The sequence below is a fragment of the Chelmon rostratus genome, chromosome 9 (genome assembly GCF_017976325.1).
Source record: "Chelmon rostratus isolate fCheRos1 chromosome 9, fCheRos1.pri, whole genome shotgun sequence".
In the NCBI taxonomy this organism is placed as follows: Eukaryota; Metazoa; Chordata; class Actinopteri; order Chaetodontiformes; family Chaetodontidae; genus Chelmon; species Chelmon rostratus.
In genome coordinates, this window is record NC_055666.1 from 6,870,149 (window position 1) to 6,985,146 (window position 114,998).

Genomic DNA, 114,998 nt, shown 5'->3' on the forward strand with positions numbered 1-114,998 from the left:
GGTGTGTGATGTGCATTAAAACAAAGCCGGAAGTAACAATGTGTTGGAAGGCTGCGTCTCATTATGATACCTGCTCTCATGTCAGACGCACACAAAGGCACAAAGCAGAGATTTCTGATATCCTCCTTCTTACCAGCCACATACAGAAACCTAAAAGCCGTATATTTTCATATTGATGCCGCTCTGGATCTCCTTCTTCTCCTCTGTCTATCCAGGAATGCCTGCTGATATTTCTCTGATGTCTAATGCCGTCTGAATGAGCACACAAACCAGAAAACACACACAAACGTGCACAAAAATGCGTCGTTGAACTGACACTTCAAACAAAGCTTTTGTCTGCTGCCTGACAGCCATTCCTCTCTCCTTCCCCCTCTCCTCCTCTTCCTCCTCCTCTCATTATCCCCCTCACTTCTCCCTGTCATTCCAAAACACTCGTTCTACCCCCTCATCCCCTCGCTCTCTCTCTCTCACACACACACACACCTCAAACGCGTTCAAGGGCTTATTCCTAATTGAGCCTACTGGTTAAATGCAGGTTAAATAAAATGCAAAGATTGAAAATATGAAGGACTTTTTATAAAACCACTTGAGCTAACGGTGTAATAATCAGCACAGTTTCAAGTTGTTTAATAAGGTGATTTTTATTTTAAAAGCAAATTGTCAGGATGGCTACATTGTGGGCGGAGGTGTCACTAAGTAAAGTACTTTGAAGTCAAATAAAAACAGGATCTCTCTTAGTTTTGCCTTCAGGTTGGACAGTTTGGGTTTTTGATGGGGATTTTCTGCTTTCTGGAACAAAAACTCCAGAACTTAAAGGGGCCTTCTGATGTAATTTGGCTAATTTATTTAAACACAATGTTTAGTGAAGACCTTATTTGGCCGAGTGCACATGCTTTATTTTCATCCATCCATTGTTTTACAGGCAGATTTCAACTTAACCAAACTCAAATTCCACTACACAAACCTGGCAAAGTTGTGTGCAAGGTGCTGCCCAGGAACAGTGCAAGCCTGCGTTCAAGGTGAAGCCGAACATATCTTATTGTTCTGTCTCCTTTTCTTTTTTGTATATGTGTCGGGTATAGTGAAACCAACACTGTCAGAAATATGACATAAGGACGAGGCTGGGGCGGCGGAGGGAGTGGCAGCAGGCAGCGCTCACATGAATAGATCTGTCAAGTTCTAATGGCCGCCTGTACACCTGAACATGAATACGGCTGGATGGAAGCAGTCAGCTGGTGGCCACGCAGCTGAGAGCGAGCCAGTGACTGTGGAGCATGAATGCAGCAGCTGATGCTCATCGGCCTCAGCGCTCTGCCTGAACTCGTGCCACGCTCCATACTGTTTTCATTTGTTTGCAGCGGTCGCTAAAGCTGCGCTGTGCCAGTGATCTCAGCCTGTGGTCGCGACAAAGATCATTTACAAAATTGGAAAAATTAATAGCTGCAAGTCTCAGTTAATGCAAGTACTGAGGACTTGTCACCTGAATGTTGTGTCTTGGGGTTGAACTATGCCCAGCATAATGCAAACAAGATGTTACCATTAACAGATGAACAAGAATTCAGATATAAGATCTGAGGACAACTAGAATTCTGTGATAATACCATAAATATAATAATAATACAGTTAATTAGTGACTTTTTGAAATAGACATAAACATCAGTAAAATGTGCATGAAAAGGCAATGCCAAATTTCAAATGACAAAATTGGAAACAGTGGAATAATGGAAGTGATGATCAACTTGCATGAACACAGAAAATGAGCTTGCTTCCCCCTTTGGCTGAATAGAGGCATTGTTAAATAAAAGTGAAGCAAGCATGAATACCAGTCCCCTTCTGCAGCATTTCAGAGACACACGCATAAAATGTCATGAACCGTTGCATATCTCTCTGTACAAGCAGGGCTGTTTTTCTGTTTGGAACGATGCCTCAATTCAAACAGGGAAATCAAATTCTAATCTACTAATATAATATAATATAATAATGCTTGGATAAGAATATATTAGGAAAGGTCTAGGGCAAACATTTTACTTAGGGCTCCCTCGAGTTCCAACACGATTTTGGCTCAACGGACATGAGGGGATTTTAGCAATGTACAAGTAATGATGATGGCAGGATTCCATTTAGCTGCTTTGGTTTTTGGATCCTGGAATTGTGCACGCTGGCTCACTGCCATAGTGAAGTTAAGTTCACACAACTTTGAATTTTGAACTAAGTTCGCAGTTCCAAAAAACAAACTGGTTCATGTTGTCACGTTTTTTTCCCAGGTTGGCAAAGTCATACTCTACGTCTGATTGGCTAGTGCTTCACTGGTTGGGTTGGTTAGGGTTAGGGTTAGAATATCAGGGTGAGCCAGTCAGAGGCAGAGCAGGGTGGGTCATGCCTTCAGCATGCAGCATGCTGAGTGCTGTAAAACTTGCAGATGAATACATTCAGTTCTCTATTTGCCAAACACACGAGCACGTACAGCGAGCACACTCCTGAGGCGCATTCATGCAAAAACACTGCCATTAGTGACACCTGCGTTTGTTTCTGCTCAGAGAAAGGGCCTGTGGGACAGTTTGCAGCATTTGAACATGAAAGCCTCCTTGTAGCATCTCCATCTCAGCTGCTGCATGCTGTCACAAAGTCACCGTCCACTGTTGTGATTGTTCTGCTCCAAAATAATCCAGTAGTTGTACCATTTTACCTTATCATTTTAAAAAGAAGAAGTAAAAAAATGAATTCACTTCAGTTAAAAGAAATGCTTTGATCTAAACTATGGCTGTAAAAAGACACAGCAGCGTGTGTATTTAGTGGGGAGAAGCTAATTGCGAATGACCAAACTGTAGAGAAAGCTTTGCTCAGAGCGTCTTTATGGCTTCAAATGAGTCAAAATACATTTCCAAGCGGCTGCCTTGAACCGCTCTGACAGCTATCCCCACAAGACACAAATGCAGCATGAGTCCACAAAGTCAGGGTCCAGTTGATTTCCAATGAAGCAGCTCCAGAAACTCTCTTGATGACTTCCACAGACTGGAGCCGCTCGTCCTGCATGTTCAACTCAATCCACTGACCGGCTTCAGCATCTGGCTGCTGTGTGCTGTGTTGGAGGCAGCTTCAAGTTTTTACTGGCATCAAGTGGAAGGTTTCTGTTATATAATACGAGTAAATATCATAAATTAAACTAAATGTCATAGATTCACGCAGCACACAGCCCACAGTTACGTATTTGACTGTTAAAACATATAAATTGTCGTCTAATGGCAAACCTGTCAGTTGCACTTTTTATTTACTGTATCCCAGAACTAACCACAGCTCCAGCAGGCCAATTTCCCATGACAACCATTAACCTTCATTCATCAAAGACAGGAATCTGTATTTCCACATGGCTGCTGCCTGCTACCACCTGCTGGACCGCAGGTTCACTGCCTTGCTAATGGGCACCTGAGTAGCTCGTGCTGAGGGAGGGGGAGAGTGTTACTGAACATGTGCGCGGTGAATGAGAGGGCGATGAGGCTGCGTTAGGGACGCTGCCCTGTGCGTTTGTGTGTGTCTGTGCACGCGTTTGTGTAGGGGTGTGTGTGTGTGTTTAGCTATCAGGGGAGCACAGCATAGCTCTGCTGAGATTAAATTCCCAGAGCTTTCTCTGGCTATCAGCACTGCTTCAGGACACACACACACACACACACACACTAACAGGCACAGAAGGAAAGCCGAGTGGTAGGAAAGAAAGCTGCCATCGCTACATTTTCATTCACAGAAAATATCAACATCGACAGTATGCCCACTGCTGATATCACCGCTGCTATTAATCCCCACCAATCCATCCATCTGTCCATCCGTCTGTCCATCATCTATCCGCCTTTTTCTTTCTCTCTGTCTCTCTTTCAGAAGTGGGCCTCTGTGTTCTGCTGTTATCTATCAGCAGTGCAGACAAACTAAGAGACCCAGCATGTGATGTCATCGAGAGCAGAACGTGTAGGTGGAGATCAAGACTCAGATGACATCTTAATAATTATTGTTCAAAGCGGAACTGGACCGAAATTGAATTTTCCTCACTTTTGTTTGAGGAACTATGAAGACACTGCATGTACCGTGCGTATGGCTCCAGACTTCTTGAGTGGATAGAACTGTTTTTGGACGTGTTTGTGGAGGCTTCGAGCCTCTGGGGGACGTTCCCCATCATAGCAGTTGACTGACATTTCAGAGCTGGTGTAGTCAGGAGACGAGCTGTCAACATGTGAAGCATGTAGCCGATGAACTACGAACTATTCCTGTAACCTCAGTGCTCCTGATGTAACCCTGTGGTTTGTATCATGACACGGACAAATGTCCTGAGTTGCCAGTGAGTGTTCGAATGACGGCCGCGACTATAGCTGAGGCTAAAAATACATAAAACTTAAAAGTCTTCTTCTTGGTCCAATATGTACACAAGTTATAACAAAAAAATTAGGATTTATGTACAACAATTTCTTGCCAACATTTTTTTTTTTTTTTTTTTTGCAGGCCGACCTTGAGTTAAATGAGTTTCACAACTTTGATTTTGCGTTAGCAGTTTATCTCAGTAGCCTCGACTTGCACAAAGTGATTTTAAGCACTGTGAACTGGTTTCACTGCACCCGGCCGACCACAGCACCATGGTTCAAAAACCTGGACAGAAAAAAAAAGAAGAAGTCAATTCAGTGAAGCGTAAAAGGGCCGAGTGGCAGTCTAACCTGTGTGTGACAGGCAGCGTGTAGTCTGTCCCTGCCACACGCTAGGAAATAAATCCTGGATGTGTTAATTACCTCATCTGACCTGATTCCCTCTGTGTGAATGTCTAGGGTGTGACAGACAGAGACAGAGACAGTGATCTGTGGCATGGGACTGCAGCACTGTGTGTGTGTGTGTGTGTATTGTACACGTGTGTGTGTGTGTGTGTGTGTGTGTTGTAGTGACAGCTCTGTCAGTTATCTTTCTGCACTGACAGACAATGCACATGTCAACCAGCAGTCCCAGCGCACACAGTGATCACATCTACGGATGCTGCTGTAACACACACACACACACACACACGCACACAAACACCTAACCTGTCAATCATTTTGTCTGGTATTCCCACTGCTCTCTTGCTTTTTTGCTCCTCCCTTCTTCCCATCCTACCTTCCTCTCCCCATCCCTCCACTCTGTCTTTCATCGTTCTGTTATTTTTCTTTCCTTTTTAAGAAACTGTCTGTTGCCCTGAAACTGGGTCTTTTTTTTTCCTCCCATGGGTCTCCGTGATTTTTTTCCCGCTTTCTCTTTCCTCTCCTTGCCTCTCCGCTCTTTCTCCCTCCCACTCACATCTTGCTGACGGATTAAATGTTGAAGGCGAGGTCTGGTAGAAGAAAAGAGAAAGTCTCTTTTAATTGTGTTGATCGCTAATTAGCCGGCCCGTCTCATCTCTCGGCTCTGGCCGTGGTAAAACAGGATGCCCTTTCCTGGGTCAGCAGGCCGCAGCCTCATGCATAACTTGCACTCTCACACACTCAGATATACACACACACTCTTACTTTGTACTTCTGAGACTGCAGTTTGGCTGCCAGCGAGCAGATTTCTCAGAGGAAGGCTGGTGACGGAGAAAGTTTAGGAGGGCAGGGTGAATCGGTAACTGTGCAGCAAAAGGCTTTTTTTGCTAAAAATATATGGTTATGTAAGGAAGATGTTACAGAAACCTGAGCTTCACCTCCCTCTCTCTTCCCCTCAGACCACTCTCCCTTGCTTCCAGTCATTCTTATCATTGTTTACTGTCAGCTGTCTCGCATTTTAAATGCCACGAGAAGCAATCTTGAATCATATCCGCAAGCAATAATTCTGGCTTTCAAGACAGAAAACCGTAGTTCAGAGCCATAGTGGGGGAATGGTGAAAGATTAAGAGCAAATTTTATTGGGATCCATCCAATGACACTGTGACAGGACATAAACGCATCTGTCCTTCGCAGCGCGTTGTGGTTCAGTTGGTAGAACATGACATAAACACTGCCTGGATCAGAGCTGCAATTCCCACTGGGCCTACCCACGTTAGAAATGAATGCACTGATGAATGAAAGCACCCAGCTAATGGCTTATGTTACATCATATTTATTATGTATACGAAGAACTTGGCCTTTCTGAGCTCGGGCTTCATTATTTCATCATTTCATTATGTACTGGTGGACATGCTTTGGCCTCTGTCGTTCCTAATGGCTTTCACAAATATAACACTGGCTGTACAAAGGAATAGTTCAATATACTTGAAAATACATTTGTTTCTTTGTTTTTTCAAGAGTTTTATAAAAAATCACTCTGGCGCTTGTGCTAAGTATTAATATTGAATTGGAGCCTGGAGATGGTTAGCTGATCTTAGCTTAGCATAGAGACGGAAGCAAGAGAAATAAAAATTAATACTTTTTTAATCAATACATAGACATAGCTTTAGGGTCAGTTGGGTACAGTGACGTGCGAGTGGATGCATGAACTTTTTTGTCAAAAAAAGCTCCCCGTGAAACCACAAGTTGTCATATTTAAATTTCTGTTTGTGCAGGGAAGTGATATATAACATGTTGCAGCTTTTTAGATTGCGTTTTTCACCAAAGTTTAGTGTAAGCCATCTGTTTCCCCAGTCTTTATGCTAAGCTAAGCTAATCACTTCCTGGCTCCAGCTCCGTGCTGAACACACAGACAAGTGTAGTATCAATCGACTAGGTGGACACTTGTTTTTTCCCACGATTCCTTCAGCTCTCAGTCTTTGTACTGTTTCTCATGAATTTTGAAATATGCTGGCCTTGGCTGATCTTCTATTTTAAAAACAAGTATTTTCTTTTTGAATCAAATTGTTTCCTGCAGATGCAAAGCACAAAGCTATGGGCGATAGCTTTTAGAAAGTTCTGGATGTTGAGCGTCAGTAGTAGCATGGGATAAGCATTTCATGGGAGTTTGAAGATCAAGCAGCTTTTGCAAATCAAATTTAGGACTACTGGAATTGATTCAGAGGTCCAGAGTAAAAATAAGTATTTAACCTGAGTGCTGAGCCGATTCAAAGAGACGGGAAACTGCCAAACCAAACACTTAACACAACACTGATGTGTTTAATAGGGGAGAGATTGTCTGTATTTCAGTGGAGGACTGCATGTGTTGGAAGTGAGTTATATTAAACAACCATTCAGCTTTATTAATCAAGTTGGATATTTTTTCCTACATTATTGATGCTCTGTTCGATCCTTGTTTTACAGAAACCATCTCTTCTTGCTGTCACTGTACCAGGACTCAGTTTTTCTCTAATTTTTCCTCTTCCCTCCTTGCTGATGTGATTTGAATCATTTTCAGGCTTAATGTAGCTCGTTGGTTTAGCCGCCACCGAGCCACCCTAATCACCCTGCAGGAGAAGACTTTCAGCCAATGCTCTTTACAGATCCAAAAATGACTTGTTAGCAATACTCATTAGAAACCAGCAGGTCTCGTTGGTGCCAGCCAGTGTGTCTGCCTCAGTGGGCGATGCTAACAAGCTTTTCTCTTTGTGTCCTTCCAGTCATCTGGAGTCAGAGCGCAGCGCCCTGAAGAGGAGAGAGTGGGAGAGGAGAAACCAGGAGGTCCAGCAGGATGAAGATCTGTTCTCAACCGGATTCAACCTGTTTGGGGAGCCTTATAAAGTAAGAGTGGTTAACTAATGGACACAATTTATACTTTTGCTATTGCTTTCTTTCTGAGGGTAGGATGAGAAGATCGATACTCTCTCTGGTCTCTAGTCTTGTGTTTGGGAGGTGATACAACACATACAACAAAGACTGCACGATGTAAGAAATTCTTAAAGATTTCACCCAGAGCCACAAACTTTATGTGTATAAACTGAGCTATACTGAACATGCCATTAACACAGAAAACACACACACACACCCTTCTTGATGTTTTTTTAACATCATGTCTGCTGATGCCTTTGAGGTACCATCACTGTCATAGGAAGTCTCATACTTGTCCCCCTTGAAGATATTCTCATAACGCAACGTTAACACTAATACAGTCATATTGTTCTTTGAACAGTGTTTTCTTTGACCAAGAGGTAATAATTAATTTTAATTAATTTTAACTATCCAGGTAGTCCAAGGGGGTGTTTTACTCAGCTGAGAAAGTGACAGTGGTTGTCCCTTGTGTGAGTGTAACAGCTGTTCCAGCCACGGTGGCGTTGTTTGTTCCAGTCCCAGAATCCTCGGACACCCCCACACTAACCTGCTCCTGAGATGTAGGAGGTGCTGTCCATTGTTTCTCATTGTCCAGTTTCATGAGAACATTGTCTCCTGGGTTCAGCACAGGTTGATTCCTCACCCTTGTTCTGCCGACTTTGCTTGCCTGATTTCCTGATTTGTCTGAATTTTCTGACCCATCGCAGCTCTGCAGGACTGACTCTCGTAGAGGAAGAAGGAATGGGTCTGTGTCATCATCGTCATCATCATCAGACCTGGGAGCCTAAGAGTCGTTTATGCTACCTGAACAGCCCTCTCTGCCTGTCCATTACTCTGGGCATAATAGAGGCTTCAGGGAGTGTCGGGAATGTCTTTTGGGGTTTGGGGAGCAATTCCAGCGTTGAGAGTGATTATCTATTTATCCAAACTGGCCGCCTCACTAACTTCCTCTAGAAACAGAAACTGTCCCACACTCTCTGTGACTTCGTCCAGCATTTCAGTACAACCGGTGTCCTCACTTGTTCCACTTTTTACATGGACTCTTTGAAGAGAGCCAGCTGCTGCTCCAGGTTGGACTGAAGGCTTGTAAGTTTAGCAACCTTCTTGTACTGGCGCAGTTATCCAGCAAGGATAACTTGTACCAGAATCAAGTCCTGGGTGAGATGGACAAGCCCTCATTCCTGACGCCTGACGTCTATCACAGACGTGTTCGTCCTTTTTGTCGTCAAGCAGCACGCTAGCTTGTACAGAGTCCTCATGTGTGCCTCTGCTTTCTCACTGGGTAGCTGGATCCTTTGGTAAAATAAGCTGTTTTATGTCTTAGGCTCCGTCTTGGAATGAAAAAGCCGTCAAATTTCTTCTAAACAGTGATGAAGTCTTTCTTATGTTCCTCCTCTTCAACCTCGAAGCAGCTCAATATTTTCAGCTTTGCTGCCCACAGCATAAATGAGCAAGCAGAGGTGGACTTCCCCGTCCTCTCTGTTAAGCTGTTTGATGGCCTGAAGCACCAAAGTCTTTGCTTCCACTCCACCGTTCTCCCTGGCTGCCAAACTTAAACTGCAGATCCGGTCAGGTGACCTGCGCCACCTCTGGGATCATTTAATGTCTGCTTGACATCTATAACGAGAAGGAGGACGCACAGAAATTCTGAAACACTCACAGTCGCATTTAGTAAACTGAACTGTAATGAGCATACACAGACAAAAACACACACCCAGTGGCGTGGGTTAGTAACGACGGGTCCCAGTGCAGGCTATTATGACAGGCCCTTGAGCTCGACCCATGAGTGCACTGCTTTGAAGCATTTTCTCCACTTGCAATCGGATGGTAATCGTGATACGGGCCCCAGTCTGCACTGTCTGTAGCTACGCCCCTGCACACAACCTTTCTGACGTACCTCGAAGTCTCGCAACGTGTGTGCTGATGCCCTCGAGGTACCATCACTGTCCCTTATCCCATTCATTACACTATCAGGAGAGCCGGACCCCATAAAACCTCATCAACTGGGCTGTTGTGTCACCTGCTTGTAGGTACCAGTATTCACTTTTTAAGACCGTAGTTGTCTATGACACTACTAGAAGTGTACTGAATTAGCCATTAGCAGTTCCTATTTGCATTGTACCCTTGGATGCACAGACGACTTATCACTGGATTACTTTGATACTGAAGAAAACCTAAAAACATGATGACTCTCTGTCAAGTTCTTGAGTTAAAAGGACATCAGAGACATCCTGTGGAAGTCAGGCTTAATCACATCGATGTCTGTTTAATGTCTCAGTGAAGCCGACTGAGTTACGACTCAGAGGTAGAACATGATTTTTGACTGAAAATCCACCTCTGGATCTTTGCCTCCGGTCTCTGCCTCCGGCTTCTGACTGGGTCCTGCTGAATGTCCACGTCTATTACAGAGCACATCCTGTCATTTCCAGATGGTTAGAATGCCTTCTGGAAGGACGAGCTAAATTACAGAGGAGCGCAGTGAATATTTCATTCCCCACCACCCCCTGTAATGTTAATCCTGTCCAAATAAGGCTTAAGATAGGTTATTTGCCTCCCAGCTCCAGCAACACAGTGGTCCTCTCAGCTCACTCATGAAGGAAAGGAATTAGCACATTTCCACAAAAACACTGTAAAACACTTTCAGTCTGAATCAACCAATTTCAATTTCAAGCAAACAGCGGGCGCCTATCTGTTCACATTTAAGGGCCGAAGCACAAAGTCATGTGTTCCCTGTAAGATGTCAGCACACACTCGCCTTTGCAGCATGGCTGAGCTTCTTTACACCGAGTGCTCTCTCATTGCTGATTAAGAGACAGTTTTGTCTTTCGCTGTGAAGTCTTGATTGATCTGCGCGTGAGGAGGATGGACACACCTGACGCCAGACTTTCATTTGGGCAAATGGAGTGAATCCAAGACATAACTGTCAGTGAGGATGTGCCGCTCGCCTCTCGAGCAGGCCCACTTAGTGATTTAGCCTCTTATGAAACAGTTTTGCCTTGTGCAAGCAATCAATTGCAATTATTGCTAACCAACAATTATCCAAACATTTTCTGTACCATAACGTATTTTACTGCTCTGTGTCTGGATGATAAAGCTGATGATGCCTATTGATCATTAACGCCTATTGTAACCATTTTTTTTCCTCACGCTGCCCCCCCTGAGGCCAATAGTGTAATATCCTCAAGCGTAAGGTCGCGGTCTGTTCTCATCTGAGGCACTTGAGATGCCATCATTTTGTTTCTTCTTTAGGTGAAAGTAAACCAGCCATGCATGAAATCCATGGCCACTCTCCTGCCCCTGTGTATAAAATTGATTTTGGTTTGTTAACTCTCATTTGCTACCGCCAGGCACTTCAACACTTGGTTATGCCGCCAAGTGTATCGACCTTGGGACAGACTGGCTTTGAATCTTGACAGAGTGTGTTTGCAGAGGACGCCGGAGCTTCTCACTAAGACTCCGCTTCAGGTCCGGGGGCAGCGGCAGCACATGAGAGGTTGCACTGATAATGAATCTAATCCTAGGTGCCTCCATACTCCAGCTAATTGTTTCCAATGAATTAATGGTGCTGAGGTGAGGTCAAGATGTGTGTGCGTGTGTGTGTGAGAGGAGAGATCAAGGATCACTGTGTACTGTGCTGCTGTGTGAAGGGCAGACATCACTGCTGCTGTTTAGGTGAAGCCTGAGGGGATGATGCATTTTAGTGTCTGCTTTGAATTATTACAGCGATTAGAGTCAAAATGAGAGTTTCCTTTATTTTAGTGGACGAGCAAATGGCGTGTGTCAGGTGTGCTTCGTCAGGCTCGCTCATCAGTTAGTGGTTGGTTACAGTTAAAGCATGTGATCAAAAATTACATGAACCTCAGTTTAGGGCAGGATAAAATTAAGCCTGTTCCTGCAGAAAAACTTTTTTCCAATATGTTTTAAAATCTGCTTTTAAATTCTCAAAATGTTCTAATACATAATCTGATAAATCTCTCAAATCTTAATCTGCTATTAGGACCACGTGATCAAAAACTCTAGAACCAGGAGTAAGTGGACCTTGAGGTCAGTTTGTTTTAGCAAAAAAAATGTGGCAACGAATGTGTCAGTGTTAAATAAAGAACCTAAATAAAAGTTTCCAATCAAATAACATGCAAACAAGCACTCAGTTAAAGGCCAAATTTAATTATTTGACACATTTCGATTCCTTGATACTGCGGACACATTTCGACTGGTAAAAAAGCCTCTTGAGGGTTAGTGATCAGCCCCACCTCAGCTTTCCAAAACACAATTTCATATCACTAAATATGATTAGAGACTAATCCCGTGAAACAAGCTGTAAACAGAACATTGATATATTACCTTATAAAGCTGATGTGCTCAATATGTCAGCAGACTGGCTTATTGACACATCCAGGAGACACAGAGCACCATTAACAGCCACACAATGATTGTAAATATCTGGCTCTTTAGCTGCTTAATGCTGTTTGGCGATGGGCAGGTAGTGTGCAGTGGTTTATCAGAGCGGCTGCATTCACCTCTGTAGAGGTGATCCTCTGTGGGTTCATCACTACCACAGTGTTATAGTTTACCTTTTAGTAATATATAGTGTACCATTTAGATACAATGACATGTCATCTAAGCTTGCTGACAGTTCAGTTCTTGCAAAGACGCCTTTAATTCATTTAAGTTCTCATTTTGGATTCTGTCACATACCAGCACCTGACTGAAGTCCACATTAACTAACTGGTTAACTTAACGAGGGAGCTGTGATTGAACGAGCGGTTCCTCTGATGAGTGACTGTATAGGGGACAGAGTGTTTGCTTGTTTCATATTACAGGTCTTTCCAGCTAATCTTTTTCCTCTGTACACTTCCCCACTTCATCTCCCACTGCTGTTAAAGTTGAGAAAAGGCTTTGGCTCAGCGTGCCGCTTTCTTCCGCTGATTTATTTGCTACACTAACAATTTCAGGTTGCTCTTTTTTTTCCTGAGCGTGTTGCTTTACTTCATACAATTCAGTGGATTTACCGCGGCCTCCACAGCCTCTCTGCACTTTCTCTGTTTAAGTGCTGACTGAACTTACTGAACTGCTCCTTTAGAGATCTATATCAGCCCTTTCATTATCACGTAGGATTTATAGAACTGCCCGGCCTCGCTCGTCTACCTGTGTATCCATCGTGTGTCCGTCCGTCTCTCTGGTCCTCTTGTCTTTCTTTCTTCCTCTCTCCAGTATTCATACTCTCTGTCAGCTATTAGCTAATCCCTCTTCTAATCCTGTTAAAGAGCGTTATGCTGTTAGCAGCTATTTGGGATGATCTATTCACACACACTTATACACACATACACACACATAGGTATTCATCCTCTCTTTCTCCCGTGTTTTCCATTTTGCCTCTCTGTAAATGTGTTTTCTGTTCCTCTTCAGCCACCAGATCTTTTATTCATGAGCCTGAGATGGAGAAGAGATGGGCTAATTTATTCACAGCTAACTTTGGCTTGCCACGCTGTGTAGTGTTTGTGTGTCTTTTACTGTGTGTGTGTGTGTGTGTACACGCAGAAATTACATCTGTTAAGATTATTTGAAACCAACTCTCTCCTTTCTTATATGAATCTTTTGTAAATAAAGCTTGGTTGCTTGCCCTGTTCCATTTCGGGGTATTTCTATGGTTTTCCTGCTTTATTAGAGTGTAGAAATGAAGGATAGAGTGAAGTGAAGGAAGATGTGCTAGAAAAGATGAATGTTGCTTCCAATCACATCGATTTGAGTTGACGTTTTTATGGACCACAAGAATCTAACATCTTAAAACTAGGTCTGTTACCTCCACCTGTGAGTTTTTAATAAATGCAGAGATGCTCTTTAAATCTGTCTTCTTAGTCCTGTGCAAATCTGCTGCGTCCTTTACAAAGTCATGTCCTGTATGCAGTCAAAAATCCACTACAACTGCTCACCATATTTCACTGAACATACATCTGATCACATTTATCACATCTAAATCAGCAAATCAGTAATGCGAGGTTGTCTTTTCTGCCTCTTGCAGGCTGAGAATTGTGTAAGCTGCAGTGGAAAGTATTCATAGGAGCTTTAAAAGCAGATCTGGTATAAATTTAGGAGATTCATCAGGCACTTGAAAAAGTTATGTCTCAGCCAGCAGATGATCCTCGGTCTGTGAATTTGAGAGGAACACAGCCCTTCGTTATCTTACACAAATGCACTGAATGTAACTTATTCATATATTCACTTAAATCACATGGGGTCCCCAAGGAATTCGTCCAGAATGAACCAAGATTTACTCTAGAGCTGAAACAATTAGTCTATAAATCAATTGACAGATTGACAGAATACTGATTTGTGTCTATTTTATTATTCGTTAATAGTCTCAGTAACTTTTAGCCATGCTAGCACCGTGGCTCCATTTGATAGCAATGTCTGAAGACTGACAATGAATATGATCTGATGACATTTGAATGAATGCAGACATTCATGGTCCCCGAGGATGAACTTCAGTGATCTTCTAGCACCGACAGGTCAAATGTTTGCTTGTCCAGTGAAAGACTGGCGCAGAAGTGTCAGACGATGTATGCTTTTAAGTAATTGCTAGACTATCACCATGAGGTCGATATGTGGCTCTGTTGGATGTATGGGCATGCAATTTGCTGCATTAATTGAGGTGAAATTGTGATTGCTTTCAAATTTTAAGGTTACGCTAACATGCTAATCTAAGCTGGTAAACATGGTAAATATTACCCCTGCTAAACATCGCCACTGTTGACATTGTCAATGTGAGCATGTTAAAGCTTTGACACAACGTACATGATAAGCTAATCGAGAATCCTTCAATGTTCCTGATGGGTGGGTGACTCGTAGCAGAAAAACAAAACCATCCATTTCAGGTTCACCCAGTCCATGATCTGTTATCAGACCCATTTGATTATGAGAAAAGGCAATATAGCAATTAGCATGAAATGATGCTTGGCGCACACACACGTACAAACACAGAATTCCCTCCTCAGCAATAAGACCTCTCCGTGGCTCGTTGCCCGTTTTAACAGCATTATTCAGCTGTTCACCGGAAACAAGTGATGTACAAGATGTGTGATTAAATTCTTCTCACCCATATGAAAAGAGATGTGGTTCCTGACAAGCTCCCACAGATCTGCATGTTTGGTGTTAAGTTCCACTGCAATGAGTGTGGGGATTATTCATTATTATTACATGTAACTTGATCCTCTTTCCAGAAATATTTCCGAAGATTAGTTAAGCTCCTGCTTCCTATGAACATAAATTCATTATTCATGAATTCATTAACCTCTCCAAATACAGGCAATTTCACCCTGTCTTGAAAATTAGATAAAGCGACTTATTCTGTCCTTTTAGTACGCATTAACCTGCTGCAGCTTTATTTGACTCCACGTTACCACAGGAGCACCAAACCACGAAAGTTCTGTACATTCAGATTACAGGGCCGCATTGATCTCACTCAGTGTTCATCGTTTGTGTGTAATTCATGATGAAATGTCACGATTAAATTCTATTGAATTATAGGCTGTAGATCTTGCATAAGTCCGACTTGGCTCATAATTAATATATGCTTGACAATCTGTTGCTCAGCCGGAAAAGGAATGTGTGAAAACTGTATAAAAATCCACAGGTCTTCACTTCTCCCTCCTCTTTCATGGCTTTCTGCATGTTCTAAATATAGAAGTGCTGAAGCTGCTGCCGATTCCTCTTGTCCTTTCAAAAATGCCAAATGATCAAATCATGTAGTTTCATCATTAAAGAAGCTGTCAATGACTGACATAAAAGGTACTCTTGAGCTATTCTGAGGAACATCTCACGTAGCGGCTGAAGGTGCTGTACCGTCATATATCAGCAAGGCCCGCGCTGTCCTCCAAGCGATGATTGCTTGAGAATCTGGGGTCAGGCTAATAATGACTCCTGCCCCATTAATTTTACTGCTCCAGCCTGGACTGGACCCTCTTAAGGGTGGCATGTGTTTAATTAATCATCTCGTCCTGAAGTCTGGTCAGTGGTCACCCTATCAGTCTCTCGCTGTTCCTCTCCAGATGAATAAAGAGGGCTTTTCATCAAGCCCAGAGAAATGGAAAAATGGAAGACTTAATTAATACTCTTCTCCCTCTTCCTTCCTCTTGTCTTTCTCTTTTTCCTTTTCTCCTTTCAGACTAATAAAGGTGATGCATTGGCCAGTCGCGTCCAGAACACGCTGGGCTCCTACGAAGAGATGAAGGACCTGTTAACTAGCCATTCTAACCAGAGCCACTTGGTGGGGATTCCCAAAGGCAGCAACAACCTGCAGACCCCGACCGCCTCGACGACAGAGAGACCCACCATGGAGACCCAGCTTTTCGCCGACGCCCTGAGGGGAGGAACAGGTGGAGCGGGCGGAGCGGGAGAGGGAGGCGGGGACAAGAGGACGGGAAATGCGTCCTCCTCGTCTTCCGCTTCCATGCAACCTCCTGCTTCGACCACATCGTCATCGAGCGCCGCGACGATCCCGCATCAGAATTCGAAAAAGTCCCGAAGCTCCATGGACTGGTCCAGGGCGGGCCACGGGCAGAGCGCCCAAGGAGCGGGCCTCGTCCTGGGGTTGGGTCAGAACGGGCAGGGCCAGGTCACGCCAGCTACGGGTGGAAGAGGAAAAATGTCTTTATTAGAGGAACAGAGGCACGAAGAGCTATTTAGCTCTCTTAAAGATGAACTTGGTCTAAAAGAAGACTCAAGCCCTTCTTCTTCCTCCTCCTCCTCCTCCTCTTCCTCCTCCTCCTCTTCTCGGAGAAGGCACTCTTCCCATCCCTCCAAAGCCCTTCCCCTCCCAGGTGAGTCCCACACAGAGAGGCTTCAAAGGAATAGGTCGACATTTTAGGAAATACACGATACCACGTCTGTATGCTAAATACAAAGCTAGCACCAATTAGCTTAGCCTACTTTAGCATAGCATAAATCTGAATTATAACAAAGAGGCTGCTTTTTCCCATTCAGTTGCTGGTGATATAAAGCTAATAAATCGTTGCCTTTAGCTTCATATTTGAGAGTGGTAGCTACCTTTTCATCCAGCTCTTGTCATGAAAACACATTTCTCCAAATGTGGAGCTCTTCCTGAAACAGTGGGGACTGTCTTCGGATGTGGCTGATTACAGCTGCCATTCACACAACAAAATGGGGTCTTCTTATATTTGGATATTCATGGGAAATCTTAATATTTCTGCAGCCATGAAAGCTTCTGAATAATTTCAGTGCAAAACAAACTCTATCACCTTTTGGGCGGGATTTCTGAAAATTAGCATCTGCAGCCGATGATAACCACATCTTTCAGTTGATTTCCAAACCACCAAGCAACACATAATTTGCTTTGATTGTGATTGGCTGCATCCATCTGGGAGAGGGGAATTTTTGGCATTCAACCTTCATTAGATTTTGACGGCGCGGAGCAGAGCGATGTTGTGCAATAACAGTTGTGTTTTTGGCTCTCTGTGACCTTTCTGTTTGGTTTCCTCCTTTTTCCGTCTCTTTTACAGATGGTGGCAATTTTAGATCATCCACCATGGACGGTGGCCATTTTAAGTCTTCCACTAACACGGAAAATGGCGGACATTTCAAATCCTCCCCGTTTGAAAACGAGACGGGTTCTCACCTGTCTACATCCTCGTCCCCGCTGGCTTCCACATCAGTTCTGACGACGCCTACTCCTGGTCTAACCACTCCCACATCTGGACTGACGACCCCTACCTTCCCGCCCGGTAGCCTATCGGGGAAGCCGATCGCAGTGCAGCAGAAGCCCACGGCGTACGTTCGACCAATGGATGGGCAGGACCAGGCGCCTAGTGACTCTCCCCAGCTTAAACCCCCTCTAGTGGCCACAGAGGGATTTAACAACAGTCAGAATTATGGAGGAAACTCCGGGAATGTGAAGAATAAACTGCCAAAACTAAGTCTCAGCCATGCAGGGGAGGTAAGAGAACAACCCGTATGACTTCATATCCGGATGTTTCGTAATAAATGGTGTAATGAACACTAATTGATCAGTAGTTAAAATGATCCCACAGTAACAGATCACACATTATTTTCAATATTTTTTTTTTCAGAGGAGGTTACAATTTAGCTCATGAGCTAAATTTTAATGGTAGCTCATCGCTAATTATTATTTCATAAGCTGCACGTTAACCCCAAGCAAAATATTTGCAACTCAAAGGACCAAATATTTTAAATAGTCCTTAGGTCACCATTACCTCATTTACATGCACACTCATTTTCCAGTATTATTACAAATATGTCATATTCTAGTTTCTGAATTAGGCCTTTTTCCAAATGTAGCATTTTCTGATTAAGACATGTGGAATATGTTGATATTATTTGTGTTTATGTTGACAGCACATTCAGAATGTGCGTCTCTGTTGGGTTTTCTATCACAGTTTGCGACATTCCGACTCTTGCCTGTTTACGATCAGCGGTCAAGCCAACAGTTTGCATTTCTGGTCAGAGGGAGAAACACACCGTTCTTTAAACATTAGGAAAGAATTGGACATCAGCAGGTTTTTGGATATGTGCAAATATCACAATGTCATCCTTTTCAAGTAGGTGGCTGAATGAATGAAATTCATGGCATCATTAATGCCATTATCAGATCACAGTATTGGACTGGAATATTAGTGGAATTTTAATTTTCATTTGCCATGTAAACAGTTTGATAGGAATATTATTTTGGATGATTAAATAAGCACAAAAAACTAAATATTTTGTGGATGTAAACACAGTCGCTGTGACAGATCAGCCTCCATACATGGAGACTTTCAGCATGTCGCACTTTCGGCCACACCCCAGTCAGTGATGTCACAACAGGGGTCTTGGTTCGACAGGCGACCGAAGCGTCTGCAGTGTGGTCAGACGTACAGCACTCTACAAAGTTTAAACCCATAAAGATCAGTAGGACAGCAGTTTTCTATTCACAGGTGATTTACAGGTCAGGGACAGTGTGTGGTTATCCCATAGTCTATTGGCGGAAATCCCACTGCTCCCATCCAATGAAACCACTTTTAAAACAAATATCTGATCAGTGTGCACTTAAGACTGATCCGTCCATGCCTCGTATTCTGCTGTAAGATCATGTTTCAACAGGAAATGTGTGAAATTTAGACACAGAACTTTTCCACTTCACTGCTGCACTAACAACTCATGACATTTGTCCGTTTATAACAAATACGAATGACCGAATATTTTTTGTTGTTTCAATATGACAGGCAAGATATAGTTTGACTGTTCTAAACAAATAAAAAAAATGAGAAAGAGGTAAGAGTATTCATGATTTAGTAACAGTATCATTTAATACAATGTGTTCTTGTAAAGGTTTTTCTAATGAATTAGCACTTAAATGACTGAATATAGTGTTACTTATGCTGGAGACATGAATGCTGAAACAACCCCCTCCTTTCTTAAAGGCACTTAACATTATTCTAAGGGTACAAATCACACTTAGCTGGCAAAAACAGACACTAAAATGTGTTCATGCGTGTTTGGTTCAGTTGGTGAACGCTGACACACACTGTCTGGGCCTCTGATGTTGTGGGTGTGAGTGCATGTTTGCATTTTTCCACAATAACAGCGACTCTCTCTCTTTCTAATCCAGCACTCTGGATTATTTTGTTAAATGAGATCATGGTGAATATTCACACGTTAACTAATTATAACGTCAAAAGAGTCTGACCATACAAAGCTCCTCCACACGTCTCACTCTCTGACTCACTCACTTAACTCTGCGACCTGCTCTCTCTCTCTCTCTCTCTCTCTCTCTCTCTCTCTCTCTCTGTGGATATATCACTCACTCACTTTCATTTTCAAAACAGCAAGAAACACCAGGCTTGATGATGTGTGTGTGTCGGTGTATACTGTGTGTGTGTGTACTGTGTGCGTGTGTGTTTGCTGTGTGAAACTGGTTGACAGGCGAGTAGTCATCCATATCGAGCAAGCCAGCTGTTCCTGTGCTTTGATAGAGCTGCTGTGTGTGTGTGTGTGTGTGTGTGTGTGTGTGTGTGTGTGTGCGCGCGTGTGTGTAGCACTCCAAATGAGCCCGAGATGGAGCTTTGAGCATATGGCACCGAGAAGGAGAAAGCAAGGGAGACAGGGGAGACAGGGACGGAATTAAAATATACTTTACTTTCAACACTTTCTTATGGAGGGTGAGGGAGAGAGTAAGTACATTCATGGCCGTGAGTGGTTTCTTTCACTTTGTTTCACCCACACATCCACGGATGCTCCGTTATCGCCTCCTTGCCGTTTAGTCTTCACTCCTCTCATATTTATTCCGGCGAGAGTTTGTTGGAAGGAAAATGCAAACTCAATACTGACTGAGGGGGAGGAAGAGAGGGATGCGAGAGGAAAAGGGGAGACTGATGACGAGAGATGGAGGGCGGGTGGAGAGGAAGAGGCAGAGAGAGTGAGGAGGGATGGAGGAAGACAATGACTGACTGATTACCGCACCTGATCATTGCTGTATTTGTTCTGGGTAGATGAGTTATTGGATGTGTTCTGCAGCTTAAACAGCAAACAGCAGCGAATCAGAGGATTGAACCAGACGCCCGGACACCAAATGTAAGACTTAGAGGATCCTGACGCTCGTTTTATGGCAGCGAGCGTTTTACCCTTTGATTAGTGAATGTGTGAACAGAAAGCTTAACAACATAGTAACAGTAGTAACAGTGCGACACGTGAATGCGACACCTATAAAAGAAATTCCTGTGGAGCGAATCAGCGTGATTGATTTTCCATTTAACGGTTTTCAAATTAGTTCAGGTGCCATGAATGTGTTTGAAATGCTCAATATTTGGCTCACAGTTCTGTTGTTGAGTGTTCAGTGATTTTGTGAGTGTGTATGAGTGTGTGTGTGTGTGTGTGTGTGTCCGTGTGTGCAATAAGCCTTTAAACTGCTGTGGAAGCTTTCTGTTAGCACTATAGAATTATTGATCCAAGCCCATTATTCCCAAGTGTGTGTGTGCACGCGTGTGTGTGTGTGTGTGTACGTGCATGTGAGAGAGAGAGGGGCAGGGAGAGTGATACTGTAACACTATTGATCTACAGTTACAGTAGGCTTAAATTTACTGCTGCACACACACACACACACACACACAACATTTAGTCGTCAGCAGTGTGAGGCACTGCATGATTTTACTTTGATTAAATCCAATTTGAAATATTATGATGTTTAGCTATTGCTACTTTGGTTTCATTACATATACAAACAGCCAGCAGAAAGTCAATACCTGCTGTGTCTAACCAAGAACCAGGTAAGAAATGAAGCACACATATTAAACACTGGGAGTCTTCCTTCACTCAAATATCTGTTGCTTTTTGTAGCTTCACTGTGAAGTTTGAGCTTCGCTGTGCAGAAAGACGTACTGAACGTGCAGAGTTTGACCCGAGAAGACTGTTTTCACTTTCATCTGCTGAAGTGGGCAAGTTTCCCTCTGCTCACCTTTAATCTTAACACCTGGACGTACCGCACCTGCAGGGTTTATGACTCCACTACTAGTTTGAAGCCAATCATGGACCAGTGGGAAACTTACAGAAGTGTGATGTGGGATCTCGAAGCCTCCAGGACATATGCACTGAGAATGGACTGAGAATATATATATATATATATATACACACACACACACAAACACACACACACACACACACACACACACAATATACTGGATTCTTCAATGAAATTATTGTTCCAAGCCGAGTCTTCAGTGTGTTATATGTGTAGAGGGGATGTTTAAAGCCCATTAAAACGTGCATTATTTATTTTTAACATTAAATATTCATGACTAAATAAGCTACCATCAAAATTCAATAACAGCATCTTTGCTTATTATTTATTAAGTGTTCAACACTCAAAAACCTGCAGATCTGTTTCCTCAGGACTGTGTGAGTGTGGTTTGATGACCAACTCCCACCGTTTTCTAAATGAGTGCCGCCCACTTCAAACCATTAAAGAAGAGAGGGAGAAAGAAACAGACACCTCCAATGAGAAATAAGCCCAACAGCTCAAACTTTGTTAGATGAGTGTGTTCATGTGGAATCAGCTCACTCAGGCTGGTTGAGAAAATAGATCGTCAGGGCCCCTTTTCCTCCTCTGGCCACCCTGAGCCTGTTTAAGCAATATTTGCATATCTGACCCATCATTTGGAGCCGTGCTTCTGGTCGCCGGACAAATGTTTGAGTCTTTAGCTGATAGCTAGTCACTGACTGTTTCTGGTTTCTGTTTAGTGCTGGACGGGTAGCATGCACTGGTTTTTCAGGACTTTTTCAGGGGAAAACCGCTGCGGCTGTGACTGGAAACAAAGCCGATGAGAGCAGTGAGACTGACCTGACAGTTTTAAGTTTGGGCTGTGAAGCCAAAACAACGAGCTGAAACATGCTCACATTAGAGCCGAGGGGAACTGCAGAGCGGGGTTATAACTCTCTGTGGGATCATAGCTATGAGTGACCCCCTCCACATCGCACAGTCATTTGATCCATTGTTGATATAAAAATACTGCACCATTAATTTGTAGCCAATAGATCAGGCCACCTTCTTAAGAAAGAAGTCTATTGTTTTGTCTTTTAGAAGTGACATAACATGTAAAAATGCCTTTAAAGAAATCCTTTGTACCTCTAAGTCACATAAATTCAGCAGGCTCATACAAAAAAGCTGTTCTAATAGAGGGAAAGATCTTATCTTCTGTCCTCAAAGGGGAAAGAAGCAGAAGAAGACAGAGAAATATTTATGTTTACAGAAACACTTCATCACATGAAGTCAAGCTGTCACTGTGCTTTTAGTGACGTTCACTTGCTTACAGTCTCCACTGCATTCTCATTCAGGGAAACATCATTCAAGTCAAGTGGATGTACAAGTATATGTGTGAGGCCCTGCCAGCGAGAAGGTAAACATGGAGGTGACAGGTGACATTTCCAACAGCACTGTGACAAGTTTCATTTACATGTAGTTCATAGTATAGAGCTGATGTAATTTCACACTGATTTGAGGGCCTGCTGCGGCGTTCCCGTCAGGCGCGTGTAGAGGTGCGCACGGCGCCTCACCGCTAATGTAGCGGTAAATAAGAAGCAGGGTAGACTAAGACCTCCAGTCAGTAATCACCAGCAGGCTAACACCAACCAAATCAATTCTGCTCCCAGAGAAAGCATTCATTTATGGCTTTTTACTTGAAAAGATCCTGCCTTTGTGTAACACACCGGTCTGATAAAAGTGAACGTGGGAATGCACATTTCCGAAAACGGATGTCAGCCTAAGAAGCTGCTTAAACTGAACTGAGATGGACTTAGTCTGTACTAAATTTAGCGTCTTTCCCTCTTATGTGCCGACTGTCAAAGTTCTCTATGTTTCAGCAGAAGCTGGCAGCAGGATGCATCTCATGTGCTGAACAGGTTATTCGGGGGCAGCTGGACAGAAAAGATGATTTCTATAAGGCGGCTCGAAACCTGAAAGCAATTGATGTTAACCAAGCTTAAATTTAGTGCTGCCCCGAATACCATTTTTGGGGCTTCAAATACCATGGCAACGGTAGAAGCTTCTATGCTCTGAAGCATTCAGGTCAGACCTACTTAAATTTGTTAAAATTATCACATAATTGTCCCAGCACGAGAACCAATGATATTTAGTCAATTGCGTATTCTAAAATGTGCCTTCTGTGTTTTTGTCCTACTTAAAAAGCTGAAAACCAGTTGTGTTGGACTGAACACATTAGTTGGCCCGTGTCCTTCAGTTTTTGGACACTTGAACAAAATAACACATTGAACAAAGTGCAGAGAGGGTGCGCTGAAGCTGCCTGGAATGTTTCAGCTGATAACTTTCTTCTGGAAGGTTAAACATGTAATGTTGACATCCGTGTTGCTGACGCTTCAGGGAAAGTAAGTGCTGCTGGAAGGTGATGTCATATGCTCATTTGCATATTAACTTGCTACACGAAGCCAGAGCGAATCAGCATCAACCGCGCCGGTTTACTGGCAAATGCTTGTGGAGTAAGGTCAGTCTGCCGAACAGCACTTTGCCAGCTTTCTAGAGTAAAGGGTTGTTTTAAAGGTGCACTAATCAATATTTTTCTATTCACAATGGATTAAATGGGATTTGTGTAATGTGAGAGAGGATGAAGATGACGAACCCACAGAGAATGATCACCCAACGCACTGTAGAGCCTCTCAGCACCTTTCAGCTCATTGTTTTGGTTTTGCAGGCCACAACTTTAATGATTGGTTCAAGCAAAATCGTGCAGCTATTTTGAGCAAAAAACTGAGCGTGATGAACCTACAGTGAACACAGCGAGCATTTAGCAGCTAAGGAGCCAGATATTTCCCTCAGGAGTTAGTTTGAGAGCAAAACGGAGGTACAAGAGAGTGACTATTGGATTTACATTCATCAGGTGGACACAAATAGCACACCAAACAAATCTGACTGTTGCTCTGTGTGTGACAGACAGGCAGCTCTTTGGAAATGCACATAGCATCTTTATAAGTCAGTGTTTACAGCGTGCTCCAGTGCTTCAAAAAATGAATCACTGTTTGCTGCATTTAACAATTTAATTTCCCCGGCGTGGGATTAATAAAGTTTTATCTCATCTCATCTTTTAAGACGATGTTTTTCACACACAATTATGAGCGCGGTCAAGCAAAGAAAGCGCCGAAAGGCAAAATGTATATATAAAAACAGCGTTTTAAAAAAAGAGTCTCTTCAGATGCTTAACCTTGTAACATACTGAGGGAAGCACCCATCAGAGATGATGCCTGCAACCACAGCAAAGTGGTTTGGTACAGATGAGAGAGCATCAGAAGGAGAGAGTTAAAGGAAAGAGAGTTGAATATAAATAGACTTTACTGTCCCAGTGAATCCTCTTTGATTTGAAGTGTAGCGGAGGGTCAGGAGCCGAAGTGAAGCCAAGCATTAGAGAGAAAATCACCAAAGATAGAAGATACAACAATGAGGACAGACGCTCTCTGCAGACTGACTGAAATGAAGCGGCTGCAGTGGTAAAATATCTGAATTAACATGAGACCTATTCAGGGAAAACTGTTTGTTTTTCAGTGAGCTATGGATTCAGAGCCTCGGAATAATTCACTCCACACTGTGCAAGTCAACAATTGCTTAAGGAAGCTTTCCCTGTTTGTACATTCATTACTGTATCAGTGCAGATGGATCGTCAGGCAGGCACGGGGGAATAATGGTAAACTGTGGAGAGGAGGGTGTATGTGGAATTATATATCTACGTATACGCCCTCTCTGAGGAAATAAAGAAGAGGCAAGAGAATGAGGCAACGAGGGAAACGGATGAAATATTTTCTCACTCCCAGCAAACTACAAGAGAGTTATGAGGAGTCTGCCAATGCAGCAAACAGCTGGCTTCATTTGCATAATACCCATCAGGCCTCTCTTTCCCTCAGGCAGCCTGTCAACTCACGACCGAGACATACATGCAGATGCACGCTAACGACACCAGCAGTCACTGTATCAGTACCTATATATTTATAGGCACGGCGTCCCTTCTAGAAACTCAGAGTGGCGATACTGTGTCAGTCGTGTGAACTCCAGGCTCCTCTGTGACTCAGTGAAAGCTTTTTAGCGCTTTAATTTATTTGATTTTCATAAAGCAGACTAATTGCCTCTGCAGAGAGAGGGAGATGAAACGATTTAGCTTTTATGCTGATAATAAAAGGATCATAAAATCGTCGTCTAGAAACAAAGAGTACAGTCCAATGAATCAGGCTGCTCTTGAGTGGCTGCAGTGAGACAGAGAAGAGGGTGCTCGGGGAGAAATATACTTTAGCCAAATAGCAGAGGGGAGGTCTCCCATCAGCGAGGTGCTGCTGGGGTGTCATCACAGTAATACCTGCCGAGTGATTAGAGAGATCACAGAGGAGCGGCCTGGGCTAGCCTGGGCTCGGCGGGTTTTAAAGTTCAATATTCCAACAGCTAAGATCATCTTCAGGTTTGCTGCAGGATGGTCTGGAGACGGCAGCGCTCTGTGGTAATGACTTCACATGATGAACCGTGTGGTGTTGGAGAACAAAGTGGTGACATCATATCACGTCATGTGACGACATACAAGCACAAGAAAGCGAAAAACATTGCTGACAAAATCAAAAGTCAGCAAGCACACACACACACACATGCACACACAGAGGATGGTGGTTGGCTCCGAGCAGCCAGTAATGAAATGATGCTGCTTATAACGGGCAGAATTTGATTTCAGAATGACTGTTTACCCTGAGAGTTAACAGTATAGCTCTGTCGACTGGATTAGCTGCATTAATCAGCAGCTTGCTCCTCAGTAAATCCCCCTTCACACCTTCTGAATCGGGCATTTTTCAAGAGGCTGGTCAGATGAAACTGCTGTTTTGTAAAAATTTCCAGCCACGCAGCGCCGGTGGATCTGAGGTCTGCGGTTCGAGTAGGGGGCAGGGCCGGGCGCTCGACACGCGGTGGCTCCCGGTGATCGCTGACCGGGGGTCGCAGCAGTCAATCCCTGCACTTTAGCTGCAGCTTCCACATGGTCTGCTGGAGTGATTTGGGGGCTTAGGGTGCCAGCGGTAGCATGTACCTGATGTCATGGGTTCTCACAGTCAAGTCTGTAATTCACAGTTTAAAGCCTGAGTCTGTGACATTTTAATGAAAGCAGGTGGAAGTATTCAGAGGCTTAAAAATGAAAGTCATACATTCTAAATCTTACTGAAAGGTCTTATATGTAAGAATTGGGAAACACACTTGGGGCTTCACCAGGAAGTTTATCATTTCTATCACGTCTTCTCTTTGCCGTCACTCGTGGATTCTTGCCAGGAGCGGGTGGTGGTGGTCATAGTGGTCACTTGCCAAGAATTTTAGCAATCGTTACATTTATTGTTCCAGTCGTTGACTAGCTGGGGCGCTACCTTCATAATGATTGACAAGACGTTAGTACACGCCCTCGGAGCAGCTTCATCTTCACCCTCAACGGTTTTACTGTGGGCAGACTGGATGCTGAAGTGACTCTTTATCGCCTCTCGAGGTACAAACTGGTACTACAAGATAGGACTGGCTGGGGCTAGCTGGTTAGTATGCTGACTTCAGTAGATATCTCCACAACACAATAAATAGACATTTTTGACATAATGTCAAAACTGCTATTTCTTCACTTTCTGTTGTTAATTGTAGTTAACTTTTGAATGTTTTAAACTAAAATGGATATACATAGCTCTTGGAGGTTTATTCTAACTGAACTAGTATTGTTGACTTGAATATGTAAGCTGCATTTTATTGTTCTAGCAAGTTGAGCTCATTTTTACATTTTTGTATACAGTCAGGTGTTTTCACTTGTAACAGTGCATCATATTTTATAAGATGAGGTCGCAGTTTGGTTATGTGTCGGCGCCCAAACCAGTTGGGTTTAGGGAAAGATCAGGGTTTGAGTTAAAATAAGTACTTCCTTAAAACAATCAACAATGACTATTGTTTTTACACAGGAATCAAACCCTGGTCTCAGAATGAAAGTCAGCTGTGTGCTGGTTCTGCACCTTCATACACTCTCTAACCCTAACCCTAATCTTGCAAAAGCTTCCAGTGTCCTTTTGTATGCCCACATGGTGCCAAAATGAAATGCACTACCCACTTTCCTCTAAAAAGTGGTTGTTCCACTGGCGAGTCCATGTACTGAATCATACTCTCATGACGATACAGGCTACTTCACATAATAACTTACAAAACTGGAATTCTTTATGTAATTTAATAAAAGAGGGGTGTAGTTTTGTAGGGTCATTCCTCGAGATTCCAGATCATTTCCTAATTCAAATGTCTTTTATGTTGTCCTGAACACATTGCTGATATGTGATTCATAGAGACACGCTGCACTGTTTTCATGCAATAATATTAATTATACAGCCTGTTCAGGTAATAAAACATTCTAGTTAATACTTTTACATCTTGACTAGTAAAATATAATAAATTACTATGCAACTTCATTTTAGACAATAAAAAACTGCTCTGACTATTCCATAGCAGCTTATGTCTGGTGCCCATAAAAATATGGCAATAAAAAATCTTTATTGCTCTTGGCATTACAGAACAATACATGGAGAACCCCTACTGCTACTTCTTTAGTATTATTCATTAGGTTCTGATACAGGCCAGTGGCTGCTCCTAACTTGTCATGTGTTTGTGTGTGTGTGTGTGCGTGTGTGTGTGTGCGTGTGTGTGTGTGTGTGTGTGTGTGTGTGTGTGGTAGGGCCTTTTAATAAAAAAATGCCCCGCTGGGCTCTGCGTTACCAGTTTGCCAATCAGAGCATAGCCCCGATATGCAAATCACACACACACACACACACACACACACACGCACATACACGCACACACACACACACACGCACACACACAGACGTAAACACAGTGGGAGAAGGAGTGTTTTGATCTACCAGGGCCATTACAGACATTTTAAAATCCTATGAATATAAAAAAGAGAGAGAGGGAGAAGGATGGAAGTGAGAGGCGGAAAATGAGAGCGATGGGTGAGAGAGCATCGGAGATAGAGAGAGGGGAAGAGAGAGGGAGCAGAGATATGACTGCGGAGGAAAGTGAGAGGAAACAGCGTTTTCTGTTCTTTTTCTGTTTATTATTAAGTTCTAGGGGAGACTGAACGGTAGAAAGAGTCAGAGAGATTACATGGAAGATAGCCGATTAAACGGCTCCCTCGGTCGTTCTTTGCCAATTTCTTTGCATTTTTCAGGTTTGTGTATTGTTGCTTGATTTTAAAGGAGTCTGGCAGTGAGAGATGACCCTCGGCACAAAGCCTGAGATTTATGGAAGTGCTCTGTATCAATAAACATGAACCCTGATTGGTTGATTGAACGAGAGGCATCCTGCAATCAGAACAAATGCCTTGTCATTGTCAGGGGTGTGCGCAGCCGGCTACGCCACTGGTGATTTAAATGGACGCTAATGTAGACAGAATCCTACAAACTCAGTCAAACAACCATGACTGATAGCTAACAAGACTGTGTTAACTGATCTGTGTGATAAATTATTACACTAGGCATAGTTTGTAATAGTTTGTCTAATAGTTTGGTCTCGGACCCTTACTTACCATTAAGGAAAGGAGAGGAGAGGATAGGAAAGGAGACAGGAGAGGAGAGGAGAGGAGAGGCAGCTAATAGGGTGATTAGGGGGGAGGAGAGTTGCTGTTGAGAAAAAGACTTTGTGTTGGATTATTTTCTCCTCTTAGGAGCTTACAGAGAACCAGCCGGTGTTTTACACCTCAGCTCTTAACACCCCCAAATCCCCTGATTTAGACTTAAACTGCATTGAGAGGGAGGAGAGGAAGAAGGGAGGATGAGGAAGAGAGGGGGCAAAATAGAAGAGCAGGGCCAGACTGCTGAGGCAACAGAAGAAGAGTCAAGGAGGGAGATTAAGCAAGAGAAGTGTTCATTTACACTTTATTTTGTCAAAGTAATTACACATTTTGTAGCGCGCAGGAAACAATTTGCTTGTTTGGAATAAACAGAAAAAAAGTCAAAGAAATAAACTTTCATTTTAATTGATTTTAAGCGTTCAGGTGAAAGAGGGATGCTCACAAAGTGAGAAATGTATAATAAATCTAACCTTTAGGTGTTACTTCCACTGATGAGGGGAAGAGCCGAGGCTTTGAATGACAAAAGTGTGCAGTGTGTGTTTGTGTGTCGCAAGCCTGCTCACCCGTCATCCCGCGAGTGTGCCTGCGCCGCCGCGGTGTGAAATGCTGCAGCAGTGCTTTTGGCTGCGGTGTAAACACACACAGCTTACCTGCGAAGTCACACGGGTCTCACCTCATTTTATAGCTCTGTGGTTGTCAGCGTCTGGGCTGCGGGCCAACACTGGCACCTGTGATGGCGCTGAGATGTCTCTGCTGGGTAACCCGTGCAGATGCAGCTTATTCCTTAACACGCTTTATGGTACTTCTACCAGACAGTGGAGAGGGACGGAGCACAATAAAGATATCAATACGGGACAAAGACACTCCAAACATATTTGCAGTTCTTCAGGCTGGTCATCAGAACGCACATGCCAGCTGCATTTCATTCCTTCTCCACAAAATCTTCCTTTCACAGAGGAATCTGAATGCTTGCAGTGTTGTCCTTGTGACTAACTCATCTTTTAAGTGCTATGAAAGCACCAACCAAAAAACCTCCGCGTCTTGTGCTTCTCCTTAAATACTATATAAGTGTCGGCCACGTACATTATTCTAAAGTTTACATCCTCTCATCGTTTCCAGTCGTCACAATTTCCCATTTTCTAGCTTTTTAAAGGGTCTGCTATGTGAGCATCGGCTGCTGCTCTTTAAAGTGAGACTATGTACCTTTTGAAAGAATGAATCACGTGATCTCCTTCTTACTAATGAAAAGCTGAACACATAAGCAATAAAACAAACTGTGGTTAAACGTAATATGTTCAAAGGCTTTGCTTGCTCGTGTGGTCTGGTATGACCAGAAGCTTATGTTTAGCTAATTAGGTGGATGTTGTTGTATAAATGACATATCTGTTTTAACGTGTCACAGATAAAAATTCAGGGGCGTGCTTTAGGTTTGAGAAGCGACTTTGTTCCAAATTGACAATGGTGGCTGCTAAAGAGGTTAGCGTAGCTGCTGCTATAGCATCAGTTCTCTCAGAACTGGAGAGTGTTTCTCTTTGAAGGAAAAGAGAAGAACAGCACTGACAGAGTTTCTGCTTGGACAAGATGTTTTTGCTCTTCTCTCGACTAGCTTTGACAAGTTTTATTCCTACTACGTCACATGGTTCGTTGATCTGATTGGTTGAAGTTTGCCCATGATAGACTGTGATGGACAGATGGTTCATCCAATCACATGCCAAGTCTGCCCTTCGCCAACAGTGTCCATGGACGACTTCCCAAGTGGGTCTGTGTAACAAACCAACTGATCACCGCATCAGGTTAAACATTTGCTGCTTGTGGCCGCAGTTCTCTTCCTGATAGACAAGCGGACTGATGACGGTGTCTTTGAAGGAACTGTCCCAGGATAGCCGTGAGAAATTGAAGGATATTTAATTTGCCACTTTTTTTTTTTTTTTTAACGAAGTCCAAATTAAAGCTGCCTCCATATCACATGTCCTCTCAAATATAAAACTGCAGCTCATCAGAGCAGATCCCAGGACTGGCTAACTCTTGATAAGCCACAAATAAATACTGATCTTGGGAAGACTGTCCTCCAGCTCTTTGCACCCTGTAAATGGAATCAACCTCAAACAACAGTGAAACTTGGAAGTCTCATCCCATTGGATGAATTTAAGCTTTTGATTTTGAACATGTTCAGAGATGTGTGTGATGCTGTTTGCATGTGCTTGTTTGTGACTGGCTGTGTTTTGCTCATCTCTTGTCATCTGTGTCTCTTGCTGCCCTCAGGTCAGTCTCACAGAAGTACAGATTAAATAACCAATATATATTTAAAAACACGTATTGATCTTCAATTAACATTTCAATTAGTGCTTATTTTGCATGTGGAGCAAGTGGCTTGTTGTTCGTCAGCTGGAGACTAACGAGATAGGTGTTAACTGGTTGCCTGTATATTTCTGCATGGATGAGGAGTTTATCTTCAACTGCTGAATTAGCCTTTGAATTGTCCTGATTTAAAGAAGCTTCTTCGTCTTTGTCTTCTGTTGGCAATGACATGCTCCAATTGATGAATACACTCAATCAAAAGAGACAAAACTATTAGCGATAGGCAAGTGGTGGCAAAAGTTCCACTTATTAGCAAAATGCTAGTGGAGCCCAAATGAAGTACAATTAGCATTGTCAGCAACAATGCTCTTTGACTATGAAATAGTCATCTAGTTTGCATGCTGACGAGATGAGGAGCCCCAAAGCTGCCATCCTGTTAATGTTTTCATTACAGGTGTTCCATCTTTTTTTTTTAAGTGTGTACTCTACATAAAATATCCCATCAGTGTACAAAACAATCATTTGGTGTAAATTATGGTGTGATTTTATGGACAAAAGGGATTTATTTAGCCCTCTGGGAATTATGTATGTGTGTGCGTGGATGAACATACAAATGCATGGAGGAACACAGACACACACGTCTGATGCCCTATTGTGCTGCCAAGGACCCCTCCACCCTCCACCCGCCGTCCCCTCTCTCAAGAGGCACTTATTTAGTTGGTACACAGACGTCATGCTGAGAACCACACACAGGCAGACCACACACACAGCGAGCACAAACACACACACACACACACACACACACACAGACTCAAACACATCCTGCCAGCAGAACAAATCAAATACACTCAGCTTGAGTTTTGCCTCTGCACATGCACACACACATGCCTGTCAATCATTCTGTTGTTCCTCTCTAATTAAAACAGAGGTGCGTGTGTGTGTGACTATATAAAGCTCCTTTCTTTCCATTAATGTAGCTGTGTGTGTATGTGTTGTGTCTCTTTTTGAAAGGGGTTTTCTTTGTCACTGAATGCGTGTGCACGAGGCAGCGAGAAAGAGAGTGTGTGAAGGCCCATGTAGGAGGTGTTCTGCTCGCAATTAATCACAGTAGTGAATCTCCTTCCCCTTGTCGTATAATATAGACGTCATCCACAGCAGTAACTCCTCAGCGCTGCTATAAGTGGTTCAAGCAGTATTGTTTGTCTCCGTAGCATTTAATTAAACTTTCTCTGTATTATTGTACTATACTTATACCCATTGATTGCAGTGACAGTTTTGCAGAGCAGGATAATGTAACACAGTGGCTAAAGGTGACCAGCCTAGAGGGTACAAAGCTGAAAGCAGCTTTCAATAGTTCCTTGGAGACTGAGCTATTCAGGAAATAGTCGGCTGAAGTGAAAGAGGAACACCCAGGGCCTGTTCCAGATGTGACAAAACCTCACTCAAAATCACAATAACCCAAATGACTGAAAATCTAGCAATTTACTCATTACTTCATTTTGTGTGGATTCCTCTATATGTCTAGATAAGGATTTCAGTGAAACAAAAAGGCATGATATTGTTAAGTGTTTCTGTTGTTGCAGCAGAGAGATGAGTCCATGGGCAAGTCGACCAAGCAAGTCTGTAACAACAACAAGACAGAGAGGACGGGAAGGAGGACATTAGGAAGCCTGTTAGTGGGTGCAATCGATATGGTAGAATGCGCTGGTAAATTTTAATTGTAGTTTTTTGGATGCTAACAATTTCATTGTTGTGTAACTTAGTGTGGGATGTAGATGCTATTAGTAGCAATGGAAGAATAGATCAGTGAGAGATCGCATGGAGTCACAGACGCTAGTGAAACAGTGGCTAGTCCTGACATAAGGACTTCAGCTCCCCAAAATCTCATTGGTTGAAATAAACATTTTTGGGTGGAGTTAAGGAACCACAGTTTTACCACAGTAATATTGGACAAGTGGCAAAAGACGAGGCAGAAGACCCCAGAGAAATTATTTTACAAAGCACAATTTATTAATCAACTGAAAACTGCAGTCCAGATATGGTTCGTTATTTACATGAGCGAATCAAATATACTTAACCTCCCAAGTTCAGACTGCACCAGGTCTGGAAAAGAGACAGATTTGTCTTTTTATGTCCCTGCTTACTCACAAAGCTAACATTAAAGTTTAACATGTGCATGTACACAATGATGCCAGGTCGAAGCCGTTTGTGCATTATGCAGCGTACACAACTGTGATGTGGAAGCCTTTCACTGAACCACAGGTAGTTTAAAAGTTGTGAATCATAGAAGCATTTGTTAAGGAAAAACTACACTCACATCAGCAGCAGTGTCGATGAAATAATCATGCACTGCAAATGTAATCTGATATATCTAGAGCCGGGACTCACAACATGTAACGGTGAACATGGGAGGTTTGTAACTGACACACAGCAGCCGGTTGTGCAGCGACATTGTGAAAAGTCCCTGTAACGGCAAGCAGAAAGGGCTCTTGAAGTGGACGGCTTCCCTTGTGACAGATGTGAAGTATTTTTCAGAGAGGAGCAGCCAGAAAAGATGCTGTGATGGGGTGAAAGTGAGCTGGAAACTCGTCTTGGCACGCTTGATGGTGCGCTAGGCGAAAAAAAAAATGACTCAGTGGAAGGTCAGTGCCAGTTATTGTTGCTGAGGAGATGATGTGCTGCAGTTCAAATCGATGCGTGGAGAAGAGAAGATCTGCCGAACATGCAAGGCGCTGAGCGTATCATTTGCAAAACAGTGGCACCTGCTTACAAAGTCAAGAACAAAGAAGAGCCTAGGTTTTAAGTAGGAAGTTAATAATAACCACCAGTTATTCTTCCTTTGAATGAAAACAAAGCATTTTAGTTATCAGCTTTTCAATTGTGTAGAAAACTTTGACTAATTTCAGTGGCACATCTGCCGTGGACGGGTGACTCTGGGCCGCGCTAATACAGATTGAAGCGTTTAGCTTGGCTAACCGGCTCCAGGATGTGATCCATCAGAAAACAAGGCTAATGTTTTCAGCTAAACCACTCCTGGTGCAATTATATGGTCCACTGGCATTGATCATAGCTCCTCTTCTTCAATCTATTCTCCTCTATCCCTCTCTCGCCCCCTTTAATGGCTAAGTCAGTGTTAAATGTTTGATAAATGAGTTTTGAGACCGCTTTCCCATGGATTTATTAAAATTCTATAAAAACCCTCTTTTCAGGGTGTGTGCATGTGTGCTTGAGAAAGAAAGAAAGGGATGGGGAAATGTAGACTATTAGACTGTGTGTGTGTGTGTGTGTGTGTGTGTGTGTGTGTGTTTGTGTGTGTGTGAATATCAAATGCCCTGGCTGGAGATCAGGCCTGGCTGTTTTTGTTTTTTTTTTCAGACACACAGCCCTGAGATATAACTGGAATAAATACTGGATACTGGAACTAAATTAAAGTGATGTTTCTGTCACTTGACAAATGGAAGTTCAAAATTCACGCTCGTTTTTGCTCTGTTTTGGTCACTAGCTCCTGACAGATATACCTTGTTGTTTAGTTGTTCAGTGTTTCCTCACACACAAGCATGTCTCTCTGTCTTTCTGCTGTTCGGTGCTGAGCAGGTAGCATCGAGCGGGTTTATTGAAGGTTTTTGGCTGCAAACAGCTGCCCGCTGCCTGAAACATTGTTTGTGTCAGAGGCAAGACTAAACCAGACAGTAAATGTGCTGTAAAACCATAACAAAGTTTATAACTTGGCTCAGCTGGGCGATTGTGTGTTTAGAAAAGAAAGGAGGAGTGTGAAGCATCATACTACGCCAGGAGAGAGAAAAACATCCACGCATACAACTTGGTTTGAACTTAAAATGACCCTCTTTTAAAGCGGGGAAAAGCCACAATCTCAATCTGCTGCTCCTGAGAAAAGCATTAGATGTACACAAGAAGACACACACACACACATGCACACACACACAAAAGCACTCTCACACATGCTAACACACGCACATGCTAGTGGAAGGCCAATTAGCGCAGGGTGAAAACGACAGGCTTTTTTGAAGCAATGTTTCAATGACGACATTTAATTGGATGGTAAATCAACTCCTTATCTGCCTCTCCACAGCTTGGTGTGGGGAGAATGAGATGGAGAAAGAGAGGGAGAGGAAAAGAGCGAGATGGAAGAGAAAGAGGGGGATTGAGAGGAAGAGGAGGGACAGCGAGCGAGCACAGAGAGGGAGCTGGTGCACGTGCATGTGTGTGCGCAGGAGTATGATATAACCTTGTCAGTCACTTGTGCTTGAGTGGCAACTCTGGGACTTTATAGTGGCCTCAGCTGATAGGAAGCAGTTACTCTGGAAGACAACAACTGACCAGAACAGCATGATGGATGTGCATCAAATAAACCTACAACTCAAACCAGCACAATAAACAATGAAGGGAGTGTTTTTACTACACACATCCAACAGTCCCAGCTTATTCATCCATTAAAGTGATGTTAAAGTCACAGTAGCGGACCAGTATCATCAGCCAACACACCTTTTTCCCTGCAAACATGCCGACATGACATAGCAGCGAAAGCGTACTAATTGAAGTGACAATGGCTCCATTCCATTGAAGTGAACCAGTAGGCATGGATGCAGCCTACCAGGACCCTGTAAGAGGCTCGCAGACATGCATCACATCTAAGCCAACATTACACATGGGTATGTTATTTTTGGGCATTGAGAGGTGTAATTTTTCGCGTCTGAAAACATGTTGCATGACGTCTCAGTGTACTGCCACATCCTGGAGTCCACAGGTACAGTACAGGTACATCACTGCAGCACTTTCTCTAACCTATATCTGCATTTTTGGAAATGTTGTCCATTTAAAAAACAAAATCTTGGCCAGTTCATCCAATAGCAAGTGCAGTAAGTATTGGCTTCAGAAGTCTAGGCTCAGCTTTCCCTTGCAGGCTGTAAAAGTAGCTGTAATAAGTTACAACAGCAGCCAGATTAAATTCATGTCGGATGTGTTGGCTGCACTGGATTGCAATAGTGACAAGAAGAAAAGAGCTGCAAATAGAAAGTTTTCAAACCGCACCCGGAGCAAAATCCTTTTCCTGTTTGCTCATCCTCATGCTCATTGTGTTCAATTCAATTATAGTGTCAAGAAGATATTGTTAAATACGGTTCTTCCATCAGAGCTTCAAGGAAGGCGACACACACACACACACACACACACACACGGCTATGACCATCACCACTAAATGCCAACGCTGCCAACAGGACAACACAATACACAACAGCATAATGTGATGGGCCAGTCCTGCGATGTTCAACCTCTGCTGAGAGTGACCAATCAAGAGAGAGAGACATTAGAAAAGTTGTGTCTTACATATCTTCAACATTAGAGTAATAGCCATGATACTGTGACTGAAAAGCACCACAAAAAACCTACAATACGAGCCACAAAACGAGCTGACTATTTATGTGAGGAGTGTCAAGACGTTGAGGGTGTGTAAAAAGGCCACATGAGGTGATAGACGTACTCGACAATCTTTAGATTATGAGGCAGGCTCATACACAAACATGCACACATATAAGGTACACACTGAGTCAGACACAGCAGCTGTTGAACCAACACACACACACACACACACACACACACACACACACACACACACACACACAGTCTCCTCTGAGGGTAGTGCTTGTGATCTATCTAGCATGCTGGTAATCCCGGTGATGGCGGTCACTCCAGCTCTGTAAACAGCTGAAATATGGATGATAAAAGGAGCAGATGAAACTGAATAAACGAGAAGCCTGTGGACAAAAAATCCTTGAAGATTTTCCAAACCCTGTTGGGCCTCAGTCTGAACCGTACACGACTCAAAACTTCAATGGAGCCAACTGGATGATTGACAGTTTTCATTTGACTTTGACATTTTTCTGTCGGCAAAGCAACAGTTTTTCTCTGTGGCCCACATCGGCCTCTCTGGTGTGCAGGAGGGCCGTGCTAAGAGATTCAGTTCAGTTACTTTGTGTAATTTAGCCGACTAAGTAAACATTTTCCTCATCTTGCTGAGAAAATAGTTCTAAAATAAAACAGAAATGGGAGAGGATGAGTTAATTGCTCTCAGTGGACGGTGCAGGGGAACGTGTTTACATTCATCAGGCTCTAGATTTCATTCTGTTTGACTTTGTCTTTGCATATCTTTCCGTCTCTTTGCTCATTATCCTCTGTCATTCTCTCTTTGTGTCTCCTCTTTTCTATCTTTTATCTGTTCTCACTGCCAATCTACAAGTCAAATTGTACTACCTCCATGTTACTGTAGATATGAATAGACTGTATGTCTTCTGGGGTGTTTTTATTAATTCCTATTTTGTCATCCCACATGCTTTCACTGAGTCATTCATCTCTCTCTCTCTCTGTCTCCCTCTCTCTCTCTCTCTCACACACACACACACACACACACGCGTACAGAGAGAGGAGCTTGTGTTTCTGCAGTCTAAAACGCATTATTATAATTACGTCTTAATGATTTTTAATTCCAGCACAAAAGAAACAAGACACTCTGGTGGATTTGAAACATGAAAAGACACAGTTATGGAAAGGAAATCATCTGAATGGAATCATATTAAATGTGTTTGTTATGCAATTTTATAGGTGGCTGCTTGTGGAGGGTAAAGTGGCTGCTCGCTAATAAGACAAATGAATGTAATGAGCGCTCATTCAGCTAATTAGGATGGAGTGTCGGGTCATAATTCTTGTTATATTCATATTCATGTGTTATATATGTTACATTAGACAGTTAACACTATTCAAACCCTGTGTATACCCGTATTATACAGGCTATTGATGTTTATCTCAACATGGACACAAATGGCAACATTTAATGGGTGAGTAATTGGTAACCATGGTAACACGTACATCAGCACAAGAGTGTGGGGATGAAAATGGAGAGAAAACAACTACTCCATGTATTTTTCTGGTAGTTTGTCATTAATGCTCATAATGAGCTCTTTGTGACACCAGAGAACATAGAAATATGGACCTAATTTTTCAATAAAGTGCTACATGACTTTTGATTTTAAACTTGTGGCAGTGCTGATGATGCAGGAAGACTGTCACCATAACTGTCCAATGAATGAGCACCTGTTGGTCCATGTGACTCCATGTTTACAACTCTTGTTTAAAAAGTCAGCATGAACACAAAAGAGACTAAAATTAAAAGGCAACAATACATCTTTTTATCTGTCCCCACTCTGAACTAAAGTGTGTAAGTGACCCTAGGCGAGAAGGAAGATGAGCTCCTTTTCCTGTTTTATTGCTCTTTATATCATGATTTAAAGCTACACTTTAAATCATGAGAGACATAATCGGTGAGTTGCGTCAATTTTAGTTGCTTGTTCACCGTTGGCGTTTTTTGCGCCTCCTGTTGAGATTTTATATTGAAATAATCAATTGATTTACATGACTCTTGGTTTGCTCACAGTGCAAAATATGGGTATAAACATGAACGTAGCATTAAGAATTGATCCTACTTCACGGGCGGGCTGTTGGAACGGTAAGAGATTCTAGCTTTAAAGTGAGTTAAGGCAAGCGGGAAAACTTACGTGGATTTATGGGTTTATGTATTTCACTGAATATGCCTTTTATAAGACTGGTCACATCATTAAAACTGAGTGGTGAACTAGTGAGCATCTGCTAACAGGAAGTGATTTGTTATTGCCGTTGTCATTGGTACTGTTGCGAGTGACAATGCCACAGAGTCCCTGTCATGCACTAAAACTACATGTGGGCACACATTCAGTCGGCAGCCCCTCTAACTTAAAACATCTTCCCGCGTGCCTCGCGTTGTATATGAGAAGTTGCGTTTGTGCCTGACAAGTGTTTCACCTCTGCAGTGGTATCTTTGGTGTCCTATAAATCCATGTGAGCTCGGCGCTTGCTCGTGACGTGGTGTGTCATCCTTATAGCGCGCATGTGTATGCGCAAAGAGCTCAACAGATGAGTTGATCAAAATAACTGGCAATTATTTTTGTTTTCTCATCTCCGAGAAAGCAATCAACAGGAATCAATAATGGAATAGGTTAGCCACAGCAGCGTCTGTGTGACTGCGTGGATATGGACCTCTGTGTGTTCCTGCATGTCCACATGTGCCTGTCTGTGACTGAGTGTTACTGCCTTCAGGTTGGTGTGTGCGTGTGTGTGTGTGTGTGTGTGTGTGTGAGAGAGAGAGAGAGAGAGAGAGAGATGGCGTGTTCGTGTGTGTGGACGTCTATCTATCTGAGCAGCTATTTCAGAGAGAAAGGATTTCTGCCTCAGTAATTGCCTCGGCTATATTTTCCCCCCTGAATCTCCCCCCTCTCTTTCTCATTTTTCTTTGGTATCTATTTTCTCTCTGAATTGTGTCCTCTTTCCTCCTGCAAAGTTCCTGTCCGGCTCTCGCTCATCGTTCCTTTCTCTTTCATATTCCCTCCATTTTTAGTCCTTGACATTAGCTGTCATCCCGCCGTCTGATCGATTTTGGGAGACGTAGTACATGTAAGAGTCACATGTCTATTAAAGTCCACTCAAGCCACTTTCTATTGACTAATCTGGGAATAGACTTCTATGTTCGACAGGACTAACTGCTGTGATGTTTATTATAATACAAACAGTAAGCCATCTGGTTTAGAGGTCCATACTACAAACAGAAACCAGACACCCAAACCCTGGTAGTGTCAGCGCAATGCTCCAGTGAGCTAAACACAACTGTGATGGACAGGGAGGGCTAAAGTGAGGCAGAGAGAGACAGATGTATGGACGGATGGATGGAGACAGAAATAGACAGACTCAGCAAGCCTGAAATCATATGAGTGTTTCCATTTTTGTCCGTCAGCCGCGTTTATACTGAAGTGGGAAATCACATTTAAATGTCCATGTTTGCATCCATCAAACATGACACCTCATAGTGTGAAACCATTAGTAGGAAGATGACGTGGCGTCCCGCTGCGTGGCCGATATGCGTTCCACTATAGATTTACAGTGTTCTACTTTCTAAACTAAACTAAACCTCGCATTGAGCCTGTAAAGACGTCGTTTGATGAACCCAACGCCCATGTGTTTGGTTCAATTTAAAGAACTACCAACATTGCACATCTATTTCAGTTTGTCATACTGTGCAAAATGTTTAAGTTTTGGTTGAAAGTTGCCTTCATCCTCCCACTATGGTTTCCTGTTGACTCACTGTCTAATTAATGTAATGTTGATGTAGACTAATGAGCTCATGTGGAAGCACAGCTCATGTCTAGAAAACATTCAGATGGAGGTTTTGTTGTCGAGCTCAAGCAGGTTTGACTCTACCACACACACACACACACACACACACACGACCCAGCTAGATTCACTTTTATTGTTTTGTTGTTTTTACGGTCAGTGATTTTAGGATGAAGATGATGTCATCCTCCTCATCATGGTTACTAAATTGTTCCTCTGTTCATGCTGGTGCTATTAGTAATGGTGTGTGACAGAGGTTGTGGTGCTGTAATATGCTAGACATGACTTCTACAGTGAATTGCTCTCAGAGCCTTTCAGTCATTCCCAGTTCCTCCAGCTGTTCCTCGGCCTCTTTCTTCTCCTTTAATGAGACTGTTTGTTGGACTGATCTAAGCCGAGACAGCGGCCCGGCAAACTGCCTTATTTTCTTTTCAGTAACTTTTAGCAATGGACATTTATTCTTGCGTCTTGTGGGTTTAAGCTCACAGCATCATGTGACTCCAGTAATAACGGTTTGTTTGAAATAAATAGAAGAACAGCTTAGCAGCAAACGTGCACTTTGGCTGAACTGACAAAGCAACAAGTTTTTTGACTTGTGTTTGTTATTTGATGGTCGAGTTTTCATTGTTTGACAATTTGACTCGGCATGTAACAATACCAAAAACTCACAGTACGATAATACCTCGACACAAAGTCCATGATTCAATATTCACTGCAATGTGGGAAAGAAAGACAGATTACTTAAAAAATGGCCTTTATTAATAGATTACTGTGTAGAGCATTTTCTATTCATAAAAAAATAGTTTAACTTAAAGTGCTTCTGCTTTCCTTCTTTCACAGAATAAAATAAAAGTAGCAGCCATGACTGAAGCATGTACAACAAATTGTCATGAATTGTCTTTGGTCATGAATGATTAAACCATGTACAGTAATAATACAACTAAAACAATGCAGCAGTCAGTCGCAGTCCTTTCCTGGAATAATTCAAAGAGCTGTTCATCTGATCGTCCATGATCAGTTTATGAACTTGCAGGTTTAACAGCATTTCTCATAGTGTAGTTCACTGTCGTCCGGCAGTATTTGCTAATTGTTTTGCGCGTATCAGTTTCCTTCTTGCCGTTGTCAGTCCTTGAAAAAAACAAAATGCTGCCAGACATCAGCTCAAAAAGTCAATGGAGCATCCTCAGTCTCTTTTTCACCACCGACATGTTCATTTATAATTATCTACTTGGATTTATTTTTAGCAGTGCTTGGCTAGCACATAAAGACTGATGGGAGTCTTCTTGACGACTATGATAGCGCCCTCTGCTGTTTAAACAATACAATTTAAGCCAAGGAGAGATAGAGAATAACCATGTAATGTCACAGTAGATAGGCCCAAGACAGCCATATTTCTATCACAATATCGCGAGATTCGGCGAATCATTGAACCTAGATTTCCCTTTTTATGACCATTTCAAATACTGTTGTTAGAGTTACACACGTCTGATTTGACAGTCCAGCCATCTGGTGTCACTATAGTCGTCAGTCCAGATAACTCCTGCTCAATAAGAAAGACTTTATTGACAAGGGTACGTGTTAACACAGATTAGCAGTGTGCAGCCACTGAACTGGGAAATTCAATCAGAGTACTTGCATATGTTTTAAGCTTAAACAGCTTGTTTCTTTCTCCTTAAATAAAGCTCCAGTCAGTCCCATGAATCGTGGAGCTGAAATGGCCCTGTGGTTAACACGACACAGGCCAAACCACAGGCCTTTTATGGCCTTTTAGAATTCGAAAACTGAAACATCGCAGCTTTCTAACTGTCCCTTCATTACTTTCGTCTGCTTTCATGTGCGAGCCAGTATTTCTAAATCATACAGAAGGAAAATACGTCTTACCTATCCGACCTTTAATTCCTTACACCCCATCAAGACTGCTCGGGTCCTCTATTCAGTCATGTCTAGTTGTCGGCGGAGGCTCAGGGGTGACCAAACAACAAGAACCAGAACAAACTGGCCCACCACATCAGATCTGCCCCCTCTATGCTATTCAAAGCACAGCTCAAGCCCCACCTCTATTCTTTGGTTTTTGAACATACTTAAATGGGCTTTTATTATGGTTGTTTTTAGTTAGTTCTTACATTACTTATTGATTTTATCTTAATCTCTTATTTGGTATATGGATGATTTCTGTTGTCCACTCTGTTTGTTTCTGTGATTTTCCAATTATAGCTTCACAAAAGTAACTTGCAGGTCTGTCAAACTATAGTGACAACAATTCTTGGAATTTGCAGAGTTTGGAAAGTAGTTTCTTGAACCAAAAAGGCAAGTAAAACTGTGAAGAAGAGTTTAAATGGTGTGTTTATCTGCTCTAACATAAGATGCAATATTGAGAATGGCCGGCTAACTAACTTACTATGTACCCTTGAGTAGAAGCCGATTGTTTCCTGCAATCCCAATGAGCACGTTATTAACTAAGTAGGTAAGGTTAGTTTGTGGGGTTACACGTTATCATTCATATAATACTCTAGATCTAGATGCATGTATCATCAGCTGGTGAAGATGCTGACTTGTTCCCTGGAACGTGCAGCTTTTTAGCCTCAGTCTTTAACCTTAGTGTCATACGCATGTCGCCAACGAATGCATATGTATATTCCAACCTTTGGACAAGGTTCTGGTTTTAAAATGATTCAACTGGAGACGCTTAAACCTCAGTTGGAGGCGGCCTTTTCAGTGAACTCATGCAGCAAGCGTTAGCTTAATTAGCTAGCTACATACAGCTAGTAAAGCCTGCTAGTTTCAGCCGATGTCTGCCTGAAATCACAGACCCATTGTTCGAGAAATGATTGAGACATTACTTAAAAATCTGCCCCAGCTACCAGTGCAACCAGCACACATGCATCATGAGAAGGTAAAGTGTGACAGGTGAGAGGTGGGGTGCAGCGGAACACGCTTCACTTTTCCGTTGCTTAGAAGTCTCTGTTTTGCTGTTTCTCTTGTAATGCAATGGTGCTGTGCTGTCTTCAAGTCAGTCCCTCTCTCTTCTCTTTGTTTTCTCCAGGTCAGCCTTCCAAATGACTCCAGCTGTGTTGAAGAGATTTTGCGGGTATGTTGCCTGGGTACACACACACACACACACACACACACACACACACACACACACACACACACAGTAATTGCACTGATTATCAGCTGTTTTCTGTTTGCTCACAAAGACCTTCGTCTCTCTCCCGAGAGCCTGGTTTTAAGGAAGAAAGGACAGGAGGAGGAGGAGGAGGAGGAGGAGGAGGAGGGAGTGAAAGGCAGAGGGAGAGAAAAGAAGATCTGTTGGCTCAGGTCAATGATTATACAAGTTTTTGTTTTTGTAGGATGACTTCATGCAGAAATCTTTTCCACGATTTTTCCTCTCCTTTGCCGTCCTTTCATCTCTCTGTCTCTCTGCCCTCCTCTTTTCCTATCTGCATGTCATCAAAATTACATCAAGCAAACCCATTTTTTCCACCGTTTCCCCTCTCCTCTGCCCTGTCCTCTTCTGTCTTTTTGTTTTGTTACTGTGGTCCTTCAGAGTGATGTCAAAACAGAAATGTTTCCCCACAAATCTTCTCGCCAGTCAGAGGACTTGCAGCTGCAAAGACAAAGACCTTCTCTGACTGCTTTATGTCAAGTTATCTCTTCCTCTCCTCACTCTGTCTGCCTCTCTGCGTTTGTCTCTATCTCTTCCCTCTCCTTTGTCAAATCACTCACCGGGCAGGCTCTCTCTTTCTCTCCCTATCTGTCTTCCTCTCTTCATTCCTCTCTGCCCTCTGTCATTCACCTCACTCTCCCTTTCGCAAATCAATATGCTGGCCAACAGGCTGTGTGACAGATAGTGCGCTGTGAGCTGCATGAAAAGCCTTTGTCAATAATATCGGTGCTCTATTGAATTCAGTCTGTGGTTTTTAGCCGTGTCAAGTGGAAAGATCAGGGAGTTCAGAATGTGAGGTGAGGTGAATCGGAGCGGAGGCCTGCGGTTCATTTTCCCCTTTCTGTGACGGCACAGCTACAAGCTGGTTGGCACCCAAACATTGTTGTTTTGGATGTTTTCACAATAGAAGGTAACAGTGTGTACCACAGATATTGTGTACAGAAATAAAGCTGCATGAAACAGACTTCAGACCGTCATCCTTCAGACCTTTCAAAGAGGAAGGGAAGAGTATTTTGGCCAAGAAACCACATTTGTCTTATATGCATCATAATCAGAATAAAAATACTTTATACTTTAGCATATAGCATGCATTTAGCTAATCACCAACAAAAAGTGTCAAACAGTGAAGACAGATATTTAGCAATCCCAAGTTAGAATATAAGTGAAACATCCTCCGTGTCTATTGTTTTCTGTATCAGGACAGACAGACAGACAGACGTGTTTAAAGGGTATTACTGAACTATGTATGGACACCCACCAACCAATCAGAAATGAGAAATATTAATAGCTATGGTGAAAAAAAAAAAATGTAACCGAAATCTTTTAATTTGTGACTTTTGAGTCTTAGGAAAAAAACTGATTTGTGAGATTTACTTTATTTTTACCTTTTTTGTGTGTGTCTGCTGGATGTGTGTCGGTCACACCACAGCTCCATCACAGCTCCATCACATCTCCAATGTCTGCTGGAAGCCTATCTGAAGATTCCTTTGCTGCTCTTCATCAGATACATTTTCAACATTGTTTTGAGTTGTTATTTTTGTGAATGACAAGCATACAGTACTAAATATACGGTTGCAGCTCATTGTTTAGTTTGGCAATACTCTCTGGCTACACTGTCACTGTCCATGTCCACAAAGACCAAGTCAGCAACAAATGAAAAGCATTCTTAAAGATGAGGGCAGGGTGCTTTGGCAAAAAATAGACCCAGTGTGTAAAGATAAAAAAATAAAAAAACATAGGAGAGATGATCCACTCATGTGCCCAGTGGACACTGGGGGTAAATGTACATTCAGTGTGTTTGTGTGAATGTGTAATTATGGATACATGACTAGTTGATAGTAACTGTAAAATCACAGTGACATGTGCTTCTGTGTTAATGTCTGTGTGTGTGATCGCACACAGTGGCAGTGCAACATATTTCTAGACACACACACACATATATTCAAATATATGCACACACACGCACACCATCAGGAGTGCCGTCTGTCAAAACACAGAAACTCCTCGAGGAGGGACATGATGATGTCAGAGAAGAGTTGCCTAGCAACGCACCGTATGTCGTCAGACCAAGTGTGTTACAGTCGCAGAGAGCAAAAGTACACACCTTCACATAGACTACACTCACACTCAGGAATCTTTAAAAATGTTGAGCTACACAGCTCATTCATACACACGCTCCTCCGACCCACGCACACACGGAAACATGAGTCATCTGATGAATGTGAGTCATCACTCCAGAGGGGGCGAAGAGACGCATGATGGGAAACTGTGATGGCAGTGACCTTTTGAGCCCTCTGACCTAGTGACCTGCTGCTGTATGGCAGTTGAGTGAGTGTAAACATATGTGTGTGTGTTACCCAGAGTGAAACAGACCGTTTATTAAATGATACATATATTATATAGACCTATATCCTACAGTTTACAAAGAATGTAACTGTCAGGAGTGTGAGTGTGTGTGCGACAGAGAGAGAAAGAGACAAATGAGTGTCTGACCCTATGGAAAAATTAGCTGGTGAGCAGATAACAGATTTTGCAGCTGGTACACACACACACACACACACACACACACACACACACCTTGTTAACTAATGGAAGCTTCTACATACATTGAGACCAGAATCCAACTCTGCCGCTGTGCTGCTCAGCTGTAATGCAGCCGACTGGAGTCAGCTTTTATTTATGTAATTCAACAACTCTGCACTTAGTTCACTCTCAGTACACTGATCCCCGGTGTGCCACCAACTCCCACTGCTCCTCTCAGTTTATACTCCAAGTTATATTAAAGTCCTCTCTGATGGGGGGACGCTTCAGCACAACCTTGATTGAATGCTGACTCCGGTCCTCTGCATCAAAGATGTTGCATAAGCAGTCCCTTTGCTCAAATTTGCTCGACTTTAGTCATCATTGCTGCTCAGACGGCACTTCCCACTTGAGGACAAACTTGCATTCACTGTGAGTTGTGTGCTGTATTTAGTTTGGACTGGTGCCACAAATGCTAAAATACCAAATTATTTGAATAATAATTACACAAATGTGTGTATTTGTGTGTTTAGGAGATGACGCATTCCTGGCCTCCTCCTCTGACGGCCATACACACTCCTGGGAAGGCTGATCAGACCAAGTTCCCCATCCCAAACAAGGTTAGTGTGAAACGCCTCTAATTCACCAAAGTAAAAGCTATCTACTCACATTAAGTCTTAAAAGTGCAAATTAATTTTGGATTACAAGCCCGGTAATGTATGTGCTTCCTGCTCTCTGCTGGTGCTCTGACTACATCCTTTTCCTTTATTTGTGTATGAGTCAGTGTGTGGTGGAGAAAGATGTGACACAGTTGAAAAACCTTGACTTAAACTCCTGCACTTATTGGTGGCTCATCATAAAACTAGCTGCAGCCTGTCACTGAGGCTCTTCAGTCTGCTAATTAGATCTGATTCATAAATTCACTGCAGCAGTGATTGCTGTGATTGAATCAGATTACTGTTGCCTCATCCCGCACAGTGGCACAACTGACAGCCAATGAAATTAAAATCTTAATGAAATATTGCATGTTTAATCCACTTCCTGTGAGGAAGTGGACATGAAGAGAGTCCCTCCTTCTCTGCAGAAGTCTGCTGGTAATATTTGTTATATTAATGACTTTACTAATGTTTAATAAATGTAATGCTTTATAGTTAGTTGTAAGCCATTATAAGAAGATGTTTTGGTATGCCAGGTTGAAAAATTCCTCTTTGGCTGGTGTTGATCCTCCTACAGAGTCTCTTTATACGGCACGGTTGCACCAAAAAGTGCCACAAGAAAATCCATCCTCACAGCTTTGTGAAGGATTTGGTTGTTGAAGGCTTTTAGGGATGTAGCTGACGAGCTAACCACCAACAGCAAACCAGCTGGGAACATGCTAACTAGCGCCTGTTCTAGTTAGCATGTTCCCTAGATGGCTAGCTCAAAGCTAGCTTTCAGTTAGCAAGCTTGTTAGGTTGTTCGCCACTGATTTCACTTAAAAAAGTTGATTTAGCTGCTGATTTCAAACCCTGGTGTGACCCACTTCAGGCTAAAGAAAGCTTTTCCTTTTTCTATACGGAAAACATCTGTGGCAGACAACAAATGATTTCCTGTTTTGAAAAAACAGAGGAATAACTGTGTTTTTAACATGAACGCTGATAACAAACACTCAGCGGAAAGAACGTCACTTACCGAAAGCCCAACTTCAACAGAAATATAGAGGAAATGACATGGTAGCATCGCCCACACTGTTTGTCTGACAGGTGATGTTCGAGAAGTGGAGTGCAGAAACACGACAATAGTAATCAACAAAGACTGAGACACAATAAAAGAATCGCCACTTCAGAAGATAAATGTTTAGAAAAGTTCCCCCTGCTGCTCCAAAAATGCTTTATGACACCTTGTAATGTAATCAGTGGGGATATTTGTCACATTAAAACCAACCTAAATGTTATAGTCAACATTTATCTCAGAATTGCCAGTAATATTCTGCCTGAAACAGCAGACAGATTTTTTTTCCACTGCCGAGTGCTTTTATGAATCACTATTAATGTGCAAAACAGCACATTGGTGGTGATGTCAAAAGAAACAGCGATGTAAACACAGAGGCAGTGAGTCTGGCCCACTAGTTAATGAATTAGGAACGACTGCTGGGGCGCTTTCAGCCCCCAGCGTCACACTAATCCCGCCAGAGAGTTTTTAAGAATGAGGTGGAGCGACGGCACGGGGAGATGAGAGGATCTGAATTCTGCGTAATGGCATCGTTGCGCTTCTGTGAAATCAATAATGACATCTGTTGGTTTATTCATTCAACTCATCGCCCTCTGGCTTCCTCTCTCCCTCTCTCTAGGAGTCACAGCATGTGACCTCGGGCTACAACACCCAGAGTAAGTTTCCCAGCATCAACACTCACCTACCAGCTCTATGATAATGAACACTGGTGAGGCCATAAATACCACCCAGAAGAAATGTGAGAAAAGCGGCTGATGTTCAAATGGATTCATTGCCAAAGGAACACGACTGTCTGAAAACCTCTGCTTTCATCTTTCTGTGTTCATCTAAACAAGTGATTAGACAAACAGGATTGTAGTCACGCAGCTCAGTTGGTTTGATTGATTGCGGAGTTTATGTTTTCTTTATTGTTAATAGCAGCAAGGATGCTCAGATATAGTAAATGTATCCCTCAGCATTTAGATATGGGCACTGAGATACATTCTGCTGCCATTCATGGACAACTACACATTTGCATCACTTATTGCCAAGCTCACACTCAAGTGCTGAGTGGAGAGCGCAGACTGTTTATCAGGTGCTTGTGTTTGAACTGACAGCATCCAGATAGAAGTGGGCAACGTAGAAAAAATGTCCAGTTTTACAACTCAATGCATGTTGCAGAGACGCGAGGTGTTAATGCATTAACGGCACATTGTGATGATTGTGCCACCTCCACAAAAAGTCATTTAAAAATGATCGGGGCTTGTTCACGGTATTGCTTCCCTACCAGATACAGACCATGATTCAAGTCCACCGGTCTAATTGACATATTGGGATCCAATCACGGTTCAGGCAGAGCTGAGATAATGAGGATGCAGTGTGTAAGGCCTGTAAATAACACACTGCACATACTGTGTGCAGATACAGATCATGTTAAGATGACGTGTAAACACATTAATAAACCTTAGACCCGGGTGAGCTCAAAATACGTTAGATCCTACACTTTCCATGTGCAGCATCTCTCCATTGGTGCCTCCCATGTGTTGCAGATTTTAAAATTTTCTTGGGTTGTTTTTTTTCACAGGTTTGCTGAAGTTACCCTTTAAATACCCGACAACTTATTTTAATTCATCACATCGATGCAGAAGTCCAATACTGCCTTAGACCTGCTCACTGATTTTTGCAACATTGCCCACAATTGTCGAATACAACAAGACATATTGAAGGGATTGCAACCCAGACATATGTATACACATGCATATATAATCAGGCCAGCTGAAAAGATCTTGTTTGTCTCATGATACATATCATTAGATTGCCCAGGATTGAGTACATCACATCAGATCGTGAAAAGCTCTTCTGAACTGATGCTCTTCTGTTAACCCCATCTTGTAATGTTTTGAGACGTTTGTGATGTACATAAAGCTGGAATATTTCCCCACAGGCAGGTTTTTTTTTCTCTCTCTCTGAAGAAATGCAGCTGACTAGAATATCAAATAGAGTGAAAGGGTTGTCTTCTCAAAGTCTGTACATCCACACTGGAAAATAAATCATCACCTCAAGTTGTCGGGCACTGCATTTCAGTTTAAATTTTTCCCAAAGTGCTGTTACCAAAGCAAAGCGAAAACACACACTCACACACACGCACACATGAATTAAATAACACTGTGGAGTGTCATGTTTTCCAGTGTGGCAATAGCAGTGCACGTCTGTAGTGATGTGAGTCTGGCTCCTTGTCAAACAGTAATCATTATCAACCCGAGACACAGGCAAAACTGTGATTCTTGAATGTCCTCTGTTGTGTTGCAGAGCGATGTACTGTATCAGTTAACAAGCCCGCTGCTAAACCACCAGCTGCACCACAGAAGTCGTGAGTATCTCTCTCTTTTTCTCTCCACACACACACACATGCACACACACACACATAAACAGAGGATTTCTGACCCGCTGCTGCGCTTGCCTCAAGGTGAAATTAAGCTTGACTCTTGGATGGAATTCACTGCTGGTAGGAGGAAAAAAAAAAAGATTGTGTGGATCAGAGCGGGAAAGTGCAGCTACATTAATTTAACGTGAGCCAGGAGCATATTGCAACATCTCTGGCTGCAGCCCACTTCACTTCACTCACAGAGCTGTACAGCAGGATTCATGGCAGGGCGAGATTGGAAAGGCAGAAATCTTGGCTTGTAAATCCGCCTCACGGCCCCGATCCATCCTGTGCTTGGCCACGACAAGCTTAATGATTTTGTTTTGGAAGTTGACAGTTTGCTAAATGCCTCACCGAACAGTGATTGTCCAATCACAGCTCAGTAACTGTAACTACGTACAGCTGACGCGGCCTCTGGCCTTTTAAAAATCCAAGACACTAGTGGAAAAGTGTGAGAAATAGATTAAACATTAATGACTAGCAGCTAAGGTTGGCAGGGCTCAGCGTACAGACAGTTATCCATTTTGAATTATAGCATTTCAAACAGACGACACAGGTGCTCACCAAACCGAAAAAAATACAAAACCAAGATTTGTGGTATCAGAATATTTTGTGTCTCAGGACAGAAATGTGCCTTCAAACTAAAAACTGTTAATTTTTGCTTTCAGACAAATCTTTTGCTTCTTTTTCTCTGGAAGAGGATTTTTGCTCTATCCACTGTCGTGTTATCCCTTAAACATTAGTTCAATATGACAACTCCTGTGTTACTACCTCTAATGAGAGTTTTCAAGCGCTAAGTGCCATGAATTATTTATACATTTGATGAAAGCTAATTTGAAAAAGGAGAGAAAATGTGGCAAGTATGGTGTCAGAATGGAGCTTTTGATAATGAGAAAGACTTGATGGCCAAAAGATGATGCAAAAATCCTGCAAGTTAAGGAGACGTCAAGGCAGCCTGTAGCTGGCAGTAATGCAGCTGGTTTGATTAAAGTTCCAGGTCAGCGTGTAAACTCTCGTTTCCTCCTCTATGGGTAGTTAAATAGTTAATTATATGTCCATTAGGATCACGTCTGCTGGAGCTGGAGTGCCTTTTGTCACTTATTACACTATTTTGCTCCCAAAGCTGATGAGCCTATTTCTTTTGATCACTATCATTTGCTCTGAGGTGTAATTTTTTCCCATCTTGTATTCGAGCATAAGTGCTACTTTGTTTATTTGGGTGAAATAATTGTTATTGGTTGAAAACAATGCCTAGTTTACTGCAGCCATTAAGCTATTCTTTGTTGTTACTGTGATGCTCAACAGCGAAAAATGTTGGGGATAATGAATAGGCCAACCTCGTCTTATTCAAGAGTAATTGCGCTGTTGAGGCTAATTGCTATATTCTTTGCAGAATGTTTACTATGTCCGACCATTACAGAAAGCTCATCCAACAGTAATCCCTCTCAAATAGGCTCTGTACCTTAATGGTACATTAGGAACAAAAGCAAAGAATTTGTGGTGTTTAATTTGTTCTTTCATTAGAGGCGAGAGCAGAGAGCATACTGTACCCTCCTGCTGCAGGAGTTTCATTTCCCTCTCATCCAGTCCTGTGATGCCGAGACAAGTGCGTGCGTGTAACAGCGGAAGAAGCGAGGAAGACTTTTGTCTAGTCGAAGCAGCTTTTGCGGCTGCTCAGTCAGCAGTGTGGTTGTATCACCTGCTGGCAGCAACAGAAACCCGAACAGAACTACTGCGATCTCGCTTTTATTTTCACTGAACTCTCTAACAGCAGTGCTGGGCTTGTCACAATGTAAAGAATCACGCTCGGTGCCCTGCACAGCGCAGCATCCTACACAGAGCGAGGAACTGACACTGCCAGGGTTATGAGCTCAGCTCTCTGCTGTGCTCAGTGTGTAAAGGGGGCTGTCAAAACTAGGTGCTTTGTCAGCACCAAGTAACAGGTGACCGCTGACTGGAGGACGACAGAACAATAAGCAGCCTCAGTCTTATTGTGATGGGGATATGCTTAGAATAAATAACATAATACAAGTTGGACTGTAAGTGTCCAAAGCAACTTACTCTAAGTTGCTTAGGATGAAGGTGTGAATGTAATGAATTTTGAATGAAATTTCAGCACCGCTTATTCATCTGCTGTGCAGGTGCATGTTCATTTTCTAATGAATTCAAGTGTTAGCACGGATGCAATTCAAATATTTAGCTTTTCTTTTTAATTACATGACACAAGGTGAGTGTGGACAGTCGACCAGGCATCACCGACAAGCTCGAACTGAAAGCCATAATCTGATGTTAACACAGTGTCAAACATACCAACCCACTGTTTCATGTGCTGGGCCACATCAACAATACCACAGTGCATCTTATAACTGCTGCAATCAATTTCTAAAGAATCATCCCACACAGCATGTATGTACACATATGAGTATTAATGCCTCACAGAAACGCAGTCTGCAGGAATTAATAGAAAGTACATGCCTCGGAATGAAGACTTCAAAAGCTTATTGAACTACAGGCTTTACTCAGATGTCTACTGCAGAATGATGAAACACAGTTTTAGCACTCAACACCCAGTTCCTGCATGTGTGGTGAAAGCACTCGACCAGTGGTTTTTAACTTGTTGGCCTGTGACCTCTTTAAACAAAATAGCATCCGCTGTTCACCCATCATCCCTGGTTGGACATGTCTTCACATGACATGTCTTCAAAAGGAAAAAGGCAAAGATTAGAAGAAAGTTGACAACTGTTAACATAATTTGTTGCCGGAGAAAACCTTTTTTTTCTGCTTAACTAGTCTTTTATTCATCTGGTGACTCCCAGCTTGGGAACCACGACCTTAAGCAAACCTTCTTACACACAGCAAGTTAAAGTACGTATTTCACATTTTTTGCATCGCTCTTAGATGCAGGTTAATCTTGCATAGCAGCGATGGCCACCATAAAAAGCAATGGAAAGAGCAACACATAGAGAGCCTTCATTAAAAGAAGATCCAAGGTGATCTTGTGCAGCAGGGATCGCTTAGCACCAGTTTGGATTGAAGAACTGATAAATGAGAGGAAAACAATTAGTAGGGACAGAATTAAGGCTGCGAGGTGGTCTGAATAAGTTAGTCTCGACTGTGGACAATAATACAGAGACGCTGGCGGGGAACTTGTTCAGCTTGAGAGGCAGACAGCTGAGAGGAAGATTTATGTGTGCATTTTGTTTGTAGTCTTGACTGCATGTGCATCCAAAATTCTGCGTTGAGCAATTAGTCATTAGCGGAGCGTGGCTTTGATTTAGCTTCGGAAAATATTAACATCCTCTCAGACAAACTTCCGCAAGTGCTGGAGCTCTGCTGGCGCTTTACTTTAAGGAATAAAAAGACTCCATTTTATGAAGGCAATTAAGAGCCTTGTAGAAATTTGATGCCGTGCTTTCCAAGCTCTGCAAGTCATGGATGCTTTAGTCCATAACTCTTTTATATCCGACTGCGTCTGTCCTCATAGATGCTTCCACTCTCTCTTGCATTTTATTCCTTTCCTCTCCATGCTTCCTTTCCTCTCTCTTTCTCTCTATTGAGTCTCCATCTCCCTCTCTCTACCCTCCTCTGCCACTCGTTCCCCTTCTTTTCTCCGTCATTATCATCTCCATCTCACTCACTATCTCCCTCTCTCCATCTGTCCCTTCTTATGAAATAAAACATGAATCCATTATTCATTCATTCAAACATATCTATCATCGCCGCGTGCTGCACTGTGCCCCTTATCTGCAAAGCTTTTTTTTTTTTTTCACCGCTCATATGGTCCCGTCTGAAAACACCACAACACTGGGGAGGGTTTTTTAGCGGTGCAAGCACTGACAAGAGTGGTTCGTGAGGCAGTAAAAATCCCTTTAGGGGATTCTCCTGTCATAACAATAGCAGTGCCAGCTTAAAATAACAGTAGTTTGTGGGGAGGGTTTATATAAGGCAATAAAACACGGGAACTTGCCAATGCACAGCACATAAATACTGAATAATTTGTGCAGTAAGGAGCAGGTGATGCTCTGAGGGAGGTCATGTTATCGACTGTGTCTTGTATATCTTTTTCATAGCCTCCATACATCTATATTGTTAGAGTTTCATCTCTAGCTCAGGGAGAATAAAACAAACACAACTAATAAAGGAAATGGAGCAACAAGCAGGTCCTTATTATAATGAGAACCCAACAAAAAAAACAATCCTTGTACAATCCCGACTGACGGACTGATCTCAGCTGAGCACGTCCTCTATGTTTCCAAGGAATTCTTGGCTGTAGGTCAGCGGTTGTCAGACAGAAAGTTTCCAGGTGAAAAAACAATCTGGCTTTCCTCACCGAGCTCTAAAAGCTGAACATCTGGTAGGTTTTTAGCAGCGAAGTGCTCCATCCACTGTCCACTTCCTCATTCCCCAACGTGAACCAGCGCAGCTTTTGCTGTGTAATTAATCTGTTCGCCAGAAAGGTTCATCAAGGGGAACTGCCGATCACGTCTTGCTATATCCAACCTAGCACAAGCAGACAGGAGGTCACGGCTGCAATAACAAGTGTCCCTTTGTCTCTGCACAGAATGTTGGAGGATGACCTGAAGATCAGCAGCGATGAGGAAGATGCCGAACAAAAGGTGAGCTCCCTCTGCAGTCCGTCCATTCGTTCATCTATGCAAATCATCCCTCGCTCCAGCTTTGTCTCCATCCGTCCTTCACTCATTCAGGCATTCACATACATTATATTCAACTCATCTTTGTGCATAGCGCGTTGTATTTACTGATGAATTTATCTGTCCAGAAATTAAGTTCAACCCATCTTCCTGAAAGCATCTATTCACAAGTCTCACCCGTCATCTCATTCAGTTGATCCACACATTCAACCACCTTCACACAGCTATTATATATATATCACCTCCATTAGGTATTAACCCTTTCAGTGCCAGCTCAAAACTGTGTTTTTCCTACTTCCATTTATCCAACTTTTCAGATCAAAGCTAACTGAAAAAAATATGTTATAAAAACCTTGTTAATTTGAAAAAAAGCCTTTTTTTGTATTACAATTCTAAATGTCTAATATGATAGCTCGAACAGTAATCCAAGTGATCAGTGAATTCAGGAAACTGTCAGCAACCGATGGGCTTACAACAGCATCATAACCAACAGATAACAACAGATTAACTCATCTTTTCTCAGGTCAAAATGTCATTTATGCTTTCATAGGGCTCAACAACACCGAGTACATGAAAAGTCAAATGCACCATAATCAATAAAAAACAGGCAACTCCTCCCATATTAAGGAGAAATCATTGCTGCACGCATGTGTATGTGTGTATGTGACAGTAGCGAGATTAACAGGAAGAAAGAGGAGAGAGGGAGACATGCACCAGCGGTCCCCGGATGGATGAACCCTCAGACCACCAGGGCACCTCATGCTATTAATTGACAGGTGGTGTGATACACCAGTCATGTCCTGTGCAGGCTTCACCTAAACACTAGGCAGAACACCAGCGCTCCGCTGTGACTGAAAGGGCTGACAGGTAAATATATGGAAAGAATAGTAATGGCACAAGCACATGCATAAAATCCTCCTTTTGCTTTTCTACATGGATGACACAAACGCTGTATCTCAGGTGATGAACAAGGGAGCACAGAAACCTGAGGAAGAGCCTTTGTGGTCAGTGTGCTGTCAAGTCCAATCAGATAAGAAGTTATCAAATCATTACAGTAACTAACCTGGTATCTCAACAGCAGCGACGAGCACAAAGTGCCTTAAAACTGCTTAAAAAGCAGCTGATGTCAGGAATGATGCGTCAGGTGATACACACCACGTGTCTGATTTCAGTCACAGAAGGATGATGCAGTTTCTGTGCAGCGTGCCGCCACATTCGGCTTCAATGAGTGTCCTTTTTTTAAGCTGTTCTTGGAGCTTTTCATCATATCACATGATTATCCACAGACGGAGTTTCCCCAGATGTCAAGGCACTTCAAGGACATCGTGTCCCTATTTGCTTAAACACTGGATTGACTCCATCTAATGATGAAGTTCATGTGCTATGATTGAAAGCACCAGAACAGCTACTAAATGGACGTTTCAGTCAAAAAGATCATTAAATTTGCAATTATTAATTCTTTCATTATTCTGTCATTAAATAGTGAAATAATGTTTGGATTTTAACACAGAATTGCAAAATTCAATTGAAAGAGGTTGAAACCTTTGTTGTTGTGTTTGCTAATGCGTCAGCCTTTATTTGTTTCCTGCTTTGACATTTACAGTCATTTAGTGATGGCTTTGATTCGACAACGTGTAAGCGGTGTGCCACGTATTAATTCCTTCAACCCACAGAGTAACAGATGGAGCTCTCAGACCTCTTCTCAGTTATTATTTTCATACTTTAACTTTTGTAGAGCATCATTTAAATGCAAATTGAATTCATCGAGTTGAAATAGCTTTTTAAAGTGATCAAATTATTAATTAATTCTTATTAAGCATGCTTAAAGTCTGGAGTTATTCAGGTGGCGCACTTGAAACAAACAAAAGAAAAAACATCTTGGTGATTTCAGGTCAAAATTTCACACTCTGAAAGGCCTTAGCTGCTGCATCACTGGTCTGATCCTGGCAAACGCTGGAGGGATCATGCCTCGGTTTTTTAAATCCATAAGAAGTGTTTCTGCACGTTGAGTCCAGGGTCCGCCGACTGCAGCGGGTATCGCTCAGGGCCACTTTGCATATGAGCGATGCAGTTGTCCTGCTCAGTTGTCTTGTTGTTCTGAATGAAAGTTGGCATGGTGGCCCTCTCTCCTCTAATCACCATCATCATGCACTAATGATGCCAGAGATGAGTTCAAAGCAGTCAGTGGGGGTCGTGCTGCTGCCCCCTCCCCTGCTGCGCACGCTGATATCAGCGCTCATCAAAGAGCGCATGAGATATTTTCTGTTAATGAAAGGATACCAATTCCTCGTATCCCCTTTTAACTGGCCTTCTGATTGTATAATTACCATGATGTTAGATATTATAATTATAGATGACAGCAGGTCATTTATAGTGGTTTTAGTTATTGTAATTATGCTGAAAGTAGAACTGTTAATTACAGATAGTGTGCATTCAGAATTGTAGCAAGTGGCTTCCTTAATCATAGGGGTTACATATGATTATTCTTAGTGTTAGGATGAATAGACAGGATGAGATGGGCTGCAATTAATTCTTATTCTTTGTCTCTTTATATCTCACTTTTGTGTTTGAAATGCAACTATCTCACCTTAAAGACGCTGTAAAACATGAAAGTACTTTTGATGACTCATCTTAACGCCCAATATAATGTGATTTGGAGCAACTAGCTACACCCACCCATCGTATCAAACTACACCTGACCATTAAGTAGTGGGTCATAGTCACTCGCAAAGCCGTGTCAGACTGCAGTAGGTGGTGTGTGCTGGATGTCAGCTGGTCAAATTTTTGTTTTTATTTCCAAATAATGGACGTCAATCTATCTCTCCATTCTCTCCTGATGCGGCAGCGTGGGTGAGGGAGGTGTGGGTGGAGGTAAAAAGTCCTCTACAGCTCTAGTTTTGCTCCGTTCACTCAACCATACTCACTTTAAAGCAGCCCAATCAAATGTAAAGGATTCATTCGGATCCCTTTCATAACTCTGCACCTCCCACATCATCTGTTTCACACACAAATGCATCACATTACAGAAGATAAGAAACTCTAGCTCCTGTCAGCTCTGTCTGACTTTAAAGGAAAACAAAGTACTCACCAATGTAACGTTTTCCTGCAGGATGACAGATTATTACTGACATTTCAGGTGTACTTATTTTTGGCTTTACCTTTAAACAAAGTGGCTACTACACGCTACAAAAAATAAGATAAGCTGCAATATGCTGTAATTTTCCTTTAAAGAATTAGTTGCACAGGCTTTGACGATGTTACCAAACTTGGCGTCCTCACACTGAAGAAAACATTACAAAGTAGGCTAGTTCCAGCACACACAGCCCCCACAAGACTACAAATTTGTAAGTAAAGTTTTAGCTAAGCTAAGTTTTAAGCTGAGCTGGAGAGCTAGACACAGATGTTCAACATCACTCTGCTACTCAATCCATGGGGTCAGCTTGTGGCAGCAAATCACATGTGATTGGATAAATCTATGTACACACCAGCATGTTCAAGACGACTCATCAAAAACGCTTAAATACTTTACAGAAACAAAAAAAATACTTTGATAAAAAAACAATCAAAAAACATTTTTTTACATGTACCTGGTATATAAGAGCGATAGCTGATAACAGAATAGATCCTAATAGAGGTAGTTGAACAGTTCACACAGGGATGCAGGATTAGTTAATTGTTTAATTCTTATTGTCATAATGGCAATGTTCCAACTTGTTGACGTAATGACGTCATGCCATTACACGCCGCAACAGCAAAGATGGCTGAAAGTGAAAGTGACATTGCTGCCGGCTCAGCTGTGGAGGAGGTAGTTCCAAAACGGCGAGAAGCTTCAGCGAAAGTGGTTTAGCTGCCAAAGATGAAATGTGCAACCAGCCATGGTAATATGGAAGAAGACTGTAAGAAGAAAAGGGGGCAGCACAGCAAACTTATTTCACCACCTCAAGCAGAAGCACCTGGTTAAATACGAGGAAGGCTCAACAGCTACTGTGAGCTCTAAACCAAGCAGACAAACTGCACTGGCTCATAGCATCGCCGAATCTTTGGCAAGAGCATCGTTATCACAGAAATACCCTGAAATATCGTATTATTCTTGGCCGAATCACCCACCCCTCTGTTGAACTAGTCTTCATAAGTGTCTACCACACATTCTGTCTCTGTATTTTTATCCTGTCGTGGATCTCTTTCTCTTTGGATGACTGTGCGGGACAGACTCGGAGAGTGATCAAAACAAACAGAGAGGAAAGTGAGAAAAGAAAGAAAAGAAAAAAGCGAATAAGTTAGTGAGACAGAGAGAGAGAGAGAGAGGGAGACATAGACAGATGCGACTGATAAAGATGCAGACAGGAGGCGAAGATAAAGAGGGGAAGACGGAAGGAAAACAAGAAGACAGCGAGAAACAAAGAGAATGAGAGCGATGGAGAGAGAAAAAGGCTGAGATGAATTCAGTGGCATTTTTCTGTGCATGCTGTTAACAGGCTTATAGCAAATGAGTGCATGGTGTATTATCAAGCTTTTATAGCCCGAAGTAAAACACAACACACGCGTGCACACACACACACACACACTCTTAATCAAATACACAGACGTGCATGTATTACACACATGCATCCATACACACGTAGAAGCACATACAATGGACTCATGCCGATTTATATTCACAAGCATTTACGCCGGCAAGCACATAAATAAAAACACATGCTGACAGTCTCTCTCTCTCTCACACACACACACACACACACAGACACACACTGTCATTAGTATGCTGTGGCACAGCGCTGTGAGGGCAGCAGAGGAGTATGATGAATATGTTTTTGGCACAGAGCAAAGAGACGGAGGAGAGGAGGGAATTGAGAGAAAGAGCAGAGGAAGGAGGGATGGAGGAGAGAGGGAAAAGAGGAGAGGAAATGAGAGATAGCAGGAAAGAGAGAGATGTTCCTAATGACTTTAGAAACTGACAGAAAAACAGCAACCCAATTACCGCTGCAGGACTTTCTTTTGTCTCTCTATCTCCCTGCAATTCTCTCTTTTCTCTCCGCGAGCCTGTGATGACAGATCACCTCGGTCAGAGCAAAGTCAAGCTTAAAAAGCTCTGTCTTTATATAAAAATACAGTTGCAGCTGGTAAAAATGTCCAGCACGCTGGGGATCGTGGTCATGCGCTGCGACGCGACGCTTCGCAGTGCGCGAGGTGAAAATATTTAGACAGGAAGTCTGAGGCGCTCCCACATGTGCAGCACACGTTATGTGACATGTAGCATTAAAGTTGAGAAAATGTCACAGCTCCTTGTGTAGCCGTCACACACATCTGTGGCTAGAACCAGTCCTATGGAAATAAACAGCCCAGGAAATCAGGTGGTAGGAAGCCATTGATCAGTCTGTGTAGTCAATACCAACTTTAAGCTAACTTCAGCTTGATGCAGATTCTGTTGTCCTTTGCTGCAGACACGTTGACTATAGTGGGAAAAGCACAGGCGCTATGAATGACATGGCTTCATTCTGACCAGGCGTCAGTGTAAATGACAGTGTGACAGACCCTGAAACCGAAGCAGCTCAGTGGAATTCAGCCATGATTGCTTTTATTATTTAAACCTGTGTTTTTCTTGTCAAAGTGCGAAACGTGTGTCCGCCAGTGACTGACAAACAAACTTGACCCCGCTGTCTGATCTGCTGCTTTTGATGGATTTAGCTGTTTGTCCGCCTTCCCCAACATTTCCCGACATCGCTACGTGCTGCTTTAATTATTCACTGGGAAGCGAAGCTACGATGTGATCAGTCAATCAATTACCTGCCGAGCTGAACCAGACAGATCCTGAAGCTTCTCATCTCGTTATCAAATCAGTTACTAGGTAACAGTTTAAACAATAGCCTCGCTCCCTCATTAAATATGTGGCATTTGCTGTGTGATATAGCGCCACTGCTCATTTTCCCTGACACTTTATGAGACTAATATTATATTTCATAAAAATGTAATAATCCCCTCCTGACAGGAGTGGGGAACCGCCACTGTAATAATCATTTTGACCACTAGTAGTGCTATAGAGCAATGTCTTCATGAGGGAAGTATTGTTGTTTTCACTCCACTACAGTTAACAGCTGTAGTTACTGGTTGCAAGTAAAAGATTTGAATATTTCTTCCACCACTACATGTAAGAGCATGCAGGCAACCCACTGATTGTGTCCCTCAGTTCCTCTGGTTGTAGTTATAATAATATATAGTTAGCTGACGGTGGTCAACCAGTGATGTAAACTATGCAGGAGCAGATTTTCCAAAATGTCAGAGTCCATTGTTTCCTGAGGGAGGAAACACTTTCAGCACGTTTGTTCGGCCTTCAGGATGCACACAGTGTGTTTTCCTGAGAGACAGTGAGTGGAAGCAGAGCTGTGTGCAGGATACATTTAAACATGTGGAATGTGCATCTGCTGGAAATGGTCTGGAGAGAGCGAGTCTGACTTCTCACCAGTTCAATGGCAACTTACCGCTAAGCATCTGAAGCATATAGTTATAGAGTGACCTCAAATCACAGTTTGGGTTGGTTTAAATGTGCAGTGACAATAAATGTTTTATAAATAAGGAAAAAGTGAAGCTCTGAGTTTTTGGAATAATTATACTTATTTCTTTGCTGTGGTGCTTTTCACACAGTTTGCTTCACTGTCTGGTTCTGCTAGGAGGCTGCTATGATGCTGGATATCTGTCTTATCTGTTGTATTTCATTACTGTGGAGCTAATGATAGGTCAAGCTTTGCGTCTCAGAACATAGCCCTGGTCGTGTCCAGTGGCAAGACCCCTGAAATACATACACAGTTTGATTAACTCTAACACAGCACAGTAGGTTGCACACAGTCTTCTGCAGGGAAGCAGCACAAGAACATTGAAAAAGAAAGCAAAGTGCAGAGGCCAATAACCGACCTTGAAACAGAGATAACTTGTAACAGATGGTCAGAGCAAACCATAGCACACAGTGTGTGAGGTATAGAAAGGCATCAATCAATAAGTTTGAAAGGTTACTGAGTAAATGGAGGGGGTGAGAGTTACTACATGGGCTTAAAGGAGGTGAGTAAATAAAGAAATCTCTTATCTTGGCTGAGATGTGAGGAAGGAAAACACTGGTTTATTTTGTGTGTAAGCTACTGCATGTGATTGGTATTACATGTGTCACACTAATGCATGAAACAGGGACGAGCGATTGTGTATCTAATCATGCATGAATATGTAATTTGGCTCTAAAAGATTAAAGATATGCCTTCAGTTGTAAAGACTAATATTATTTCTGTACACAGTGAACTAGCTGTGTTAAATCCAACTGGCAGCCGATGGAAAGATGCTAAAATTCGGGGATGTAGAGGCTCATTGTTTTGCACTAGTGAAAATCCAGTCGCTGCTGTATTTTCAGCAGTGCAACCTCTGCGCAAGAGTTGCATCAGAAATTCAGGATTTTGAACCCGGGGTTCAGGTGTTAGAAATGCTACATGAAGTCTCTCACGCAAAGTAAAGCGACACCGTATAGACAAGCGAAGAATTCATTGTTCAGTTGCCGTTCAAGATGGTGCGGGGGTGTTTAAAGCCTGGTTAAAACTGCATCACCAGGCCTGATGTGCAACACTGTGATGTCTTGCACCCGCATGAGAAAGAAGGGAGTGGGATTTCTCAAATAAACATAAATCATATACAGAGCCCTTTATGTCTCTGAAGCTTTAAGGTTTAAATTGTCTTGCTTTCGGTGAAACAGCGTGTCCTCTTTGTCAGGAACAATACTTACAGCCGGGTTATAACCGAAGAGATTGTGTGAATAAATACCGGTTGGATTGTTCTTTATTTAAATCCAAGTAAAGCCACCAGCTAGCTAAATATATTCACACATAGATCCTCTCCATGAGCCCTGCAAGTCTCCCAAAGCCAAAGATCTGAGGAGGTTTGTTGTTCTAGCCTGCAGCTACACATCGATCTATCAGAAACTTCACTGGTCCAGTTAATCACCTGATTCCTAGAGAGAGAGAGGGGGAGAGACAGCGAGCCAGAGGCGAGAAAAGCCTCTTTTTGTTTGAGTAATTTGTTTTAATTGCTGGGTTTCAGTGCTTGAAGATGAATTAATGGCTGATATTTTCAGAAATTGAGTTTACTGTTTTTGTTTTCTTATTGCAATTGATGTGGTCATGTACAAGATTGACTCGGAGTTGACAGAGGGAGGAAAAGAGGGGGAGAGGGGAGAGCGGAGGGAGGAAAGGCTTCGCTGGCAAACCTAATCACCCCATTCTTCCACTGAAAGGAGGGGAAGTATGAATAGAAATAAAGGAGTGAACAGAGGCTGGGGTGAAGGGAGAGGGCAGGGAGGAAGCAAAGGAAGGAGGAGATGAGAGAAGGGAAGATGAGGAGAAAACAGAGCCTTTTTTTCCTCGTTTTAATGACAAGAAAACCTCTTCTTCTCTTAGAGGAGGGGAGAAGAGAAAGAGGCCAGAAGAAAAGTGGGGGTCAGAAGGGTGGAGGTTTAAGTGGATGAAAGGGGAAAAGCTGGATGTAGTCTTCAGTTTGTATCAGTTAGTTCAGTCTATAATTTATTTTCTAGTCTTTATTCAATGGACTTTGTCAAGAAAATACTACATAAATACAGAATGTATTGTTTTACTATTATTATTGTTGTTGTAGTAGTTAGTCAGTCATTTAATGTGTCATGCCCACATGGACTTATAAGATCCCCCAAAATACTGTTACAATACATCATAAAAAAAATAGCAGTGGCCTTTACATGATTAAAAATACTGTTAAAATGTTTTATTCTATTATTTAAAAAAACAGGACTTTCTCTCAAAGGAGACTTTTCTTCTCAAATATGAAGACTTATTTAAAATTGTGACTTTTTTCTCTAAATACTATGACTTTATTCTTGGATTACTGATACTTTTTTCTTCAAAATATTTAATGTTTCCATGAAAAATTATAGGATTAAAAATTACACATAAATAACAGTGGCCCTAATGTACAGTAACACATCACATTTACCACTGATGAACACCAAAACTGATGAACACCAAGAAACCATGTCTGCAGTGTTAATAAATATTGAGAATATGAATATCATCAATAGAATATATTTTTTGCATTTTTTGTATTCATGTTATACCGTTTGCACAGATCCACAAAATGTTCTTTTGTCTCAGTGAATTTTGCTGCTACACACACACACACACACACACACATCCTGTTGTGTGTGTGCACAATTGAAGTAAATTGATTTGTTATTTATACAAATCAGTCAGTAATGTAATCTAATCAAATCTAAATGAATTTATCAGATTCATATGTTGATCCATTAATTGATACTGTGACCTGCCATAAAATTTAATACATTTAATTAGACAATTAGAGGATCAATAAAGGCAGATTTTTCAAATAGCCTCACATTTGCCACTTAACATGTGCATCCATGTTCAGCCTCCTTTAATTTTTTGTTCAGTCAAAGCAGTGATAAAGATCTGAATCTGAATATATGACTTACGGTTTCTATGTATGTGTGTTGACAGGTTTCTGACAAGCCCAAAGCCAGAGGCACGGCCCTGAGGTAAGACAAAGAGCCAGACTCTGCTGTAACATTGTGATTTATTTATCTGTGGTTCATATTTATTGTGGTACAACAAAATGGAGCAAAGTTAGTCACACTTTGTATACACCAGCTAGTTAGATCCGTTTTGTTCCGTGCTGTTTGGGTGAGAGGAACGTAATCAAGGCGTAGTCTGCATTAAGACAGTCAGCTAAAGCATCATCCCTCTATACTGTCTGGTGGTCTGTGCCAATGTCTTTGGCAGAGTATATCAAGTCAATGCAGTGTGTGCTAACTGTCAGCATCAACCAAACAACAAGCTATAAATAAATGCTTTTTACCCTGAAGACATACATTTGAGGCAATCGGTCAGTGTTGGATGATTCTCTGGCCTTTTTCTTTCTGTAGCTGTTGTTGTTGTTGAGGTCAAAGAGGTCACTGCGACTGTGGAACGTGCCAGAGCCAGCAACATAATACTCAGTGGGTGTGTACAGAGCTGTTATTTTACTAAACATCACCTTTAATCTTAAAGATGCAGAGGCTTGGCTCACTGGATGCTGTTTCGGTGTCTGAGTGTGGATCAAACATTCTTTCTAGCATTAGTGAGGTTTGAAGGTTATTGCAAATACAACCACTATCTGGAAGCGCAGTGGCTCTAATTCACTGAAGCATCTGTGATGGCAGGTGCCCACTTGATAACCCCAGTCGCCAGGCTGCACTCACACACTCAAGTCTGCACCGTTTGAAATTAGGCAGCAGATGTCCTCTATGCTCACTGTTTGCAGGTTAGTGCATAAATCTTTGCACATCTCAACAGGGCTTCTGCATGCTCACCTGGGATTATAGTTCAAAGGATGAAACATAAAATCCTGTGTATCATCATACATACTGTATATACATACATAATGATGCAACCTCACTGAGTAAGGTTTCCTTAGCGCCTTTTTTTTTTTTACTAGCTATTGTCTCATTGTGGCTTAACACAAACAAAAACATTCGACGTTCATCCAAACAGACAGCATACGGTGAACATATGGGTGAATATCAAGGTGGCGTGTTCTTGAAATAAAAAGCTTTACTCTGGCTGCAATATTGGATTTTTATTAAACTTGCCTGCAAGAACCTTCTTCTTGAGTGTTGCTTTGAGATAAATCATTTTACTTGTGTACAGTTTTAAGCCACTTTACATAAGTATTTCCATTTTTAGCTACTTTCTACTTCTACTATAATTCAGAGAGAAGTGTTTTTCAGTCTATTGTATTTATTTGGCAGCTTCAATTCAAGTAAGTTACCTTGCGGATTGAATTTTAATATGCAAAACGTGTCACCATATGAAGCATTTTTATGGATTGAACAGCCCAACATCATGTTAAACAGCTAAAATAAGCTCCACCTCTATCAGTTGCAAAGTTTGGCCATCCACAGCAAGGGCTGAAAGAGAGACAACAGAGGCGGGAGGTGGGCGCACGTACGGCCGGGTAAAGTTATTTTATTCTGGAATTCAAAAGACTTTGATGGTGAACGTAAAATATTTGACCACATCTGGCAGTCAGCGACAGAGCAGAAAATATTTAAGAACATCAGGATAAATGAAAGCATCGTTCACCTGCTTTTGTCATTTCAAAGTGGAATGTGAGGCAGAAGACCGTCCTTGTAAATCACCCCAGCGGGGGGGGGGCGGAGCTGCCGCCGTGCACGCTGCTTTCATCGTACCGGCTGCAGCGACTTCAGTTCATTACCTAGAAATCACATACTGTGATGTCAGGTTAGGTTTGGAAAAGGTTAAGAAAAATAATCAAATCTTGATGGCTCGGCCACCTTTGAAAAGCTAGAATTGCTTGTTTTATTGAGAGTCCATATTATTCAATGTTATTTTTCATACTGACGCCAGAATCTCATTTAAGCGAACAGGCTGAATCTTCAGCATCTAATTTAACAACACATGGAGTTCTCTCGCTGCTTCCAAATATAGACTACGATAAATCTCACAGACAATGTAGACGAACAATTATTTATTCAAACTTTTCCTGTCAGTTCTGAAAGTGGTTAAGTCAATTTCCATTTTCCACAGTTACATTCTGTGTGGGCCACACATTGTGGTACTTTATTGTCTTCCTGTAACATCTTGTGGGAACATGTCACCTAATTAATCATTGGAAAAAATGTTAGTTGCATTTGTAACATCGCAGAACATCGCAGAGAAATCATGTAAACAGCTGATTTTGGCACTGAGATCAATTTTTCATAAGTTGATCTTTTGCTTGGAATGTGTTGTAAAGCCCAGACTGGTGCATAAGAATATAAGAATCTTTTATAAATGAGGCTTGTTGTGTTCACAGTCTGAAGGCATTAGTATGCAAGTCTGGAGTGTGACTGTGTGTGTGTGTGTGTGTGTGTGTGTGTGTGTGAGAGAGAGAGAGAGAGGGAGAGAGAGAGAGAGTGTGTGTGTGCTGAGTGTCTGTGTGTGCCCCAGGCCATGTGTTACTCTGCTACCACTAATGAGCCCATTCACTCTGCAGCCCAATCTACTCAACACCACACACACACACACACACACACTCAAACACACACATGCACATGCACATGTCCACGGGGACGCTGGGACTAGAGATGCTGCCAGCGATCTACTGGCTATGTCCCCCATGGAGAGCAACACACACGTTCACACACACACACACACACACACACTCGCTCTCTCTCACCCACACTCCTCGCACCATCCATACAGACACACACACATTTAGAAAAAAAAATCCTCGCTCTGACAACCTCACCCACATAGCGATCGTTATCCTGCTGCCACAGACACACACACATACACACACGCACATTCAACCACCCACCCCATCCATCCCACCATAGTGTATATTCAACTGTATCATTTTTATATTTCTGCTCAGTAATCTGTAAAATCTCTGTGCGATATGCTTCCCTGTATTTTCCTCATTATATCCTACGCGCATCTTTTATCATGTAAACCCTGGTGAGGAAAACTGCCTGGAGTTATGTAGTTTCGTCTTTTTACTTTAATTATTTTAGCAGTAATAGCATTATTTATGGAAGTAGTAGCAGTGGAGTTGGTAATCATGGTGGGAGCAGTATCATCATAACATTATGACAGTAATTAATTAATTAATTCAAGCATGGTGAAATCAAAAGATATGGTAGTATAACCGAAATGAGATTATTGTGCTGGCATTCGTGATCAGTGATAAAAAACAGACCGCTGACACAGGTTGTCAAGTCAGTGTGTCCTCAGAATCTGGTCTGGGTCAAGAGGAAATGTTATGTGAAACTTTGCCTCCTAATTCCACTAATAGCTGCTCGGCTGTGTTCTAAAAGTGTTCGAGGTGAACATAAAGCACATTGTAGAGACAGCGCATGCAGATTGCATTCAAAGTCAAGGGAAAGACATGAGCGGATGCAAATAGACACAGATTCGCCCTGGGCAACACATACTGAGGTGAACATATGACTGTGTGAGTGCGCTCACATGGTCGGCGCATACGTTGCGAGCGAGCTAGCGTGACAGTTCACGCAATTTGTTCCATGGAATTATTTATACTACTGCATTGATAACAGAGACAGATAGAAGTTTACTTGCTAGTCAGTTATTTATGTAGAATAATTTAACTGCAGGAATGCTAACACACTGAAAAAGAAATCAATAGTCTCATTTTACATCTCCTGTGATGTAACTGTGCTTACAATTAAGATCAATAATGCATAGCAACATGTTGGCAGGTTAAAAAAACTGAGGTTAAGCAGCGCGGATGCACCCTGCCAGTCAGGGGCATCAAGTGTGACGCGAGTTCAAATGCGATGCACCTCTTCAAACACTGTCACTGCTGCCGCTGCCAGGGAGCATTACAATACATATGTAGAAATGGAAACCTATTACAGCCTTCCCCACAGTACTGCCTGAGGCAAGCACACACACACACAAGCACAACCACAAATGCACACTTTGCTCAACGCTGGAAACCATCCACAACGGTGCTCGAGAGAAGGTGAAAAAGTTTTATTTTTCAGACTTAATATTCGTAATTTATGACACACAAGCAACCATCTATTAATTAATGCACAGTATGATTTTACCCAGTGCATGAGATACAACCTTCCTTTATGTTTAACCTAACTAATTACACAATATCTTCAGTGCTGTTCACAAGTCGATTTTTTCAGTGTGATTAGGGGATGAGATGATACAAAGACCACCATGCAAAGACAACGCATACGTGAGTCTACCTCTGCATTGAGTTGTCCTGAATAACGACCATACTTCCCAAGACTGTCTTTCAGCATTTCATTGCAAGGCACCAGAGATGACATGACAAGTCATTCTGTCATTAAAGCTCTCTGCAGTACCATTAAGGGAGTCACAAAATGCTCCAGCAGCTGCAGCCCTGCAACACACATTTCTCACCAATGTTCTCTTCCAATTAACAGATTCATGCATGAAAATTAATTAAAAAAATTTAGCTCCAAAACATAAAAATATGAACACATTAAGTTAGTGTCACATATAGAGCACATAAAATAAAATAACACAGTTGCTATACTACATTCCCTTTTGTTTCACAGTCCTTGGAAGAACATAATAATAATTATAATATATTTATATATATATATATATATCAAAAATTGGGGGAAAAAAAAAACCACTGCATGCATTAAACTGTACCTTTCAAAATAAAGTTTTTGCTAAATCCTCAGAGGGATTTATAATGCCCTGTTTATAAGCTAATGCAATAACATGCACACTACAAATAAACACATGCATACATTAGAATATAATTATAGACGGATGTGTGAATGGTATTCCTCTACCTCTGCCACAATTATGCACCAGTGCCTTGTTGGTGGGTCAAATAGCTGTATATATTTGGCAGACTGCGATAAGGTACCTGCAATAACTTCATAAATCCTCTCCACATATCACATGTTTACATGCAGCCCCGAGCCAGATAACACAAGCACACATGCGAGTATGCATGCGAACACATGCAGACACACACGGCGGAGGGTTCACACACATGAGCGTGTGAGTGATTGAGAGAGAGACAGAGAGATTGTAAAGCCAGCTGTGCAGAGGGAAGCCCTGCCAAGTGGAGGGCAGAACCAGTGAGCTGAAGGCAGATGATAAGATGACAGATGAACTGAGCCCAGATGGCCTCCACATCTTCGCTTCACAGTCCCGTAATACCCTTATAATTCTACATATTTTCACTCAGTTCTTCAGTCATTTTAAGAACCTATATTTGCCTGTTTCTTCAGCACGTTCCTCCTGCATCACACTCTGTTACATCTTGTCTCTCCTGGTTGCAGTTCATCTGAGCCATGGCCTGTCTGGCTCCACGCCATCCACTCCATTGTTTTCAGAGGCTGATCAATTCATTTTTCCAGCAGAGGGGAGGGGAGGAGAGAAAGAAAGCTGTAACTGTCTATTGTCTGTTGATTGTCCTCCTTGTGTTCAATTCCTGCTGGTTAATTAATGGTGACACAGTCCAAACTGAGCCGTGCCGTGTCAAACAGACCCGGGTATAAAAGAGCACATGGAGGAAAATATAATGATAATAATGCTAATATCTGCTTCTTTTCTAAAATCATATATGAGGAACGGGACAGTACATAATGTAGAAATAATTAGTAGGTATTCTGACAACATTGCATACCACCTAAATTCAATGAGTCAATACATTTTTACACTACATTACCATTGATATCTGCAAACATTAGTATCACTGAGAGAATAATCAGGCATTCATATATGCAGGGCTGTAGCCAGGATTTTAGATTAACTAAGGTCACAAATTCCCCTAACACATCCCCACCCACCTCATCCATTCGTGACTAGCCACCAACTAGAGTATTTACAGAAACCACAAGTGCATGGTTTAAATGTAGATTGTATGTCTGACATTACCAAATGCTTTTATTTTATTTAGTTTTTTGTCTAAAACTGACGATTTATTACAAATCTAAAATGTCGAAATATTTCTGTAGACTGTAAACCCCTTCTGCCATAAAACTCCCCAAACATCAGAAAATGAAATCATAATCATTACCAAACCGACAGATGCTTTTATTATTACTACCAGTACTAGTACCATGGTGTTCTGCGTGTGGTTTGTCCAAGTGGTGTTGCCGTACCACAGTAGAAGTCGTTGCTTGACTGCTGTGGTTACAATCAGAGATTTCTGTTCTGTTTATGGTTGGGGTTATAGCAGTACTATGTTATTCCTTAGTTATTCCTTCTGCCATTATACAATGAAACAAGAGAAGCTGAAAAAAAATCCAACACAGCAATATAACAAAGTACACTTTTTAGACGTTAATGAAAATTCTAAAGAAAAAAGTTCATCCCATGTGTTTGTGAATTTCTAAATATTTTAGATTGATTGATTTTTCATATCGTGAAGTGATTTGGCACTCCTCGACGTTGACACCACGGCTACAGCCTTGCTGTAAACCCACTACCCTGTGGGTTATGCTACTATTGTTTTTTGGGTCGATGTAGCATAATATATAATCAAAAATCCAGACGTGTAAAATGTACAGGTTTTCACTCTCCTTATAATGTATTTCTGAAGACCTTGGGTGGAACGTTAATGGAATTTTAATCAGCAGAGATATTCTCAAAGAAAACCAGCAGGGAAGGTGCAGGTCGAGGTTTTCTTAAGGGAGGCAAGAGCCTTCAGGACACAATCAATAAATACAGGTGGAAGACAGGAAATTTGCTCGTGTCAAGGCTGAAGATGCAAAGCATCTTTTCAAAGAGGGAAAATGGACCTGACATCCTGTCTCAGGTGACCAAACAGTCAGCTGAAGTCTTGAGAGAGGAGCAAAGTGGAGGGCGAAAAGCAGCCGTGACCTGCTACCACATCCTGTGAGATGAAGAGCAAGTCGGTGTCGTGACGAACTGGCAGCAGCTCTCACGTCATGTTTGGTGCAAAAGACTAAGAAGCAGAACTGTTGAAACCTTACAAGTGGCGTAGTATTTTCCTACATATAAACTAGGTATATATTTAAATACAGTCATCAACACACAGGATTGTAACCTGCTAGGACTGACAGGTCTTTTCCCACAATGCACAAACTAACACTCGACAGCTCAACAGCTGATTTTAATGTTGGTAATGGATAGTATATACTTGAATTATCTAAAATATATATGGCTGACCTTAAATTCAAATAAAGAACGGTGTTCTTGGTACATGAACTTACACAGTGTTAGCTCATTCAGCTCAGTTCAATTCAGCTGACCTGTTGTTAAAATCTGTGCTAACTCGTAATCTCCTGAAACAATAATCTCAGTTGCTTCGTTGAGTTGCTATTGGCCTGTTAGCAGACTTGTGAAGCCACATATCAATCACTTTTTTGTTGCTTATAATGTATCATCAGGCGTTCAGACTGAGAACAGATGGAAGAAACATGATCCAGGAAGTCCAGTCAGAGTAACAGATCACTGCACAGTGATTCATGATGTTGTGAGACGGGATTTTATGGACGGATCACTGCAGAGACATCATTTTATCCTCTGCTGTAACGATCACACCGCTCATGTTGCATGTGTCTGATTTGCCAAGAAAGCGATGTTGCATTGCCTTGCGGCCAGAGTTTGCACCCCTGCCGCATCGACGCAGTTGCCTCTTTGAAATGAACGACAGCGCCTACTTTTTCCACCCGGCAGTGTCGTCCGTCTGAACCCAGCCTCAGAGCGGTGACAAATTGTTTCAGTGACCCCGAGTTGGAAACCATCTACTTTACTTTCAGGCCATTCCCTTTTACTGAAACATGAGCGAAGTGACCCGCATCCACACGGCAGTAACTCTCAGGTGCACTGTAAAAAGTGACTTGACCTTGTCGATGGTGCCAACAATGAACACCGGCAGATTTGTAGGTCGCTGTGTACCCCGAGTGTGGCAGCTTGCTCAGCCACAGCCTGTAAGTATGTGGGTGTCGTGTGGATCTCGCGAGGCCCGCTGGACGTATCACACCAACAGATCATTTTGTCAAGGCTGTGAGGCTTTCATTTCCCCTGTTGTGCTTGTGATTTTATCACACAAATAAACAGACAGACACCAAAGCCTTTGCTGGAGCCTGAAGATCTGACAAAGGCTATTTTGTAAGTCTTATCTGTGTTACTTATGCAACATTGACACAGGCATACACACAGAAAACAGAGAGTGAAGGCTGTGCATCCGAAATAAGCAGGAGACCTGTATTGATGTATAAGATATAGACGAGACAGAAAGACACCTGTATGAAACACTGAGGAGGAAATTGTTTTTAGTATAGTGTTTACATACTGTTTGTGTTCTGATTTCCTTAGTTCTTTATGTTCTGCGTTGGTACATGGAGCTGAAGAGAGATTATAAATGCATGAGGAAACAAATTCTATAAACAATATGTGGCTGATAATCAGTCAATGAGGAGTCAATGAGAACTGAATAAAAGATGTTAAAATACCTTTTAACAAATGAGTGAGACTTTGCTCTGTGTAAGAACTGCAGTATAATGATACAATAACTCATTACAAGGAAACTACATTTAAAATAGTGACTGGGTGTCCATCAAGGCGTCCATCCATTTGAACAGTTTCACTCCTGGGTGAAGTTTATATGTCTTCAGCAGAACTTCACTGAGACGCATCTAGTATGTCCAGTAAAAAAGTCTGCACCAGCTGGCGCTGCATTTTAATTTGGCACCAACCACGGTGTTGGATTATTTTCGACGGCTGATGGCTGATTCCTGAGAAGGGAAAAAATAAAAAGGAGGAAAGTGAGCCAGATGTAATGCTTTCACTCACACACTCATCTCCTTTCATCTTGTTCCTCCAGCACACACTGTTTATGTTGCCAGAATAAAATAGGCTAGAGAGCACTCAACTGAAAATCCCATTGAGAGCAAAAGACACTCCCGCTTTCCTTTAACTTCACATGGTGCTATTTAAACAAAAATACAAACATATCAGTGTGGGAAATACAGACTCATCTCATGCTTCCAGGCAATTTTATTTTTTGGCAAATGAAAGGATGATATGAAATGGCATAAAAAGAGTACCGTCAAATGTATTAAATGTGGCTTGCACGATTTTGTATAGCATGTACAGCCCATTGGAGAGTTTCTCTCATCGAGGAAAAGAGGCATTTCATGCTGTAAACATCCAGTAATAAGACAGCAAATACAACCTGACATGCAGCAGACTGAAATCATTCATTCTGCTATGAAGGGCTTCAGGCTCATGGGCTCATACAGGACGAAGCTCAGCAATCCCAGAAATCCTTTCTTATCCAGCATTTCCAGCTCTAATGACAAGTGAGATCGGCACACTCGGCTGATGTTTGTTCCCACCTTGATTTCTTGCCAAGTCTTGTACCGACAATGTAGGAGAGCCCACCAGGGGAAGTGATTTGTTTCCCGGAGTCAAAATGTAGGCACTCAGCAAACAATGAGGTGCTTTGGATGAAAAGCATCCACCAAACGGTATTATTTTTTTGTGGCACAATGAGAAGCAGTTGGACTGTATCCGTCATGCATAGACTGGCTGCACATTCATTCCCAATCAATGTGTCTTTAGACGAGGAGGATCCCGCAGAATTAATTTTCTCCACGAAGAACAAGTGCTGCATTTTGTTGCATTTGAATGTTTATGTCTGTTTGAGTTGTAGCTCAAAGCTGAGCTGGTATTCTTTTCCGCCAGGATTCAGTGCTTCACCAGACTGTTATGCTGGTTGGCCTTGCAACAGCATTTGTACCTTTATGTTGGGAAATTAAATAGTAACTCTGTGTTACGGCCAAGATCCACGTTTCCTAGCAATCTTCTGGAAGTAACTAAGTGATCTGGTAATGACAGCAGGTAAAAAACAGACAAAGCTCGAAGGAGCTCAGTGTGTCCATGTCTAAGTGAAGCCATTTGGAGGTATAGAAGGTGGCATCCTGGTGTAACCAACTTCCCACTCAAATGTCCTGCAAATTTTAACCAAATTTCTAGAAAATCAGCAAAATTACAAATGAATGTGTGTTTCCATTCTCTTAAATAAATATTAGACCTGTTCATTCTGCTAATTCTTCAGTCTGGTGCTATTCAACCACAGCAGGAGGAGAGGGCGCGACAGGATGGCGTCAATAAATGTGAGCCCGTCAAACCTCAAAGGATCAAAACAAATGTAGACAGCGTGATCTTTTTATTCTCTTCAGTGGACATTAAAGCTGTGTGCCTCCACGCCTCTCCATTGCACTTTGTTGTATTTTATTTTATTCAGTCCAGTGTAAAAACTTCTCTGATTGTTTTTGTTTGTTTTTTTCCACTCAGGTTTTTTTAATGGGCAAATTTAAAAAGCATATAAAAACAGGTGGATGGAAACGCTCACTGACTGCTGCTGTTCTCTACAACAACAACTCAAACTTAACATTTTGGCTCCGGCAGACCATTCAAAAAGCTGTCAGTTAAAGAGATGAATAGTAAAAATATTGTGCCGCAGTCTGGTCAGCATCTTCTCTTGGATTTGAATCACGAATAGTAATGAGTCTCTTCTACAGCAGCGAGCTGCAGCTGACTCACAGGACTCTTGGCTCTCTTTAGTTACACATCAAAAGACTCTTTAAAGGCAGTGAGGGACACGATAAACAGACAGGGACACAAGTCCAGGAAATGTCTCTTATCGCCATCTGTCTGGCATCGCTACCTCAGTCTTCCAGTAATCCATGTATGAACATGCTGTTCACTATAAAAACTGAAACAATGTTTGACAGTCCTGATCCAAGAAATGTCACATCTCAGCGATTTTAACATATAATTTGTCAGATCGCATCTTGTTTGCTCTTCAGGCAGCGATAGAAGCTGAGGAGCACAACACGTACATCAGAGCCCAGCAGAAAATAGATATTATATGTTTGAATTAATCGCCGATGTAGCAATTGAAACACCCAGGATTTTACTGTACAGAGCACTACATGAACCTCCTCCAACTGAGTGTGTAACACATGCATGATATCGGGCCCCCAGCGGCTGAGTGTCTTTTCTGTGTGATGTAGTGACACGTGGAGTGAACAACAGTGGGATTTCAGAAACATGCCATTTTTTTACTTGTAATTTTTGTTAGTTTTGTGTACAATATCTGCCCATGGCATTACGTTATATTTATAGCGGCACTAATCAATATCTGCACACAAAACAGTGAGTAGCTGGGGAACGTCGTGGAGCATTTAGCAGCTAAAGAGCCAGATCTTTCTCTCGGGAGCTGGTGGAGACCAAAACAGAGCCAAAAGGAGCGTGAATATTGGACTTCCATTCATCAGCTGACACATGATTCAAAATTAATGGCAATGTTATTTTGTGTCTGCTGGATGTGTAAGTTGGTTTGGTTGGGTTTGCTGACATGCAAAATGTGCTAAGGCCTGGTTAAGGTTAAGCAACTAAAACACAAAGGGAACATTAATTCCTTAATTGACACTGAGCTGTGACTGTATTTAAAAAGGTTTTGCTCACACTGTTTATTGGCTGTGCAAACAGTATTTGATGTGGTAGGTGTTTCTCTCACAGCCATGTCTTCAGTAATATGCTGCCATTTTCTGTCTGTATGTGCTTGGCCTCATCAGTAATTTCCCCAGGTTATTGAGAAATAATGTGGATGAAAGAAACTCAAATTATGCTGCTTAGAGAGAAAGCTGAGTATAGTGAGCAATAACTTAGTTAATGGGAATCCCATCTCTGATTACATTTCTCGTTCTATTGTGATGCCCATTTACCAGCCTGCACCAGCAGTGAACAGCAAAGTGAAAACTCAGACAGACAGCATCTCTGTAGCTACTTGCATTGTTGAGTGAAATCCAAATTTAACTAGCCTTCTTATATTGTTCAAAACAGCGTCTGAAGCCGCTTAATGCGTTTTTCCAAACACACAACTGGCAGCGGTTGCATAGAGGAGGGTCTGCATGAGGAAGAATGAAATACACGTGCACACAAACACACACGTGCGCAAACATGTATACAGGGAGTTTAACTCGATGCTTTGCCAATATTGTTTCAACTGTGATGCTAATAGAGCAAACAGGGGGGGAAATTTAATTGAAATTGAAAGAGAGAGGGAGAGGGAGAGACAAAGAGAAGAGATGAGTAATGATAGAAGAAGAAAAACAGGGCAGAGACTGCATTCATACAGTATCTGTCACTGTGTGTGTGTGTGTGTGTGTGTGTGTGTGTGTGTGTGTGTGTGCGTTGCCTGCGGAACAGTTGATGGATTTGCTGCTTGACTGCTCACACAGATTGGTGCCTGCTGTGATGGCAGCCCTGAACCGAAATTACGTGCACACAAGCATGCACACACGCGCGCGTGCACGCACACACACACACACAAAGGGAAGTACACGTAATTGCAATTTCTGTGTGTGCAAGTGCATTTGTGTGTATTCTTAAGTCGGGACGAGCGGGTGTGTTGCCTCTAGGAGGCCATTTCAAAGCGCTGTGGAAGGATGGATGAACACAAGGCCAAGCAAGGCACCAGAGAGGATGAGACAACTGAACAGGTTCAAAACGCTGTGTTTATGCATTTATTAGTAGCCATTTATTATATTCTGTGTCAGATGCTTCATTTTTATTGAATCAGTGGCAGGGTGGCTGGCTTCCCAATTACTATCCTTTTTTAAAATTGGCGAAATCGGACAAAACACAGCAGAACAGATAAGCAGAGATGAATTTATACAGCTTACAAAGATTTCTGTTTCACGTTACACTCTGATGATACATTCTGCTAATTGAGGCAGTTGGAGTAGATTATGAATTATCTTAACAACAGCGTATGGAACTTCTCTCTCCCCATACCTCTAAATCAAGTCCAAGGATGGGATTAATGTGCTGTCTTGAAATTTGCGGTGAAGATGTGTTTTGTTCCAGTGGGTGAGTGTAGAGGAGATTTCTCAGCAGGAAGGGGAGGTTGTGCCAACAAGGGGAGAGCAGCCTCAGACTACATAAAATATCGCAAAATCTGTTATTGTAAAGTTTGCACCAGTGAAACAGCTGTACTGCACTGAGACTGGACTCCATTAGCATGGCTCTCCACCAAACGTACGCCATAAACAAATCATTAATACTCGTCCAGTCCCTTGCTGACCACTTTATGGGAATGGCAAACAAACAATTCAGCTCACTTACAACTTCAAACTAGACTGGTAAGAACACGAAAGTCACGGGACAAAGTAGGGGCAAGAGAGAAAGCCATGTCCCAGCAGGTGTCTCAGACTGACTGACACTGATTTAGACAGCTGGCATGATGATGGGCTCGGGAACACTTCATAAAACTGTTGTCGGTATTTATTTACATTTTAAACAGCTTCGTAACTTTTTGGAATTGGGTCAGTTAAAAGTATAGCTTTTTAAAATGTATTTTACTCAATTTTTTTGTCTTCTTTTATCTTGTTTCATTTTTATATATGACTCAATGATCTTTTCCCTTTGCTTTTGACTCTGGAGTGCTTGTAACAAGCGAATTTGCTTGGTGTGGGATCAGTAAAGTTTTTCTTATCTTACAAGTTTAAATTATAAGTTGTTTATTTCAAGGACTATCCAACAGGCTGTCAAAAACTCAGGAAATTAGAATGGTTTTGAAGCTGCTGTAATATTTGAGATTTGTATTTTTTTTGTGAAAAATCCACATAAGATAATGTATCTGATTCACTAAAATAGAGTGTAGAAAGTACAGTGTAGAGATATAAGACACATTTACCATTTTATTCATTACAAAGGTGAAATAATGGAATTGAGTCCATTTGGCAGTAAAGAGTAAAATTTTCATCCTAGCTCAACAGTGTGATTAACATGAAATGACTTAACGTTGGCCTTGGGTTTTCTAAGACAGGAAGTGCAACATATCTAGACCTGCTGAGATATTCTGAGAGTAAAAGACGTTTATTGTCTTCTGTAGTGAATTTGATCATTATTAAAGATTAAGCAAAACATCATCTGCATAAAATGGAAACTTGTGTTCTGAATTTGCAGTGAGTTCCTTTTCTTTCAGTTCTACCAGATACAGCTGAGAGGTGGTCCACGTGAACTGTCAAATAGCAAGGGGGGGAGTGCAAAACTTTGTGGACCCCTAATAGTGAAACTATATCTGTCTTTGCTTTGTTGTCCACAGTGTGAAATGTTGTCCCTGGATGGTTTTGTTACAGTGGATTCAGAAGGAAATTCTTCTTTGATTTTCCAACTGTTGGAATGACTAGTTTAACGTACAACCACATAACAGAAATCTTCTTTCTTTCTTTCTTTTTTCTTTTCTAGTGGAGCGTCAGGGAGCAGCAGCGAATCAGAGAGCAGCTCAGAGTCGGACACAGACGAATCAGAGAGCAGCTCCAGTGACAGCGAGTATAATCAGGCCTCCCGCACAAACACTCCAGAGGTAGGATGACAAGTGTGTTTCTAGTTGTCAGTATGTGTGCTTATGGGAATTCTGTATTACTCTGTTCACACACAGTGGGCAGCATGTTTATGGATGAAATGTATGGGATGGATAACATGTCAGAACTGTTGAAACCCAGTTTGGAGATTGGAGTCATGCACGCTTTTGTTTATGCCATGGTTATGGTTTCCTTTTTCTGAAAAGCAGAAGTCACATTAGCTTTTGTTACAGAAATCCCAGTCGTTAAGCAATCATTCAATAATTGACAGTAAAAGAAATGTCTTTTCTATAAGTATCTATCTTTAGATAGATATGGTGACAATGTCATGTGTGTCTCCAATTTTTGTTTACATTTCATGAAGAGACAGATGTGCTTTCACTGCCTTTTTATTCTCTCTGATTCACCACTATTCACTCCACAGTGTGTGTGACTGCCTGCACATTAAATGGTCTCTTCCCGCGGTCTCTGGGTGGTGCTCTGAAAGTCATAAAACTCCAACTGCAGAACGCTGAATTATACCATTATTTATCACATTATTTTAATGGCTCAACGCTGCCTGCTTTCATAGGCATATGCAGCCATTCCCAGTGAGAGGAAGAGAGAGACATGCAGAGAAAGAGAAAGAAAATCATTTAGTAGCATGCAACACATAGGCAGCTATATGTGAAAACAATCTAGAACACAGAAATCGAATAAATAGAGCTGCTTTCAGATCTAACTAAAAGAAGTTCTCTCTTTTCTGTCTGCAAAACATAAAAACTTCTATGATTTATGATATCAAGACGAAGTCCCTTTAAAATCTGTAACCTCGCTAGAGTTTTATAATAAAATGAAGGTGTTGCAGAGTCTATTTACTTTTGAAATGCATAATAATCTCTAAGTTGTTTTCTTCCTATAGCCTGAGCCCCCCTCCACCAACAAGTGGCAGCTGGACAGCTGGTTGAATAAGGTCCAAGCTCAAACCAAACCCCTGGTTCCCCCACAGCAAGAGCATCATGGCACAGGTTGGTACGGACATTTACAGCAGCAACAGTTCTAACAATAAAACATTCTGGTTTGATCTGGGATTCTTATTCTGGTCCAGTGGTCCCCTGCCCAGGCTCCATCACCCAGGGTCCGGAGCCTTTCTCTCCGGGGACTGAAGCACCAGGAGTGGGGACGGCTGCCAAGACCAAGCCCTGCGGATCAAACAGCACCCCTGTTCCAGCTGCACCAACGGTGGAACACAAGGATACAAGGGGAGCCTTGTGGTAGGAGCTAAGTGTATTTGTTTGTAAATTTTCCAAAGTAATTTTTTTAATTATACCGGTTGAATGACTTAATGAATGAATGACACACCGACAGAGGGATGAATAAACTGTTGGCTGCAATCGACAAAAATTTGTCTCTAACCATGAAAGGGGAAAAATCATTTCTTGCCCCCTGCAGCCCAGGCAGAGAGAAGGCCAAGGCCAAGCTCAGCCAGAAGGCCTCAGGGGAGGGCCAGAGGTCAAAGATGAGGCTGTCACCGGGTCTGTTGTCTGGGCCAGAGGTCACGACCCCGAGGAGGAACACCACAGGGAAGAAACAGCCCAGACGGACAGACAGATCAAACAGCGTGGAGGATACTCAGAACCAGACATGGAGCAGAGCAAACCAGCATAGGTAAGAAAGGGAGGACAGACGTCTCCTTAACAATTTCAGGAATTCATATGTGTTTACCCTCCGTTTCTTATTTATTTATTAGCGATTCCTTGGAGCAACATTTTGTTGCATTATTAATTAATGATCCATTGCTTTTCCATCACATCTACAACAAAAGTGGTGAGTGCCGGTATTGATTGGTCTTGGATAGATTAAACTGACAATGACAATGGGAAATACAAGACAGCAAAGACTCAGTCCTGGCATGCAGCTTATTTCCATTGTGGTCGTTGTTAGATAGAGGTCTCCAGGGTCAGGCAGGACTGATTAAAAATATACAAAACAAAGCAAACATGTATAAACAACATATGGCAACACAATTTCCCTTTGGAATGAGGGAGTTTTCTATCTATCTATCCGTCTGACCACACACACACACACACACACACACACACACACATATATATATGTGGCTACCAGGATGTGAATGCATAGTCAAAATGGCATTAAACTTGAGGCCAAGCCCTTCACTAACCAGCAATTTAGTCTTTTAGTGCTTTCAGTCTCATGGCCTCTTCTAGGAGCTAATTAAGAACTGAAACTTAAGGATTTTTTACCGTTTTGATCTTATATCCAAAATGAGTGGGTGTGTTTATTATTGGGAGCCACGTTTCAGCATATTCTCTTATTTTTATTTAACGTCATCAGTGCAGCATTGTCAAGATTCTAAATAGTTAATTGCTAATATACTGTATAATAAAAAGAGTAAGGAGCCAGGGCACTCCTCTGGGAAACACCTTGAGTTATGGATTTACAAAGCATCCTGATCACTGTTTTACATCACTGTTGGATGGCTGCTTCACTGAAAGCCACTGCTTTTAATTTTTAATGATCATTATAGATCCTGCAATTGTTTCAACTTCAGTGTGATATTTTAAGGAGAGCAACACAATTGGAACAACTTATTTCGTAACAAGTAGGTTTGTAACTTTTTATTGATAAAACTATTATAATTAACGTTAAGACAACATGTTGCTTAGTATAGAGGGCTAACAGAGGCTCCAGTGGCTCACTGAGCTTCTTGGCAGCAAGCCACTGAACACTGTCACTCCCGCATCTGTTGTGAAAAATGCTCAGATTGAGTAGAAGCCGTGCCAAACTGGCTGCTCAGCTTGACGTGAGGCCAATTAGAAAAAAAACACTGACTTTTTTTCTCCTTCAATCCCTTTTCCCCTCACCCTTTCCATTTTTAAGTTTCCTGCATCCGAAGAAGTTCGACTGAATACATGCTGTTTTCAGTTATTTCATGCTGTCTTATATTTTCATTTTCACACACATTCACCCCCTGGAGCTGGCCAATGCAAACAGAATCTGCTGCTGTTTGTCAGGGTATAACTGCACTACAGTAGCAGTGCCTTGCTCAAGGGTAGCTCTAATCCACATTGTGGTGCTTCCTCTTATTATGTTTTTTTTTCCCACTGCAGCCCTGCAGCCAGGGAGAAGGACCTGTTGCCTCCCCCCTCCCTGGAGCATCTGAACCCCCCGAGGCCACGAAGCAAACCCCCCAGTGGGAAAACAGCCCCCAGGAAAGAACCACGCAGTGCTACCAACACAAACAACAACACAGTGACTCCACCAGCGGCGCTACAGCAAACCCCTCCGCCAATACCTGCTGTCAGTGTAAACCAGGTTAGTTTGTGGGGGTGGGATACGTGTGTGTGTGTATGTGGTTTCTCCATATTTCTTCTGACTGGTTCCTCTGAGTGGTTGCTCCTAATTGTACTAACGTATTATTGCCATAGATTATGTACTATTCTCATTCCAGACACACATTTTCACTTTACTTGTCAACATCTGAGATATGTAAAGACACAGTTTAAAGCCATGTTCTGCACAGACGCAGCAGTGTCCATACATCCTGTAATGATGAACTTTATGCTTATAGTGTCTGGATGATTTGTAAAAGCCATAAAATTCCACAGGATAACAATTGTATTATTACATGACTATTAAGACTCAACACTGACTGCTTTTATCGAAATGAGAGAGAGAGAATGATTTATGAAGATTATGAAGAAAGAAAGAAAGAAAGAAAGAAAGAAAGAAAGAAAGAAAGAAAGAAAGAAAGAAAGAGAAAGAAAGTTGAAGGTTGAAATGTTGTCATCAATAAAGAATCAGCAGGGTATGGTTAACAATGGTTTCTCTACAACGTCAGACATGTAATGTTGAAACACCACAGGCCGAAGAACAGCCTGTAAATGAGTCCATGAGCATAAAAAAGTGTTGTAAATGTCTGAAATCCACTGAAGTGAGGCTGACACATGAGAAAGATGAATACCTGCTCATCTTTGGAAGAACAAAAGAAGTGAACATGAGTTCACACAGCGCACGCTAGAATTTATTTTAGGATGTGCCATGTTTTGCTCTTTGTTGATCTTCATGACACCGGTGCCTCATGTCATCGTATATGTACACTTTGAAAAACAAAGTTCTTTTGGTTTTGTGCTGTCATTCTGAGGAAAATACTGTTTGCTTGAAAAACTCAGCCACTGAGGCTAATTAACTGACAGCCATCATAACACTGAGACAATGAAAAGTGCGTTTTGGCAACAGCGACCGTCATAGTCCGAGAATAGACTTTATAAACCTGACTCCTGAGTGACATGCCTGACCCTGACATCTGCCACCTCTTCAACCGCACCTTCCATCAGCCCGACAGCCAATCACAGCTCCACACTTTGCTTACACCTTACCTATGAACGTTTTCCTTTTTTCAACAATAATATGCTTCAGGAAAATGAAATAGTTACAGAATACAGAACTTCACCTCAGCAGCTGTGTATGACTTTAAAGGTATATTACTTAAGGTTAGAATGGAAATTATACATGTTTTGCCTTCATCAGCAATGATACCAATTACACTGACTATTGATTTCATGGTTTTGAGGTTTATTTTACACCATTTAAAGAGTTGTATGACATAATTTGATGTCAACAGCCTAAAATTCCCACCTTTTGCCCAAAAACAAGCTAATCTAAAACATCTGCAACCTGCACTGTGGGTGCTGTCATGACACCTGATCTGCTGCCAACCTTAGCTGTGCAGAACATCTGGCAAAACAGCCAATTTTAGTGTCAACAGTAAGAAGAGAAGAACTTTCCAGAAAACACTGCTTAAGACAAGAAAAAGTTTTTGCTTGCAGCGTAAATAAGCATTATACAGACGGCAGGTTTTTTTCTTTTTCAACAGAACACAACATGGCGTTTATTGAAAATGGATTTTGCAGATGGCAACATGCATTGGACTGATTCCAAAAGTCTGAGAAAACTGTCGCTTTGTGTCTGCCAAGCGAGCGGGGTTTGCTCAAGACTGGAAACATTAGTGGTATTTCCTCCATCTACCTCTGCAGTTGCTTCCTCGTGTTGATGTTGCACATGCGACTCGCTTCCTTTTGTTTCAGACAACAATCATTGATTTGTTCGCGTCTAAAATCAAGCATTCAACATCCGATGGACAATTTTGAATTGGTACTAAACAAGGTCAGAGATGCAGGTGTAGCACTGCAGAGAGACCAAGAAATGAGCAGGCACAGGCTGGGTCTGAATGGTGGCACACATCATTCACACAAGCAAAAATGCCAGGATGATGGTGCACAAACAGCTCGAAAACAGTTTATCCACTATCAGGATAAGGCTGGGAGACACTGTAGTTCACTTCTGCTGCCGTAAATACTCACTAGTGTACCAGTGTGTATTAATCCTTAGGTGAAAACCAACAAATACACTAGTCCCTCCTGTCTGAGTAATGTTTGCTACACACACACACACACACATACACATATATATAAATATAATAGTGGTGTGTCTTCAGTACCAACCATGCCCTTGTGCCACAGAAATGGCAGGGAGGTCATACAGTTTTGAGAGAGGGACTAACACATTGCTGGTGTCAGTATTTTCATGGGATTTGTTGGCACAATGAAAAATAGAATTATGCCAGATTTACCCTTTGAAGCATGTAATAACTGGAGCAAATGGAGGTGGAGAGAACAGGAGAAAAAGCATTGATGTGATTTGTATGGAAGTCGGAAACCCGACGTCTGTGATGGAACTGGGACGGGGTGCTGTGCTTTGAGCATCTGCAGGGGTGAAAGGTCACCGTGAGTAGTTGTTACAAATGTCTTGCAGCTGTTAGAAAAGGCATCAGTCACTCACATTTGAAAACCCTCTTACTGTTGACAATGCAGCAATCAAGGCTGAATATCGTTGCTGCCATCAGCGAGGAGACACTTTTAGTGAACACTGAATGATCTGTCATAAAGAAACACTTTCTTTAGAGGAAATATGAAATGCACCTTTTTGCATGTGACAAACATCAGGCTGCTCATCAATGCAGTGCACTCATCTGCGTGACATTATCACATGTGGTAATATATATCTTTAGCTATTCGTTATATTAACTGCAGGTTAATTTCCAGATTAGCAGCCACAGTGATTCTCATAGGTTGGCGCATATGAATAATTTTTAAGCTCTCTCCTCTGTCTCCAAAACAGGACAAGAGGAAACACAGAGGTCCAAACACCAGAATCACACCCAAGTCCCGAGAATTCATCGAAACAGATTCCTCCTCCTCCTCTTCTGAATGCCAGTCGGATTCAGAGGAAGCCATCAAAATCCCTGCTCTGCCACCTCAGACGACACGCTCGGCGATTAACACACAGACTCTGTCCAACACACACATGCACACGCCTCTGCTCCCATGCCTTGCCTCCGCTGGCAGTATGGGCAGTCTGGGAACGTTCGGAGGGAAGGGACTTCGAGTCAAAGATGGTAGCAATGTGACCACTAATGGTAGCAGCAGTAGTAATAGTAGCATCAGCAGTGGTAGTAATGGCAGCAGTAGTAGCTGTAACTCCCTAAGCGTTAGCAACATAAGTGGTTCATTTGGCACTTCTGTTCCTGATCCTGGAGGGTTAGGAGGACAATGCAAAGACCTGGAGCCCATGTCACCACCTTCCAGCATGGGACACGAGGTGCCTCTCTCCCCCCTGAGGGAATACCAAGAGATTCAGAGTTTATGGGTGAAAATTGACCTGAGCTTGCTCAGCAGGGTGCCTGGTCAGGGTTTGGGGGAAAGATCCAGAGTTGGACTCACAGAAAGGGGCGGGAGTGAAGGGAGAGACAGAGAGAGACAGGGGGAGAGGGAGAGGTTAGGGGTGGCGGACAGAGAAAGACAGAAGCAGGAAGAGAGAGAGTGGCCAGGGCTGAGAGAGAGGCAGAAGTTACCCAAAGGGGAGAAACAGGAAGAAGAAAATGAGCGATTAGTGCAGGACAGAGAGAGGCAAGGTGACAGAGACAGATTAACAGAGAGAGAGAGGCAGATGGACAGAGAGGACAGAGAAAGATTTGGGCTTGGGGAGAGGGAAAGGACGACGGGAAGGGACAGAGAGAAGGTATGCCAAGGTCTGGGGGTCCTGGACAACCCCCTGGTGCAAGAGCAGAGTAATCCCAGGCTGGGTGGGAGGACAGAGAGAGGAGAGAATGGAGGCAAACACAGGAGGCAGGCAGCTGGAAACATAGTGGTCCCAACAGAGAAACACACCAGCAAGAGCAAGAGGAAACACAAGGTGTGAATTCTTTTTTACTGGCATGTTTAAGTCTCTGATTGTTCCCTTCAATTTCACATAGATATTCTGCCTTTTCTCTCTTCTATAGTCGGACCACAGTGAGCCATCAGTCAACAGCAATAAGAAGCTGCGATTGGACAAAGACTGTCAGCTCCTCCCACCGTGCATCTCTCCAATACACAACCACAAGAACAGCTCCACAGAGTGAGTGCTAACGTGTTTTACACATCCATAGATTAAACCCCCGACGGACTGAGGTCGACGATACTGGCCTGAAAGTTTGACACAAGAATGTATCAGTGAGGTTCCGCCCTCAGCGGCTGATGTGGTCGTGCTTTGTGATCAATCTCATTTACAGTTCATTAGTTAGTTGAAATAAAGAGTTGAGTTTTTCACTGATTGAAAATTAAATCACTCAGTGTAAGTTATTAAAACTTTTCAAGGACCAGATTAGGGTCTAATAATCTGACATTAATATCCTGTGTGTTTTAGTAAGACGTTGTAACAATATAAAACACATTCTGCTTATGCGTGAGGCCAAACGAACATGTTGAATGCCCTTCCTTCCTCTCAATACTTTTCCAAAGCTTAGGTTTAATTTGAAATCTGCGTTTTTTACGTCTGTGCTTGCTTGCTAGCAGCCTTCTTCTTCATTGTCTTTGTCGGCACATTGCCACATCTCTTGTCACGTTATTCCACTTGTCGACAGGTGGTGGAGAAAACTTGGTGAATAATGTGAGATCATCTATGGGTTGCTTCACCTGTCTGCATGAACTCGTGTACATGCACAGGGACCCTCGTTGAGTTTGAGTTCGTCTTCACACAGGAGAGCTGTAGAAAATTTAAGGAATTCCATCCGATGGTTGATGAGATCTTTTACTAACAGATAAAAAAAATCACCTCATGGTGGCGCAAGAGGAAAAGTCAGGAGCTCACCAAAGTCAGTACGATTAATCCTCTGAGGACCATGAATGTCTGAACAAAATTTCAGGGCAATCCATTGAACAGTTGCTGAGACATTCTAGTCTGTTCTATTTGCCACAAACAGGGGGATGTGGAGGATGAGATTTAAACCATCATGCCCTCACCTTCATGCATTGCTTCATTAGTGTTAGTGGGAGTGTTTTCAAACCACGTCAGTACATGTGGAGGACAGGTAATGGTGCTCATTGTGAAGATTTAAATAATACAATTAAAAATGACTGCATGACATGATGAAATGTGAGAACTAGGCCCCTAAATTCCACCGGGCACCTAACGTCTGTGTTCCCTCTCTGTTTCAGAGGCGTCCCAGAAGCGGGAACGCTGTAGAGAGTCCAGTAAATTTTCAAAATAAAACGTTTTGTGCACTTGTGTACATCAGCAATAAACCTTCATGAAACAGACAAAAAGAAACCATTTATCTACAAGGCCTATTTACACAAGGTAGAAGCATCAAGGAAAGGAAAAATGCCCAATGACCTTATGAAACACCACATCCTCATGTGACGGGGACAGACACTAGCAGAGGTAATGATTAAGGAACGCTTCACATTTTTAATTTGGTGATGAAGTCACTGGAGAGGCGAGTTCAATTCACACTCTGACACAGGAATGACAAATTGTGAATTTCAGCTTTCCATGTGAATTATTAAAAACAGACTGAGCTGGCTGTCGCTATAAATAAGCCTCAACGTGACAACAACAGAGGAAATATTTTTATAGCATCTCAGTGTCATCAAAGAGTACACGGCGTGGAAAGGTGGGAGGGAAAAAGGAGGTGACCTGGACTTGAACCCATGACATCTCCGAACGTCTCTTTATCACCCAACAGGCTTTTTATGGAAGCCGTAAAGTGGATGATGTGATCACCCTGCTCAGACTCATTCAGCAGTTTCTAATCTGCCGACTTTTGACAGTTATTATCACCTTGTTTTAAGCAGTGAGGACATATTTTGACAACAGATAATTAGAAAAGACATATTAATGAATGAGTTTTTACCCCAGGAAAGGTTTGTTGTACCTTTTTTAAAACCTTTGTTAACTGTGCCCTCTTTTGTTGAATGCTGTGCTATAAATAGTCTTAACTTCAACCCCCCACATGCAAATGCTCCACCAATTAGTGTGGCGATAGGTCTGATGATGTGAGACGAGACTACATGCTGTTTACTGTGCCACACCTGACTATCGCTAGCCAATTAGCTATCTAGCATTAGCCTCCAAACTGACATTAGCAGTGCGCTTTTCCCAAATGTTCGCTTGGTTGCTCGTTCAGCAAAGGTGCAGGATTTCGACAAATTAATAATGATGAATAAACTAACATGGGAAAGATTTTCAGAGCTGATATGCACATCTGGCTTTAAAAGTCAGAAATCTTCCCACCTGGATACTGTTGATTCATTGCAAATATATTCCTGATAAATATTTGGCGGGTATACTGTGGTGGTTTTGTGCTATAAGGGTGTAGATTTCTTTACTTATTATCCCTTTAAAAGAAGTATGAGAACTCACTCATCACATCCTTCCCTGCACACACACACCGGCATCCACTTAAGGATAGACGCACACAAATTAGCATACTCATGCACACATCAATTATGCGGTACACAGACACAAAAGCGCACACACATTCTCACACTTTCACACACACACACGACAGCAACTAATTAGTCTTTGTCTCCCTGGTTTTGTGTATTATCACTAATGTCGGGGCTCGGGGCGTTGTTCTGCGAGCTCAGCAACTTTTCTCGCTGCATCAAACCCCCAGAGTTTCCAGGCAGAGGAAAAACATAAAAATATTATCTGTTGTGCTGCAAACAATATGAGTCACAAGAGCCACAATAAGGCAGCGCAGGGAGTAATCATTGCTGCTCTAGCAGGGAAGGTAAAATTACTACAATTTTAGAAGGAAAATATTATTCAGCATTTGCAGATGAAGTCACAACAAGATAGTTTGACACTGTTAGATAGATCTTATAGAGGTAGGATTTACATGCTGGATGTCATTAAACATGTTTTTTTTTTTTTAATTCTAGAGAGACCTCCTCCTCAGGTGTTTGGAGGTGCAAAAGGAGCCGTAGATAGGAACAATGAACAGGAAGCATTAACAATAGTAGTATACAGTCTGACAGGAGGAAGTCAGTAAGACCAGGAGTCCATGAAAAACACAGCAGATTAAAGCAGCCTGGTTAGAGTTCGGTCAGAGGGTGAGGAGACAGGGCAGCTAGGAGGACCTGGGGGTGGGAAAACTTGATAGCAGAACATTAGGACCCTGGCAGTCTAACAAACACCATCAGGAGGACTCACTTAAATCAATACCACACTGAAATTAAACCTGATTACAGCAGAATCCCCAAAGCACGTGTGTTTCCATCTGCTGAGAGACGTGGGGTAGCATCGTAAAGGATAAAAGTAATCACAATTTGAACAATGAAACTTTATTTTTCTCTTGTATTATTGGGTTTATGGTAGGGTGAGGTTACAGCGGCTTCGGTGTTACTGGTTGTGTGAGATTTTGCCGTCTTCTGGCCACGCCTTAAAAGTCGTGACTTATAATTTGTCAGTAAATGTTTATTGTGATTACTTGTGATGCTTTGTTTTAGGAATAATAAGCCAAACTCTTAAGGAACGTGACACATTTTGGACTGGAAACATCATGTTGTTTACATTACATTAAGCGATGTATACTACTTGAGCTTCCTCCTCAACCCTCTCATCCTCATGTCCACACTGATTAAATTAATGAACGTGTGTATGTTTGTGTGTGTGTGTGTGTTTAGTAGCTCTCTCAACAGGAAGCAGTCTCGACGGCGCGATGAGAAGCTGCTACCACCTCTCCTGTCCCCCCTCTCTGACGATCCCCCTCGTAAGCGACCTTGCGACAGCAGTTCCTCTTTCAGCCAGGAGGGCGGCGCCGCTGGGATTCTGCCCTGCTCCACCTCTTCTACTTCCACTTCCTCTTCCTCACACAGACACAGGAGAGGCGAAGGCAAGGCATCCTCACATGTGAGAAATGGCAGCGTAAGTGCTCAAGAACACTATTTAATGTCACCATTCATGTAAGCAAATATGTTTTTATTCAAATGATACACCAAGTTTTCAAGAGAGAGGACTGATAACATGGACCTGGAAATAATGCATATCCCTCAGGTAGATTTTTGGCTCCGGTGCTTCATTGTCCACACTCTGCTACACAGTATGTTTGAGTGATAGTAGGCTGGTGGCATTATCTTCTTACAGCAAAATTGAGTTGCTCACCTAACACTGTTCCAAAAATAACCCGAGTTAATGGCATGCCATTTTTAAAACGTATGAATCTACAGCGGGACACACATCTCCACTGTGTTTCCTCACCTGCAATTTGTCTGAGTTTCAGGAGCCAAAATCGCTGAAATGTCTTAGAGTGCTTTCTTGTGTGGTAGCAGGTAATGCATCAAAAAGAGCAGGTCAGATACATAAAGCAGTGCATTCAATAAAGAACAACTCCCAGTCCAATTCTAACTGTACAAGTAAGTATTTATAACATTACATAAGCACATTTAAAGAAATTGTTCATGATTGTCTCATTCTTTCAACCCGTTCTCATAGCAGTGACGCTAAGACTGCTAATTCAGCTGGCAGAGTCCATCGCTGTGAAAGAGACGCCAACAATAAAATTGAAGTAGCTGGTTGATGAAAGCCACACATTGTAATACTAATTAATACCATTATAACCATGGATTTAATGCCTCCTCCATTACAGGAAATGGAGCTCCACAGCGAGAAGCCCAGTGGAGACGGTTACCATGCCAATGGACAGTCAGACTCGGAGGCGTGGTCGGAACCTGTGACGGAATCTGCCGAGCCTCGCAGGCCAAGGCTGTCGTTTAGTGACACGTATGTAGAAATGCAGTGTGCTCGATACACACCAATATGTACAAATTATTCATGTCGGCATTGTAACACTGATTAGTCATTACCGGAGTCGTGTTGACGCATTAGCTGCAGTGGAAATGTTCTGTGATGTGTGTCTGTTCAGCAGCATGATTTATAGATATGCTTTCATTCTAATCATCATTGTTGCTCATCAGACCTCGCAGGCTGCACGTAATTCCCTCAGTTCATTGTATCAATAATTCCTCCCATTTCCTTTGTTCCGAGTTTCCTCTTTACATGGAAGTGTGTCCTGTAGAAATGTGATGTATCTTGTGTCTTCATCAAAAGATTCTTATTATTTATGAGTCTTCTTTCTCGGCTGAGACAAGTCAATGCATTCATGTAAGGCGGAGAGGGGAGAGAAGTGTTATTACAGTAAACACTGCATTTTACATTAATGTTGTCACATTACCAGAATTATAAAACACTAACAACACTAGTATTCTTAATGTTGCTTTTAATGCCACAGCAAAAAGAAAAAAAGTCCAAGGCACACACACAATAGGATAATGATGGGAAACCTCGGCATAGCGCTGGTACAGAAAGAGTCACTGAACACATACCAACACATTCGTAATAATATGATAATAATAATATAGAATTAATAGTTGATTTTCTTCCCCCTTGTTTCATCTGTGCTGCCCTGAGTTGAAAATCTGATTGTAGAGCTGTTGTTTTTTATGATTTAAATAATTTATTTAGATAAGACATGCACAGATTAGAAAAATGATATGCTCGATTTAATAAAAAAAAAAAAAACTACAAGCAAGAATTGCAGCTGAAAGATCCAAACTGAAAGGGACCCAACTCAGGTCCTGGTTTGGACACAGATACAAGACCCATGAGACTTGAATAATGTCTGTCTTTATAAACTTTGCATATACTGAAACAATTCATCTAGTTTGAGACACGATACCTCTTCACACTGTATAATGGATGTTTAAAACAATCCACTCATAGTCCATCATTTGGGATATGAGTGGACAGTAGGTGGGTGAAATATCTGTAACTCCCTCACCACTGGTCCAGTTGTGTTGAAACCTGGAAAGATGATGCATCTTGTTGCTTATTTGTCCCAAAGGGTCCCTGCATTATTCATGAAACAGCATGTTTTGTTGTTGTACTAAGGTTACACTAAGCCAGAGGTATGTATACCAAAGCAGCCTACTGTATATAACTCACTGCAAGCTACTCGCAGCCAGTGATTATGTAAATCACTCCAACATGCAGCTTTTTTTTTTTTGCTTTTTGTTAAATGACGTGTCAGCGCTAACATGCTATTTATGTTCTTCTGCAAACGTGCTATTTATGCTCGTCTTTCACTGCTGTTCCAGAGTCCACAGTGCAGACTACTACATGCAGGAGGCCAAGAGGCTGAAGCACAAGGCTGATGCTTTGGTAAGATATTCTATAACTCTTTCTGCAGGCACTGAAAAACACACTGTTACACACACACACACATTCACACCTCCATGCTCTTGCACATACAGGAAGCAAAGAGAAAGTAGACAGATACACACAGATGGCAAGAAAATGATTTGAAACCACACAATGTTAAAATCCAAACTCTACTCTGTAATTATGTGTGTACTTGTTCAGACGTGTGTGTCATTGCTCGTGTGTGCACAGTCTCTGAAGAATGAAAATCATATCAAGGACTGTGCTGTATAATTTGTGTTATTTATTGCACCATTTGTCTCCAAGGGAACATTGCATTCAAGGACTGATGATGTCTGCAAGATTAAACAATATCAAAGAATTATCTGATCCCCCAGAACAATGAAATGAGATTTATTTAACTTGTTATTTATCTTATGTTTACGCGTTGTTTGCTCATATTTATCTGGGGATTTGCATCTTAGCAGATTATTCAAAGAGAAAACTGTGCGTCTGCCACAGTGCTGTTGAGACACCGCTTATTCTGTCTCCGTCTTATTCATGTCTTCTCTCTCTGTGTCTGTACTCTTTTCATTGTTCTCATTGCTACGTTTCTTCTTTTTCTCTGCCGCTCACTTGCCTGTCTGTCTTTCTTCTTTCTTCCTCTCTGGCTGCAGATGGACAAATTCGGTAAAGCGGTGAACTACGCGGATGGCGCCCTCTCCTTCATAGAGTGTGGAAATGCTATGGAGCGAGACCCGCTAGAGGCCAAATCACCATACACCATGTACTCTGAGACTGTGGAGCTAATCAGGTACTGTATGGATGGAGAGGCCGACATGGCAGCACCAAGTGAAATGAAGGCACATGATTTGATGGACACATCATTTTATAAAACTATAGTTTCCTCATGATTTTGTAGAATGAAACTGATGATTGATGTTTTCTTTGGAAGGCTCCTACATTGGTGCTAATTATGGGGAAAATGATGACAGTGTTTATTGATTGCTATCAATTGGAAGGCTAAGGTAATGTCTGTCCAACATTTACTAATACTGTAGAGACATTTTAGAAGGTTTTACACAACAGTAGAACAGAAAGCAACGTTGTACATTGTTGAGACAGTGTAATGAAATATACATGAAAATGCATGTACTATGCATGGTGTTCAGAGCATCAGTGAGGAATAATAATGTTACCTATGTGGACTGTAGACTCTTGCTAATGAGCTGCTGCATGTGGCTGGACTGAGCTCTGCTCCCTGTCATCAGCGCTCTGGCTGACAGGATGACTGGAGATGGATCACCAACTGGTGGAAACTCGTTTGTGCTGTTTTTGGTCATTTTGAATGAGGGGTACTTGAAAACTTGGGCTTATTGTGAATGTATTTATAACTTTTGCTCCATTAAAGGAAATAATGATAGACTGAACACATGCTGATAAAACAGAAGCAGGAAAACTTTTCTATAATGAACTGATGATTTTGTAATGCTTGGTATGGGTGACTCAACCCTCTTTTTCCAAAGAGACCTCTTTAGTCAGCTGACCTGGCAAAACATAATATTTGTATAAATTGTAAATTGTATAACTGTCGATTACATGGAAGCATTCTGTTCAACAAACATGGAAAAATCAACCACTTATACAAGCTACCCAACTATGAAGCTGTTATTTCCTGATTCTGTGCTAAAACTCAAATAAATGAGTGGCTACGTAGGATGTGCAATGTCTCAGAACATTGTGTCTATTTCCCCATAATTGCTACCAAACCTTTCAAGAAGTATTACCCAGGATTCATGTGAAAAATTACACCCTCTTATCAGTTCAGCCAATTAGCTTAAATCATATTCTGTGGTTCGATACTGTATGGTCACCTCTCTGCCCACAGAAAATGACAAATCAAAACTGGCTTCTCAATAAGAATGAAATCCTAATTAGCATGAAGCCAGTGCTGTATTCAGAAATGTTTTATTTTTGCCTTTTTTTGTCTAAAGTCTCACAGACCTGCAGGGTTGCTAATGAGCCTAGTTTAACAAGTGTTGCTTTACAGGATCTCTGCTGTTTTTCAGCCTTTTCAGAGCTACCAGTGTGTGAAGTCACTAAGTGCAACTTTAAGACAGCAAACTGAGAGTAACAAATGACTGCTGCCTCTGAAAGCAGGCGGGCTGTGACAACAGGCTGATGCAGTGAGGGACAGTCTTTTAACTGAAGGACTCAGGTTCAAGCTGCGCCTGTTTGTGCTCATCCATCCCGCCGAAGTGTCCTTGAGCAAGACACTGAACCATGACCAGCTGCAGGGCTGCTGATCTGTGACTCTGACCTTTGGCTTCCCTGAGGAGGGCGCAGAAGAAAAGCACAAGGGTTTTCCCTACAGAGATCAATAAAGTATAAAGGTGTAACTCCTCTCTGATTCGCCTGTCACTGCTGAATTTTATTTTGACTGATTAGCCACCTCGCTAAGCTATCGGACTGAGGGCACTGAGGGCAGGAGGCAACAGCTGACCCCTGCAGCAGTTCTTTAAATGCCTAATCAATAACCAAGGAGAAGTGCATCCTTCCATTGGGTCAGATAAAGCTGACCTGTAGCTTGTCTTGCTCGAGGGCACTTCAGCAGGGTGGATGCTGGCTGTCAGTGAGCCGAAGGAATTAATCACTAACTGACGCGCCGCTGTTTTATATTCTTTATGTTCGGAAAGGGCTGCTCCTCAGATGATTTTAACCTTGATTTTTTAATTAAAATGAACCTTGAGTATACATACATGAATTCACTATCATGAAAAAAATAAAGTGTGTTTTCATTTCACGGCCATACATCACTGGAACTGTCAGCGGATGAGTAATAAGCGTCTGTCCCCTGCAGGTATGCCATGAGGTTGAAGAACTTCACCAGCCATTCAGCCACCGTCCCTGAGAAGAAACTAGCTGTGTTGTGGTATGAGTCTCTCTTTGTATTTGTGCGCATGTGTGTGTGTATTTAATAATTCAGATAACAGTAGTTTTGTTGGAACGTCTTGGTGGTCTGGGCCTTGTCTATAAACTGAAGCTCCTCACAGTACATGGTGTAAATGTTGTTGTCAGCTGAAATCTGATGGAGAATTAATTTACACTTGGCCTAAAAATATGAAAATTTAAATGTTTAGAGCCTCATGCAAGAGCATCTTCATCTTCAATCCAGTAGTACTAATAAAATTAGTAATAAAATAAAAGTAGTAATAAAATTCCTTTAACTGCACTGCATGTTGTAAATTATCCATTTCAACCTGATGAATTCCACCTGTTCATGAGATGTGATCATTAGCACAATCAACACCCGCAAAGTATATATATACTATATAAGGCTGCCAATTCTGCTCTATTTGTGGATACGTTTTATTCACAAAAACACAACCCAGGAGAAAGCTGCTGTCTGAAACCAGCAGGCAGAAACAGAATTAATTTAGCGGCGTCAGTAGTTGTATTACAGGACCTGAAAACTATGAGAAAAAGGCGTCCTCAGAGTAGCACCGTACTCTGACTGAGGGAATGGTCTGACGTGAAGTTGGAAACCATGACTTCAGTCGCACAGATGTGCAAGAGAATATTATAGGCTTGTAATACGAGATGGTATGGTCCTTTCTCTGGATTAATGAATTTACAGTTCACAACCAATGATGTGTCTTTTGATATCATCATATAGTCTGTCTCATGTAGTTTTATACATTTCCCACATTCTTAACTTCACTGAGGTTCTTCCTAATCCATGAGGACGTGTGGGGTGTGTTTGAAAGCCATGTGTATTTTGTGTGGACGACATGAAAATAAAATTGAGGATTGAGCTTTGAAGGCAGTTTGTACAGAGGTTTCATCTGCCATCTAATGTTTTTGTCTCCATAGTAACCGCTGTCTGTCTCTGCTGTATCTGAGGATGTTCCATCTGAAGAAAGACCACGCTGTCAAGTACTCGCGGTCGCTCATGGAGTACTTCAAGGTAACACACACACTTGGACGTGGACTTAATTTCCTTCCGCTCGCTCTCATTTTCTCCCTCTGTAGTTGGAAAACATGAAAAACTAATTACAATCCCTCAAATACATTTCAGAATCATTTTCATGGTGCCTGTGCATTAATTTTGCATGACGTTATTAAAATCCATTCTTTCTCTTTGATATTAATGTATTAATTAGCTCCATCAATCATCACAGTGGATTGTTAGGGTTTAATGTGCTTGTTTTGATTAATTATGTTTAGTTTAATTAATTACTGAGGATGTCATTATCACAGTGCCGCATTTGCATTGATGGGACTGGATTTCTGCAAAGGGACTGGCTGGGGGTTTAGCTGTGTACGTGTGCACAGGCTGTGTACATACAGTATGTGTTGACAGAAAGAAAAAAAAATAACTGAGCTCAGTCACAGCAATTCATTTTAAAAGAAAAACAGCAGAAAAACAGCCTCACCAGCTCTGTAATATACTTATCCACATGACACATTAATGTGGATTTTAAGGGCTTGTCACTGTGTAACATTACACGATTTAATGTTCAGAAATTACACTTACTGTATGGGGCAAATCGGTGGCTCAGTGGGGTTCGCCTCATGTTATATTCATGTTATTATATTTTAGCCGTTTAGCTGATGCTTTTGTCTACGTTGGTTTTTCATATCCCTGATTAAATGAAGGGCTTAAATCTAAAATATACGGCAATAGATATAAATCACTCTGTATTATAACTTACTGCATTATTAAACGTTATTTAAAGGTAATTGCTTCTAAATGAATCCAGTTAGTTGAGTTTTCATGCCTTGTTTTATCACTTTGCTTATATATGTGTTATTTACTGAGCTTTAGAGGTGCTGGTAGGTAGATTTTGTTAACTTTAGAGGGAGCTAAGCTAAGCTAAGCTAACCATCTCTTGGCTGTAGCTTCACATTTCATGGACATAAACTATAAAATATGATTTCTGGTGCATTTTTGGTTGTTTCCTTTTCTAAAGGTCAGCAGTCACATAAAGCACATACTGTGAACAAAAAAAAACAAGTTCTATTAAATTTGTCTTTTTGTGACCCAGAATTCAGCCAAGAGTTCCCACCAGGCACCCTCTCCCTGGAGGACCAATGGGAAGTGAGTATACAAACACATGCAGTATCACCCCCCCACCTTCATTCACTTGGATAATTGAGAATTTATAATTCACCGAAGCTTTGGTGCAAAATACCATGCTGACAGCCACTTCCTCAAACAAACCCCTCAGGATGCAAATAAAGGGATTGATTTGTTGTAGATGTGAGGAGGAGACGACTGGAGGGGCTGCAGAGCGCTGGGTGAGAAGGAGTGATGATAGATGGAGGAGGAGAGGGGTGGAGGAGCTGTGGATGTGAAGCTAATGAGTTTGGACAGCTCTGACGCTGCACAACAGCAGGACTGGGGCTGCGTGTGTGTGTATGTGTGCTTGCAGTACTGAATCAGGCACAAGTCGTCAGGTCAGCGAGGGTCAAGGCCACATCACAGACATTACATCACTGCCAGAGCCACATACCCAGCTGTGCAAGGCATGGGCAGCAGTCTGTGGTCACATGACTGATGTTACTGTACAGTGAATGTCAGAACTGCTACACAACCTCTCACCTTCATCACTTTTTACAGTCTTCAGGCCTGGAATGATCAGTCCTTTGACTGGAACTGATTGCAAAGTCAAAGTCAAAACAAATGTCAGATATTTACCATAATCACTGTGCAGCATTATAAACATTAGCGTTATGTACTAGTGTTAATTTAGCTCCGATACACTGGTTTTACCATAAATAGATAAGAGCAATTTGTTGCTTCTGTCTCATGTGCCTGTGTAGCGCTAGCATGGTACAAAGATAAAGCTTCACTATCCAATACATTTATATTAACAATGGATTAGTACCTGCATGTAATGTGGAATACATTTTAGTGTCTTTCAGCTCATTGTTTTTGTTTTATGGCCCCACTAATTTACTGTTTTGGTTCAGTGTTGTTTTGCGCCACAGCAGGCAGCTGTTTTCAATACAAAAGCTCTGATAAACCAGCTGCTCGTGGCCTGCACACCTCTGAACTGCAAACACACAAGCTTGGCAACTAGCTGCTGAACACAGAGAGCCAAAAGGAGACTCAATATTGAACTTGCATTCATCAGATAGCCAGAAACAGACCCCATAGCATGCTAATGTTGCTCCATGTCTGCTGGATGTGTAGTTAGGCAATCGTTACTACCACATTTGCCATAACAACTTTATATGGTGATAATATGTCAGTGTTGCATTTACAGCTTAATCCATAAATGCATTTACTATCAAACCTGTTGCCCCCTGTCAAAAACACAATGTTTTTTATCTCTTGTCCTCTTCTATGACATCTTTTACTTTCCATCTTGTGTTTTCCTGATGAGAATAAATGTTTTTTCCCCCCATCAGCCTCTCATCTCTTATCCAGTTCTGTATGTGCTACTGTGCAAGCAGATTTTCACCCAATCCAACTCTGTAATACACAACGTAAAATGCTGATTTGAGACAATACAGCCCAGAAGCTGGCAACCTTTCACTATTATCATTTTGACAGTGAACGTAGAAGCACATGAAAGTGAATGAAGTAATGATTATGGTGTAATGCTATATGTGTTTGATTTAAAAAGTAACTTCACCCTGTCAGCTAGTGGTGGCAACATGCTCTTTCTGCACCCTGTGCAGCTGTGATGTACTATGCTATAGCACCAAGTTACACCACAGCTGGGTGTGGTTATAACAGACTTTCACCTGACTACTCCCAGCTGTCATGGTGGTGTGGTCAGTGGTGCAACAGACTTACACCTTTTCATCCATGGAGGCCAATGCATCTGTCTTTTTCCTCCTTCCAAAGTCTAGTGTGCCTTTTCTTTAAGAATAGAAAAGTAATAAAGATGGTATTTGGCAGAAAATATGCAACAACTAACACTTGGCTGACTGACTTTAGTGCTCACTTTCCCTCTTTGGTTGTTATCGAGTAAGTCAAAAGCCTTCCCAGCATAGATACATCCTGTTTAATTCTCTTAGTGTCACTGGGACTCACTGCCTCTCGGTATTCTCCAGGGTCAATGGGACTCCATCTCCCCTCTCACTCAGCCCCTCCCCAGCCAGCAGCGGAGGAGGAGGTGGAGGAGCAGCAGGAGGATCTGGAGGTGCCCCCGGCTCGTCAGGAAGTGTGGCTATCCCCCAGCGCATTCACCACATGGCCGCCAGTCACGTTAACATCACCAACAATATCCTGCGGAGCTATGAACACTGGGAGACTGCTGACAGACTGGCCACTGATAGCCAAGGTAGGACAACAGCTGACAAATGACCATGTTCAGATCATTTTTAAACAGTGTTAGTGAGAAATTTTTTTTTTTTACTCTCACCAAAGATCCATTAATGAAGTTTAAGTTTCACTAAGTCATCCATTTTCTTCTTATGTCGCTGCTCATGCTGTGCTGAACTGCTGTTCCTTGCTTTCTCAATGCTTTGAAAAAATGTGAAAGCTTTTAAAAACTGGCTATTTGCCCAGTCGCACAGAGTAGCAAGGCAGATATTTAATCTATAGAAATGCTGTTGATTCGTACCACCAAGTATGAAAAAGAACTAGTGAAAGTTTGCAAACTAAAACCAGTTTCAAAAGTGTGTATAAGCAATCATAATATACAGAACTGTCACTAATAAACGCTGTAAAATATATCATTGTTATGACGAGGACAGGGATTATTAATGAGAGAGTTTTCTTCACAGAAGTAGTTGAGTTAAACATGAAATAGTCCCTGCTTGTCTAGCTCCATTAGTCTTACAAATAGTAAGAAACTTCTCCACACTATTCTCTGATTTAATGCACATTTAAAGTGTCCTTGAATCCTCTCCTCACCTAAACAAAGAGCAGATACTCAACCCAACCCAGACTCAGGCTCAACTCCAGTGGCTGGCCCAAATGGCTTGTTGTCCAACCACGATCACTGTAGAACTGGATCCACTGGACCAACCAATAGCCACTAATTCACTGCTATGAGAAACTTTTCCTGAATTCCTGTGAAATGTCTCACCAAGTAAAAGAACGTAGTGTCAAAACCAATGAGTGTAAGTGTCAGAGTGAAGGGAAGCCTACAGTCATCAGGTGGGCACCCTCTTAATAACTGGAGTTTCCTGGAGTTGCACCCACCCACACACTCAACACAGCCCTCTGTAGCAAGCAACAGTAGCAACAGTATGCTAGCTATCAACAACCAGCTAACATGTCAAACTGACTAGCATGTTGCTATCATTGGCAGCACGCTGCCCAACCCACCAAGCAACAGCCAAACGATCACCCATGTTAACTAGCATGCTAACAACGTGTCAGGCTAACCCCCATGCTGCCCGAGCCACCAATTAAACCAATCAACAATTTGTTAAGCTAACTAGCATGCCAACAGTATGTCAGCTCACCACCAAATAAACAAATCAACATGTTAAGCTAATTAGCATGCTAACCTAACCCTCATGCTGCATAAGAGAGCAAATAGACCAATCACAATGTGTTGAGCTAACTAGCATGCTAACAGTATGTTCAGTTAACCATCTTGTTACCTGAGTCAGACCGGAATCACCATGACTCAGCCTGAAACACCGTGTTAAGCTAACTAGCATGTTAAGCTAACTGTCATGCTGTCTGCAGTTTATAATAAAAGTGATTTTACTTCATTTGCATATAAGCAGACATACAATGACCTGACTGACCTGATATTGCCTCTTAATGCCCACAGCGCCATCAGAAAAAAACACCCAAACTGTGTTCACGTGTGACCTTTCAGCACAAGCAGCAGCAGATGGAGTAACAATGAGTAACTGTTTCTCTCTCCCCCCCCCCACCTGTAGAGTTCTTCCAGGAGCTGGACTCGGTGATGGAGCCGTTGAGTCAGCAGAGCAGCATGACTGAGCTGGTCCGATACATCAGACAGGGACTGCACTGGCTCCGCATAGAGGCTCACCTGCTGTAAGGACTGGACCGGAGCCAAAACATACACAAAAAAAAGTGTGGGGGGGCGGCTGGGAGCTAGAACTGGGAAAACAAGTGAGATGAGACTCAGGACGATGCTTCGGTTTCCACTGGGATCCTTCAAATGACCCGACGCCACCCACGCTAATGTAAAGGCACAAAGACTGGGTGGATTAATTGGGCTGAAATTCACCTGCAATTAGGCCTGAACAGTAAATAAGTTTGGGAAGTTCAACTGTGAATCACACATTATAAATTAGCATACAGAAAATGTGGCTGATGCTGCTTTTTGGAGCATTCGCAGCTGTATATAAATGCAGGCTGCTTAAATTCCCAGAGGGACTATAGATGTTACAAACCTCCCCATGTCCCTGAATAGACATGAGAAGCAGAGAGGAAAGGTAAAAAGTATTTTTACTAAGACAGGATCATTTTCAAAAAGATATGTGAGAGGCTGGTGTGATTAAGGAGGCTGAAGGTAGCTCAACAGAGGCTCATCTGCTCCAGCAGTGGCCTAGAAACGTGTCTGTGATTGGGACGAGAATTAAAGCCTCAGGCTGATATCGATCCAAGTGGAGGAGTGGTCCAATCCATTAGATAAAGACCACGCCGGTAAAGGGAAGGGGCTCAGCTACAACCACTAGAGCTGAACTGATGGAGGCTGAAGTTAGTCCTCTGCGATCATTGCAGGCAGACGCTAGAAGCTGCTTCCTTGTTGTGCATTCCTTCAGTAATTTAACAGCATACAGTCATTAGTCACAGGAATAGAAAACGGCTGCTGAAAAGTCATCCTCTCTGGTTAACAAGTCAGTCACATTTTACATTTTTAAAGTTATTATCCCTAAGAATTTAATCACGTCAAACTTAATATTTGATAATATTCATGGCCGGCATTGTTCTGCTGTAGCCATTAAATGGCTTGACACTTGTTGGTTCGCTGTAGTTTGCATTGTCAGTGGCGGAGTCCGCCATTGCTGCACTGGATTCAAATAACGTACACATGCGCTACTAGGGAACAGTATTAATGAGACGTCCTCAGCATTACCACCACAGGTGTCACTGAACCAATCAGAAGTGAAATCTTAAGGGTTATAACTTTAAACTGTCTTGTGCTCTTAATTCTGGATTATCTTCTGATGACTGGGCCAGTTATTGTTACCGATGTGATTCTTTAGTTTTGGTGACAAACAAGTTTTCACTTCACATTTAGTAAAAGACGAAGGTGTCAGAAGTTAAATGTCTAAACACAAGCCTAAATCAGAAAATGATAATATTTTAAATTAGGAACTATCTAACTATCTACACATTTTTTATTGAGGTTTGATAAAAAACAAACAAAAAAAAAACTCTTCAATTACAGCTGTGATATCAGGGTAGCCTCAGTTTGTCCAGTTCCCATCAAGAAACTCACATGGACCTGGACCTGGAGTGGTTTGTTTAGAAATGGACTCTCAGAACAATCCAGTGAAGATAACCCTAACACTAAGATGTGTCAAGCTAGACTGAGGATTACAAGAGCTGGTCGAGACGTAGTCCGGGGGGTTAGCAGCTCAGCAGAACAAGCACTCAATTCACTGGTCCTACAAATGAGGGCTTTCCTCCATCAGAAAAAGTATTTGTCCGGTTCTTCTCTGACTGGTTATGGGCTTTGAAGAAATGCCTCTCAGTTCTATTTCCCACAGTAACCCACCCACTAAGGTGTCAGACACTTACGGGGGGGAAGAAACTACAAGTTTCAGTATGATTTGGCTCTAATTAAGCCCCCACCCATGTGCAGATCGAGTGAACAGGGGGGAAACCTCACGTCGGCTTTCCTGCCCTGATGTCAAAAGCTCTGTGCATCAGCAGCGACTTTGTACAGCGCTTAATGAGACCAAATCATCTGCTGGATGTGTTGTAGTCGTTCCCCAGCATTTGTCGTGTCGTGTTGTTAGTGTGTAAACGTGTACAGCTGACTGTCAAGTCTATTTAAATCATTACCTGACTGGACGACGATGATGTTTGTGTACCATAATGTACAGACTGTGACTCCTGAAAACAGTGTTTGTTTTTTAGTGTCTTGTGAATGATTCGATGTGAATGAATGAGGAAGTGAAGCAACTAAATTGGGTATCTATATGTGAGTGTGTGCGCGTGTGATTGTGTGTGTCCATGCACAGGCTATGGCTGCATTTACACAGCACCAAACACGATCAGATTTTTAACCCTTTGTGGCACGTGAAAACATATCGAGAGCCTTTTGTGTCCATGTGGTGTCTCTCTGCTTTCACGTGTGCCGTAAAGATTTAAAATCTAGATTATTTTATTCATGGTCTCTGTAAATCCAGCACATCAAGCATGAGTTTTTAAGTTTTGGATCATTTGACCATCGCTGAATGTGTATGGAAGACAATGCGGATGTGAAAAGTAGTTTTCACTTTGACAAAAAAAGAAACTCAAGTGCCTCTATTTGTGTCCAGTGGGAATTGCTCTATTTATTTAAGAACAAAGAATTAATCTAAATGATTTTCCATACCATATTGGTATAAATATGAGATTGTTTTTCGTAAAATCAAATGTTTCCACAAGCTTTTTACTGGCGTTTATGATGACACCAGGGTTTGGCTTTAAGAAAAATGTGTGATTTAACGTGTCAAATTTGCATCAGTTGCAGTTTTTTTCTTTTTTTTTCCTCGATGATTTGAGCAAGTATGGGTTTGTCTGAAATGCCTGAACATTTTAAACCATCGCATGCAATAAATGATAGCTTCAGACCAAGAACTACTTGTGTCCATTTTGAAAAAAGAAAAAAATAATAAAAACAGCCAGTGTAGTTATTGTCACATAGTCATTTACAGTGTGAATGTTCAACATCACCTGAAAATACAGAGCTGCTTCAAATGCACCACGCTAAAGCTAGCAGTCTGATGGAGGTAATAATGTTCAAGAACATCAAGTCACTTCACAGGAAAAGTTCAGCATTTTACGAAATGTGCTTATTCTTCTTTCTTACACAAAGAAAGATGGAAACGTGTTTGTATGCTAAATATGAAGCCACAAGAAGCAGATATTTAGCTAAAGACCAGAAACATTGGGAAACAGCTGGCTTGGTTTTGTCCAAAGGTGGCAAAATTCGCCTGTTAGCACCTCCAAAGCTCACTGATGAACATGTTGTATCTCGTTTGTTTTAGGGCTGGACGGTACACCTGATGAATTGGATCAAATTTTTGTTTTTGTACAATGTTTAAAATGTTGCTTTGTGACAATCAAGTCATTACAACACACACATAACGGTAGCTTTCCGTCAAAATGTAACATAGATGTTAGCTGCTACGTTAGCTGTTAGTCATGCTAGTCCTGTAACCTGTCATGTGATTGGTTACACTATATGCACACCTTCCGCAGTTTACAGGACTGTCATGACGGCAGGTGGCTCTCGATATGATGGTTGCGCCTGCAAGAGGGACTGCCGGGTAGCTAACGCTAGCTGAAGCAACAGGCGCTCACAGTGTAGCAGTATGGAATAACCTGTGTCTTTTCAATATGTTTGCAGGATTTTCTAACCTTAGGACAAGCCAGCCGCTTCCCTCTGCTTCCACTGTTTGTGCTAAGCTAAGCTAACTGCTGACTCTAGCGACATATTTAGCACACAGACATGAGAATGCTTACTCCCAAAATGTCCAACTGTTCCTTTAAAATGGACTCATGGTTCTTCATCTGAAAGCCTGACATGTTTACGAGTGAACATTTTGGATAACAGTCCCAAACCTTTATTCCCTGTGGTTTAACAAAACTGCCTTTTAAAGTTTTTTTTTCATTTATTTTATTGTTTGAGGTAATGAAGCCAAATTGTCCCAATGAGCCAATGAACTTCTACAACAGCCAACAAACAAAACCCACAAACTGTTTCTGTTAGACCTCAGTCGTTTCAGGTCAATAGTTGATCCACAGTGTTGCTCAGTCCAATTCAATGATGTTCGATGTTGTTTTGTTTTATGGTGAAACAGTGATGTTGCTATATGGTTATTGTTAATTTCACACAATGATCCTTATTTTGATTATATGCAGCGGTACGATATACTTATACAATAATATGCTGTAAAATGTCAAAAATATTGCATTGGTGACATCATGGGAAGCATCAGTTTCATCCCACTATGCTACATGTCACATGATGGTTATGATAAATGTTGAATTCATGCAACAGTTCATTTGACTATATGCAATGTCAATATGTCGGTATATCCTGAAACACTTCAGAGACAGCCTGCCTCAGCATGGCCTTTTATTCTGCTGACATCTTACTCAACATCTTATTAGCTCCTGTTACATTATCACAGTTGTCAACTTGTTTATCAAAAGCAGCGGTGGCAGAAACAACGTCTCCGCTGTGGCGATTACAGTAGAGAGCTAAACAGACTGATTTATTTTTTGACAGCAGATGGTTACAAGCTGATAATACATTGATAATCTCTCCGGTTGTGATGAGTGTCTCAAATATTTGTTTGCACTTCAGAAAATCACAGATACACTTTGATTGCTTTGGAATTTTCCAAAACTGCCTCATATAGTAAGTGAACTAGCAGTATTTATAAGGACAATAAAGTTTTTTTTTCTGCTCAAATTCCTGTAATCCACCAGAAAGCTGCTTTTTTCTTGTTTTTTTTTTTTTTTTTTCATTTGATTTTCCTCAGTTGTTCTGTCCGGGTGACTTCTAACAGTGTTAGAAGCCAGTATTTGAAATCAGTCTCTATTTATCCAGTAAATATTTGTTGAGGTCACTGGAGGGAGACAATAATACTCTGTCACTACCGCACAGGTCAGTTTCATAAAAAAAAACTAACATGTTGCGTCATGTTTTCTCATTTATGCTAATTAGTAAGTAGTAACCATTATAACTACCTTTCAAATTAGTAAAACCAACGGATATCGTAGGACAATTCATATCATCAGCTGTAACAGAATATACCAGTTAGGCAAACCAACCAATCTTCTATATATCTGTTTGTTTATTGCGCAGTACGACACACTTACAGGAATAGTTCGACATTTTGGGAAATACAGCTACGCACATTCTTTCCAAGAGTTAGACAAGAAAATCGATACCACTCTCACGTCTGTTCGCTAAGTACGGACCTGGAGGCCATTAGCCTAGCTTAGCATAGAGGCTGGAAGCAGGGGGAAACAGCTAGCCTGCCTCTCTCTAAAGTTCTAAAGTCTGTCCAGCACCTCTAAAGCTCACTAATTAAAACAGATATCGTTTGTTTAATCCATGCACTAAACAAAACTACTAACAAATAAATGTGGTTTGCACTGCGTAAACAGACAAGATGCAACAAGTTAATTAGTCGGCTTCAGAGGTGCTGCTAGTAGCTGTTTCACCGTGCGTCCAGTCTTTATGCTAAGCTAGGCTAATTTCCTCCCAGCTGTGTCTCTGTACTTAGTACCAAAGAGAGGCACCAAACTTCACATCTAACTCTCAGAAAGAAGGTGAATAAGTGCATTTCTCAAAGTGTTGTGCAATTTCTTTTAATAGACACTTTGTATTGTAGTTGATATAAAGCTGTTGTATTGGGCTAATGTAGAAGGAAACATGAAATACTGACCAAACAGAAGACAAACCGACAAATCATCTAATTAAAAACTGAAGTTAATCAAATAGCTTATCTGTCAAGTAATAATTAGACAGCCTGGCGCCCGTCAATTTTACTTTTTAAACACTTTTAAAAGTAGTATTATTTTAACCTGTCAGCCAGTAATACTGAGACCATGTTATCCTCTGCCACGGTCGCTCTGATGGTCCTGCTGTCCCCAGTTATTTTGTTATAGCTAGTTTTGTCTCCCTTGTGGGACACAACGGTGTTGAATCATGCAGGGATTCAAAATGGCCCAGGTGAAAACAACCCGTACAACAGAAAGTTCAGAAACTGTGTTGACTCCGAGCACTTTCATGTTTTCAGTCAGTCTGTTTCCCACAGTGAGAAACTGTCAGCTGGTCTCGTTGGTGATGTAGAATAGCCCCAGGTCAGTTCACTCCACAACTCTGAATTTTCTCTTTAAAGATGCAAAATGTAGCGATTTTTAAACCAAGCACTCCCCCACCATCAGCGGTTGTTTGGGCCTGATTAATCAGAAACCTTGTTGATGCCTGTCAAACTCTTGACAGTATGACTTGTGTGCAGACAGCATTCCTGGTGGTCTCCGCTGGTTATTGCGATGATACAACAGAATCAAACGTCACGTGGCATTTATTGATCTAAAAATGCGACACTGCACCTATGAACTGTTGGGCATCCCCGTATGGTAAAATGAGCATATTTAAAACCAGACACTGGCGGTTTTGAGACGGGCAGCAACACGGTGCCTCCGATCCAGCCGGACGAATCAGTCTGCAGCTCTGATGTACATCACTGGCTAAACGCAACATTGTAAAGATTTCTACAAAATAACATCTGACAACACACCTGTCCAACTTGGATTGCATTGTATTTTGAAATGTGTTGCACAACTTCAGCTGTTTTTCTGTTTCTATCAGTGCTATCTTTTGGCCTTTTATATGGTTCTTTTTATAATGAAGTTGTTCTATGTGATGATCAGAAGTTGTGATGCAGTTCCATTGTTTTTAAATATTTAATGTCTCTGAAATATGGATTAAAATCTGTTTAAAACCAGCGATCTTGCTGCTCTCATGGTCATATCTGTGTCTTTTAAAATGCAATATTTCACTGAGCTGTATATGGCTTCTTTTTTTTTTTTTAAAGAGGTCTCAAAAGCCCATCATATTTTTAAATATTACCACAAGAAAATGTACAACTGCTTGCTTTCAGATTGCATTTTTAAATTTCTTATTCCATAAATGTAATAAATGAAAGCAAACAGACATTCATTGAATTAAACCATAATGTAAACACCATGAAATGCACTCTTACAATAGGACTGAGTTTTCTTAATGGATAAAATCTCTCCAATTTTGCACTCAAAATAAATAAGGCCTCAGCCTTTGAGTGGCCTTGATGTATTACATTATAAGAGCCACGCAAGTCTTCTTATTAGTGCTAATGGACTTTTATTTCTACATCATAACAACTATTAGCCTACTTCACCATGCATGATTAATTCATTGAATATAGCCGCGCATTAGAATTCAAAAGGGAAGAAGAAAGCTGCGTCTTCAGACAGTGAGAGAGACGGTGGGACAGAGCTCGATGGACTTCAGAGTGTGTGAGACGGAGAGAGACAAGGGGTCTCGTGTTAAAGACGAATTCAAAGTGTGCATTTTCTGGGAGAAGTAAATCCCACCTAATTAAGTATTTCCTTAAATGAGTCAGGAGGTGGAAAGCCTATTCTGCAGACCCTGAGACATATTTACTGAGAGTGTGTGTGTGTGTGTGTGTGGCCTTGGTGTAGAGGCAACACAGTGACAGCTTAGATTTATAGGTTTAATTGCCATAGGTAACCATGCAGTCAAACAAGCTCTCAGAGACATGGTTTAGCATCACACGCGTCCACAGAGACAAAAATGTATGGACATGCACATTTGCAGCAATAAGTGTCTACTGTCCACACTGTGGAATCTGACCTGAGCAGATTATAACGCTGTAGATGAAACCATGAGTGCGATCATGATGACTTTAACATATCTTGCATTTACTACAATTGTCAACTGTTAAAATCACTGTTTCAATAACTGCTCCTCCACATCCACGCCCTGCATTTCTTCTTTGTGACGTTGAGGCGGCTGGATGGAAACACAGCTAATGCAGCATGAGCACTGGAACCTCATGCACACTGCCTCTATTGACTTTTTCATGCGGACTGGCGCTGTGATCAAGACGACCAGCGTGCAAGTCTCCCCCCGGTTGAGCGGTCCCAACGCGCCGGCACAGTTTTAAAGTTGTAAAAAGCTCATTATTCATTCCCACGGTATATTCTTACAGACGATCTGAATGAAACACTCTGCTCCGGGCTCTTGAATAAAAGCGTCTGATTGAGAAGCAGAGAGTTGATTTTAAATGGATATGTATTTAAATCAAATGCAGACTGTGGACTCTGGAGTCAGAATTGTAACTTCAGATCTTTGGGAGTGTAACAAATACTAATGAGAGGAGATTTTCAAATAAATACGACTATTTTTGCCAGCAGTTAGAGGCTGAGTCTGCATGTGAACAGGTCAGATTTGCTCAGGACCATTTTTGCAAATTATCTCTGTGGCATTTTCTCTCTTAGTTTTCCAAAGGCTCACTCAACCTGGCAACATCAGCGACTGATAATCTGGCAAACGCGAGCAAATTGTCAATATCACAGCCGACAAAAGGAATTCTGCTCAGCTCTGTATTATAACAAGAAAATGTTCTCTTTTTCAGAAGACCACTTCATATTAGAAAGAGAGTCTGATTGTCTCTCACCCTGTCAGACACCATCAGTGGGTACAGATAATGAGCCCGATGGCTGATAAGATCCCCCTGTCTCATCTTAGGCATGAAATAAGGTTTAATCACACTATGCCAGCCAGTAAATGTTAAATGTTCATTGCTTTTGCTGATGTAGCCTGCAGGTTTAGGTTTTAGTGTAGTTTAGTGCAGTCTGTTTGTTGTGATGTGACAAAGGTCCCTGCTGGAGTTATGTGGTTTGCACTTAGCTGAGGTCATATGTTGTTACAGCAACAGCAAATGTAATGATGTACTGTATGTAATGTGTGTAATAATGTGGCATGTATGTCGTAGGAATGAGAGAAAACTGTGTTATTGCATAATACAAATGATTTTCCTGACAATGACAGTCGCTTGAGGCTCATCTAACAAATGAGTGATAAACAGAAACAAATCAATGACCACAGACTTTGCTTGTGAGGTCATAAATAGAAACATATGAAAAAAAAAAAAAAAAAATATATATATATATATATACACACAGTCTCTACAATATTGTAGACTTCATTCAGTCACACCTCAGCTCTGCACATGACCACATCAGTGACATGAGAAAATGATCCACCCTCTTGAAACTGCTGCAGGTCAACCCTTCTTTCAGTTTTGAAGAGAGTCATTTTTGTGGCATTTTGGAGCGCCACAGCAAACCAGACTGAGCCTCGGCCAGGATTATAGAAACTCTAAGGTCACGAGTCCCCCCAGCACAATAAATCAGTGTGCTGTATCTTACCACTGAAGTGTTTCTATTGACAAGCTAGACGCAGCTTGATCAATGGTAGACGTGAAAACAGCAGCTGGGAAAATGGGAAACTGAGAGCCCTGATCCAGAGACAGCAAAACAGAATGTTTACCTTCCTGCGATGCCATGAGCACATACGCCCGCAGCGCTACTGACCATGGCAGCACTGTTGTATTTAAAAGGCTGACGATAATGTTTTAATATCATTCACCAAACAGTAGCCTGTTGTTGCCACACTTCACTGGAAATGCATTTTACACTTTCCACTTTCATAACCACAGGTTTCCCTCACCACCAAAAGTTGATTACAGACATTGAACTTCATTAAATGAAACCCAGTCCGATAATTAATTCCCTCTCTCTCACCGTGGCAGAGTGGCAGTTTAAATAGATTGCCACTCATTCGATGCCACATGTTTAAAAGCCCATCATCCGTTAGCTTGTACCTGCCTGTCCTTGAGGGTTGTAGAGTCAATCACAGCTGGCACTGGGCGAGAGGCGAGCTGCACCCTGGTCAATCACGGGACTGATACATGTAAGCAATTAACCTAAGCTGCATATTTCACACAGGAAGTCCACGCGGAAAGGTGCAAACCCAGAACATCTCCTGTGAGGCGACAGCGCTAACCGCTGCAGAAGTGATTGTTAAGACAGGGGGCTTTTCTGCTCAGCTCCGCGGTTCACAGCTCCAGCGGCGCTAACGAGGGAAGAGCTCGTCAGCTCTAATTGAATGACTCCTGATTAAACCGGTTTCACATTGGCAGCCAACATATCACATCTTGTCTGACTTCTAATTGGCTGCTTCCTTGATGCGCCACGTGCTCCGGAGACACAGCTGTCTACATGGTGGGTTGGCGAAGACAGCGGAGCAGAGGTGCACAGGCGGGTTTGAACAGATCAAACACTCTGACTCACTGCAGAGGACTGAAAGACACAATATCCTGCTAATAAAGGTGGTGACATTTTGTGGCATTGGATTCCCAACATGTCAGGTGTCAAAGCAAATGTCAGCCTGTGCTGCACGAGACACAGTAAGGACATAAAAAGTTGGTTTAAAGTGTCTGTGCACACTTACGTAGGGGTTTTCAACGATTAAGATCAATTAGACCACTGCAGGCTGAGGCTGGGTGAAGCCATGTTTTCTCAGAATTAACAAAACTAAGAAGAGACATGTTTAGAGCAATAAACCAGTAAAAAAAACACACTGGGGGCGTGTGCAGGGCCCATAAACAGAGGGTTTGAGTATTAAAGTGGTTATCATCAATATGTTTTATAATAACTGTGTATCAAACGATATGTGAAAACAGTGTGAAAGGGGCTGCTTGTAGTGATGAACCTACAGAGAATTATCAGCTGAATCAGCAGCTGCCCTCGGCCTTACAGAGCTTTACAACTTCACTGTTGAGGTTCCCTCTCGCTGCTCTCAGTGTGTCATTTTAATTTTCTGCAGCTGTTTTCATCAAACAGCTCTAAAACCCCACTGCACGCTACCTGTTGAGCGGCGAACACAGACACAGTTAGCAGCTAGCTGGTGGACAGCGAAGCACTGGTGGACTCAGGGGCGAATGAAAAATGAATGAGGCACCAGTGTACACAGAGTCATGATGCATTCATGGTGGAACAGTTCAAAACCCTCCATAACCACAGTGGTTCAGACCAATCAGTGACCTGTGAGGCTGCCGTGGTTTAGGCGTGTTGACAGTGAGGCTGTTCATTCATGAAAAACAATGGCGGCTCCTGATGCAGCGAGCATTGATGCTGCTACGGCATCATTTATATCAGAGCTGGAGAGTATTTCTTTATTGAAAGAAGAAACTGGAGGCTTTTCACTACAGAAAAAACACGTTTGCATAAAGGTTAAGATATTAAAGATATTTGTCATTTTCTTGCAGTCTCTCATAGTCAGAAATTAACTGATAAAATTTAGCGAACAAATGCATCAATCAATAACTTTAACTCCAGGGATCAGATCCCACTTTCATCACTGACACCACTTCCATGTTTACTGACAGTCTGTCTGCAGAACAATAAGTCGGCAGGAAAGGGCACATTCACACCAAATACTTTCTAATCTTAATTTGAACTACGCAGCATTTTCTCATTTTTATCACTTTTCTTTTCTGTTGAACTTTTCTGTTAAAAAATGAGAGCAGAACCCCGGCAAACTGCAAACCACAGATTGCAAGGGTTTGTTAGATGTGAGGCGCAATCACACAAGTCATAAGTCACAAATTGCATTTCAGTGCAATGCCGTAATGAACTTCACCCATCTGGGTCCCTCAAAGGCTGAAATAAAGTGGTCCCAGCTCTGGTTTTAGAAGTGGATTGAGATGTAATTACCAAAATAAACTGCCTGCATCTTTATATTTAAGTACAGGAAATACGAAGTGTACGTGGAACTATGTCCTGTGAGTCTGACAGTGTGGTCAGACTGCAACACTAAACTGAGGGAGTGCACTTTTAAGTGTAAGCTTAAACGTCCAGTGTGTAGGATTTAGTGGGATCTTGCAGTTGGTTGCAACACCAAAAGGCGTTCTCCATTCTGGGCTACTGTAGAAACATGGCGGTGCAACATAGTGGACTCTGTGGAAGAGGACCTGTGCTCTCTGAAGATGGATAGAGCTCAATCTAAGGTAACAAAAACACTTTTTTAGGTCATTATTAATTCTAAAATTGTTCTGAATATTATATTGCATTTTTACCAATAGATCCTCCAAACCCCACACACTGGACCTTTAAGTGCTACCCATTAAGATTAGATATTTTAGCATATAACTGCCTCTTTTTCACCTAATGGGCCTTTTTGTTGCAATAGCCATTCAAAGTTTTGGCATTTTTCCAGTTTGAATTGGCAGGTTTGTCCTCTAAGCACTGTGCAAACGAGACGCACATTCAACAAATGACACAGGAGCACGTCAGTTAGCACGTTACAGCTGCTGCGGTGGATCTTTCCTCACAGTTTACACGCTAACTTGTCAGTCACAGATGTATCTAGTATTGTTATCTGTGGCCACATTCCATGTGGTTTTCAAGTGTGAAGAGTCCTGCTATAATGACACGACTGACTGGCAGACCTATAAGCAATGAAAACATAATTATTGTTATCACAGCACAGGTCTGATGCCTCCACCATTTCTGTCTAGTGCAGCGCTGACATTTGTAACACTGATACAGATCGGCTTTTAAAGGTGAAATGTAGCATAAAACTAAAGCCCTGTTAAAAGGTAAAAGGTGTTTTTAACGTCATCATGTGGATTAATGAACTCTCCGCCGTGTGTGTGTTTAAAAACCTTCCACTTGATTTTCCTGTGTCAGCCACGACGTTGTGATACAGGTCGCAATGTCCAATGCGCCGATGGTATTCACACTTAAAAGCAGACCATGGTTGTTTCTCAGTCCACTGCAGTGGAAAAAACTGCCAAATGCTATATGAAGCTACCAGCTGTGGCATACTGTAACTTTCCTCCGTCTCTACAATGTAAAACTGGCCAGATGAAACACTGTAAGCAGCTTAGTAGCTTCAAACGGAGGAGACGGCCGAGTCTACAAAATTAATTTGGCCGCTGAAGAGCATTTCTGATCCTCCTGACAAAATACTCCAAAACCACTTCCTCAAGTCCTTGGGAGGCGAGTACACAACAGTTTGTTTACTATTCCTGGATTCATTCACACACAATAAACACACACTCACACTCACACACACCCTTGAGACCAAGCCTAGTCATGATGCAGCTGAGCTAAGCGCTTTCTACACACATACACATCCTCTCCCTCTCTCTAATGTAATTGTGTATATCGCCAACGTTAACAGAAAGGCAGTGTGACCTGCCAGAATATGAGCCCATAGCAGTAATGCGATTACCAGTTTATGAAACATAATGATAGACGATGAGAGTGAGACAAAGACAGAGTGGATAGGAGAGAAGAGGCAGGTAGAACAGAGGGGGAAAAAAAACAGGAGGTAAACAGTGGCATAATTGTCATTAGATCAATTTGATCGTGGTCAGAGATCGCTGCTCGTGATGCTAAATATTGATCTGATAAAACCACTGAGGCAGAAATATGGGCTGACATGAAAACAGCCAGAGGAGAGCAGTTACAGCTGCACTGACTCAGGCCTCCGCCTCAAAACACGACCACGAAGCTCTGATGATGAGGCCGCGCACGCCACCTGCTCAGCACCCAACAGCACACACAAAGTTAGCAGCTAGCAGGTGAATACAGAGGCCGTTCAGCAGCTGAATAGTCAAGAGGTGTAGGTAGAGACAAAGACGGATCTAAAGGTCTGCTGGCAACTGCTGTGAGTCCATTAACTCCCCCAACTGAGCATGAGTAGTGGATAGTAACTAAGTGCAAATTTGAGGTACCTGTACTTTACTTACGGATTTCCATTCTATGCTTTATACTTCCTGTCTGATGAAAACCACGAATCTCCAAATCTGGTGATTTTGAATATGAATGTTTCTAATAAACTGAAGGATTAAACATTCCTTTATGGGATGAGAAAATGTGGCTACCTCTTAAACATTTAGGGTTAACTCTTTAAAAATCCTCTTGGATTAGCTGGAAATCACATCTTAGCAAATCTGAAAACAGGCCGTTTTCTGAAGTTGTTGCAATAAAGATATGTGGTTCTCACAGGACAGCAAGGCTACTAACATGTACAGATCTTTGACATGACGCTTTG

General features: G+C 42.0%; 1 protein-coding gene across 1 annotated transcript; it reads left to right on the plus strand.

Moving 5' to 3' along the window:
* Positions 1-6,867: 6,867 nt before the first annotated feature.
* Positions 6,868-101,451, plus strand: aff2 (AF4/FMR2 family, member 2). The gene is given in 27 exon segments (XM_041944757.1): positions 6,868-6,876; positions 7,505-7,555; positions 7,557-7,625; positions 15,814-16,468; positions 17,168-17,601; positions 43,323-43,367; positions 46,499-46,585; positions 48,295-48,331; positions 49,965-50,025; positions 54,641-54,695; positions 64,247-64,284; positions 78,545-78,662; positions 79,562-79,667; positions 79,763-79,913; positions 80,092-80,307; positions 81,771-81,975; positions 84,841-85,914; positions 86,003-86,118; positions 89,673-89,913; positions 90,635-90,768; positions 92,142-92,205; positions 92,862-92,998; positions 95,045-95,116; positions 96,058-96,151; positions 97,233-97,285; positions 99,253-99,482; positions 101,044-101,451. Coding segments are annotated over 27 exon segments (4,674 nt in total). The 3' UTR covers positions 101,166-101,451.
* The last annotated feature ends 13,547 nt before the right edge of the window (positions 101,452-114,998 follow it).